The 144,179-nt window shown below is 43.1% G+C and overlaps 1 protein-coding gene and 1 pseudogene across 1 annotated transcript; one reads left to right on the top strand and one right to left on the bottom strand.

Moving 5' to 3' along the window:
- Positions 1 to 47,134: 47,134 nt before the first annotated feature.
- B3glct (beta 3-glucosyltransferase) lies at positions 47,135 to 130,659 on the bottom strand. The gene is made up of 15 exons (XM_027413736.2): positions 130,486 to 130,659; positions 114,284 to 114,333; positions 108,250 to 108,289; positions 101,201 to 101,310; positions 84,666 to 84,742; positions 83,575 to 83,686; positions 79,937 to 80,073; positions 76,644 to 76,707; positions 74,429 to 74,548; positions 71,128 to 71,197; positions 65,000 to 65,113; positions 64,043 to 64,142; positions 60,315 to 60,434; positions 55,516 to 55,660; positions 47,135 to 48,691 (listed from the first exon to the last, which is right to left on the bottom strand). The coding sequence occupies exons 1-15, from the start codon at positions 130,526 to 130,528 to the stop codon at positions 48,524 to 48,526; spliced, it is 1,470 nt and encodes a 489-aa protein (XP_027269537.1). The 5' UTR covers positions 130,529 to 130,659; the 3' UTR covers positions 47,135 to 48,523.
- On the top strand, positions 107,059 to 107,839 carry LOC113830909 (annotated as a pseudogene).
- Positions 130,660 to 144,179: the final 13,520 nt, after the last annotated feature.

The raw sequence follows: 144,179 nt of genomic DNA, 5'->3' as shown, positions 1-144,179 counted from the left end.
CGTGTCTGCAGCAGACATCCCATAGCAGCAGTGATGCCATTTTACTTCTCACTCCAAGTTCTTTGCATTGGGAAGAACTCTTCCTGAGAAATTAAAAACTTCAGCCCCATGTGCCTTTGAAGGCAGGGCAAATACTATGCTGAGTCCCTGCTGGCACAATACCACCAGTTCTGAGGCTTTGCCTCATGGCCCTTTGAGCACTGGACAGCTTATCAATTTCTGTGTGTCTTGACATGTCTTCCGAAGCATTCTCAGTTAAGAACTTACTCGGCATTTTCCAAATTAACTCTCGAAAAATCAAAACTCAGTCTTCTAGTGGAGATATAGTTTTTGGTTTCCTGCAGGAGCGATTCATGCTGCCTGCTAATATCACAGCAGCTCCCTGGGTCATCTGAGAGCCTGTCTGTCCTTTAACCACATTCTCAATCTTGGATCACTCAATGTTGAGTTGAGAACATTCTAAGGAAGCAGGTGTAAAAGACAAAAGCCAGATAAAGCAAGCAAAGCTTGTGCTGTAGAGTCGGAGAGGAGAGCTTTTCCTCCTAGTTTTCAATGAAAAGAGACAGGCCCCCAATTCTACTGTATGTACAGTCACTAAGATGCAAAGCTCAAGTATCCCCCCACTTTGAGTTTATTAAACAGTAGGTGGAACCTCCTAGTTTCCCTAAGCCTTCTCTCACCACCACCAGAGCCTCTGAGGACCTGAGGGAGGACCAAAGAGGTACCCCCAGTCAGTGCACTGAAGAGTTGGAGCAGCAATTGACGTCCCTTGTATCTTACAAAGAGCATCGTCTGTGAGTTTTAACACTTTTGAGAGAGGCATGTAGTTGAAGCCATCCGTTGCTTTAGCTCCTAGTCCTGCCACAGAAGAGTCTGTTGTCTAACCAGATCTGTACTTGCCCTCCCAGCAAAGAGCTGCTGTGTTGAAACAAGCCTCCCTGGCAACAAGTTGAATTCAGTAAATCCACTAGCCAGACAGAGTCCCTTCCCGAGACCCAGGCAGAGCTATCATTACACCCATTTCATAAAACTGTCAAGTCCCTACATTACGTGCTGGTGGACACATGTCCACAGGAGCCATCTGAACTCTGCCACTATTAGTTGGAAAGCTAGTTTCTTGAGTTCCATCTCTTCTGTGCAAGCCTGACTCTCCTGCTCCTCTGAAAGGCCTCTGTCCGTGCTGAGGCTAAAGCTGCAGCATGTTAGTGGCTTCTCCTCTTCAGATGTCTTAGCACTGGGTGACAGCTTTGACTTATCTAAGTCAATCCAGGAAAGGGTCCCAAGGTGCCATGTCCATGGAAGAAAGACTCATGGATTCAACTGTTTCCTTTGTAAAGACTTCATCAAATTCCTTCTTTTAAAACTATCTGAGGACAAGACCAGAGGTGACCAGACTTTTGTTGAAGTTATCTTCAACTACTTCATCTTCATCAATTTTTCTGTCTTCAACCTCCTGCTACTTCTTAGAAGCTACGTCAGTAACTGGCTTGGACCATCCCCCATCTGTGAGCTGCAAAGATAGCCACTACCCAATCTACCCTGACACTCATGTTATTTGACAGTAACCTTTGTAGTCAATGTTCTCCTACAGGTGTGGTGGTCTCCCAACTATAGGAGAACAGTAGATTTGGATTTTTCTCGATTTTCACAATAGCATGTCAATCCTATCTCTGATTCCTTTGACTTCTGGTGCCCTTAAATGTATATTTAGCCATATGATTTGGGCACCAAGCCAGAGCCTTGTAGTGGCTAGGGGCTAGCCACTACCATCAGAGGCCCCACTCACAATTAGATGCAGTATTGAGAATGTGGTGGAAGGCAGCCATTCTTAATTTAGCTGTGCAACATGTTTGTTATAGATTGCCAGGCCTCTGGCTTGGGAGGTCTGAGTTTGGAGATAGAGAGTTTGAGAAGGATGTTTGTGGCCTTTGGAACCACTAGCTGAGGAACACCTCGCCTCTAGACCCATCTTCCGTTCTGAGCTCTTAAGGTGGGATAACAGCGGAGGGAGGGATCTGTACTCGTTTCCTTTTTTTCTCACACTCTGACATCTCAGCTGCAAGAAGACAAGGTTACACAGTGAGGCTTTTCTGGGGATGCAAGAAAAGCCCTGAGCTCATGCCTTCTTCTCATCTTCTGTGAAAGGCCACAGCTACTAAGAAACAGCCTTTGCTAATCAGGCAGGAAGATGGCAGAGCCCACACAGCAGCCCTCTCCCACTAAGACGGGTCAGGAGTCATGGGTCCTACCGTGGCAGGGAACTTAACTGCATGGCACATGCCTGAGTGATGGGTCCTCAGCCAGGAAAGGCTTCAGGTGGAGGTCCAGCCATGACAAAGGCTCATGGGTCCAGAGGCACATATCAGTCAGGGTTCATTCACAGGGGCAGATACTATAGGAGACAGATATGTACAGATTTTAAGCACTCGGGGGATATCGTACCAAAGTGCCTCTGTAAAACCGTCTCTGCAGTTAATGCTGGAGCCCAAAGCTCACACATTGGTCTCAGGAAAGTAGAGTATGAGCAGAATGGAGGAACTTCAGGAACAGAAGGCAGGCACTCCATGCCACCTCCATAGTCAGGCTGACCTGCTTCAGTTTGGTTTTTTTTTTTTTTTTTCTGACTTTGGTAACAGGGATATCCTGTCGAAGCCAGGGTTCTTTCTGTGCCAGCAACTGAACACAGATTGACCTAATGGGTCTGAGAGCAAACAAAGGGAGGGTTGAGCAGAAAGGAAGAGTTGTCACAGGTCAAGTTGTTGCTTCCCACCAAGACAGTGGACCAACAGATTAGAGACACTGTGTAAGGGTTGAGTCTATGGCTCAATGACAGAGCACTTGCCGAGAAACAATGTGCACATGCTACAAATTCCTAGCTCTCCCCTGCCTCCTCTAACCCTCGAGAAAGAACTTCCCTCTGTGGCCTGCAACAACAGGAAACTCAGGAGAAGAGGGCATTCTGGGAATGTATGTAGTTCTGCCTAATAAGTGGGCACATAGCAAAGCCATTAGAAGGAAACGTGGCTGTCCAGTATAGATGGCATAAAGAACCATTACAAAGATAATGCTTGTCCCCCACCCCCACTACTGAACATTGAGTCTTGCAAAGGGAAACGGTACCCTTGGGGAATCTTGTGGGAAATGTCCGTAATGATGACCATTAAATGTTTGCCAATTTGTTCCAAGCTGTCTAGCTCCCACTCAGTGCTATTTTTATTACTGATCATTAGAAGGCATAATACAGACACCACTACTTCACCAATTCTTCACTATTGTCATATGTTTAAGTTTTCTGTCCCTGTATAAGGTCTATGTAAGAGAGCAATGTCAAAATGCCGTAAGGATAGCACAGATAGGTGTGGGAAAGGCACTTACTATTTGATTTGGAAACTATTTTGGAAGATTTCTAAGATGTTTCCTGATGTTTGACTTGAAGTTTCTAGCATAATAAACCATGATATGGCTTTTCCTATAAATTCATGATGATGTCCATATGTCCTTTTGTGCAGCTTGGTCTTTGACCAAGAACAAATCATTTCAGACTTGCAGACTTCCCAGTGTCTGGGTCCCTTGACCCATTCCATTCCCGAGAGTCTGTGCCTGAGTCTTCTCTGCCTCACACACATGGCTTTCAAACAAACCCTTTAAACAACTGGCTGAAACTATATCTTCTAGAACACTCCTTTGAAGGCAGGAAACATCACTAAGCCAGGTTCTAGGACCGTCTAGGAAATGGTTTAATCCATGTCAACTTGTACTACTGTCCATTCTTCAAAGCACCAAAAAACGAGCAAGTCTGTGCTTCTCTTGCTTGGCTCTCACCCGCCATTCCGCACTGCATACAAGCCACTTCTCTATGACTGGACTATGCAGTTTACTGTAATAGTTTGGGAGCAAGACACAGACCCATTCTGGCTATGGAATATGCAAAAGAGTCAAACCTAGCATGTCTTAGAAAGACATGCTTGGGTCTAAGATTCCCATGTCCTTTCAGGGAACAAGTTGGTCAGGGGGCGATAATGACGACCTGACAAACCAGAGAGCTGGACTACTCTGCTATTGACTAACCAACTGTGCAACTTTGATCGAGTCACTGACTCTGTTGGGCAGTGTCTTCACCTACAAAAGGGATAGCAATCTGTCTCACGGGGTAAGAGTGGGTCTCAGTTGAAGAAAGTGGATGAGAAATGGCTCAGTGGTTAAGAGCACTGGCTGCTCTGCCAGTGGACTCAAGTTCAATTCCCAGCACCCACACTGGGTGGCTCACAATTGCCTGTTAACTACAGCTCCAAGAGTTGCAACACTCCCTTCTGGCTTTGGATAAGGCACCTACATTCATGTGCATATACCCACCCCTCCCCACACACACACATACATAAAAAATAATAAAAATAAATCTTCAAAAAAAAAAAGAACATGGTTGCTTGAATGCATGATGGATGTTGATGCAAGTACATGTGTCCCATGCTACACACAGCATTCTTTCTAAAGCAAATGGACAAGTGCCACTTTATATGAAACATTAATACCTGTAAATAATGCTTTCATATTGTATAACATGTTTAGTGATGGCATACTTTAATGATGACCAAAGTCATATAATCAAACATAATAATTCAGGGGAAATGATCAATAAGCTGTCAGGAAGCTTAAAAACAAAGGCATTTTGTTACCTCCAGGGAGCAAAAGCAAACCCATACATATTTACTGCCAAGAAATGGGGTACACCCTTGAGTCATTAATATTCTTTGTGGGCTTTTCAATAGCGATACTTTCTCTTTGAACAACTACTGATCTGAGGTAATGACTGCTGCATTTGGTCATTGACTGGTTTATGGTTTGGAGATGGGGAGGTAGGATTGGGCAGAAGATACCATGCGACATTGACGAGGGCTCTTTCAACTTTGATTGGTTTCGCTCTCAAATGGAGCTATTTGCTACCTTCGAGGGAATGTCTGCCCCTCTTCTGGAATTTATCCAATTTGTGAAGATGAATTCACACAGAAGTCACCAGAAGAGGGGCTTTGGATGTAGAAAGAACCAAGAGTGATGAGGCTGAGAGTGAGCCTGAGATTCCAAACTATGCTCCCCACTGGATCCTGGGGATGTGGGCTTCCTAAAGTACCCCCCCCAGAAGCTCATTACAAAGTCTAAGGACTTTCCCTATGGAAAAAGAAAGATAATTAGTCCCCACTGAAAGGAGACATACAGCTTGACTGTCACCCTAACTCTGGGTCCCACACCCATATACCTAGAGCAGCTAGAAAAAAAGAGATTGAGAGAAGAGGCCAAAGAAGAACACATCAAGACTAAAAACTATTTTTTCACTGAAAAAGTCCCTCTTGCGCATTGAGGACACAGTCACAGTCTTAAGGTACAGCACAGGAATGCAGAGGTGTACCTAGGTGAGTGTGATAGCCTCCCTTTTTTGTTAGGATTCAGAATAGACACTATGGTCTGATTTATGAGCCATTTTGTAGCTTGGGTCCAGACTAGAGAGAGAAGTGTAGAAAAAAGTACTCAAATTCCACCTTTTTAAATCCTAAGCACACATATGGTGCTTACTATGCACATCAGGATTTATTTAAAAATATCTATCTAGCTATGAAATGACCATGGTCCAAATCTCCATTTCATATGGAAACCATTGGTCATTTTATTAGGTTTTTAGAAGCCTCTGGAGTTTAAGGGTCCTACAAAGTCTGGAAGAGAGAAGGCAGACATTGCTACTGCACCCCCAAAAGGATCGGGAGTATATTTGAGGGGAAATTTCGAGGGAGTATATTGGTTCATTTGTGTATAGCTTTGATTTGTGCCTGTGAATGAATACCTTTAGTGGCCAGTGCCACTTTACATGGCTGACCACTCTTCAGTTCTCAGAGGACATTGTTTCTGTTGGAACTAGCTTTCTCTCCTCCCTCACTGGCCTTCTTGCTCTGGCTTCCCCCTCAGGTAGTGGGGACTGTTCTCTCCTCCCCTTCCCCTCCCCTTCAGCCAGCTGCTGCTCCATGAATCGTAGTGTTGGTATAGAAAACAGCATGTTTGCATAAAACACTCAGACTTCATAACCATGTCAGAAAAGTTGAATTTAATTGGATAGATAGATAGATGGATGGATGGATGGATAGCAAGAAAACAATAGGGGCATGCTTGGAAAAAACAGGATAGATCAATGAAAAAATGGTCAGGTAGTGAGGAGGTAAATATGAGTAAGGTACAGATATATATGTATGAAAATGTCATAATGAGACCCATTATTTTGTATACTAACTAAAAACATTCGTTTAAAAAAGCCTAGTGTAAAATCTTCACTTAACACAGTACAGGTGTCTTCATCTCTGCCCTAATGGTCCCTCATAGCAAAGTCAGCAACCAGGACCTCTGAGGGGCCAGAGGTCCCTGGAACAACACTACCTCTCCCTCCGTAAGGGCAATGAGAGAAGCTCCATAGTTAGTTGTTCCTGAGTCACCTCTGGAACCTGTCATCAAGAGCTAAGCTTACTCTAGGATTTCTCCAATTCATCATAGTGTAGCCGCTGTGCCTGGGTCTCCCTTTGTCTTCCTTGGCATTCTTTTGTCCTAAGGAGTAAGACCCAGTGTCCCGGAGCTCTCTTGGGGCTGTTAAACCCGGTAACTCAAATCAGCCTCAGCTGCCACTAACCCTAGTCCCACCAGCCTGCCCTATCAGAGGAGCTGGGAGCTCTCTTTGAAAACCTCTCAAGGGTCTAATGTCTTGGGGACTCATAACCCCAGAAAATCCATCTTAAACCAAAAAAAAAAAAAAAAAGCTAGCCAGATTGATTCCTGATTTGGCTGTATTTAAGGAAAGGGGAGTCAAAGACAGCGAATGAGAAGCCTTGGTGTTCAAGTGTACAGAGGAACCAGGTCTGTCTGACTCAGTGTCACTAACATAACCCTGAGACTGTGCCCAAAGCAACTCTGTAGAGAATGGTCAGGTAATGGAGACAACAGTGTGCCTGTGAATGAATACCTTTAGTGGCCAGTGCCACTTTACATGGCTGACCACTCTTCAGTTCTCAGAGGACATTGTTTCTGTTGGAACTAGCTTTCTCTCCTCCCTCGCTGGCCTGCTTGCTCTGGCTTCCCCCTCAGGTAGTGGGGACTGTTCTCTCCTCCCCTTCCCCTCCCCTTCAGCCAGCTGCTGCTCCATGAATGGTAGTGTTGGCATAGAAAACAGCATGTTTCCAGAACCATGAATGAAGAGCCAGGGTACAGGAAGAGTATCCAGACAGCATGCTTAAATGCCATATTTATCCAGAAACATAAATAAAAGTTGGACTTGGCAGTTGAGAGAATGGGTAAATGTACCTTGGCCTGAATTTCTGATGCAGAAATGACACTAGCAAAGATGCAGTGATTGAACGAAAGGGACTTAGAAGTTGTTGAGAAATTTGATTTGAAAGGAAACTTCTCAAAGTACCTTGGTAATGGATAATCTGTTCATGAATCAAATCCAGTGATCCAGACAGGAGATACAGAAATGCCTTAGGAACTCTTAACGTGTCAGCAGCAAGAAACCACAGGCATTACTTTCTTTCTCCCACTAGTGTACAATGAGGTTTGACAGGCACACTATAATGACGTCACTCAGGCTCCTTCTAGCATGTAACCCATCCATCTTGGAAGACACGAGAATCTTCTACTGTTAGTTTTCGACAGTGGAAGAGACTGAGTAGAAGACTCTTCTACTGAGTAGAAAGAATGGACATGAAGAGTTAGGGGCAGGGTTAGACATGGTGAGCAACACCTCGCCTTGTGTGTGTCTAGTTGCTACTGGGTCCTGTTCTAGAAAGAGGTCTCTGGGAATTGTGTGTTCAGTTTCTTTCTGCGCTTTTCTGTTGTTTTGTTGTTGGGTTTTGGTTTTTTGAGATTGGGGTCTCATTTTGTACCACAAGCTAGCCTGGAACTCACTGTATAGACCAGGCTGGTCTCTGCCTCCCAAGTGCTGGGATTACAGGAAAAGGCATGTTTTGAATGTATCTTTATAAAGAAAAGTAATGCCCCCTTGGACACCCTTCTCTCTGAGCCCTTCTGCCACATAGTTTTGTGCTTCCTTGGTTTACTGGGTACATGGGAGAAGGAAAATGGCAGGATGCTAAAAAAAATCCTGTGTATCTTCTCATTTTGTGTCTAAGCTGATCCCAAGAGTCACCTTTGTGTAACTCTGTTCCTTCCTGTTCATCCTCACCACCACCCCTCAACCCAAATGGCCCAGAATTTGGTTTCTGTCTTGTTGCTGGAGTTCTGGCCCCCAAAGGAGATGACTGGCCATAGAAGTTGTCCCTAAAGTAAAAGAAACGATTATGGAATCAAAGGAAATGAAGGGCAAGATGGGCCCTGCCCTCTGAGAAGTCTCCCCCCCACCCCAGTGTGCCATTCTGGAGAACACTTGCCTCCTCAGTGTATATGGAGGTATGTGTGTATGCATGTCCCTTGTTTCCACATCTTCACCTGTCTCAATAAAAGCTGGAAACTTGGATGTTTACTTAAACACTGAGAATTTTGCAAACGTTTTCAACCAAGAGTCTGTGGACTGTAACATCACCACCCAGTATCCCAGTAAAGAAGACAGTGGCAGACCCTGACATTAGCAGTCCAGCTGCCATGGGATGGAGGCGGATAATTGAGATCACAGAGTGACCTTGAACAAGTTACCTGTGGCAGGACCAGGAACCCATGTGACATTTTCTGGGCTTCTGTGAACAGGTGTAAGAAACACTGAGGATACAGAAGTTAGGCTATGAGTGTGAAGAATAATTCTTTACTTGGGGAGATCATCCTCCTTTTATTACCTCCTGCCTCCTGCCATGATGCTACCAAACTCTAGGCTGCATTCAACTTTAGTGCACCCTGTGGTGATACATTGTTTATGATTTAATATAATAAAGTTTGTCTGGAGATCAGAACGCAAAGCTAGACACAGCCATAGAAGTTGGGAGGTGGTGGCACATACCTTTAATCCCAGGACTCAGGAGACAGAGGAAGACAGATCTCTATGAGTTCAAGGCCACCCAAGGCTACATGACAGCGAATCAGTCTAAAAGAGAAACAGAGCTTATACCTTTGTTCCCAGCACTAGAGAGAATACAAGGAGCTCAGTGCAGTCTGAGGAGCAGTCTGAGATTTGGTGAACAGTGCAGTCTGGAGATGCAATCTGAGGCTCAGTGGATCACCCCTTCAGTCTGAGCGTTGGCAGAGGTGAGAGCTCTCTGGTGGCTGGCTGCTTTGCTTCTCTGATCTTCAGGCAAGCTTTATTAGATCATAAACAATATATCACCACAACACCCTCCTTTATTCTGTGTGACAAAGCAGCAGATGTTCCTGTCTCAGAAAGTCCTTCTACTTAGAGAAGAGGCCTGTGTGTGAGCCGGGTAACAGCTTCCTTCTATGAGAAATATCTTCTGCATGTAGACACCCAGGCTAACAATTGAGACTTAATCTAAATAACCACCCAAAGGCCTTCTAAATTTGAAAATACATTAACTAAATAACTTTAGTTACAGACTTAGGCAAGAAGATAATTGATAGAAATGATTGCATAAATTCTGTTTAGTCACACAAATCAAACTTTGGGGGCATAAACAGCCACATGTTAATATTCTTTTAATACACTCAGCCATCGACAGTAGAAATTGAATTGGAACTCAGTTTTTGAAATAAGTCTGACTTGACATAATGTGACAGAGGAAAAACACAGCGTGACACTTTTCAAATCTTTTTCTTGTTTTAACAAAAAGATACATGGAGATTTTTAGGAACCTATATTAGATAAATCATTTTCCCAAGAGAAAGCTGTTGCATGCAGTTACTTTAATTCACAGTTCTATTAAGAAAGAAATTAAGGCAAAAGATAAATGTAATTGACATGTTGAGCTTTTATCTGGGTCTTCTGGGTTCAAAATTCCTTTTCTGTATAGTGTAACACCACCTAGAGTTGTTCACAGTCTTCTTTTACCAATCCCAGTTTTGACACTTTTAAGTATCTTTCCTTCACATTCAATTTCCTCTTCATATGTATAAACAATGAGACAAGGAAAATGGCAGCTTTGATACTGGTCTGAGCATCACTGTAGAATCTACCTCGCCCTCCAGATCACCGGAAAATGACAGCGCCTGTCTCAGAATGTTATCCCTGGGCCGTATCTGCGTGGGCTGTACATACTTCTTACGCTGGGGTGAAGCAGTGTAAGAGCCCAGAGTAGAGAAGTTGTGTGCTCTAACTGGATGGTGCTTGATATAGCAGTGAGTGTGCTGAACTCTACAAATGGCCTAGATTTGAAACCAGCAGCTAGGGATTCTTGCACAAGCTGTGTATCTAAGGTTCAAAGTCATTTTTTAAAAGGCAAGGGCTTTCACCACTTGGGTTTACCAGGTAGCTATGAAAATGCAATGAGATGATAAAAGGAATTACATAAAGGAGCCATGAGCTGAGACATTCGTTGAACAGTTTTATCAAGCCAGTATGTGCTTTTTTGTGGGTGGTTTCACATGTGGTTTTCCAAAATCACTACCCTAATTTTGGCCCCTCGTGTTGTAATTTTGGGCAACCATCTATTATTTTGAAATGAAATGTATTTCATATACTGTCTCATTAAATATGGAATGTTGTAAGAAAAGAAAACTGCCTCTCTGATCGGGTACGAAAAGGGACTTCTCAGACAGAAAGGAGAAACACATACCACAATACAAGTCTTCAAAATTGATTTAAATTAGATGCACTGTACCATGCATGAAATTCTCAAAATAATCTTAAAAATTTAAAATAGATGTACTGGTATTGGTTCAGGAATTTGTAGTATATACATAGACAAAATACAAATAGTTATAGACATAAGTGTCAGAGCCCATTTACTGGACCAAGGTCACCTGACCTGACTGCAAGGAATTAAATCATTCCAGTTGGAGGGTCCGCAGCAAGACTAAGGCTGTGGCAATTTTACTGAGAGCAGTCAGACTTTTTATACCTTTATCAGAAATACAGTATCATGGCAATTGCCAGGATCAATACAGTTGTAGTTGCCCAGGATACAATGATGTTTGCAAGTTATACACGATACGAAAAATTGTCCTGTCAGCTTCCATGTTTCCTTGATTTCCAAGGGATCATACAGAGAAACACAAAGTAGCCTAAATGCTTCTCTGCCTGAGCAGGTGCAGCAGTCTTTTAGAAACCAGAAGGCACATTGTGCCCCAGGAGCCATGGACTCTAACCTTGAAAACCTATGGCGTGTGCCTCTCATGGAAGCTAGGCCAGGGCAACTCCATGGCAACTCATTATATATATTATCAATGTATATGTGTGGATGGATGAGCACATACATATATATTCACACACACACACACACACAGAGAGAGAGAGAGAGAGAGAGAGAGAGAGAGAGAGAGAGAGTTGAAAAAGCCTAGAAATAATGACAGCCTGATAACAACAAGCACACTGGCACCCAAACTCGGTTTCTAAGCATCTTCCTCCACTACAAAGAATCAGACACAGTCCCTTAGAAGTATCTGGTTTCAGGGCTGAGTTAGAAAAAAACATATCTCTCTCTCTCTCTCTCTCTCTCTCTCTCTCTCTCTCTCTCTCTCTCTCTCTCAGCCTTTTTTATGGTGGGTATGGGTTGGGGACAGATAGGTGGGTGTAGAAAATAAGAAACAGCTCCAAAATTTAGGAGGGCAAAAATTTGAACAGACCTTAAAAATGTGTCAGCATGCAACTAGATAACAAATGGACGATCTAGCTGCCACTCCACATGGCCTGTAAGGTCAGTGTTTGGAGATGTGCTTGGACACCTCAGCTATCAATACAGACTATATTTGTACAGTCTGCTTTTCAGGTTTGCTTCTCTCTGTCCTCACAGAGGAAATATGAAAGGAAAGTAGGAACCTGAGCCACTCATTTTTTCTTCTGGATGCTAGAGCGTTTTCCTTTTGGCAAACACAGAAAGGGTCATAGACAAAATGACCATTTTAACACTAATACAGGAAGCATTGGCCAAATACATTAATTCTTAAGAGAGCCCCTCTGCTACTTGTTGAGACCAACACACCTCATAGATGTCCTCTCTCCTGCTAAGAAACAATAAGGACAATCACCCTGGAGTCTTCCCCAACAGAAGGCTGTCAGAAGTGTGAAATCTGTTTCACTTGCATAGAAAGGCCCAGTGCATAAGTCTGGCAAGGCTCCTATGCTCAGTTACCATAAGGCCTCTGGGTCAGAGCCGGTGCATCTGAGCCTGTCCTGAGCACCAGGTCACAGGCATGAGCATCCTTCCAGAGCCTCTGCTGCACAAGCCTTGCCCCAGTCTCACTGAAAGTAATACTTAAAGCAAACCATCAATAATTAAAATTTTATCTTGCAATAATAACAAATACCTTGCACCCACCCCAAATACTTTTGTCAGACACACACACACACACACACACACACACACACACACACACACACACACACACACACACACACATGCTTAGTATGGCCAACTTGGGTTGGAAAACAAAATAGCCATTTTTTGGTTCACTTCAAGATTTTCTTTGTTTAGAACCAAAGCAATTCTTACAATGATTTTGTGATAGACAGATTCTTGACTTGAGCAGCTGGCCTAACCTCCCAGTTACAGTCAGAGAGACTGTATTATCTCTTCATTCTTATTTTCCTGAGTTATAAAGTGGGTGCCTTTGTGCAGGGGAGGGAGAATTGGTGCTTGCTCCACCTGCTAGGTTGGGCTAAAAAAATGTCTCCCTTGTTGGCTCTGTTAGGAATGTGCTGTTAAGGGTCCAGGAAACGTCTCCGATGGCATAGCCCCTCTCTCTGATAGATGCCTCACCTCTTCACCATTATTGGGCCCCATAGTCAATGGAGGTTCTGAAAGTGGCTAGAACCTTCCCACCTCTCCTCTTTACTGGCATGTACCAAATATGTGCTGGTGACAATCAAGAAGGAGATCTGTCTGCCGTGTGCATTTTGAAATTTCTTTGCCTCGCTAATTAATGGAGAAGGGAACTGTACCTCCTGAAAAAGTCAAAAACAGATTGAGCTTGCAATGGCGTCCCTGTCTTGAGATGTCTGCACAGTTCGGAATGACAAGCCATTGAATGAAATAGTAACCCACGGGTCTATATGAACATGACTAATGTGGACATGATGGAAAGCCCCACCCCTTTAGAACAGAACTGACATGCATAATTAAGAGACATGTGTTGGGAGGGAAGGATCATCATAGAATCGAGTGGTTTGCAAACAATTTGTCAACTGATGAAAAGTGAAGAGGATACAAGGGAGGAAGAAGAGAAAACCTTCAGAACATTTCTCCACAAAAATACTGGGCGGAGTGATGCCCAAACAGCAACTTTATGTGGCGGGAGTGGGAGCTGGGCGACACTAATTTGCCTGGCTGACCACGAGGCTTTTGAGGGATCAGAGGGCACCGCAAACCCACCTATGGGGCACCAGCACCCTTACCACATTACTTCCACCAAAAACAAAATGTGGTGTGGAAATGGTTAGGGGGGAATCAGACCAATCAGAGATCTTGTATTCTTTATGCTCATCTAAGACGACAGGTGGAAGGGGCTGATGAGACATGACAATTAAATATAGCAGCATATTCTCTTAGGATCTTGGCCCAGGAAGAGAGGGGGAGAATCTGGGCAATGGGCAAAATGCAGTGGGGTTGTGGTCTGAGTGTTGTATGAAGTGTGCTTATTGCTAGAGCTTCCCAGACTTACAGAGTTGTAATGTAAGCTGATGTCTTTGTTTGGGGGAAGAGCTATCCTGTCTTGATCGTTCTTGTATTGCTACAATGGACTACCATAGACTGGTTTGCTTATAAAGAACAGAAATTTATTTCTCAGAGTTCTGGAGGCCTGAAAGTCCATGATCAACGTGCTGGCACCTGACAAAGAGTGCCAAGAGTGTTTCTTAATGCGCACCCCATAGCTAAAGGCTAAAGGTGGGGAACTACTGGGCTCATTTCTTGTAAGGGTACAAACTTCCAGAATAAGGAGCCTACTCCCATGACAATGGTATCCATTCATTCATTGGGGCGGGTGGGGCACAGCCAACCCTGTTGAATCCCTCCTCCCTATTTCCACTCACCAAGACAATTGCACTGGGGATTCAGCTTCCAACACATAAAATTTGGGGGACACATTTGAACCCCAGCACTCACATTCATGAGGAATCTGAGGGAAAGGGCCAAGGATGCCTTTGGTCAGTTCTTGAAATCTTTCCAGTAAGCCAGAAGACCAAAACCATCAATGGGTGTCATCTCACAAAGTACTCTGAGTGATTGCCTCTGAACTGGGATTACCCATAACCTATTGAATTCATTTAATTTGCTAGATATATGACCTCTAATATACTTAAAAACACACATTTTCTAAAGGAAGGACTTTATGATATCGTCGCGTACAGAAAACACAGAACTTCATGTCTTACTTGGAGATACACATTAAGACATCAAACAATTAATTCCAGTACCTAAGATGTTCCCGTTATGGGTGTGCTGTGGAAACGTGACTCTTTTCGTGTTTGTGCCTCATATGGACCACTTGCATCCACCTGTTCTTGAACTTCATGTAAATGGAGGCAGCTTATGATCTCTCTTGTCTTCTTTTGCTCAACACAGCTGTGAGAATTATCCATGCCTGATGTCCAGCCACCATTTGTTCATTCTATTAAAAAACTTTTTATCCATCCTTTGTGAATTTCACAGCCTACACCCCAATCCCATTCATCTCCCCATCCCTCCACAGCCTCCCCAGCAAAAGAAAACAAACGAAAAAAACAAAAAATCTAGCATTGGAAGCTGTAGACCAGCTCTGCCAAGTCCACACCAGCAGGGTGAGCTCTGCTGTGCTGCCCAGATGAGGTGCAGAGCTGCTCTCCCTGGTGCTACAGCCAGCAAGAGGCAGGACCAGCTCTCCTCCTCTCAGCGCCAGCTCTCCCACAGCACAGTGAAGGAGGGATTAGGCTAGCTCTCCAGAGCTCACACCCTTTGGGGCCAGCTTTCCCATGCCAACACCTTGAGGGGCCAAACCAGCTAAGCACAGTGCTGGGACATCAACGTGAATTCAGGCAGCAGCCCAGACCATGGATACCTGAGTGGTCCTTGGTGGTTAACAGGTACCACGGACATCAACACAGACCCCATCTGTGGCAGAGTCACGGACCCAGACATGTCCCTCGGCAGCAGCCTAGGCCCAGGCATCCTCATGGCTTCAGGTGGCACCACGGGCTCCTCACACGGGCCTGTTCCTCACCGCCATTGCATCTCCAGTTCCACCTCTCTCCACAGCACACAAACTGCTCCCCTTCTCTTTCTCTCCCATCTCTCCATCATGCACTCTATCTTTTCCTCTCTCTCTCCATTATATATTTGTTCATCGTAGTAGCACCGGAGCCGCACTTGTGTGCCCTCTTCCAGGCTGCCCCGGCTGCGGGCCCCATTTGTTCCCTTTCAACAGCTGTGAAGTGCGCTGCTCTACACAAAGCACCCATTTTCTTCTTGGAGTGAACTTGGGCTCCTACTTTGGTCATTAAACACAGCCTCTTGTACTCCCTTGAGCACCTCACTTTAAGGACCGAGGCTGGGAAGAGCAGCAGGGATGGAGTGAAGATTGCGGCTCGGGAAACTTTCCGTAAAAAGCCAGATAGCAAACACTCGAGGGCTCTGCAAGCCGTGTATTCTATTGTGATGAGTCCTAAGTAATGCAAAGACTAATGGGCCTACCTGTGTTATAACATTTTATTTACAAAAGCAGTTTTGTCTACAAAACCCAGCTTATTTCTGCAATGCTAGAATAGACGTTTAGTTTTGCTCTAGCGGAGCATGCAACATGGTTTTCCAAAGAAGCTGTCCCTTTAACTGCCTGAGCAATGTGCTGCAAAAGCACGGGAATTGCTTCACAGACTTGCCAACCTTGTTGTTTTGGCCGTTGTACTGGTTGTGGCTTTAACTTGTGATCCCATGATACTCATGATGCCAAGTGCCTTCAATCTGTACATTAACCCTTTAAATATGTTGATGGAAGTCTCTGGGTGCATTTTTGATGGATTGAACTCATTTCCCATTTGCAGGACACATCCTGGTTATAAACCTGGACTGTGGATTGCCACATACTCGTTATTATCTGACGGCTTCTGTAGATGAAGAGTCAGAGCAGATTGCTAGGCCCTCTGCCCAGGGCCTGTCAGGAAGCTGGGGTCAGGCTAGCAACCAGGAGTAAAGTCTAATATATGTGTTACATGGAGAAGGGCCTGTTTGTATTCTCACATGGCTGATGGCAGCCTTCAGCTCCTAGAGAGGTGTCAGTTTGTGGGCCATGTGGTTCTGAAGGTTGTCCTTCATGTCTTACTACATGGGGTTTCCCATCATGACCACAGGTCCAAGCTAGCCAAGAAAAGGCTCTCTTTGAGGTTCAGGAGTATTGTGTAACTGTTTCTTCTGAGATCTGAGCACTCCACCCTTTTGGGGAAGCTCATTAAGTAACTTGAAATAGCCCCAGGAAGTCCTTGAAACCAAGCAGATTCACTAGGCTCCCTGCCCCACAAAGAAAATACAACCAGTAAAGGTTGCTGGAGTCACTCCCAACAAACCCTTGGAGAAGCAGAGACTAGCCAAGTTGCCTGAAGAGGCTCAGACCAACGGGGCCAACAGGAAAGGACACTGTCCAATGTGTTAAGCTGCCTGTAGGCTGTGCAGTGATCTCCAGTTTTTATGAGCGGTCACCAGTGCTGGGGTGGGCTTTGGTGATGCAGCTGTCTTTGACTCATTTCTGCTCCTGTAAGTAAGCCCTCACCCATATTCCTGTAAGTAAACCCAATATAACTCATTGGTTCACCAAGTTGAACTTTGGTGCAATCCATACTTTGGTCTGTCATGGGTTCCCTATCTGTGTGGTGAGTAGGTGTGTGTGTGTGTGTGTGTGTGTGTGTGTGTGTGTGTGTGTGTGTGTCCCCAGGAAAAGTCTGTCACACAACAGAGATATATTCCAGTCTCCAGGTAAACATGCATACGCACATGCATACGCACATGCATACGCATGCATATAGATCCTCTGGGGTAGTTATTCAATGATGTTGGGATTATTGATCATGGCCTAGTGTATCCTAGGCCAGTGCTGTACCAGTGGGTATCATTCTTGGCCTTCTTCTGAGAGTCCAACTAGAACACAATGTACAGATAAATATGAGATCATTACAGCCCAAACAGGACTATTTTGGTACATGAAATTATAAGTATGTTTTTTATTCTTTTATTCCTCAACATTTTATAATTTCTAGCGCCAAGGTCTTGCCATTATTTTATTAAATTATTTCTAGGTATTTGACAAGTTTTCAGCTTTATTAAGGTTTACTCAACAAAAATTACATGAGCTCACTGTGTGCAACATGCTTTTATGAATGTATATATTCTGAAATGGCTACCACAATGAAGCCAATCAGTATATCCATTTTGTCACAGAATCACATAATTATGTATCAATACCAACTCTCTTGGTATTGTGTAGTTTTACTGTGAGCAGGTGCTTCAGAGTAAGGCAGCAAAGATCAGAGCTTACCTTTACAGCAAAGACAAGCTGCAAACACACAATGGTGTTAATCAACTCACCAGCTCAGCCCATTGGCTGTCTATTGTATTCCAGATGGACAAGCCAGCACACAGACTCATGGAAGGCTTCTGTATCTATACCACACCAGCACTATAATAAACATGAGAAAAATCCTGTGTTTATTGGTAGTGCTGATAAAAGAACTTCAGACTAGAAAGGTCTCCTGGGTTCTGTGCTATAGGATGTTTACTTTGGTATCTTATAACTGCGGACTCAGGCTTCGAATCTGATGGTGTTTTTCCAAGAGTCTGTTATCACAGGGGGAACAAAAAGGGCCTGTCAAATTGTGTACGTTGTGATAATTACACATGGGGATGATTTCCGGAATCCCTTATTTCTATAATGTACACATGGTTTTAGTAATGCCATAGAGTGCTTCCTTTGAATGAAAGTCTATATTTTCCATCAATGTAAGCAGATTCTGAATTTCTTCTTTTTTAAATAATGTGTGTTTGCTTGCATGTATGTGTGTGTACCACATGCTGCCCAGTGCCCAAGCAGGTCAACAGAGGGTGTCGGATCCCTGGAACTGGAGTTAGGGATGGTTTCAAGCTACCACGTAGTGCTAGGAGCAGAACCCAGGTCCACTGCAAGAATAAGTGCTCTTAACCTCTGAGCCATCTTTCCAGCTGCTCAAAATTGTTATGGAATAATATGCGATTGGGTGCGCGTGTAGGGGTGTGTGTGTGTGTGTGTGTGTGTGTGTGTGTGTGTGTGTGTGTGTGCACGCATGCATGTGGAGGCCAGAAGTTGATGTCCAATGCCCTCCTTTGTCATTCTCCACCTCATTTTGTTGATATAGGATCTCTTACTGAACCTGGACCTAACTGACCCTGCTAGACTGGCTGACCAAGCCACATGATCTTCCTGCCTCCACCTCTCTACCTGCACAGGTACACGTGGTTGTTAGTGTGCAGTGAGGATCCAATACAGGTCCTCAGGCTTGTGTGGCCAGAGCTTCACTAACTGGGCCATCTCTCCAGCCCTAATACACGATGTTTTGAAATGTGTACATACTGTACAATCCTCATAAAGGTCAGTGTAAACACACATCATCTCATACATTTCTCTGTGCTGAATATATTCAAAGAAGTTCTGGTTACCTACAAATATGCCTTGTTATTCATTACTATCCTCTATTGTCAATCCATCTTGCAACAGAGCACTAGTTATCCTTGTAACTAATGGTGACTTAAGGTCCCCTGAGGACCTTGCCTCATCCCATAAAACAGATCTTCTGGGGAATATTGTGCTCTCAATTTTTACAGTTCCTACCCTTTTCAACTCCGTGATCATGCTGCATCTTTCGGTTTCTTGCTTAGTTTGTGTGACAGAACACTGTGTGCTTCATTACAAGTCAGAATTGCATGGTTTGATCTTGTGATTGAATGGTGGCATCTTCTGCATATGTAATGCATTTCCTTTACCCATTCACCAGCTGATGGACCCTTGAGATGTTTCCATTTCCTGGTATCATAAAGAGTGCTACAGTGAATTTGAGGGTGCAGCTGTGTCTCTGTCAGATTGGTTTTATATCCATCACAACTATATTCAGTAGTAGATCATGTGGTCACTCTAATTTTTCAAAAGCCTCTACAGCAACTTTCATGACGACTGTACTATTTCTTACGCATCCCTACCACGAGTGTACAAAAAACACATTTTTTTTACCCTGTCCACACCAGGATTTGGTGTCCTTTGGTGAATTTGTGTTTTCTATGCCAATGTGTGAATGGGGGAGTATTGTGGAATAATCTTTTGTACACTGTGAAGATGTGTCTCTGCCTAAGGCACATTCTAATTGGCTTAATAAAGAGCTGAATGGCCAATAGCTATGCAGGACAGGATGGGCAGGACTTCTGGGGAGAGAAAAGAACTTGGGAAGAATCTGAGGTGAATGGATTTCCCCAGTGAGAGTTGGACATACAGAATGGAGGAGAGTTAAAGAACCACATGGTAAAATGTAGATTAATAGAAATGGTTAAGTTATAAGAGCTAGTTGGGAACAAGCCTAAGTTAAAGCCAGACTTTCATAATTAATAAGTTTCTGTGTCATTACGTTGGGTACTGGTGCTTAAGTGTACGGAGGTACAGCTCCTTTAAAAGGCCCTGCTGTGCAGCTGAGCTCTTAAAGCCAGAGATAAGTGGAAAGGCCAACTTCAGTGCAGGCCCACCAACTTCCCAGAGCTGGGGTAGATAAACTGCTTCCTGCCAGTACCTATGGGCCTGAGGTCCAGCTGTCATGAAAGGGCAAACAATGGCTACAGCCCAGAATCAGTGGGGTAGCCTGCTGGACCAACCCTAGAAGGGTAGAACCAGCTGCCAGTACCATGTGCTAAGCAGAGTCATGCAGCAGATAGCCTGGCCATTTAAGGTTTGACTCATGTGGTCAGAGAACACTGCAAGCATGCAAAAGCCACTGCCAGACTGGAAAACATCCCTCTGAACATGTACAGAATGCTTGAAAATGTGCTTAGGTGCTGAAAAAAAGAAAAGAAAATGGGTATAGATAGTCATGAAAAAAATGGTTTAAAAATAAAGTTTTTAAAGAAAGAGTAAAGTAATATTAAAAAGTAAGCCACATAAAATGGAAAATATAACACAAGGTGTCTGGATCCTATATTGTGCATTGTTAATTTTAAATGTTTTAATGCTAATGAACAAAAATGGCAGCTGCTGAGAGACACTGGATAGTAGAAAAAAGCTACTGAATTAAACCAGTGTATATATTTTAAGGATGCCTTAACTTCAGAATGGAAGGAAATGTGTTGCTTTGGGAGAGAGATTATGTCTTTGTTTCCACCGGAAATGAAAATCCGTGGGTTCCTTCAAAAGTAATAAAGATCAGATTTGACTTAGGAGACCTCCTGAAATTTTGGCTTCAGACATAAAGGAAGAAACCAGGAGGGACTACAAGACAAATGCTGTATATGCTGGCCCCTCTGCATGGGGACATCTCTGAGACTGGATAAGACAAATCCTGTTAGCTACAGAGTTCTCATGACTTATTTCATGCCATCCTTCCATATGGTATGGATGGATATTTATATCACAGTTAGATTATGCAGTCCAAACAGACCTATAAAGTTGACAGATGCCTTTTACCTGCTCAAACATAGGATAAAAAAATAATCCTTAGCTAATTTGTGCACACTACACATTCCATACATGTGTTAATACAGATATATATGTCACCTGTAAAAGTTTGTGTGTTTTCAGAAAAAAAGAACCAGATGCCAATGAAGACAATGCCCAGGTGATCCAGCCTCTCAGCATGTCTCAGTTGCAGTTTCCTCAGAGTTCTGCATCTAGAACAACTTCAAAGTGACTAGATAAGATGGTCCTGCCTCACAGACTACTGCAGCCAGGTCTTCAGACAAGCCCTGCACTTTGCCATCACACTGAGACTGGACAACAGCTATCTCTCCCACCAATCCAATTTTCTCAGGGTTCCCTAAAAATGTCATTGCTCCCAGACAGCAGGAAATAATTTTAAGAACACAATGCCTATATTCCCAAGAGGTAAGGTGGGTGATCTTTGGTCACTGGGTTTGTCATTATTGGGAGGCGGGGGCTTGCAAATTGTTATGGTCATGGTCAAGGAAAAAACTAAGCAAAGGGGAATTAGATTCAGGGATCTCTTTCTGAAAGCAAAACAGGGAGATATAGGAATGACAGGATAAAAGGGTAGATTATTGAAGCTACTTTTAAACTAAAAGGCAACTACTAGTCTCAAATATTTCACATTGGTATAGATTTTTGTATATTGATACAAATTTAAGGTTATTTTTGTTACAACATACTGTATATATGTTTCTACTCATTCAATGTATTGTACCTTTGTTGCTCATTTAAAGATGTAAAGTTCTAATCCTTGAAAGCTATTACAAACTTTTAGAATAATTAAGAAATGCAAGTTAGTAGTCATCTATAACTTGCAATCATGTTAGTGGTGTTTTCAAGGTCAAAGATATATTTTAGATAGATAGGGAGTCTTCAAACACTTCAGAGATCTACAGAATATTACTTAAGGTGTTTTAATAACATAAGGCTTTTCATGACAGTGACATGTGTCTGCTCCTGGCAGCACCAATCTACATCAAAAAAAAAAAGATGATGGGGCTCAAAGAACCTCCTTATGGAGTTTGCTTTTATTGGGGCAAAGTTAGCCACTAGACAAGAAAGTGCCCTTGCCTCGACTGCTGACAGTACGTTGTCCAAATTGGACAGGCAGGACACAAAAGAAGGCAACTGCTGAACTTTGCCAAGGCAAGGTAGGACAGTCCTTCAAAGTTCTTGCTTCATAGAAAAGTCTGTCATATATTCTAGGCCTAGAGACTGAAGATGGATGCCCCAACACTGAACAGGAACATTGGATGACCTTACAAAAAGAGACATAAAGTTTATAAGGTTGAGAGACATAAAAGCTTATGTTGTTTATCCAAGAAAATGTTTTTAAGGTCTAAAAAGATATTTTTAGGTTGGTAACACAAGTTTTGATAGAAAGTGGTTTAGGTATAAAACTTTGGACTCACCAAGATAGGATAGATAGCACAATATTTTCTCTGAATTTGCCAAATAATAATGGACTGGACATGGTGAATGTAATTTTTACCTGATAATTGTTCTTATTATGTAGAGTTCACTTTGTTAGTTAAAACCTTTCATTTTTCAGACAAAAAGGGAGAAATGTGGGTTAATCTTTTTGTACACTGTGAAGGCACCTTCATTTCTTGTTTTGTTTTTAAATATTTTTTAATTTGTTTTTTACATTCCAATCCCAGTTCCCCCTCTGGCCTCTCCTCCTGCTCCCCCCACCTCCCCCCACCCACCCCATCTCCCATGTACCCCTCAGAGAGGGTAAAGCCTTCCCTAGGAAGTCTACTAAGTCTGTCTAAGGAATCTTCTGATTAGTTTAATAAAGAGCTGAATGGCCAATAGCTGGGAAGGAGAGGAGAGGTGGGACTTGTGGGGAGAGGGGGGCACTCAGAAAGAATCTGAGGTGCATGGACTTCCCTAGAGAGATACAGAGGGAATCAGACTTCAGAATGGAGGAGAGGCATAGAGCCACATAGCAGAAAATAGATCAACAGAAATTGGTTAATTTAAGTCATAAGAGCTATTTAGGAACAAGCCTAAGATAAGTCCAAGGTTACATAATTAATAATAAGTCTCTATGTCGTTATTTGGAGGCTAATGACACATGGAGGCCAGAGGTTGACATCAGGTGTCTGCCTCTGTCACTCTCCTCCACCTTAAAAAAAAAAAAAAAGAAAAAAAAAAGTGCCCGGTATCTATCTAACAGATGCCCCTCTAGGCATTCAGGGTATGTATATGAGCCATCTGGCTTTTACATGGGTGCTGAGGATTGAACTCAGGTCTTCATGTTTGCAAAACAATTACTTTATCCTTTGTGCCACACACCTCACCCCCAGCCTCATATGAACTGTGATTTGGTGTCAGTACTTACCAAATGCAAATACAATTTTGAGGGCAGACCAGGTCTTACTACATTGCTCAGACTAGCCTGACAATCGCTATATAATTCAGGATGGCCTTGAACTGATGGTCTCAGTCTCCAGTGACTTTTTAAACCAACAATAACAGGTCAGTTAAAATGTAAAGAGATAAGATATGGGATAACTAAAGCTCAAAGGGTGGAAGGTAGTAAAAGGAATTATTATGAGATTCTTACATTGGCCATGAGGCAGGAAAGCACTAATTTGTGGTGTAGTAACAAATGAATAATGCATATTGTAACTGCTACAGTAATCATGAAAAATTGAATAAAAAAAAAGCTACAGGTGGCAAGCTGAGGAAGAATATTAAAATGCTTTACCAACCCGAGAAATAACCAAGATCAGAAGTGACAAACAGAAAGGAAACCCAAACTGAACAATATCAGTAATTAACGTTAAATGCCACTCAACTAAAAATGTCCAACAACAGAAACTGGACTAGCAGGCTGGCTCAGTAGGTGAAGGTGCTTGCCATGCAAGACTGGTGACGAGACTCTGATGCTCCTAGCCCACATGATACAGCAAGAAGAAAACCAACTCCACAACATTGTTCTCTGACCTCTCTGCATGTACACCATGGCAAATATGTGCTCCCTCTCCACAACACACATCACATATGTACACATCACCATCACCAAATTAAAAAAGACAACCAAACAAAATACAGAAATTAAACACAGGATTAAAGCTAAATTAATGTGCAGCATTAAGTATAGGGCCCCTTGTAAGGGATGGGACTGTGTTCTGAGCACATAGGACCAAGTAAACAAAAATCCTGTTTGCTATGTTAACATCAACAAAGAGAATCTGGGGCAAAACATTTTACTTTGTATACATAAAAGGGGCAATTCAGTTGGAAGACACGCCTGCCCTAATTTGAAATGCAACCTAATATGGGTTCAAAATCTATAAAGATTAATAGCATTGAAAGACAGGGCATATCTATAAGCATAGCTGGGAATGTTACATTTCAATGAGTTGAGTTCTAACATAAGTTCAAAGGTTCATAAAACTTTGCTACCTATGTTAGTCTTGTTAAGGATTACAAAACACTGCACTCGACAAGAGCGGACAAAATACAAGTTCTTTTTTCAGATTTTTTTTATTTGAATTAGAAACAAGATTGTTTTACATGACAATCCCAGTTCCCTTCTCCTTCCCATTCTCCCCTACCACCACTCCCTAACTAAAACCCTACCTATCACATACCCTTTCTTCTATTCTTCCCCTGACTCAACCTTTCTGCTCCCTCATAACCTCTGCATCCTTCCTCTTCTTCCCTTCTCAGTCTCGTAGCTCCCTCCCCCCACAAGTTCTTTTCTGATGGAAAAAAAATTATAAACCCTAATAGACCATGCTGTAAGGAAAAGAACTGTTTGATTTAAATCTTATAAAATCCTAGGCAGAGGGTACCTCAGCAGTGATTTCTAGCCAGCATTTAAGAAAAAAATTACATAATAGTTGATGTAAAGCACAGTAAAAGGAAAATATTTTCCAAATTCATTTATGGAGACAGAATTTCTCTAATATCAAAATCAAAAAAATTAAACAAAAAACAAAACGCATCACAGATCAATATCTTTCATGGATGTAATGACAAAGAAATCCTAAAGTGAAATCCAATGATTCCATAAAATGATGAATGGGAAAATAAAAGGGATAGTAAGTCGAAGCCACAGGGTTAATCCCAAGAGGCAGGTGGGGCGTTAAACACTCAAGTCATTACCACAGTCAAGGAATAAAGGCATTTGATAATTAAAATGGCTATGGTGGTTTGAATAAGAGTGCTCCCTGTAAGCTCACATATATGAATGCTTAGTCACTAGGGAGTGGCACTATTTGAGAAGGGTTGGGAGGTGTGACCTTGTTGGAGGAAGGCCTTGTTATATGTCATTGAGATTTTTCTTTGAGGTTCCAAAAGCCTAGACTAGACCTAGATCCCCCTTCCCTGTGTGTGTGTGTGTGTGTGTGTGTCACTCTCAGCTACTGCTCCAGCAACCTGCCTTCCTGAATCCATGGTCTCCACCATGATAATGGGCTGAAACCTCTGAAACTGTAAGCCAGCCCCAATTAAACGCTTTCTCTTGTATGAGTTTCCATGGCTATGGTGTTTCTTCATAGTGACTAAGACAATAGCTAAGTGTGTTTTTAAAACACCTCATAAAATGGACACATATTAAACCAACTGGTGACTTATGGCTACACCCATCCGACCATGCACCTCTCAACCCTCACCTGAGAAGCTATTTGCAGTGGATGGTGATTGACACAGAGACCCACAATGGGCCAAGGTGCAGTGAGTAAGAGACCACAGAACGCTCGGCCTTAAAGGGACGTCTATACTACAGTCCCTCTTCCCAAGGTTCAAGGATCATTGAGAAAGAGGGGACAAAGAGTGTAAGAGACAGAGGACTACAAGGACACAGCATCTTCTGGACATATGAGCTGACAGTGGCTGCAATAGCATGCACAAAACCTGTGCAAGGCCAAACCAAAGCTGAGCAGGGAAAGGGAGCTGGCCATGAGATACCACCCCCAGCCATGGAGCTATGGGCAGCTGTTAGCCACTGGGACAGGGAGAGATGGTTTTCTCTAAGAGTGTAGCTCTCAGTAAGCCAACCACACCCCAAGTAGAAGACCACACATCAAAAATATTTGGGCAGCACAAACTGGTGTTGAGGATGGAGAGGTATCTTTATTTTTAAAAGGACATTAAACTGGTGAGTAGCAAAAGATTCTAGCTTGGGGAGTGAGTATGACCAAAACACAAACTCTCAAAGAAGTTATAAAAAGTAATTTAAAAGAAAAATCTTCCGGGGAAAGTAAAAATAGAAGTTACACAACATAACTCCGCACTGTCATTACTTCCCACAATACCATACTGACATGTTCTCCCCTGTGAGTTAGAAGTGGCATGTACATGATCAGGGTCTAGTCAACACTGTCAGAAGACTCCAGTCAGGACAAGAAGGCAAAGATAGAAGATGACAGCATCAAAAGCAAAAGACATCCAGCTCCATTACACCTGACCTGACTGAACACAGAAAATCTGAGGAGCTCCTTTATGAACTGACAGAACACTAAAGGAGGCCATAAAAAGTGTTTCTGCCCACCAGCAGCAAACAGCTATAAACAGTGTGATTTGTAATTGCCTCAAAACCATGAAATAGGCCAGGGAGATAGTCAAGTGCTGGACTTGAGAGCATGAGGCCCTGGGGTTCAGACCCCAGGGCTGGGTAAAAATGTCTGGTGTGGTGGTCCCGGCTTGTAATTCCTGAGCTGGAAAACAAAAAAGGAGGCCCACTGGGCGGTGGTGGTACCTGCCTTTAATCCCAGCTCTGGGGAGGCAGAGGCAGGTGGATCTCTTGAGTTTGAGGCCAGCCTGGTCTACAGAGAGTTCCAGGACAGGCTCCAAAGCCATACAGAGAACTCCTGTCTCAGAAAAAACAAAAAGCAAAAAACAAAAGGGTTCCGGATGCTCACTCAGTCAACCAAATCTAACTGGTGAGCTCCAGGCCAATGAGAAACTGTCTCAAAGGAAGTAGAGGTTGTCCTCTTGCTTCCAAATGCATATATATATATATATATATATATATATATATATATATATGCATTTCCATATATATATATATATATGTACACACCATACAGGACACAGACACACACATCAAAATCACATAAAATGAAATTTTTTGTTTCACTTCAAATGAGAAATTTAGTATTGACAGTAAGATATAAGATCTTGAAACTGCTCAAGTGTACGGAAGATATGGGCCTGAGTTCCAAAGAATGGTTCTGTGATAATGTTCAAAAAGGTGTCATGTAGGTGACAAAGCTGGAGGGGTGGGGCTGACTAAGCCTTCTAGAGCCTAGAAGATTCCATCATGAAGCCAAGATGCTGGGTGTGAAGATCCAGGACATGGTGTCTGCTGCCCTGCTGGGTTAGAGGTTTGGTTTGTCTGGCATGCTTCTCTCACTGGGGACAGGACACTGGGCCATTCACATGGAGAAAGACATCTTTTTAAAAGGTAGGAACCAAAGAAACTTGGGTGTAGGAACAGACAGCAGTTGGCTCGAGGGAGTTTGCAGAGATGCCCAGGCAGCTCAGTAGTCATCTCGGACTCTCCAAGCACAAGGCTGGTGTGCAGTGCTCCAGAGGTAAGCAGGGGCAGGGACAGGGAGATTGCCGTTCATCTGTCTTGACTTGGACTTTGTAGGCAGCACTCTGCCTGGATGTTCTGCGGATTGGATTCTGTTTCCAGTCCAGTGACTCCAGCCGTTTTTAGAGGCAGAATCATCCATCTCTGTCGTCTTGCCCTGACATGTTTGGAGGGCATCCACGACTGACTTTTCTGTTACTGTGATAAACACCATGACCAAAACAACTTTGGGAGAAAAGCTGCTATTTCACTTCGAATGCCCATCATGGAGGGAAGGCAGGGCAGGAACTCAGAGGAGGAGCTTGAAGCAAAAACCATAGAAGACTGTGTTTATAGGCTTCCTCCCCAGGCTCGTGAGCTCAGCTAGCTACCTTTCTTTAGCAGCTCAGGTCCATTTCCCTAGGGATGGTGCTGCCCACAGTGCCCACAGCCCTCCCACAACAACCAACAATTAAGAAACTGCCCGTGCAGGTGTGCTACAGGCCAAGCTGATCAAAGTGAATCTTTGACTAAGGTTGCCCCTTTCCAGGTATGTCAAGTAGACAACCAAGATAAGCCATCATGGGGGGGGGGAGAACAAAAAGGTCTCATTTTTTGTTACCATTATCTCCCAAACTCAACATATAATATGGTTGTGTTCTTTGCTGCAGTAGCTTGCCATAATATTTCTGTCTTCTTGTGATCATCACACGCAGCAACTTTCCTTACAACTCCACCTGAAATGTTTACACCCACCCATGTAGGCTGACATTTACCCATGCACTTTTACCCCTTAATTCTACACACTGCAAACAGGTGTGGGTACAATAATAGCACTACTTGTTTATTTTCTGATTGTTTAAATTGTAGCAAGAACTAACGAAGCTGTTAAATACCACACCAAATCCACTGGCTTCTGAGTCAATGTGGCAAAGAAACTAAAAACTCCATACTTCTGAGCTGAACAAATGTTTGCAGTAGGGTGGAGGGGAGTGTGGGAGAGACAGGGTTTCTGACACCCATGTGTTGCTTCCACTAACACAGCAACCCTCCGAGGGGACTTGAACAGATGAACTGAGCAAATATGTTCAGATGCTTTAGTTATAACAATCTTAGCCCAGTTGTCTAGGGAGAGAAACAAGACAGACTGAAAATACTTTCTCCATCTTAGATCCCTCCTCCACCAACAGCGTTCATGCATCTGGAAGTTGCAGTTGTTAAACTGTTAACAGAAGCCAGCAGACAGTTGATCTGATGATGCTTCAGCAAACAGGCATTAATGACACATTTGGAATCAAGTGGCCTTGCTGAACGTGACTGCATTTCCATCCAAAGACACCATTTCACAGGACTGGAGTTCCCAGCTTCGTGTGGAAATAGTATTTGTCTACTTCACTATTCTGGTCTGTAGTAATGTCTGTGCTGCTCAGATTTGAATTTTTGTGGAGCCTGGTGAGGTTGAGCATGTTTGTCAAACATTTAGATTCTGCCTTCTAGGAATTGCCCTGCTTATATCTATGCCAGAATTGGAAATCTTGACTGAGTTATGTTCTTGGTTTGCAGAAATTTTCTGCATGTTCTGGGTTTGAACTTGTGTTTTCTCTTCATTGATCTTTTTATTTTAAAAATGTTTTAAGAGTTTTTTTGGGGGGATAGCTTTTTTTTTTCTGAGTCAGGGTTTCTCTGTGTATCCCTGGCTGTCCTGGAATTCACTCTGTAAAACAGGCTGACCTTGAACTCACAGAGATCTGTCTGTCTCTGCCTCCCAAGTCCTCGGGTAAAAGGCATGTGTCACCACCACCCATGATGGGCAAATCCATAGAATCAGCTGACCTGAGCTAGTGAGAGATCACTGACTAGGGTCTGACAAATGGGGAACCTGCATAAGACCAAACTAGATTCCCTTAACATAGTTGACAATGGTGTGACTGGGACAATATGTATGAGGCCACTGGCAGTGGGTCCAAGATCTAACTCAAATACAAAAACTGACTTAGTGGAGCCCATTCTATAAGGAGAGATGCCTTGCTCAGCCTGGACACAGGGGTGTGGGGATTGGGGAGGTGCTTTGGTCCTGCCCCAATGATGGGACAGACTTAGTAGACTTCCTAGGGGAGGCCTTACCCCTCTCTGAGGATCAGACAGGAGGTGAGTGGGGGGAGAAATGGGGAAAGGAGGAGTAGAGGATAGAGGGGGAACTGGGATTTAAATGTAAAGAAATAATAGAAGACTTAAAAAGAATTCTTAACTGATAAAATTAAGAATACCATTTCCTGAAAGACAAAAAAAAAATGAACTCATTTTATTGGTCTAAAGTGGGTTTTCTGTTCTGTTCTAACAATAAAGTATCTGTGCTCCACCAAAATGTGTTTTAAAATATTTATGAATGTGTGTGCACGTAAATGAGCGGTTGTGCATGTGTGTGTTGAGTGTGTGTGCATGTGTGTTATGTATGAAAATGTTCAAGATGGCCAGAAAAGGCTGTAGTTTCTCCGGATGATTTTTTTTTAATTATTCCTCCTGTTTTTATTTATATAATGATGTATATAGCATGAAGTGTTTTTCATGATGAACATGTATTTTCATAATCAGGAGAAAACAAAAGGATGCTTGTCTCAGTTCAAGCTGTCACAGTGAAGTACCACAGGCCACTGGCATAGACATAAAAGCATCTCATGGTTGACGATCCGAGCAAGAAGAGCACACAGAGGGTTCTCTTCCAGGGAGCACACTGCTGAGATCTTGGTGAGATGAAAACTACAAAGTCCCTCTTACAAAGGTTCTAGTGTTACTCCTGTGGAAACCACCTTCATGCTGTCTCCCTTCATTCATTTGTTTTATGTTTCTCTGTGTGCCTGAGTGTATGTATATGCACCACATGTAGGGTGCAGGGCCTACAAAGGCCAAAAGAGGGCATCAGATCCCCTGGAACTGGAGTTACAGATGGTTGTGAGCTGCCATGTGGGTGCTGGGAACCAAACCTGGCTCCTCTACAAGAAGAGCTAGTTTTCTTAACTGCTGAGCCATCTCCAGCCCCAAATAACCTTCTTAATATGAATGCATGGGAGCCTGGGGATATAGATCAGTGGCAAAGCACTTGTTTAGTATACAGGGGCCTCAGAACTCAAACAAGATGAATAAAATAGATAACACATATAATCTGAGATCTTGAAATATATGTATGTATATATATATATATATATATATATATATATATATATATGGTCTCATTAGCAAAATAAAGTACTAGATAATATGGTGTGCCTTATAGCAAGTGTAGGGAGCTTCATGTGGTCTTCACATTTTTACATTTACAATTTTTCCAGGTAATTCAATTAGGCCTAACTTCCAAGTGAGATTTCAGGAGAAAGTGATTTGGAAATAAATCGAGACAGCAGAACATAAGAGCCTATTTATTTGACATTTTTAAAACGGTAATTACAAACTGACTATTATTTTGACATAAACTTCCTAAAAGCATGTTGGGAGAAGGAGCAGAAAGAGGAAAACAACAATTATCCATCTTTGTGTTTGAACCAATTCTCTGACAAAGGATGGTGCCTTATTAGACCATTAGACAGGGTGTGTTCAGGTAACCTGCTTTGGTTGAATGCCTTTCTCATCTGACTCTGTGAATGGCAGGTTTCTGCATCTTAATTCTAGACAAGAGAATCACCGCAAATTTTCTGTATTCATATATCAGAATCAAATCTCACCTCCTGATATTGAGGATGCTTTCATATCTTTCCTAAAGCAGTCTGACCTCAAAATAGTTTCTGGGGGTTCTGTTTGGTTGGTTGGTTGGTCTTGGGGTTTGCCAAATGCTGATGGAAATTTCTCAGCTGGATTTCCTTCACTTTGCAGAATTCCCTTTTTATATTAGGTATGTTTAGGTTAAGGACACTTTGAAGCTAATTTTAGTAACTAGGAGACTTGTGCTAGGGGCAGGAGAGATGGCTCAGTAGTTAAGAGCACTGTTGCTCTTGCAGAGAACCTGGGTTCAGTGCCCAACACCTATGTGACAGCTCACAACCATCTGTAACTTCAGTTTCAAGGGGTCTGATGCTCTCTTCTGGCCTCCACCAAGCACATACTCCACCAAGTACATCTATATGCAAGCAACACACACACACATGCACATATGAATATATGAAATTTATTTTTTAATCCCAGCACTCGGGAGACAGAGGCAGACGAATCTCTGTGAGATCAAGGCCAGCCTGGTCTACAGAGCAAGTGCCAAGATAGGCTCCAAAGCTACACAGAGAAACCCTGTCTCAAAAAACTAAAAGAAAAAAAAAAAAAGACCTGTGTTCAGCATCATAAGATCACAGTCCAGATCCTTCGGAGCAGTGGTTCTCAGCCTTCCTGATGCTGTGATACCGTTAACAGTTCCAACCATAAAATTATTTTCACTGCTACTTCATGACTGTAATTTTGCTACTGTTGTGAATTGTAATGTAAATATGTGTTTTCCAATGGTCTTAGGTGACTCTTGTGAAAGGGTTGCTTGACCCTCCAAACAGGTTGTGACCCACAGGTTGAAAAACACTGCTCTAGAACAACAGGCTTCAAACTTCAAGAGGCTTAAGGATGCTTGAAAGAATCCACTCCCGGGGCTGTACCTGCCTGTGCATTGCATTCTGAACACAGTGCTGGAGATACAGCATCACTGTACCAAAGAAATGGTTACCTCTCCTTCATCATAACCTCACCACGTACAGACAACTTTCTCTATATCAGGCTGTGTATCTGCAGACTCAATCAAGCCTGTGTTAAAAGCATGCAAGAACACTGCCTTTAAAACGAATATGTATTTTCCCCACACAATAGACAACTATTTACATTCCAGAGATGATTTGAAACCCTAGGGAAGATAGGAACTGGTCATATGCAGACATTGTATGCAGCACATTTTACTGGGGACTAGTGCATCCACAGGCTTCGGTTCCCTCAAGGGAAGAGGTCCTCTACCCAACTTCACAGATGCTGAGGAGTGACATTGTGGCTTTAAAGTGGGCAAACCCCCGGGATCAAAACAACGGATCTGCTCCAAATCTTGTTATTGGTGATGAATGATTAATTATATATCAAATGATATAAAACACCACCAGTGAACTCACTGAGCACCAACTGCCAATAAAATCCTTTCCAAAAAGAAGATCAACAATAATAACAGCCCTCTGTGGATACATGAGATGGAATGGAATGGCAATCAATGCACTCACTGAGCGGCATTGCCAATAAAGTGCTTGCTAACATTCAATAACCTTCAAAAATCCAATAGGTATGATGAGCCAATTCAGAATTTTCACATTTATACCTTTAAAGCCTCAGGTGTAAATTTACAAAACCTTAATTTATGTATATGTGTGTGTTTGCCAAAAAGTGTGATAAATGATTAATACATGGTTTTCAAGAATTTTATGCATTGGCCTGAATATAGCTCAATAGTAGGGCACTTGCCTAGCATGCATGAAGCCTCAGGTTTAATCACACACACACACACACACACACACACACACACACACACGAAAGAAAAAAAGATAAAGGAAAGAAGAAAGAAGGAATGAAGGCAGGAAAGAAAGAAAGAGAGAAAGAAAGAGAAAGAAAGAAAGAAAGAAAGAAAGAAAGAAAGAAAGAAAGAAAGAAAGAAAGAAAGAGGAGAAAATAAAATGGAAGTGATTGAAATGGAAGTGATTGAAGAGTGGTGTTCTAGGGTCTGAGGCTGGGGGATTGCTCACCAGGTAAAGAGTTTATTGACTAAGCACAAGAACCAGAATTCAGATCCACAGAACCTATGTTAAAGTTGAGCAAGTGTGCTGGTCGGGGGGTTCTCTGATGTAACAGAGTCGATAGCATGAACATGAATTGAAAGTGGGTTTATTAGCATGGCTTACAAACTGTGGTCCAGATAATCCAACAATGGCTGATCCGCAAAGGAAATTATCAGAATGTCAAAATTGTTCAGTCCACAAGGCTGGATGTCTCAGCTGATGAAGTCAGCCTATGTGGTTGTTTCAAAGAAAATGGCCCCCAAAGAGAGTGGCACTATTAGAGGGTGTGGCCTTGTTGGAGTAGGTGTGGTCTTGTTGAAGAAATCATGTCACTGTAGAGGTGGGCTTTGAGGTCTCATATATGCTTATGGCTGGTGTCTTAGACCACTTGCTGTTATCTGTGCAAGATGTAGACTCTCAGCTATCTTTCCAGTACCATGTCTGCCTACACACTACCATGTCTTACCACAATGATAATGTACTGAACCTCTGAACTGTAAGCCACCCAATTAAATGTGTCCCTTTATAAGAATTGCTGTGGTCATAATGTCCCTTCTCAGCAATAGAAACACTAACTAAGACAATCTACATTGGAATCCTGAAGAAGGTAGTTCTAACACAGGCAAAGAAAAGCCTCAGCAGCAGAACAGATGAACTTCCCAGCATAAGTGAAGGAAAGCAGGCAAAAAAACAAAACCTTCCCTTTTTCTATGTAATTTTATATGGGCTGCTAACAGAAGGCATGGCCCAGAGTTAGGATGGATGTAGCCAGCTCAAACATTCAATCAAAAAATTTCTCACACAAGTGCCCAGATGCCTGGGTTGAAGTTGATTCCTGATGTAGTCAAGTTGGCAAACAAGACTGGCCATCACAGTAAGCATGCTAATGCCTATAATCCCTGCACTTGGGAAGCAGAGACAGGAAATCCCAGAAGCAAACTGGCTAGCTAGACCAGTCAGAATTGACAAGTTCCAGCAGGAGACGCTGCCTCAATAAATAAAGCAGAGCACAATCACAGAAGACCCCTGATGTCAACTGCAGGCCTCTACATACCCCCACATACATGTGCATGCCCTCACATACTACATACAAAAAAGTAAACATAATAAATTTCCGGCATGAGTTTAAGACTAGAAGCAAAATCAATATTGCACTCTGCAAGCCATCCGTGAGCTGCTCCAACAGAGAAGGGAAGTCTGCATGCCTTATCAATTCCTACAATCTGGTATCTATATTTAGAGACGTGGTAAGCGATGGTGCCCAAATCACACCCACGATCAAGCCTAACTGAATTAGATTAACCTCAACTCACACGGTAGCAAATGCTCTTAGCAGAAGGCCACAGGGTCCTCTCCTTATCCCACTGACAGGTTTAGAGTGCCACTCCTCAGTAAAACTTGTAAGACGTTTTTAAATGTCGACATAAAAAGTCAAAGGAGAAATATCCCTTCTCAAATAGCTTAGGGGTCTGCATGAACAATTACACTGTTGATATAAGTCTACGGCTCATTCTTAGCTGTGTGTGAAAGAATTGGTCAGTTATTTTGCCCGCTGTATATTTTCTAGGAAGACCATAGATAGCCATCATAATCAAATTCAGAAAATGTAGCAAGTTGGACTAACTAACTCACCATCCATATTTAAACTCCACCAATTGTCTCAATGATGTATTTTATCTGAACGATACCAAGTCTGGCTTTCTGTGGGTCCTGTGGATTCGAACTCAGGTCCTCACACTAGTGTGCCAACTGTTCTTACCCACTGAGCCATCGTCCCATCACCTTAATCTTGAAGTTAAGTAAGCAACACCAGTCCAAAATAGCAAATGTGACCTTACTTCAGTAAACCTTCCTGCCACCCAAGACTTCATAACACATCTTTAAAGATCCAAAGCAAATTACACACGTAATGTGAGTTTCTTTTTAACCTTTTAGAATTTATTTTAGTAACTTGTTTTTAATATAAGGTCTCTGGTTTCTGTTCTGAGAAGGATGGTGGAATGATACCAACTTTACAGCTAAAATAACTTTAAAGATATTGTAAAAATTTTTTACCTATTTTAAATATAAAGGCAAACTAAAAATACACATACATACGATGTACTGAACACGAGAGCTAATGAATTCAATGGAATGGTGAAGGCTATCTTCATTCATCAAAGGTTTTGGACAAGTCAGAGATTCTTGAAGTTGGTTGTCAGGAACCCTGACTAAAAGACATAGGAGACACATTCCAGGCCATGCTAAGGTTGGTCAATGTAATAAAAGGCTTCCTCCAATAATTCTGGGACCATAGAAGGCCACACTCTCAGAGTAAAGGAGGCTTAATCCCTAAGGAAAACTGCCTGCCTCATAACTTGGCACAGCAGAAAAGTATTGGGTAGCCAATAGGCTATCGGCATGCTTGCAGGTTCTTGGAGATGGGCACCACCATCATAAATCACAGCCTGTAGAACCAGGAACTGAAGCTAGACAGCCGTGATCACGTGGGGTCTGGTTTGTCACTGAACTGCCCAGAAGGTGATGAGATCACTATCTAGCTGGAGGATTTTGGCAAAGGACAAACACACACCTTGTCCAAACAGGCTTATCTATAATGGGGGCAGGAAAACACCCTTCAGGGAAAGCTGCAGACTCTGGAAATCATATAAAACCTGTAAAAGTTATCCATGGACACAATTACCCCTTTGGGTTTTGTCTGCCTTCCCATTCAGAGAGTGCCCCACACATTGTCTTTCCAGTCCCTGTCCACTCCTGTCCCCTGAGAGTGTGCTTTATGGCAGTGGTCCATTGGGCCATTGCTCACCCTTGCCCATGATCAACTGGGGGACATATGTGTGAGTATCTGTGTGTGTGTGTGTGTGTGTGTGTGTGTGTGTGTGTGTGTATGTACATGTGTGTGTGCTCATGTATGTGCACACATATGTTGATATTTGTGGAGATTGATGTCTAAATTCTTGCTAAATTGTCAAACCTCAGGCTGGGGGAGGTGCCACTGGAGATGATATGATGTAATCTTTAGGAGGCAGATCCAATTAGGATGTCCTTAAGTCACTGGAGGATGGAAAGGGGGTGCCTCCAAATGAGACCATGGGACTCTCATCCTTTTGTCTGTTTGCCTCCTGGATATAGGAGAAGTCTTTTTTTTTCCTTTTTTTATCATATTTTTTATTTGAATTAGAAACAAGATTTATTTACATGACAATCTCAGTTCCCTTCTCCCTCCCTTCCTCCCCTACCACCCCCCCAACTAAAACCCTACCTGTCACATACCCTTTCTTCTATTCTTCACCTAACTCAACCTTTCTGCTCCCTCATGACCTCTGCATCCTTCCCCCCTCTTCCCATGCTCTCAATTTGCTCAGGGGATCATGACCTTTTCCCCTTCTCCAGGGGACAATGTTTGTCTCTTTTAGGGTCCTCCTTGTTTACTAGTTTCTCCGTCAGGAGAAGTCTTATAGTGATATATTATGTATGATCTAATAAAACTTTCCTGAGGGTTTAGAATTGCAAAGCTAGCCACACACCTTTATCCCAGGACTTGGAAGACAGAGGCAGATGGATCTCAGTTTGTTCAAGGCCACAATGAGTTACACAAAATTGATCCAGTCTAAAAGAGAAACAGATCGCACAAAGGTGATCCCAGCACTTGGGATCTCATGCTTTTAATCCCAGCACTAGGGAGGTGGAGACAGGAGTGATATGGCTGGGTAGAAAGAGAAATATAAGGTGGGAGGAGACAGAAACTCAGGGATTGCAGTCTGAAGCTTGGCAGAGAACAGTGCAGTCTGCATTGCACTCTGAGAATTCATGGAGACAGGATTGCCATTCTAGCTTGGTAGAGATAAGACCTACCGGCTTGGCTGTTTTGCGTTTCTGATCTTCACCTTAAAGCTTGAACTCCAATATCTGTCTCTGGGTTTTTATTATTTGTGTAATAGAAGTCTAGCTTCCTGGTAGGCTTCTGCCATGATGTTCTGCCTTGCTGCAAGCCCCCAGAAATGGGACAACTGATCCTTGACTGGAGCCTCCGCATCTGTAAGCCAAGACCCCCAACCAGATCTATTCAGGCTTATTTAATCTGATGCTATATCTCTTCATTACCCATAGAAGGTTGGCAAGCTCTTTTGAAAAACAAAATGAAGCAAACAAACAAAACCCATAAAAAAGAGAAAGAAAATATCTGGGCTGGGGATGGAAAAATGTATTGGTAGTTAAGAGCACTTGTTGCTTTTGGTTCCCATCACCAACGTGGCACTCACAACTATAATTCTTGTTCCAGGAAATCCAGTGTCCTCTTCTGGCCTCCATAGGTGCATGTGTATGAAGCACACAGACATGCAGGCAAACATTCACACACACACACACACACACACACACACACACACACACACACACACAAATCTTTTTAAAAGTACATTTGGCCCAGATGTAGGGGTGTACATCTGTAGTCTTAGAACTAAAAAACCAGAGGCCGGAGGATGGCAAGTTTAAGGTTGCCTGGACTCTGTGGTGAGACTATATCAAAATCAAACAAAAAAACCTATGGCATTTGTTCTTTGTCAAAGTACAAATAATAGAGTTTTGCATGGGGTCATATGAAAGTGGTAAGATCATTCCCATATCCAGATCTCTCTCCCAAGCAGTGCCCATCAGTCTTGCAAAGAGGTGTGTATGTCAATCATGTCATACAGAATAAATACAGAATTGGTGGATGTTCTGGGCATTCCTGATGTAATAACCTCTGAATGAATCACTTTTGGATTCATCTCTTGAACTAGCCTCTCCCTAGAAACCATCAACAGTGTCAGTTTTTTATGAGGCTTCTAAAACTGCTGGAATGTCATGCAAACAGATCCACTGTGGAACTTCTCTACACCAGCAGCTGCTTAGTGTCTGAGGCACAAATCCAGAACCCAATGTTTGAATGTCCCAGGATGATGAAAGATCCGGGCTTCCAGCCCTACTGTCAAGAGGCACTTCCTTCTGACTGTTGCACATTTCTCGTGAGTGGCTCCGCTTGCTTTCTGCTTTCCCATAATGCAGTGTAAGACCTCCAACAGATGAGGGTGTGCAAAGAGACATTGATGAGATGTGACAGAAATGCTACAGGTCTCCAGTGTGTGGGCTTTAAATGTGTGCAATGACAAGGAGAGAAAAAAAAAAGAATGACTGTCAGAAAAAAAAAGACAACAATGCTAACAGAATCCAGGGTGTATATAAGACACATGGAACTCAGGCTGGAGAGAAGGCACAACGGTTAAGAGCATTTGCTGCTCTTCCAGCAGACCAGAGTTTAGTTCTCAACACCCATGTATGACTTTCAAACTAGTCCTAGGGGATCAAATGTCCTCTTCTAGTGTCTTTAGGCACCTTTACTCATGTTCATATAAACACACACACACACACACACACACACACACACACACACACACACACACAAAACATAAGATAAATCTAAAAATTAAAAGGAAATCAAAGATTTAAAACATGTGAACTGCCTTGATAGAAAACATTGGCCACACGACAACATAAACATATGTGCAGACCAAAAGAAGGGTCTAACAAAGGGACCCTCGGGTATGTTCCACTTCCACACAAGTTAGCTAGCGTATGGCAGTTAATCTTGACTGTCAACTCGATGGGAATTAGAATCACCATGGCAACAAATCCCTGGCCATAATGTGTTCTGAAGGAGAATTTACAGATTCAGCCAACAGCAGTGAGAAGACCCACCCTATATGCCCAGGGCACTGTTCCATGGGCCAGGGTCCCAGCCTCAATAAGGAGAAAGTGAACTAGCACTGGTACCCATCACTCTCTGCTTCTTGACTATGGATGTGATGTTGCCAGTTTGCCTTGAGCTCCAGCTGACACGACATCCTCACAGACTGTACCCTTGAACTGGGACCCCCCCCTCTTTTTATCTAGTATTTTGTTGTCTCAGTAAGCCTAGGAACTAACACAGCATAAGAGGCAGAATATTGGCTTTCTAGTTCTCAAAAGCTATAAATACATCAAGTAGTAAAATGAACTTGCAGATGAGATTAAGACTCTTGAGATGAAGGGCTGGTGAGGTGGCTCAGCAAATAAAAGCGGGTGCTTGCCACCAAGCCTGAGGACAAGCTCAATCCTGAGGACCTGAGTTCAAACTCAGGGACCCACGTGGTTGAAGAAAGATGTCCTCTGACCTCCACATGAGTGCTGTGGCATCTGTGCACACACATGAATGAATGAATGAATGAATGAATGAATGAATGAATGAATGAATCACAAGGTACCTTATAAGAGCAGAGGTTGAGATTTTGAGCAGATTCTATTCACTGCCATTACCCTCTCTTGTCCCCCTTCCACTCCTTCCCCAAATAGTTCCCCTTCTACTCTCATTTCTTGTATTTTTATACTTCATTAAAAAAAAACAAAGATTCCACATATAAGAGAAAACATATTTTTCTTTAATCTCCCTCACCACCCTTTCCTGGATGCACCCCCACCCTAGCATCAGTTCCCCTCACCACCACTCTTGTAAACAACTGCTTTTCTATTCCCAGGAATATACATGCATTTTCTAGACTCCACATACGGGAGAAAAGAATTGATATTTGTCTTTCTTGTTTGTTTGGCTTGACGTGATGATCTCAACTGCAAAGTGTTTCCCATGACGTCGACTCATTCTTCTCTGTGGCTGAGCAAAAAACTCTGTCCTGTGCATATATAATAGCACTTTCATCCATTTATCTTTTGTTAGGCTGAATCCCTATCTTGGCTGTTGTTAACAGTTCCACAATCAACACTTGTCTCTGTGATGTACTTCCTTAGAGTCCTTCTGATATATACCAAGAAAAGGCATAGCTGGACCATATGGTGGTTGTATTTTCAGGGTGTCTTTAAGAAACCTCCATGCTCGCTTCTATAGTGGTTGCATTAATTTTGCATTCCCACCAGTGGTGTAAAACAGCCCCTCCCCTGCTCTTACCAATGTACGCAGTTGATTGTTTACTTAATGATATCCTTTCTGACTGGGGTAAGATGGAATTTCAAGGTAGAATCTGCAAACAAAACTGGGCCTTAAAGGTCGCTGGAAACATGGGTGAAACAGAAGTGTGCTTACTCCGAAGCTCTCCCAGGTTCCACCGGACATGGTGATAACCAAATATCAAATAACAAAGGACTCTCTGGAAATGTTTGCTCTGAATGTATAATGAAATACGGGATGTAGATTTTATTACAGAATAGTTACCAACAAACAAGGCATCCTTGAAATAGTAGAGGAAGACAGCAAGTTACAAAGGGAAAGGCAGGTTGGCTCAAGAGCAGTCAGCCAAACTTAGCTTATCAAGAAAGTGATAACTCCTCCTCCGAGAGCCTTGCATATTGTTTCAGCCTGAACCACTCCCTTGCCCACTCCACAGGCTGACCTGTTTTTCTAAAAGTCTCAAAGCAAACCTCAGTTCTTATCAGAGTTTGCAATTATATATTTCATCATGAAACAGGTCTTAATTGCTACTTATGCTCAAGATTATAAATCCAACAAAAGCAGGAAGTATGCCTGCTTTTACTCACTATTCCACCTCTAGGATCAAGGAGACAATAAATACTTAATAAATCTTTATTGAGTGGGCCACAGTTGACTTTTGTGTCCATAAAATACTGCTGCCTTAAAACTGTCTGTGGCAGCATTTCCATATGCCTTTGTGCCTGAGAATGAAAATCAAATATATTTCAAATTGGTTAAACTCAATGACAAACTTTTCCAAATGGATAAAGTAGGTGATTTATTCTAATTATAGAATCTTGACATCGTGGAATTAATGAGTCCTCATAATGCAGTACAGATGTGGTACCCATTCGGGATGTGTGATAATGCAAGGCTGGTCCTAGATGTAGACAATAGAATCCCAACTGCTTCTTGTGATGACAAAACCCTGCCCAGAGGCATGAAGTGAAGTGCCTGTGATTACATGGAGAAGTCAGGTCAAGGACCTGCAGGATTCATTCTACATCTGCAGAAAGGAGCAGAAAAACTGCCCGTTATAGGTGTGGGACTAGAACAAATTCGGGGCTTAGGAACATCTGCAGATGTCCGTCACTAGTGTATAAAGAGACCAGGATGCTACAAGGTAGCTCTTTTGTATTTAAATGTTTTTCATTTATTTTACATCATGAGCACAGTCTCCCTTCCTTCCTTCCTTCCTCCCTTCCCACTCACCCCCACTTCCCAGCTACCCCCTCCCCTTCCACTCCTCCTTTGTCTCCACTCAGAAAGGGGCAGAACTCCCATTTTAACTTCTATAGCTAAAAGAGATTTTTGTTTTTTTAAAGAAAGTCTGTCTTGGTAAAAGGTGGTACTTGAAGTGGGAATTCTAAGTGCCTCGTGCCTGGCACTACCACATCTGTCAAACAAATGAATGACGAAACAGGCACATCATCCCTAGACTTATCCAAGTTACTCCTCAGGAAATAGTAAAACAAGGAAAGTTCCTTGGCAGTAGGTGTATCCTGTATTTATCTTTGAAACTTGTGAACATTTCCTGACATGACTTTGTTGTCCTAATAAACACCGATCAAAACCAACTTGGGGAAGTAAAGAGTTTATTTGGCCATCATTGGAGTGAAGTCAGGGAGGAAGTGAGGCAGGAACTGTAGTAGTCCCAGTGAGAGACTTCCCCGCTAGGGCAGGTATTTAAATACTTGGTTCCAGGTCAGTGGCACTGTTTGGTGAGGTAGTAGAGCCTTGCTGGAGAAAGTATGTCACTGGAGGCTGGCTTTGAAGGTGTACAGCTTCGCCCCGCTCCCAGTTTACTCTCATGGCTTCGTGTTTGCTGTTGAGGGTGTGATCTCTCAGCTGGCTGTTAGTCTGCCTGCTGCCATGCCGCCCAACAGCTATGGGCTCTCCCTTTAGAACCACAAGCCCAAATAAACTTTCTTCTACAAATCACTGTTGGTTGTGGGGTTTTACCACAGCAAGAGAAAAATAGCTAATGTACACAGCAGCCAGTTTAACTACTAGAAATGGCATTACCTTTGAGCCCCCTTTGTGTCTCTCAGTGCTTAGCTTTCCTCCCTTTCTTTACCCTGTGGGCAACCAGTATTCGTGACCTCTGTTTATGCATCCTTTATGTTTTGTGTTTTATATATATATATATATATATATATATATATGTGTGTGTGTGTGTGTGTGTGTGTGTGTGTGTGTGTGTTATATATATGCATATGCATATATATTATAAATAATATATATTAAAGATATGCATGTGCCACCTCGTTTACTTTTTCCATTTTTGTGACTTCAAATTGTATCACTGAAATCCTATGTAAGCCTTACTCTTTGATGGTTTAATTTGTCCTATGCTGTGATGTCTTCTGTACCTGTGGGTCACTCACATGAGCTACTGCTCTGTAAAGATGTGCAGTTGTCATAAAGACATGCCTGTCACCCTCTTATCTACCTATTCTTTAAGCAAAAGACACATGGGCTAGGCACAGCTCCCAGCTTGAGAGACAGTCAATGCCACTGTGAATCCTCAGGTGCTTGCTTCCTGGTGTACAGATGTGAGCTCACTAAGGCATACACTGAGTAAAACTGTGAAGTCAAGGGGGACAAAATACATTCCTCACCACCAGTGTGTCTTTTCCATGGTGGCAGTACAAATGCTTAATATTCTCAAGTTGCTTGTTTCTCATTTTCTTAATCTGACAGCATGTATTAGTCCTATAATTTATTCAATAAATAATCATACTTTGCTTAATCATCTCTAGTCTGTGTCTATTATATGGTTAACTTATGGTCTCTCCCTCATCGTCCATGGGCTAGCATTTAGAACTAGACATACATTTAGTCTGGAAAGTCTACTCGTTCTTGGTAGACTGCAGGAGGAATTATTTTTTTCTTTTTTAATATCTATATAAAATAACGAGCAATTTACAGATCTTTCTCTATTGTACATATATAAACATTTACAATCAGGACATCCATGTTTTGCTCAGCATTCCAAGGCCATGTGGCTAAGTCATGTTTGCAGACTGTATATAATCAGTACAGTGACAGGTTACTTAAGGAAGAGCCACATCAGAATGACAGCATATGACATCAAAGTTATGTCACAATTAACAATAAAAATAGGATTTGTATTACTAATTGTGGACTATAGGGAAAATAAATCATTTCTGTGGTACTAAATTCTTAGCATTTATTTTGCCTATTCAAGTAGTTGTAATAGATGGGTTAAATATAGTTCTGGGTGGAAGCATGTGTTACCTACAGGGGCCAGTACAGTTGGTCACAGTGAAGTTTGTCAGACTCACAGGGTAACAGAATGATTGTTCAAATACTCCCTAAGTAGACAGTTTTGGTCTGAGAATTGTGTCTGTGTTTATAGATGCTTCTGAATGCTGTTTCAAGGAACCAAACTAACATCCCAATCTATTATATGAGGTTAAAACGTGTCTCCAACTTTCAGCAAACATTTTTCTTCTTAGACTTTAGAAAAGAACTCTGAAATATTTTCCTGTTTTTAAATAGTTAGCTAAAAGTTAAAAGTTCCAACACGTGTGGTCTACAGCATATTAGTCCTGACTTGCTGGGAAAGCCCAATGCAGGCACTGCTTCTAAATCCCTAAAACTCCTGCATCTGCCCCAGATAAACTTCTTTCTCTATGCCATAGGAGCTGGTGCTTTATCTGACAGTGAATCTGCAGGAGGAATTAAACATACATACTCTGAATCCAAAATGCCTGCCTAAGTTCAAAACCTAGCTCTGGGTCTGGAGAGATTGCTCAGTGGTTAGGGCACTGGCTGCTCTTGCAGAGGACCTGGATTCAATTCCCAGCACCCACATAACATCTCACAATCAGCTGTGACTCCAGTCCTAGGGGATCCGATGATCTCTTCTGGCCTCCTCAGGTACCAGGCACACATGTGGTACATAGACCTACATGTAGGCAAAGCATTCATAACCACATAAGATAAAAATTAATTAAAAACTTTCACTGACTTGCATGCCTGTGATATGCTAAGATATCATGATATAGGGAGTTTCCTTATTGTAACTCATAAGGCTGCTTTACACAAAATCCATACATTACGGAATTAAACACAACAGAGTCTCAAATGTGACAGACATGAGCAGATGTAACTACCCACATATTCACTGCAGTCAGTCGTTCTCTGTCTGCCTCCGTTCTTCACTTCTCCTAAGCAGTCAGGGCCCCATGAATTCCAACTCCACTCACAAACAAGGCAGCCAGGGCCCCCCAAACACAGAGCCATGAATTCTAACTCCATTCACTAACATGGCCAGGGCAGTCCACCTTAATCTCTACTGGAACACAGTCATCACATGGACAGTTCTAGAACTTTCCTTCATGAAAGCCAAACTCCACAAACCCCATGTCTCAAGCCGTCTTCCTCCCCTTGTCTTTAAACAAACTCAGAATTCTCTCTCTCTCTCTCTCTCTCTCTCTCTCTCTCTCTCTCTCTCTCGTTCTCTCTCTCTCTCTCTGTGTGTGTGTGTGTGTGTGTGTGTGTGTGTGTGTGTGTGTATGAGAGAGAGATATGTTTACCATAATTGTTTCCAACTTGTACTTGCTCCTCATTCTGTCTCACTGTCTGGGAGTGGGTTGTGTCCAGTCACTAGTGACTTCCAAGCCACTGAATCATACAGTCACTTCTGCCCCTCTTAATGGACCTCTTGGCAGCCCAAATACGATGGAACATTTGCTTCTTGAAATACCTTCCCTGGTTTCCCTCACCACACACCCCTGGCATCCAGCACACATCCCATAAAAACACACATCAACAAGTCCCCTTCACAGGCAATGTCTTTCCTTCCTGCTTTCTCTGAAGCTCATCCTACCCATTCCTGAGATGGTGATGCCTTTCAAATGCTCATGGTATATAGCTGGAGGGATAGCTCAGGGGTTAAGAGCACTGGCTGCTCTTCCAGAGGACCCAGGTTCAGTTCCCAGCAACCATGTCTGGAGGCTCACAACTGTCTGTAATTCTAGCTCCAGGGGGATCTGACACTTTTGGCCTTCATGCGCACTGCACAAACCTGAGCGCACACACACACACACACAGACACACATCTGTATATAACTTAAAAAGAACAAAAATAAACTTTTAAAATGCTCATGGTTTTCAATATAAAAGCCCTGACTTTGAGTCCCAGACTTCCACACCCAACTGCTTGCTGGCCATCACCTGTACTTTATGGTTCAACCATAATGGTGGCTGAGGAACAGTCCCCATTTGTTGGAGGCCATCACTGTGGCTAGTCTCTCTGGCTTGTAACAACATAACCACTAGCTAAATTTCAGCTTCCTTAGTCTTTCAAATCTTCACCCCAATGTCACCTTCTCAGACAGGCCCTCTGACTAGCCCCATACAAAGAAGCCCCCAAGCCTCACCCAGCCTTGTTCAGCTCTGGCCATCAGTACTGTGCTGCTATGGCCTTTACAGCATGATTATATCAGAAGCCAGCTTTTTGTCAATGTATCTTGTTCCTGAACATCCCCCTCCCCTGCTTGGAATACCCAAGTCTTTGAAGAGACAACAAGGGCCAAACCATGGGATAAACAAAGCCTTTCTTTATTTTATTCTATAGAAAGGAGAAAAACACATTTCGCAGGTGACTTGTTTAGAGGGCTCAGGGACATAAACAATAGCACCTTTTCATGCCAGTCATCCAAAGACGTCAGGAACAAAGTAATGAATGGGGGAAAGGGCACCCTTGTAAGCCTGGTATAGCATACTTAGTGTACTGAATGACATGTAGATTGATTTTCTTCCATAGAAATGACATCTCTATGAATGTAAGCACCACAAGCATTCCTACAAATGTCAACTGTGTTGTGAATCTCTGAGGTTCTCTACACGCATCCATAACAATGACAGATGCAGAAATACTGAATGTCTTCAATCAATCAGGACACGCAGAGAACACTGGCATTTACATGCTCCTACATAGCATCATTAATCAGGCTGGAGTGCAATTTTATTTCCAAGCATTCAACAAAAGTTATTTTTGTGTCTTGACTTCTGATTTAGCTGTAAGATACTGAAAAAATTCTACACAGTCGGGCAATGTGCGAGGTCATGAGAAATGGCTTAAAAGTAAAAATGACCTACCAGGTAATTCGCACATAAATCCTTGGTGCTAAATCCTTAGGCTAAAAATATCCACTGGCAAAGAAATCCTTACTTAAATGGAAAAAGAACATTGAAGAGGATGGTATGTGCCCTGAAAAATCCAGGTTCAAAATGAATATATATATTCTCAGTTGTTCAAATAGGGTCTGTCATTTGCTATATATATACCAAAGTATAATACCTTTATAAACTGTGTTTTTAATTTCTGTTGCCTTCTCACGAGGCTTGCATTGATTGTTTTACTGAACTGCAAGTGTTCCCAATTTCTCAATTCCTGTCCTGCACACTACTTCCCACCCCCTCTCTGGTCTCAACTAATAGATAAAATGCAAAATCAGAAGTAGACTGAAGATGTTTTATTCATGGTTAGGCTTCTGTAGTTCCAAAAAAGGAAGCAAATTTAACCACATATCCAGAAGAAGGCACAGACCATAACCGAGAAGAAAGGCTGACTTGGCCTTTTGTGTTCAGACACACTGGCTTCAGTCCTGCCAAATGAAACTCTTGTTCTTTGGCTGGTAACACTTCATGAGCAGAGGTGGGGGCTAGGGTGTGGAGGGGGAGACACTTGAAGACTTCCCTGCACTGTATGGATGTAGCAGTCAGGTACCCCAGGTATGATATTATTGCAATGTCAAGCAGGTAAGTACTATGACAGCAATGGCCACACTCACAGCTGCAACAGCAATGGCACTGGAGCCATCAGCACAAAGCCCAGAAACCCTTAAGGTCCCTTTCATTCACTGGACTATCAGTCTTCAGTCTACTAGCTGGCTGAACCACAAAATCAGTTTCCACAGACTGAATCCAATGTGTCCCATCAGAGACCAGAGGCAGCAGGAACAGAACTGCCACACACTAGTCCTGATACTTACCTGATTTTGGAAAAGAAGGATGAATTTAGACATGAGTCAAAAGTAAGCTTCTTGGAAAAAAGAAATACATTGTAAAAAAATAAACACACAGGGACTTTTGTTGGTATTGCTTTAAACCTTTGGAGTTTGGAATTCTTATAAGCAAGGTTAATGAACAGGTTGAAAACATAAAGGAAAGCATTACAATATACAAAACTTAAGAGCTTGAGATCAAATCATATGCAAATACCTTTTTTATAACAAAATCACTTTAAATGTTAACACACAATGTTTTTTATACAATAATACTGACTTACTACATATTAAATTACTACATATTAAAAGCTATGGTTTGAAAATGAGGGCTGCTTCAAAACATTTTATTCCAATTTCATTCTCTAAGAACACAGGGAAATTGCTAAATCCTATGCTGTCCTTCCATGAGGGTCTGTGCTGCAGCTGCCAGGGCAGAGGCTGTATAGAAGCAAGTTACTATGTAACACTTGGAGAAAAACAAGAGTTACACCAGCTCCAGGTGCTGCTCATAGCCTGAGACTCCCACCGGGTTCCCACCGGCTTTGCTGACACAGAAGAGACCTGTGGACCCAGCATCATAACTCCTGGCAACACTCTACACTCCAGGAGAGGGCTTCTGGGAGAATGATACCAATGCATGCTTCAAAATGAGCAGGAACTTCAGCAGATGGCCTTGAATCTGTTTCTAAGGTGCCACCAGCAGAGAAGGTAAAACACAAAAACCATAATTGTATAGCCAGGGGATTTCACATTTATGAATCAGCCTCAGTACCTCATTTCTACTGAGTACCTGGGAACTAATTTCTATCAATAGGACCCTTTAAAGCAATGGTTCTCAATCTTCCTAATGCTGCTTCCTAATGGTGACCTCCAGCCATAATATTACTTTCATTGCTACATCCTAACTATAATTTTGCTACTCTTTTGAATCATAAGTATCTGTTCTTTCTGATGGTCTTAGGTGACCCTTGTAAAAGGGTCATTTTAACCCCAAAGGGGTAGTGACCCACAGATTAAGAATTGCTGGCTTAAAGGTTCATCCCACTGGCAATATCCATGTCAAAAGACACAATGTTTATATAGCATGACAGCCAGTCATATCCTTGTATTAGAGTCCCCATTACAATGAAGAAAACAAAAAAAGAATTCAGGTACCATTTATTTCCTGTGACAGTCACAAAGCTGTTGTGTCACATCCCAGAAAAAAAAAAAAAGGACACAGTAATCACTGTGTTACAATGATGACATCAATCAAAAGGAGTGATTTTCCCCAGTCTCCCATATGAGTCCACCCATCAAAAAATACCCTATTTCCACGAAGGCTGAGAAACATCTATTCCATGTGGCATACACAAGCAGCTGGACCACAACTTAGCGGTTGGGGTGCATCTCTTTATCTGCTCCCCCAGGCTCTGTTCTATAATTCTTCTCTTGGATCCTTCTGTGTCTTCTGCGTGGCGCTGCCTTCCTCACTGGGTGCCAGCCACGTGAGATACACCTTCACTGGGTCAATGTGCCAGTGTTTGTGAAATGATATAGGGATCTGATGGGAGAGGTAGTCCTTTGGGTAATCTACTGGCCGAGCCTGCACAAAAAACAGAGAGTTACAGTTTCCTGGGGATTAGAGTGATTGGCTCGTCCCCCCTGCAGTAGATCGGAACAAATACAGAGATCCACAACTGGACAATGCAGAGAGACCTTGGAACACTCAGTCCCAAATGGGATGTCTCCATCAAATCCTTCCCCTCAGGGCTCAAGGAACTCTGCAGAAGAGGAGGCAGAAAGAGTGTAAGAGCCAGTGGGGAGGAAAGACACCAAGGAAACAAGGTCATCTAAACACAGCAGGACCAATGCACACATGAACTCACAGAGGCTGTGGCAGCATGCACAGGACCTGCATAGGTCTAAGCCAGATGGGGTCCCAGTGCTGAGGAAGGGAGTGGACACAGAGGCCCCCATCCCTAACCCAGAAGCTATCTCTAGTTAATAACTCCTTGAAAAGAAAACATTAGTTTTCTCCAAAGGAGTCTCCCTGGGTATACAAACCACACTAAGGGTAGGCTCCATGCCCAGCAGTCGATGGCCAACACAAAATGAACCCATTGCTATTTTTAGAGGGTTATTGTTGTTGGGTTTTTGTTTGTTTGTTTTTGTCAAGGTTGTTTTTTTTTCTTTTACAGGTCTTTTGCTTATATACTATGGTTTCCTATTTTGTGATTTTATGAGACATCTGTGTGTGCAAATATGTGTATATCTACATCTTTATGTGTTTCTTGTGCTTTTCCCTTGGCTCTTTTTTTCTTTTTCTTTGTTTTGTCCTATTGTGGTTTGTTTATTTTTACTTTATCTTATTTTTGTTGTTGTTGTTTTTAGATCCCTGTTTGTATTCTAATGAAAGAAAGAAAGGGTGGGGAGGTGGCGAGGATCCGGGAGGAACTGTGTGGAGGGGGCTCTACTCAGAATGCATTACATGAAAAAAAAATATCCATAGAAAAAAGGATTAGCTCAGCAGGTGAAGATGTTTGATGTCAAGCCTGAGGATCCGGATCCATCCTCCCTCAAGCCCATATGTTGGAAAGGGGGAACTGATTCTAGCAAATTCTCACCTGACCACAACATGAACACTGTGATGGCATCCTTCGTCCACACACATAATAAGTAAAGGTAAATCTTTTAAATTATTATTTCAGAATAACATTTTGTTTTGCTTTTTGAGATGGGATCTCGCTACATAGCCCAAGATGGCCTGGAACCCCCTATGTAGAGCAGGTTGGCCTTGAATGCTGGGATTTAAAATGCATGCCACCAACAACTGGTCCAAGAAAAACACTGATCCATATTGCAGCTACTTTACCCTAATATTCTATAGTGACTATGGGAGCCTTAAAGCAAGAAGGAACATATTTTCTACTACTTTCCCTCAAATTTCATATCCATTGCCTTTAATTTCTCTAATTACTTTAATTTCTCAAATGCTTTACTCTCTATGCCTGTATTCCACACTTGGCTTCTGGGAGACTGTTCCAGCATGGCAATAAACAGAAAAGGTTTCTTCCATGATTCATTCAAGTCATCAGTGTGTGATATAACTTTTGATTAAAAACAAAAAAAAAGGAAGAAAAACATATTTACTGGGTCTCTTCCAAGAAACTGCCAGGCACGGGTTATGCAGGAGGTGAGGCAAAGTGTTGTCGTGGGCCTGGCCAACATATCCAGGTGACAGCTTTCAAAGAAGGAAAACATCAGTTCACTGTATTGAAAAGCAGTGTAATTCTGATCTAGACATACAAACGAAAACAAGGACTAAACCTAAGAAAAACTAAAAAGGTTTAATATCATTGCCATTCAAATTCTCTACAGCTCAGAGAACGAAACACAGGCAGAATTAGACAGACATGCCCTAAAATGGCAAGATATAGGACAAAAGCTGCAGTGTTCAAAGGCAAATTGGAACCAGACGTGATCTTGTTTGCATTAATCAAAGCATCCAGTTTATGTCAGTAAGTTTTATATAGCGATTTGTTTTATATAGTAAATTATTTAGCTTATAATATTGAAATTGTCTCAAGTGTTAAAATGATATGTAACACACTTTTTTAGATTCTTTTATGTATATGAGTGTCTGCCTCCACATATGTATGTATGTGTGTCACAAGCATGCCTGGTGCCATCAGAGGTCAGAAGAAAGCACTGGATCCCTGCAATGGGAGTTACAGATGATTGTGAGCCATCACATGGGTGCTGGGAACCGCACCTGGGTCCTCTGCAAGAATAGCAACAAGCTTCTCTGATGATGGCTGAGTAAGACACTGATAGCAGTGGAGATGTGGCCTATTTTTGTTTGTTCCACATCAAAACTGACTATTTTGACTGACATATTTGTTACGTTTTCATCTCTTTTTTTTTTCCCCAAGCCACATTATCTCTTCTAGAAGCAAAGTTTTTACTTATTCCAGTGAGGTACATACGGGTAAAAATTGTGTTCTTTGTAGCCAAGCTGAAAGGGTAGAAAACAGGCAGAATGACAGTGACCTTGGGCATGAAGGACTTATATCCCATTATTCATATTCAAAAGTACATATAGCAGGAGATTTTTTTGGGAAATCAATGCTTCTCAATTTATTGCTAGTTTTTATTTGATGTCCACAGTCCTGAAATCATTATTTACTTTTGCAAATCCTTGTCCAGTTTAATATTTGTATTTTGTGCAAAGAATTCACTGACCACTGCATATTGACATATCCATTAGTGAAACGAGATTTTGAAAGGGGTGATCTAGACATTCCTTATAGTCCCCTTCTAACCTATGATTCCACAATGATATGCCTTGACAGAAACAGAAGGTAGCCTGGCTAGTGCTGCCACCGAGAACACTCCAAGACCCCCTCTCCATCTTTCACATAGCGGGAATCTGAAGTGTGGGTACACCATCTCAGCCTTCTCACAGCACAAATACAGCATGGAGATCTTGGTTCAGACCCTGCAAATGAAAAGCCCTCCTAGAAACCGATCACATGCTAGAAGATGCTGAAGACAGCAGATACAGCAGTGTCAGTTGCAGGCACCGGTTATAAACACACTGTAGCTTCACATCGGGTTCAGGTTTATCATGGGAATTAGAGAAAACACCATGAGGAACAACACATAATCCTAAAGACATCGTTTCTGAATTATCTTCAAAGGAATTTCACTTCAGGACTATGTTATCTTTCTGTCTTCCTTTCTTATAATTTTATTGACTAATGTATTTTATCCTAGGAGGAAGGGGCTGCAATAGAAAAATTTAATTAATCTTGATAAATTACTTCCCTCATACCCAAACAGTTTTAATTCTTTTTCCAGGAGTGAAACATTGTGACATAAAACATCATAACATAGAGTCTAAGAGGGAGGGACAGAGGATAATTCACTTTCTGAGTTATCGTAAAGATAGCATAAGACACAGGCTTAGACGGGAAAGACTTCTGGAGGCCTGGGTGCATATGTGCTTTCCCCCAGGGGCCAGGAGTGGGGTTCCAGCGAACTTCATGTGCCTTCCCCTAGGGCCAGGAGTTGAGTTCCTGTGAGCTTCATGATCCTTCCCCCAGGGCCAGGAGTGGGGTTCCCTGTGAACTTTGTGTGCCTTCCTGGGGGTTAGGAGAAGTGGGGGTTCCTGAGAGCTTCCTGTGCCTTCCCCCAGGGGTCAGGAGTGGGGTTCCTGTGGGCTTCCTTTCACAAAGGTTTATTCCTAACCTCCCTGTGTTTTTCCAGATCCAATATGGGTTCTATCTTTGTTGCCAATGCTTACACTTTCTTTGCATTAATGGTTCAAGGTGTTTTTCTACAGTGAAATTCTGCCATGTTCAGTTTTTTATATTGCTGTGCTAACATTTGCTACTTATTGCTTTAGAAAAACAGAGAGAGAGAAAGAGACAGACAGAGAGAGGAGGAGAGAGAGAGAGACAGAGGTTTGGAGAGATTGCTCAATGGCTTTTGCATTGCAATGGGTTCAGTTCCCAGCACCTAGATGGTGGCTCACAACCATCTGGAACTCCAGTTCCTAGGGACCCAGCACCCTCTTCTGGCCTCTGAGGTACTGCATGGGTAGAGCACAGACTCACACGCAGGCAAAACACTCATTTACACTTAGATAGTAAGAATAATTTTAAATAATTTAAAAAGCATAGAGGCTATATTTTTAATATATGGTGGGACTTAAAGTTTACATGCATCCATATTCAAATTTTAAAAGACTTCATATTTCTTAAAAGGATATATGTATATTAAATGGATGTGAATTATATGATATCATTTTTATAACATTAGTTGACTAGATTCTTAAAATATTACTAAAATTAATGGGAAGAATTCCCTTTTCCAACTCTGCAATTCATATCAATAATTTATGAAAAGCATCGCCCCATAAATACCATTTTATCCTTTTATTGACTAATATAACCAACCATTTTATTGGTTTTCTATAATCTGGGAAATACATTCAGACACCACCCAGAAATTTAGTGGACTTCAGTCACCTGTTTAAAAAGTAAGCTAAGGAGAAAAGCCCAGAAAAACTCAACAAGCCAAAATAAAAACTGAGGATACTATGAACTTACTTCTACCTGATGGCCTCCAGCCTGTAAAGACACAAGTTCTTGTTTCCTATCAAGGTCAGCAATTGTGGTTGACATCTACGGTTTTTCATTTCCTGTCCCTCAGGAAATGATATATTGATATATGTCTGTCTAGCTTCCCAAAGGAGAAGAGAGAAGGGGGAGAGCAGAGGAGAGAGAAGGGAAGAGAAGAGAGGAAGGAAAGGGAGAAGGAAGAAGGGGAGGAAAGGGGAAAGGACGGGGTGAGGGGGGGAGAAGAAAAGTGAGCTTCCTAGTGCTATCTGCAAGTCCACTGGTCCAGTATCACTTGGTTTTCTCAGTGTTGCTGCCTCATCTTTAAGAGGCACATGAAAAGTACAAGATCTGGTAAAAACCTCTCTCATGGAAGGGCTGGAAATATGGCTCAGTGGTTAAGAGCACTGGCTGCTCTTCCAGAGGACCCAAGTTCAGTTTCCAGGACCCACACGGCAGCTCCCAACCATTCATAACTCCAGGTTCATGAGATAGGGTGCTGTTTTCTGAACTCTGTGGGCATAGACACATACATAACACACATACACACACACACATACACACACACACACACACACACACACACACACACACACACACACACACACATATATATATATATATATATATTATATATATATATATGCACAGGCAAAACACATACACATGCCTAAAGATAAAAAGAAGATCCCCAGCAATGGAGGAGTGTTCCTTTTTCTCCACATCCTCTCCAGCATAGATTGTCATTGGTATTTTTGATTTTAGCCATTCTGACAGGTGTGAGGTGGTATCTCAGAGTTGTTTTGAGTTGCATTTCTCTGATGACCAATGATTTTGGAAATCAGTATGGTGGTTGCTCAGAAAAATGGGAATCAGTCTACCTCAAGATCCAGCCATTCCTCTCTTGGGTATATACCCAAATAGTGCATGTTCATACAACAAGGACATATGTTCAACCATGTTCATAGCAGCATTGTTTGTAATAGCCAGAACCTGGAAGCAACCTAGATGCCCCTCAACTGAAGAATGGATTGAGAAAACATGCTACATTTATACTATGGAGTACTACTCAGCAGAAAAAAGCAATGGAATCTTGAAATTCGCAGGCAAATGGATAGAACTAGAAGAAACCATCCTGAGTGAGGTAACCCAGTCACAAAAAGACAAACATGGTATGTACTCACTCATATATGAATTTTAGACATAGAGCAAAGGATTACCAGCTTATAATCCTCTTCACCAAAGAAACTAGGAAACATGAAGGACTCTAAGGGATAAATGGTCCCCAGGAATGGAAGTGGCATGAACTCCTGAACTAATTGGGAGCATGAAGGTAGGGGGGAGGGAGCTGCTACAATAAGAGCAAGAGAAGAGGAGTAGAGGAGAGGAAATGCAGGGGCAGAAATATTGAGTAAGGGGAAGAATAGAAGAGAGAGAGCAGGATGAGAGATACCATATCAGAGGGAGCCACTATAGGTCTGAGAAGAGATCTGGAACCAGGGAGATCTCCAGAGACCTACAAGGATGACACGATCTGACAATCCAGGCAATGGTGGAGAGGATAACCTAAAAGCCCTTCCCCTAAAATGAGATTGATGACTTCTCTTTATGCCATCCTAGAGCCCTCATCCAGTGGCTGATGGAAGCAGAGACAGACATCCACAGATATACACTGAGCTGAAACCGGGAATTTAGTTGAAGAGAGGGAGGAATGAAGAGCGAAGGGGTCTGTACCAGGTTGGAGAAATCCACAGGAACAATTGGCCTGAACAAGGGAGAGCACATCGACCCCAGATGCTGTCGGGGAGGCCAGTACAAGACTGATCCAGACCCCTGAACATGGATGTCAATAAGGAGGCCTCTGCACTCCAGGGAGCCTCTGGTGGTGGATTAGTATTTTTCCCTGGTGCAAGAAGGGACTTTGAGAGCCCATCCCATGTGAAGGGTTACACTCTGGCCCTGGACACATGGGGAAGGGCCCAGGACCAGCACAGGAAGATTTGGTGGACTTTGCAGAGCCCCTGTTGAGGGCCCTACCCTGCCTGGGGAGTGGTGGGTGGATGGGGTGGGGGTAGGCTGGGGGTGGGTGAGGAGGGATGGGGTGAGGGGAGGGAGAGGGAGAAGGGACTTAGATGTAAAACAAGCTTGTTCCCTAACTAGAACTAATAAATAAATTAAAAAAAAAAAAGATCCCCGTGGAACCTATCCTAGTCCTTAAGATTATTTCCAAAACATGAGAGGCGAAAGAAACAGTCTAAGTGAGAAGGACTCTTCCCCTGTGAGGGGAAGAGAAACATTTTCTTACCTGATGGAAGAGGGGACTGTGTGTCACGGGAATCCCCAATCCACTGAAGCACATACCCAGGACCATGTCATCAGGAGCATCATTACTGTAGCATCGGCAGTTGCTGGCAAGAAGTCTCTGGATGGCTTCCCTGCTGAAGACCATGCTGGTGGAAGCAGACAGAAAAAGGGTTAGAGTAGAGCAGAGGAGCCAGTTAACCTGAATAGAGGACTGCTTTGGTTTAGATAGAGGCTGCACTCTTGAGAGAGGCACACATTATTGACATGGGCACACTTCATTGACCACACTGCAGAGGACAGTTTTATACTTCATTTACCTACCTAGTAGACAGTTGTATGTGCATCTCCTATAAATAAACACTATTTTCTAACACTACTGTCTGTTTTTTGTCAGCTTGATACATAATAGAATCAACTAGAAAGAGAACCCCACTTGAGAAAATGGGGTTCTCTCTATCAGATTGGCCTGCAGGCGAGTCTGTGGGACATTTTCTTGACTAACAATTGATAGGGGAGGTACAGCCCATAGCGGGCAGTGACAGCCCTGGGCAGGCGGTCTTGGGTTGTATAAGAGCAGGCTGGGAAAGCCATGGGGAACAAGTCAGTAAGCAACACTCCTTCATGGCCTCTGCTTCAGTTCCTGCCTCAACTTTCCTTCATGATGGACTGCAAGCTGTAAGATGAAATAAACCCTTTTCTCCCCAAGTTGCTTTTGGTCGTGGTGTTTGTCATAGCAACAGAAAAGTAACTAACGCAGGGGTGGTCAGAGTGTGACCTGTGAACAGTGCTGTGACACCATTTTGGCCTGGGATGTGGGGACTTACTTCCTAGGGGAAGCTCCAACCCCACTGTGGTTTTTCTCTGCTTCCCTCAGCATCCTGGAGAGCAAAGCCTTTCCATACAACCCTTCTGGGCTTCCCTTGACAGCTGAGTTCACCTGACAGCAGGGGACCCAAGATCTGAAGGAAGACTGTTAGCTGCTGCCCTTGTTGGTCTGCGCTGCAAAGGCAGCCACACATTCTCACAGAGTATCTAGGGAGCCAGTCCCTATGCGTGCTTTGAATGGAATATCTCTGAGCATCGAGATCCCACAGCAGCCATGGGCGGAGAGAACACACCCATCCCTGGCAGCAGTATTTCTCTATGGTTGGTGACCTCGAGGTAAAACTACTGTCCCATGATAAATTCTTTTTAAAAAGAGAAATGTTTTTTGTTTGTTTGTTTGTTTGTTTGTTTCCTTTCTGGTCCCACGGCAGTAAAAAGTCCTCTTCAGATCATAAAGTCTCAAAGGTGACACAGCTGAACTAAAATCCATATACATCTTCCCATACCCAATGCATGCACACAGTAGGCACTCAAACAAGTTCAAGGTATGAAACAACCCAGAAAAGCCTTCTTTGAAAAGATCTTCCACCATTCCACCTAGCAGACAGAGCACTGGAGGAAGTTTGAAGACACTGGTTAAAAAATGGTGATTCTCTACCTCACTGGGGTCTGCTGAATGCTGTTACATAACGGAGACAAATGCAGGGAATGGCAGTACAAGCACCAGGGAGGACAGTACAAATACCAGGGACAATAGTGAATGCTGGGGATGACAGTTCAAACACCAGAGACAACAGTGCAAACACTGGGGGCAACAATGCAGACACTAGGGATGACAGTTCAAACACCAGAGACAACAGTGCAAACACTGGGGGCAACAGTGCTGTTGGTTTTCCTAAAATGCCAGATGACTCAAAAACAACAACAAAAGCAGAAGTTCTTTATAAGCTGATATATAAAGAAACACAAATGTATAAATAAATTTTAAAAAAAGAGGTAAAGTTCCTTCCTGACAACTACATACACTAAGAAACTGCAAGTTTGCGAACTGGAAAGACTTCTCTTAGAAATTTGACTGGTGAGACCCCAGGGCCACATGCTTTCAGGTCCCCATCAAACTCCAGCACAGTTAGCTACCTACAGTTGCCCCAGCCTCCCAACCCTGGGAAAAGAGACTTGTGTGAAGGAAGTGTCCAAAGCTCTTTCTTGTTTCCTTTTGCCAGCTCCAGCGGGATGAGAATAAATAAGTCCTTTCATTGTGGTTGGCTCCTGGAAGACCGACTTCACAGGAAGATAAAATTTAAGTGTGGAATTCCCATTGGTAATTATTTTACACTTCAGATAATTCACATACACTAAGTACACACTGGCTTTAGCAAAATGTATTTATTAGTACTGTTCACAAGTTTTTTCTGGATAAAGTTGACCACACAAAGGGAAAGTGACTGATCCCAACTTGATAGGAAAGAACACTTGAGTGTTCCACCAGCCCACTTTTAAATATTAAAAACTGTGGGGGGTGGGGAGACGGCTCAGTAGTTATTTTTCTTTTTATTGTATGTGTATGTTTGAGTGTTTGCCTACATGTATGCATGTGTGCCCCATGAGGTCAGAAGAGGGCATCCCAGGCCCCAGAACTGGAGTTAACAGATGGGTATAAACCACCATTTGAGTGCTGGGAACTGAACTGGGTCCTCTGCAAGAGCAGCCAGTCTCTTTACCTATGGGCCATCTCTCCTGCCCCTAACCTGCTGTTTAAAAAAATTAACTTCTTCAACCAAATCCTTAGAAAATCCTAAGTGGCCCTGGACAAAGTATACAATATTGTCTGTACGTTTTAGCAAAGATTGACTAGAGGGATGATTACATGAAGATTACTTCTGCATCTCAATGAAGGAACGTTTTAAAAACCAAACCTTGTGTGAGTCATGCCATCTACGAGGAAATTAAATGCTGGTGTCCATGTGTTTCTTTATTTACTTGTTCTCTGTACCTTGAAAAGCAATGAGTCCCTTTGCTACAAAGTGGGGCCATAATGAGAAGTAGGACACAGGTGCTATCTACAAATAATTCATAACCTAAGTGGAAAACAGGAGAGTCAATCGGCAATTAGATGGTAATGGGTTGCATAGTGCACTGTGCGAAGGCGCTAGAAAAGCACCAGACCCGATCACAAGGGCTGTGCTGTGCTGCTGCAAACAGGAGTGGAGAGAATGGCAGGGACTGAAAATCTATAAGGAGAACTGAGGACAGGAAGCTGGCATGGGGACCAGATTCAAAGAGAAAGAAACGGTGTATCTGGGAAATTGCAACAAGTTCAACATGGATCCATTAGGATAAGAGTGTACACATATGAGGCTAGAAGGTCCAAAGGACACACGCCAAATCAGGGGAGGGGCTCAAGAACCTTGATAAGTGGTGGGCTTTACACACTTTACACTCTGGTGGAGGGACATGGAGAAATCAGGTCGGTATGGAGAAGGAAACTTCCTCTTGACTGGCTATTGGGTTATCAGAAAGGAAGAAGCCATCACTTGGACTTCTCTTGCTTCGGTCTCAGCATCTTTTCTCCCTCATGCCTCTACTCCAGTCACCAAGCCATCCTCCATGTGATGTCGCCAGAAGGCTGCCACGGAGGCTAAGCAGAAGTCAGGGCCATACTACGGAGTTCTAAAACCGTGAACTAGAAAACCCTCTTAGACTTCTAAAAACCTCTTAGTGTTAAAAGTTACCCAGGCTCAAGTATTTTGTTACGGTGACTGGCAAAATGGACTGAGACAGAAGCATTCCAAACCCAGGTAAAATAAAATAGGAATGAAAGGCCCTGGTTCTTCAGATACTTCTACACTTTCTATGATACTGCTTGGCACACAGTGAACATAAATGCCTGTGGATGATAACCAGGTAATGCCCTCCTTAATACCAAATAGCAAAGACTGCTGCAATAACAGAAAAGATTGACTGCTAGATTGATTTGCCCATAAAGAATCAAATTAAAATCTTTCCCCATAGAGCTCAGGTAGGTGCTTCATTTAAAACGATTGATTTTTTCAGCTATTATTTAAGACCTATAAATCCTACACAAATACTATTTAATTGCCTAAGTCTAAGATTCTATATTCTTCTTTCATCAAATATGATTTATTAGGCATTGGATAATTTTAAAGTTTAATGACTTATTTTTTCTGAAATTAAAATCTATAAGCATTTTTTCCATCTAACATGATAGTCAAAACTAGTCCGTTGTCTAGAATCAAGCATTAATTCCAGGAAGATTCCTACTAAGTATGCTGATCTGAATTTTATATTATTCCATCAAAGGATAATAAGCTATTCTTTACTCTGAGTTCTGCTCATATTTCTCAAAAGTAAAGTTTACTTTTCTATTATAGGAACTACCCCCACCTAGAGAATCCACATGTCAGAACAGGCCTTGGCACTGCAAACCAAGTCTATGTGTGTGGAAAGAAAAATCTAATGTTTAAAATACAGTTAGTTCTCTCTGCACCCATGGGGTCCACATCTGTGGACTCCATCAAACACCAAACACTGATGAAAAAAAATTCATTGAGTTTTATTCTTTTCATCATCCAGTAAAGAACACAACATAAAAACTATTTTTAGTTAGGCATAGTGACACACACTAATTATCCTGTATCACTCTGGGGGCAGAGGGAGGAGTTACTCTAGGCCCGCTGAAGCTACACAATCAGATCCTCAAAAAAGGAAATTCCATAGCATTTATGTTGTAATATGTATGAGAAGTGATTGGGAATGGATTTAAAGTTTGCAGGCATGTGGGCACAGGTCACATGCCAATGTCACATTTTATCTAAAGGCCTTGAGCACCTGCAGGGGTTCCTGGACTCTACCCTTCAGGAATAAATAGAAATACAAAGGGACAAGAGATGGCTGTATCCAGCTCTCACTCCCCCCGCCCCCCACCCCTCCCATCCCCCCCTTGCACTCACTCACCCGCCTCCTCCTGTGACATAGCTGTAGCCGCCTGTGCCCAGGCCATAGCCATAGCGCTCACCCAGAAACACCGCATCACTGGAGTCATAGCAGCTAAGCAAATGTCGGAGCCTGGAGATGCTGAGATGCAAAGAGAGGCTTATTTAACTTCAGAATAAATCATTTAGAGGTCAAATTCAAATGTAGAATAAATGGATTTTAAAAGACTCCCCCACTTCTAATGAACACTGTACATTAGAAGGGAAGGCAAGAAGTCAGAGCTACTCTGCATCCAACTTGAACTCAGCCCTGCCAGGCACAGGGGCCTCCCTTGGGGCAGCAGAGTGGCAAGTGAATGACTGAAGATGGTCAGATGGCTGCAGATCTCCTCTACCAAGCTGCTTCCAAGTGAGTGTCACTTAACCCCCCTCGGGTTGTTTTAACTCTCGATGGGTAAGAAAGAGCTTCTGAAGAGCAAGAGGGCTTGGGTGTTTGCTATCAGGCTGGGGTCAGTAGGTGGGAAGGCAGCAAGGCTAGATGGTTTCCCCAAAAAATCCTCAGATTGGGCTGTCCTTTCCTCAACAAGGCTTCTAGGGGATTAGCTATGGTCTACATGTGAATCCCTTGAATACTTTGAGGGCCCACCTGTCCTGGCATGGCCAACAATGGCAGCTGGCAGATGCCAGTGAGAATGCTCACACACTGCTAGGACAGCTGCAGAGAGATGAATAAACCAGACTGTGGGAAATAAGAAGTAAAACCCACTTTTAAGAGGCAACATACAGGTCGATGTAACAAAGGCAAGAGCTCCCCTGTTTTTAAGTGTTAGACCATTTTGAGCTGGGTGTGGTGGGCCACGCTTTTAATCCCAGCAGTTGTGAGGCAGGGATAGGCAGATCTCTGAGAGTCCTAGATTAGCTAGAGAGGAAAGAAAGACAGAAAGAAGAAAGAAAGAAAGAAAGAAAGAAAGAAAGAAAGAAAGAAAGAAAGAAAGAAAGGAGAGAGGAAGGGAAGGACGAAGGGAGGGAGGGAAGGAGGGAGGGAGGGAAGGAGGGAGGGAGGGAAGGAGGGAGGGAGGGAGAAAAATGAGGGAAGGGGGAGAGAGGAGGAGGGAGAGAAAAGAAAACCAATAGAAATGTCTTCCAGAGGCCTCCCCTACTCTAGAGATTTCCAGGTCACCCATCAGTAAGTGTTAACTTTCCCTTAGAACATTGACCAGTGATCCTTACAACTGATTTGTGACTAGTCCGTAACTTTGGGTTAACATGTTAAAGGGCTAAGCTTCAAGATGCCTCTGAGACCCTGCTCCATGATCTCAAGGGCTCTCAGGTGAGTGATGCTGACCTCTGCGCTGCATCGTAACACCACAGACTAAGTATGGGGTAGCAGGAGTCCCAGACACTCGCTGTTCCTCACTTGGGGAGAGTAGCAGTGACAAGGAAGAAAAGGCTGAACACACAAGAATGATGGATCTATCGTGCTTTCCAGATAAAGCTGAGAGTGGGGAAAGCGACTTTACTGAATATAAGGACAAGACAACAGCAGCCGCAAGACCTCCATACAAGTGTGTGGCCCAGGGTCTTCCAAGTTGACAGGTAGGTTTAGAATGTCTGGTAGGCCAAGGCCTTTGCCGATGTTGGCGGTTTCTGAGTGAGCATAAAACGTTCTGCTCTTTGGCATGAAGATTACACATCCTAAGCACTGAATTTGGAATCTGTCTTCAAGAGGCTGTCTGAGAAGTTAATCTGTATGGGGAAGCTGACTGTATTTGCAGATGGAGGATCCATGCTCAGTGATTCTTAAGGGTTCAGTCTGTAAGAGACCTAAACCCAAACTTTCTAGGGCAAAATGGTATTTCTTGAGCTTAAAAAGACAGGGTGGTTAGAGGGGTGGATCAACAATTAAGCACTGGCTGCTCTTGCAGAGGACCTGGGTTTGGTTCCCAGCATCCACATGGCGACTTCCAACCACTTAACTCCAGGTCCAGAGGATTCAGCGCCCCCCTTTGGCCTCTGCAGGCACTGCATACATGTGGTGTGCATACATACGCATGCAGGCAAACCACTCATAGACATAAAATATTTTTTAAAATCATAAAAATTTTTAAAAGGAGAGAGAATTGTTTTTCTCTTCTCCCCACATATTGTGAAATTATCAATTCCACCTACAATGCTCAGTATTTTAAGGTTAAAGTAATTTAAGATTCCCCTGGGCTTCTTTTTCTTATACCATGGGTGATTCCCATCTTCAACACACTGCTGCAAGGCTCAGGGGCCGCCAACGGAGTCTGTTAATTATCACCCACTTCGAACTCACTGGGGAGTAAGAATGTCAATGAAGCAGATAGATTTCAACTCCATCTACGGGGATTTGGCCCAGGAAAAGCATTTCACTTAACAATCTGTTCCCATTTCAGCACTTCTGAGTCTCAGGCGTGTAGTAAAACAGCACGTCCATGCTCTCTAGCAAGCACGCCCATGCTGGACAAGCACAGCCTGACAGTGCAGGCTGATTTCACCGGCAGAACGCCGACCTCGCAATGCCAGACATGCTCCATTCTGCCCTATTATGGTACTGCATGCTATAATTATAGGAAAGTTACAGAAAACAGGATGAAAGCCCCAAATAGCCTTTCCCCAGATTAACCAATTATTCCCACTTATTCTAATGTCTTATTCGCAGGCTCTCCTCTGAGTATATAAAAAAACCAACACACAAACACATAATATGGACTTTTCTTCACTCCCCTGAAAGTGTATACATTAGACTCTTTCCCCAGCCATCTACTGTATATTTACTCGGGGCAGAAAAAGTCCTCATCTTCAGGAAACTTAACAATGACATGATACATTAAAAATCAGCAGTTCTGTTCCTACATATTTAACCAAGAGAAATGAAAGCAAGACTACACTGAGACTTCTACGAGAAAACACACAGTGGGGGCTGGAGCAATGGCTCAGCAGTTAAAAGCACTTGCTGCTCTTGCAGAGGACTAGGGTTCGATTCCCAGCACCCACATGGTGGTTCACAAACATCTGTAACTCCAGTTCCAGGGGTTCTGATGCACTCTTCTGGCCTCCCTGGTCACTGCACACATGTGGTACATACACACAGACACAGGCAAAATATTCAAACATAAATAAGATAAATTAATCTTTAAAAAATAAAATATATAGTAGCTTTAATTATAATAACTTGAAATCAAAACACTGAAACAATGTATCTAAGCAATAACATCATTTACAACATTCCCCCCACTTGTGTTTTTCTTTGGCTAGTATTTATTGCCATATTGTTGGGAACAGGGACTATGCCTAGCCCTGCATGAGAGCCCACTGTCATTCCCTCCAATCATTTTGGTGGGTTCTGTTCCAGCTTCAAGAAGCTTCCTTACACAGACATTCTACTCTACTGAATACTTGAAGAGGGTCCTCTGCGGATGCCCAGGGTTGTCTTTTTGGACATCTGTTTCTAGTTCTAGATCCTGCAAACTAACAGCCTTGGTCTCCTGAGAGTCTCAGATCCACATCTTTAACATAAACTGTGTGTAGGTACCCAGCTGGTACCTCCTCCCCCTTAACAATGGCTGAGCACGGCCAGAAGGCAGTCAGTGGGACAGTGACCTGTTTCACAGTTGCCAGATGTTCAGTATCTTAAAACCGTCCCATCACTGCTGCTCTACCGTCACCTAGAGAAGACATGCCTACCATAACAGTTAGAGACAGTCCCAGGATGAGAAGGATTCTTACCTGATTAATGTGTCATCATCCACTATGACTAACCATGCTACTTTGTCATGGCTACGATTCAAAAATCTTTCCAAAATGGCGAAAGTTTTTCCACAATGACCTGGGAAAGGTAAAAAGAAAACTGTAAATGTATTATTTGCTATAATATACAGCATACATTTGTTTGCTTGTTTGGTTTTAGTTTTAAAGCGATGGAAGAGCCTGAACGCTGACAGACACAATAATAACTTGAAATTTTCCCAGTAATTAGCTTTCCCTAATTCTCAAGTAAGCTGAATTAAACCCTTTCCTCCCTAAGGTGTTTGGACACAGTGTTTTATCACAGCAATGGAAACTCTAAGTAAGGCAAAGCCTAGAATTCTAGCACTTGGGAGGTGGATACAGCAGGATCATGAATGCAAGTCCAGCATTAAAGGACACCCTGGGCTACATGAGACTGTCTCAAAACCAAACCAAACTAACTAGTAAACTCTCCCATCTGGAAGGAAAACCAGGTAGACTCACAACCACTTTTTAATCAAAATATGAACAGCTATAATATCTGTAACTGTATACCTGAGCACTACAAGAATGTGCCAGGTGCTCAGAGAGTCAAAGTATGAACTAGACCAGAGACCTGGCAGGACACAAGCTTTGTGTGAGAAGCTGACAGATTAACTTGTCACCTCCCACTCTAGTCACGATGAACCTGGAGTTGGGAAACCACCACCATTCATCTGTATTGTGACTGCCATATGCTCAATGCTAGGGTGCAGCACATCCTACCAAAAACACAGAGCTTCTATTTGTACTAAAAGTCCCATGTGAGAGCCTGTACATGTCTACAGGTAAAGATGCCCAGTGGAAAAGAACTAAAATAAGGAATCCCAGTACTTAGATTTCAGTTTATCCTGACTTGCCGAATTTGCACAGTCTTCGGATTTTAAATCAAGGGTATAGTGAGAATTCAGAGCTCACCTCTGTCCGTGTTGGGAATCCCCAGGTCCACAGTGGGAATGGGGCTTTCTGCATAGTCACTGTAGTATTCGATAAGGCTTGCCTGTGCCGCCCACGTCTTCTTTACAATGGGTACTGAAAACACAGCAGAGGGGACTGTCACAGGCATGACACAGAAAGAAATGAACATTTAAATGGGCAGCGTGACCCTACAGGGAAGCAACACTCACTCTTTCTTAGTGCCCCCAGACTAGGAGCTTGCTCTGTACCCCAGGGAATGCCATCTGCTGCCAGCCATGGGATTGACCACTCTACCTGAAGTATTGCTTGCTGACAGCCCTTCGGGCGCACAACCCATTTCACCTCCATGGAATCAAACGTTGTCCGACAATACTGCTTTGTTTAGATGAATTGTGAATCATCTTTTTCCAAAAGGTTCTTTCATTTAACTCTCCATAAACAGATTCTTAAAATATTTTTGGAAGCTGGAGAGATGGCTCACTGGTTAAGAGCACTGACTGCTCTTATAGAGGAACCTGTTTTAGGTCCCAGCACCTACAAGCTGGCTCCTAACTGTCTGATGCTCTAGTTACAGGTGATCTGATACCCTCTTTTTGCCTCTTTGAGCACCAGGTACACATGTGGGGCGCATATAGCCATGCAGGCAAAACACTCACACACATAAAATAAAATAAATGTACAATGTGTTTTGTATGTATCTGTGTATATGCATGTGTATGAGGCATGTGTACACAAATGTGTGAGTGTGTGCATCTGTTAGCACAGGGGCGGGAGGAGAGCTTAGGGTGCCCTCATCCATCTCTCTGCTTTGTATTATGTGAGGCAGGGTCTCTCATTGAGCCTGGAGCTCATGTTATTCAGCTAGGCCACGTGTTCAAACACATGAGCTGATGGAGGACACTGAACATCCAAACTTTCCACCGTGGAATAAAATCATACTGAATCAAGGGAGTTTGCCATAGAGTTATTTTAAATTGGAGCAGAGTGAAAATTTATTATTCAAAAGTTATTATTCAAAAAATAAAAGAGAATGAAATCCCAGTAGCATAGGTAGTATAAATCTTTCTAGAAGCAGTGGAAGACATACCTCACTGTAAGGGACAGCAGAAAAAACCATTTTACCCCTATGAATTAACTTGCAAAATTGCCTAGTGTGACAAGCGACATTTGAACATTTTTATAAACGTTCAATCCATCAATGTGAACGTTCCACACAGTCAAGAGTGACAGGCTGTTCTGATTCTGAGGAATGCACTATTATCAACTGGCAAATGGACCTTTTCTCTCCAGGGACAAGTCAGTGACCACAAAAGGGAAGTCCTGGTGACGTTTTACTTCCCCAGACAGTGTTAGGGACAACAGATGGTGTGTGAAGACTTAAGTGGCCCTAAGCAGGAAAACCACCCCTCCTGGCTGATCCAAACAACACCTAGAAACATATTCAGTCATTCAACATCCAGGTAGAGAGAGGCAACACATGACTCCACTCAGCCAATTCAGATTTAATCACCTTGTCTGATCAGTGTAGCCTTCCAACTGGGGGCAGTTTAATGCAAGCCTCGCCTTGTAAGGAACTGGGTTGTGTCCCCATAGCCACGGCCTCTTTTATAAGAGGTGGCAGCTACATCATTGTCTAATACAGCCGCTAAGATTTGCCTCCCCTGGACAAGATCACAGCAGGAAAGACAACAGATGGGTTTTTTTCTTTTCTTTTTTTTTTAATCTGAAAGCAATAGTGTTGTTTTCAAGATCTAGAGAAAGCTGTGAAAAAGGACTAATGGCTGAGGAAATCTCACTTAACCTTTTTAATTAGAAGTAGCCCACAGGAGAGCATGTCACACCCTGTCTATCGTGATAAACGAAAACTGCCTACTCCAGGAATGTGAGGCTTGCATGCACCACACTACAGCGTGGCAGAATGATGTGGAGAAAACACTTAAGGGTTTCTGACAGCTCACATCACACAGTGAAGGCCCCATAACCCAGAGGAAGTCACTAAGGTGCATCTTAAAAATCAGGAGTCTTTTCCCTACTCACACTTCAAATGGTGTCAACATGTATTACTCCTTAAAGGAAAAAAAAAAGTAAAATACTTTTTCTATGTTCTAAGAATTTTCTATTCTATTTCTGCCAGAATCCACACAAATTCAGTAGCATTGCTCTTTCGTGGTTAGGGATACAAGTAAAATTGTTAAGATATTTGAACTTGGTCTTGTTATCAGTTCATCGTGATGACATAAAAATATGAATTCCATGTACGTTAGCCCTTGTCATTCTGTCCCTCACCCTCTTCCATGGAGGTAATGGGAGGTCATGAAGCAGGTCGGCCTGCAAGAAACAGCATGGCCCACTCTCAGTTTTTCAAAACTATAGTTTCTTATCTGTTTTATTTTTTTTTCCTCCCCTTCAATGCCATTTGGCTTTTGTTCCTTCAAGGACTTCTACCCCAGAGAACAGGAAAAGAGGAACACTAGTCCTCATCTGTGTATTCTGCTCAGAGAGCAATATGCTTTGACGGGGGCCTGGGTCTACCCAGTGTGTGCTGTGGGTCACATGTGGGCTTGAATTCCTTGCTGGCCTTCCTCATCACCACTGCAAAGGGAAGGTCTGCTCACACAGCTCTGTCTAACCCCTAACTGGCCTTGAGCATAGATAGCCAGGCATCGACGCAAACATCAAAGACAGTTTATCAAGTGGGGTTGTTATATATCCAAGGAGACAGGCTAGAGCAAGGAGCCCACGTCAGCCTCCTGTTCTCAATGGTTGTAGAATAGCATTGGAGCCTCACAAAGGGAGAGCTGTTACCTCCAAGCCAAAAGAATGGAGTGTATCTGGGGCTGGAAAGACGGCACAGTGGTTTTACAGTACATGTTCTTGACTGTGTTCAATTCCCAGCATCTATAAGGCAGCTCACAACCATCCTAACTCCAGTTCCAGGGAACCTGATGCCCTCTTCTGACCTCTACAGGCACCAGGCATTAAATAAATAAATAAATAAATAAATAAATTAATTAATTAATTAAATTGTGAAATCTACCTCTGGATGGAGACATACCATTGTCTCCTCCAACTGGGCAGGTCATATGACCCACCCATCCCTCAGGAAGACAGGTTCACTTTCAGCCATGCTAAAGAGGTGGGAGGAATAATTATCCCTTTAATAAGACAATATACTCTTCCTTCCCAGAATCCCTGCCCCTGTACAGTCATTACAGGTCTCCCCGTGAGCTTCTGCTGGCTCTGTCCACTTTAGAAAAACATAACTTCTTTTTCTGCTGTTCTCCTTTCTCCAGATGCTTGCTACAGCCCAAGTGTGCTTTCCCTGGTACTCTGGATTTCTCATGCTTTTCCTATAGCTCCCTCCCTGGGATGACGCCTTGTCCATCACGCGTCTGACCTCCATGCCCACTCAACTCAAATGCCATGGCCTCTTTGCTATCTCCCACATTCAGGCAGCTGCCAAGACTTATAGTTTGCCTGCTTGGAATTTTTCTTTTAAATGCTAATTAAACTGTCTTAGGGTTTCTGCATAAGTCTGCTCTTAAATACTTTTAATAATGCAACTAAGCACCCCAAGAGGGGACCCTGATTTCTCTTGTAACATGGTGACTGTTGCAGAATGTCCCCACATTTCTGGTAACAAGAGTCCTCGCTATGAGGCTCACCTAGAAAATCTAGAAAATCAAGGGTATCACAGTTATTGTCATAGAATAAGGAACTGTCAACACAAGATCAGATTAGGGAACAGGTGTAACACACACACAAACACACACATACACATGGAGAGAGAGAGAGAGAGAGAGAGAGAGAGAGAGAGAGAGAGAGAGAGAGAGAGAGAAGCTATTATGGCATTGTCTAACACTGACAGGGGTAACTGGTCAATCTGTGACAATCTGTGAGCCAACTGGTGGTTAGACTACTTAGTGAATTATTTTTATTACCTTTAAATTGTGTGTGTGTGTGTGTGTGTGTGTGTGTGTGTGTGTGTGTGTGTTGTATTCCTGCATGTGAGTAGGTATACATGAATGGCAAAGGTATCAAATCCCCCAGACACAGAGTTTTAGGTGACTGTGAGCTGACTGGCATGGGTGCTGGGAACCAAGCACAGGTTGTCTGGGAAAGCAGTACATGTTTTTAACATGAGCTGAGTCAGCTTTCCAGCCCTGGACTAGACATGTAAAGGAGACTGTGCAGAGCCCAGTGGCCAGGTAGGCTTTGCTTCCACCCAGCAAAAGGCAGAGCCAATCTCCCTACAAAGTTGTCTTCACAAACCAAGGAATGGAAGCTTAAAGATAGCTCACGCAGAAACCCATGTGTGAAATCTTCAGACTTAGGTCTCGTGTCTCAGTCCCCACAGATCCAGAAATGAATTTTTAAGGTTTTTATAATTTTTTTAAAAAATGTTTAAACTTTAAATCCAAGGATAATAGCATTTCATAGATATCTGGTAAAAAAAAAAATGATCTCAATCTTAAATAAGAAAACTAAATTATTCAAAATTCATAACTCAGAATGAACAAACATTCACTTCTGTAGATTATGAAAAATATAACAGGTGGGACCTGAAAAATATGCTTTAGAGCAAAAATTACAGTGTCATCTCTTACTATCCACATTATTCTTAACATCAATATTGCAAAAATAATCACTATTCTGAGGGCAGCTTCAAGATCAACTAAATCAATATAACTATTTTTCCAGAAAAACAAAACTTTTAAAATATAGTGTATTTTTCTATTACCTTTCCCCCAATTTTTTAAAGATTTATTTTTGGTGTATGTATATGAGTGCTTGTCTACATGTTTGTGTACCACGTTGTGCAGTGGCCCTGGAGGCCAGAAGAGGGAGCCAGATCCCCTGGAACCGGAATTACAGATGGTCCTGAGTTGCTATGCAGGAGCTGAAAAGTGAACCTGGGTCCTCTCGAAGAGCAGCCAGTACTCTTAACCACTCCATCCCCTCAAAGATATTTTTCCAAAATCACCCCACAGAGCCCTTTCAGATATTAAATTTATGATAAATAAAAGTCTTATTTCAACTCCTTTATTGATCTTAATAGTACCTACCGTAGGCCTCCTTGTATAATACATATATTTACTCAGTCAGATTTAGTAGATCTGGGATTTGACATGACAAATTCAGGCAAGTCTAAAGACATGATTAATGCACTTTTACTAGTTTAAAATTAGTGATGATATCATAGGTCACACTATAAATCCAAAATAGCATATTCTTTCATTTAAAAACCTCTTCTCCCTTAAAATATAACCTATGTGGATTGTGTTATTGCATAAAATATATACACGAATTTCCCAACACTCTGATCCCATGACCATGATGATTGGGTTAGCAAGCTTCCTATATTACACACAGCATCCTGTGTAATCAGTCTACATAAAATGTGCTAAAATTAGATCATGCAAAGGAATGTCTGATTCTGAGCATCAGAGAGTGTCCATTTGAACGCAACATGAAAAGATGAATTGTGCCAATTATATCTAGAATGGGCCTTTTCTTTTAGCATTGTCCCCATAACTAGAAAAATTCTGTAATGAAACACCAGAGATGAACAAAACATTTACCTGCATACCAGGAGTTCCATACATTGGGCCACTGTTTCTAAGGTGAGTTTCTTTTTTCTCTTTTCCAATACAAATACTCTATGAGAAAATCCATGATCTTCATCAAAAAGAACCAGTGTGTACACATGAAATAAATATAAAAGGGGATTTTCTCTGATGGGATTGTATTAACTAGGAAGCCTCTGGTAGTCTCCATATGGTTCAGTCACTGAGCCTGCACACAGTGGGACTCTTTACAGGATAGATTGTCATCCACACACTGTTCCCAAGGCTGCCACAGCTGTGTTTCCCATTTTCAATTTAAGGTGCTGATCTCAACAATATTTAGAAGAGCTATACCCACTCACGTTTCAATACAAAATTGCCTCTCCTAAGTGATCTCCCAGGCATTGGAGTAGCCCGGCAAGGAACCCTGATTAAATAGTCACTTTCCCTTCGGCACCCACTATCATAATCGCCCATCTTGAATTTGCACCTGGCTTGCACTGTTTCAAAGACATTTTGGATCTTGGAAGTTTAAGGAAAATGAATTAGGGCAAAACATACTTCTGTCACCATGAAATTTCTTGCATGTTTTCACTGCAACAAAAATCTCCTCCTTATTCACTGGTGTTCCCTAGAAAGGGGGAAAAAAAGAAAAGAAAAAAATTATATACATCTGTGGGTCATCATTACCTGGACTTCATGCCCATAGTAGATCTTACATCTACAGCTAAAATTAATCAATGGCATAGCTATCTATTCTATGGTAGTCTTAGGGAAGAAAGGGAATGTGTATGGGAATGAAGGCTTAGAGTCAACCAGCACAGGACCGCCATCCCAGACCTACATCGAGTCCAGCCCTGAACCTATTTCCCAGCCCAACCCTGGACCTGCACCCCAGTCCTGGCCTGGACCTGCACCCCAGCCCAGCCCTGGACCTGCACCCCTGCCCAGCCCTGGACTTGTACCCCAGCCCAGCCCTGGACCTGCACCCCAGCCCAGCCCTGGACCTGTACCCCAGCCCAGCCCTGGACCTGCACCCCAGCCCAGCCCTGGACCTATACTCCCAGCCCAGCCCTGGACCTGCACCCCAGCCCAGCCCTGGACCTATACTCCCAGCCCAGCCCTGGACCTATACTCCCAGCCCAACCCTGGACCTGCACCCCAACCCTGCCCTGGACCTATATTCCCAGCCCAGCCCTGGACCTGCACCCCTGCCCAGCCCTGGACTTGTACCCCAGATCAGCCCTGGATCTGCACCCCCAACTCAGCAGTTGCAGACCATGTTACCAAGTCCCTTAAGCTCTCTGAATTTCCATCTGGTCATTTAGAAATCAGGAATGAGAACTGTCAAGAGGCTGCTGTCTCTACTAACTCACTAGGCACATGGTAGATAACTAATAAATGTTAGTTGCTCTCCTTTCACTTTCTTACCTGGTGGAGACTTTGACAAGGGGAGAAGAATAGAGGACGATTTCATGTGAAAGTGGGAGCTACCTGCTTCTCTAGGGCTGACCATGCTTGGTACTGAAAGTCATGGATGACCTCTTTATTTTGTTCTCTCAAGTCCAAGCCATGGTTGCTCTGTCCTCTGCTAAGGAGAGAACTGCTTCACACCCCCAGTGGGAGGAAGGTCACACAGGTGGGAAGCAAGCCCCGAAGAACTTGATGACCATGCACACCCAAGGACTTCCACTGTTTCCTGGGGGCTGGTGGGCTGACCCCACTTACTGGTCAAAGTTTTTGTGGATGTAGAGTCGCCTGGGGAGGAGGATGCTCAGTTGAGGAATTGCTTCCATCAGACTGGCCTCTGGACATGTCTGTGGGACACTCTCTTGATTAAAGATTGATGGGGGAGGGCCCAGACCACTGTGTGTGGCATCCTCCCTGGGCAGGTGGTCCTGGGTTCTATAAGAAAACAGGCTGAGCAAGCCATGAGAAGCAAGCCAGTGAGCAGTATTCCTCCACGTTCTCTGCTTCAGTTCCTGCCTCCAGGATCCTGCCTTGAGTACCCTGACTACCATCGATGGTGGACGGTGATCTGGATGGGTAAGCCAAATAAACCCTTTCCTCCCAACTTGATTTTGGTCACAGTTTATCACAGCAACAGAAAACAAACAACAGCACCCCCTCTTGTCTGTCTTCAGCTTGTAATAACAGCTATGGTGATGCCACCATGAAGTTGGGGTTGGTTCATAGTGATATCCCCCAGATCTGTCGTGCTACTAAAGGCACCAAGAGCATTACAGGGCAAACAGGTTTTAGAAAGACTAGTTGCCCACTGGGAACTGCAAACATTACAGGTTCACTTATTGCCACACTGTAGGGTGTGTGTGTGTGTGTGTGTGTGTGTGTGTGTGTGTTTGTGTGTGTGTCTGTGTCTGTGTCTGTGTCTGTGTGTCTGTGTATGTTGTACCTTTTAAGATGGTACACACACCCTTTTCCATAACTTGTCTGAGAACAACATACACTGTATGAGGGTGTTGGATGTATTTTCTCTGACAAGAAAGAAAGGGGGATGGGTAACATCTAGTAAACTTCAGAGTCTCCAGGCCCATGGTGGGAGTGAACCATAGGTCTTCCTGGAAACTAAGTGTCCTATGAGAGTCCTGAATTGTCCCAGGTGAACTCAAAAGCAAGGTCACGTGCTAAGAGAGTGGTACAGGCAGGACATGGACAGGCCTTGGGTGTCAGAAAATATTTGCACTTGCCTTTCTAAGAAATGGAACAAAAATTCCCATCACCACACATACCAACAAAGGGTATGACCTCGGGCTGAGAGATAGAAAAGGCTGGAGTGAGAGAGTGTTGAACCCAGCTCTCTGTTCTCACTCTGGCCAGGGAGCCTTCTCTAAGGACACCTAAGTGACTAAGAGCGCTAACAGCTATGGAATCATTAGACTTCCAGAACATCTGGCAACCTTGGGTAGCTTCAGAATGTGCCACTCACCTCCTCATTTTTTAAACACAAAACATAGAAAAGACTGTGACATGGTTGGGAGCAGCCCCAGGAAAGCAATGTTAATGGGCTGCAGCTGGAAGGTGGGAGGAAGAGAGAAGAGGAGAGGAGGAGAGACAGGGAGGGAGGGGTAAGGACAGAGGGGCAGATGGTACACACAGCCTTTCCCGTAACTGTATGAGGTTCTTGAATGTATTTTCCCTGACAAGCCAAAAAAACTAACTAGTTAAGTTTCAGAGTCTTCCGGTTCATGATGGGAGCCCCACAGTGTGACAATAGAGGGGACCTATAATGTTTGCAGTTCCCAATGGGCAACTAGTCTTTCTAGACATAAATTCCTGTTTGCTCTGTAATGTTCTTGGTGCTTTGAGTAGTGGGCCTTTTATGACAAAGGCCCTACTAAGCACACACACCATTCCTGCCTATTGCCCACTGTACCTCCTTCCCCTACCCAGTGTCCCCTGCACCCCCTTTCCCTGCCCAGTGTCCCCTGCACCTCCTGTCCCTGTCCACAAAAGCCCTTACACAGATCTGTGTTCTCTAAAACAGTCTGTTTGGGAGACAACACTTCCCATCTTCCAGCACACTGGCCCTTGAATGACCCATTTGTTCCCACAGCTCTTATCTCCCAGGTACTGGCTGTCAAGTGGTAAGCAGATGGACCTGGGTCCAGGAACACTAACTCTCCATGCATCTCTCATCTCCATACAGAAGATAGGAATAGCAACAGTACTTACCTATAAGGCATACAGCATATGGCCTTGGCTAGGCTTGGAGCAAAAGCTGATTTATTTTTAAGTAAGTGACTTACTAGGATAATGTTATGTCCACAACACGTAAATGTTATGCACACAATATGTGCATTTTCCTTTGATCCACAAGGAAGCGTTGCTGCTCTTTACTTACACAAAGTGGCAGAAAAGAATGGAACGTGGTGGCACAGTGGGAGCCAGCATCGTCTGTACAAAACTCAGGCACAGGAGTAAGGGGAGGTCCTCCACCCTTGTCCCAGATGTAGAGGGCAATCTGTCTCAAGACAAGAGAGTGACAGAGAGGAAAGAGCTAAACTGTAGTGACATATTGTTTATGATTTATTAAAGCTTGCCTGAGGATTCAGAAAGCAAAGTCAGCCTCAAGCTATAGAGATCAGGCAGTGATGACACACACCTTTAATCCCAGCAGCCAGAAGCTCGGATGTGGTGGTACACACATTTAATCCTAGGACTCAGGATGAAGAGATAGACAGATCTCTGTGAGTCCAAGGCCACCCAGATCTACACAAGAGTGAATCAGTCTAAAAGAGAATTATAGCTCACACCTTTAATCCCAACATTAGGGAAGTGTGTAAGACAGAAGCAAGGTCTCAGAGAGGCATCATTCCCCAGTCACACTGAGGAGAGCCAGCAGTTTGACACTTGGTGAAGAGCTCGTGTGTGGATCAGCCCTTTCAGCCTGAGGCAGTGGTGAGAGCTAGTGACCCACTACTTTGCTTTTCTGATATTCAGCTTGGAGTTTGAACCCCAATATCAGTCTCTGGGTCCTTTTATTTATTCCTGTTACACTAAACAAAAATAACAAATATAGGAAGGTACAAAATGTCCCAAGGGGCAGCAGGATACACCTTCTAGAAAGAGCATTAGGTTGAACAATGTCAATTTATTAATATTCAACAGAATTTCCCCTCAGCCCCCAGCTTAAAAAAAAAATGGTAATGCCACATAGATTGATCTGATCTTTTATAATCAATAAACAGTTAACCATGAATCATGCAAAACAAAATGAACCATGAAAAAAAATTACAAAGATGACAGGAAGTAGTTTGAGGAAGGCAGGCCAAGTCAGCCCAGAGACTGGTAAAAGGAAACTACATCACAGTCTGGTGCCCAGAATGCCCAGCAGCTGACTTGCTAGAAATACCTGTGGTGGAGTGAGTGAGAATGGTCCCCACAGGCACATATGTTTGGATGCCTGCTCCCCAGTGGGTGGAACTGACTGGGAAGGATTAGGAGGTGTGGCCTTGCTGGAGATGAGATCCAGGAATCTGCCTGCCCTTGCCTCCCAGCACTGGGATGACAGCTGAGCTGCTGTGCCAGGCTCTTATATGTGTGCTGGGGAGCTGAACTCAAATCCCCATGCTTATTTAATAAGCGCTTTACCAACTAAGCCATCTGCCCTGCTTTTTAAAAAATATATTTTTTAAAGTTAAGCTACAGTCAAAATAGTTTTAAATTATCTTGCAATAGAGAAACACTCACAGGCAGTTGTGGCACATACCAAAATTATTCATAGAAACAATTATTGTCATAATAAACAACTAGGAGCCAAGCAGACACTCACTATCAAGAAAGAATAATAGTATGTTAATATAAGAGACCACTATATGGGGCTAGAGGGATGGCTCAGCAGTTACAAGCACTTTCTGCTCTTACAGAGGACCTGGGTTAAGTTTGCAGCACCCACATGGTGGTTTGACCTGCCTATAGCTCCAGTTCCAGGGGATCTGATGTCCCCTCTGGCCTCTGTGGGTACTGCACACACACAGTACACAAGCATACACACAAACACTCATACACTCATACATAAGATAAAAATAGATCAATCTATAAAAAAAAGAAAGAAACAGAGAGCACTGTGGTAAGTGACACTCCGTTGGCTAGAGCTGCATGTACCAATACAAATCAACTTCCAGTTAAATGCTCCTGGTACAAGTTCAGAAGGGTACAAAAGTGCTTCAGCACCAAGCAATAGACAGAGGATTTCAGTGATGTTTTGGCATGATTTTAAACATTCACCTCCGAACTCATCTATTTACCTAATAAAGCAAAGAGTCATGAAATTCATCCTCCCCCGAAAACCCCCTTGCCCCCCCCCACGCTGCTTCTTCTCCACCTACTGCTATAACATTGTCTTAGTGGGGAGAACACGAGGTTGTGTGGGGAAAGGGAATATAAAATTTAAAACACAACTTTTGCATCAAAAGGCATGACTGTTTTTTTCTTTGGCACAGAGTTGGTGACAGTAGTCATGACCTTTCCAGGTTGCAGTGTGTGCTACCACTGAGCCCCACCCCCAACAAAAACGAGTAACTCCTTGACTGCTAAGTCTTCAAATCATGACATACCTCATGCTTTAAATCTATCGTGAAGTCAGACTTCAGGGGCTCGCTCTTTAACCTCTTGGCAAGCCTAGAAAATAGAGACATTTGATTTTGGTTATTTTAGAAACAACAGATTTGTGAGATGTTCTAATAGTTGAAAACACATAAAATATAAATTTTAAGATAAAATCATATATGGGTTTGGAAGGAAAATGCCAGTTTTCTTTCATGTCATGTTTTTTTTCTTTAAAGAACAGCTTTATGGTTCCTTTCCCACAAGGAATAAGGCCCCACACTCCTGCCTGGCCCAGGGGGCTCTGTTTTCCACCAGTGCCCAGAGTCTTAATCCCCACATGCTCCCTGGAACGCACCCCTCCCTGCCCCATCCAGTCCTCTCTTCCCAGCCTTCACAGAGCAAACCCTTCATTTTGAAGACCAAGTCTAAGGAACCATCCCTGGAAGTCTGCTCCCCACTAGCCCATCAGAACAAACGCTACCATGATCCCTGAGGGTGAGGGTGAACAAGAGTCATCCTCTTCACATACTTTAGACCAAGAGCAAGCCCAAACAAATTCTGTCTGTCTCTAACAAAGGACCTACTCTACATATACTCAACATTGTAGAGAAAGGAATGGAAAACATCTGTTTTTAGTTTTTAAATTTCTTATTTACTTTATTTATATGGATGCTTTGCCTGCAGGTATGTCTGTGCACCACTTGCACAGACATGGAGGCCAGAAGAGAGCACTGAATCCCTTGGAACTGGAATCACACATGGTTATGAAATGCCATGTGGGTACTGAGAACCAAGCCAGGGTCCTCTGGAAGAGCAGCCAGTGCTCTTAACTACTGAGCCATCTCTCCAGCCCCTTAATCAAAGCTTACCAGTGTTTATAAGGCAAGAATGTACTAACCCAGAATAGAACTCAAAATCACAAACAGATGTTATCATCCTATATCCACATGCTGCTTCCAACATTTACAGTGAATCGATATTTTCTTTTTTTTTTTTTTGAGACAGGGTTTCTCTGTAGGTTTGGAGCCTAGCCTGGAACTCTCTTTGAAGACCAGGCTGGCCTCAAATTCACAGAGATCTGCCTATCTGCCTCCCGAGAGCTGGGATTAAAGGTGAGAGCCACCACTGTGCCCATTGATCTTTTCTTTAAGGTTGTTTTCAAACTATTAGCTGATTTCAGTAAGTGATCAACACACACACATACACACACACACACACACACACACACACACACGGAGGGAGGGAGAAAGGGAGGGAGGGAGCAAGCTTTAATAATAATTGTTTAATAAATCTTGCCACAGATTGTTGCAATACTAGATGGGCCTCATTATCTCAATTTTCTTATTCCTTGTCTACATCAGTGGGAAGCAAAATATAATCTAAATGACCAGAGTTTGGATTTGTTGCTGTGGTAGAGTCCACATTTTTTTTTCACTTGGTTGTTTTTGCTAACATCAGAAAAGGTGGGTAGAAGGGAGAAGACCACAGTTATTGACTAAAGCTCTCATTTGTTGGTCACTATTCAGTGTGGTAAAAAGCAGATGACACTGAATGCGGAGGTCACCTGGTACACCTTTCTTTCTTATACATGACCTGGTTTGTGGTATTTTGTTATAGCAGGCCAGACTAAGATGCCTATACACCCAGCTGCCACAATGAAACCCTGTGTTCTCTCCCATCTCAGCAGGAACGGTGCTTACACTTGGCCGAAAAAGGAGATGGGAGATACTATGGAAGCTGCACCTGGCTGTCTCCTCCATCCACAGACCCACATGCGTACGCATGCACACACACACATACACACATACACACTATACACACACGCAAAACCTTTTTTAACAAACATAACAAAAATGAACTTTACAAATAAAACTAATAATTCTGTACTGTAATCATTTCCAAAAGCTTAGAAGAAAGGATTTTGGGTGCTTTTACCATGAACGATAATGTTTTAGAAGACAAATGTGTATATATTTATTTTTACTTCCTGTGTATGAGTGTTTCGTGTGTATGGATGTAAGTGTACCATGTGCATACAGTGACTGCCTGAGGAGACCAGAGAAGACATTTGATCCCCAGGAACTAGAGTTACAGATGGTTGTGAGCCTACCGTAGGTGCTGGGAACCACACCTAGGTCTCTACAAGAGCAGCCAGTGCTCTTAACCTCCAAGCCATCTCCCCAGCCCATGTACAGACTGACTGAAACATTACATGGCCTCTGCATGTACTGAAGTACTGTATGAAGCCATTAGTGTGTATAATTTTATGTGTCACTTAAAAACTAAATTGAATGTAAAAGCTCTAGTGGTAGTCATCAGAAGTTCAGCAATTTCTCATGTAGCCCCAAAAAGGTGGAAAAAACATGATTCCAGATAATTTTCCACATTCATTTTCATCTGTCCTTAGCCACAGCGAAAAGTGGCCAACACACTCCAACTTAAATTAAAAGCAAGCAGGGTGGATAACCCCTCTGCCACTGAGCTACACCCCTGTATAAAGGGGGCAGCTGTGGAGTCTATACTGGGCAGAGGAAAATTACAGTGTACAAAACTACCAAACGTGGATTACGCCATGCAGATATTTAGGACAGCTGTGAAGTCACATGTGTTCCTCTGCAATGGCCCAAAAACACTTTCAAGACCCCAAATCCCAGAAATAAGACATACAATGAAAAATTAGAGAAACCCTTCCATCTCTAAAGATACAAAAGGCCACAGATGTTTTCCAGTCTTAGGTCTTCCAAAGAATAAAAGGGACATAATTAATATAAGCTAACAAAGACCTGAGGACAACCACGTTTCTCCTCAGCTGAACTCAGCCACCTTACTCTCCATGCCACAAATGTGAATTGCTTGCTATGCACACAAATAGCCAGCCATGATTGCCCAGGCTGCCTTTGGGAGCTGGCCTGATCTGGCCCCTGACACATCTGCATATTCATCCCCTTAATAAGCATCCTCTCCAACCCTTGCAAGTCACTGTATCACTTTCTTTCTGGTGATCAAAGGTCTCTGCACAATGGTCATGACTCCTCTGTTCTCTGGCCCTTTGGTACCCTCGCTTAGTCTCATGACTGATTTATTAGTCTCTTTATTTTGCCAGAAACTACCTAGGAAGTAGACAGAAGGGGAGTGACATGTCTGCAGGGCTTCTCAGGGGATCCCGCTGAGGCAAGACCCTCCTGTCTGTCACTTTTCCACTCCTGCGGACCACCTCTGGCTGAGAAAATCATCTGACAACCTACGAGTCATCAGCAACAAAACTCAGAGATACAACACAAAATGTCTAATAAGTTCTTACTTGTTCACAAGTGGGACACTAAGGGCCCAGCCAGCTGCGAAGTCGGGATATTTAAAGGCTGTAGGATTCTCAGAGAAGGCATAATGGTGAATGATCGTGGATTCCTCATCGTGCAATGCTTTTCCTAAAAACCATTCCTGTTAAATAAAAAGATAAGATATCATTGTTTTCAAAAAAGCCATTTAATCTTAAGACTGCAAACAACATTATAGCACCAGATTTCATTAACTAAAATATTAGACTACAGAATTCATTAACTAAAAAAATTAAAGTTAGACTATTTCACTAACAAATATCTTGGCAGACAACGCATAAGTTATGTATTTCTGTAGAATCCAAATAGAGATATAATTAACATGAGTATGATAATGAATCTATCACAATCTTTACAGTTAAGAAAATAATTCAAGATCAGGTCACTGGTGTGAAAAAATATTAGCCATCATTATACTATAAATATGATTTTTTCATTTTCAAAAATTGTCTTACTGCCTACATTTTTGTGTGTACAATGTGTGCCATAAATATAAGAATGCTTTCTTAATTTTAAATTGCCTTGTTATTTAGAGTATTTGTATGTGTGTGTGTTTCTTATTTTTAAAAAAATGCCTTATTATTTAGAGTGTGTGTGTGTGTGTGTGTGTGTGTGTGTGTGTGTGTGTGTGTGTGCGCGCGCGCGCGCGCATTCAAATTAGACAGTCTTGGCTACAGATACCTTTACCCCTGAGCCATTTTGCCAACCTGAATGGTATTTTTATACAATACTCCACATGAGAATATAAAATATATATTTTATGTGAACGAGTCTTTGGCCTGTGTATTTGTCTATGCAGCGCGTGCATGCAGTGCCCATGGAGACCAGAAGAGGGCACCAGATCTCCTGGAACTGGAGTTACAGATGGTTGTGAGCTGCCCAGTGGATGCTGGGAATCAAACATGGGTCCTCTTCAAGGACAGTGCTCTTAACCACTAAGCCATATCTCCAGCCCCAACCATAGATGTTTTCAATAAATCTTTGAAAACTTCCATCCAGGATCATATTCATTTACTCATTCACTCAATATTTATCAAGAACCTATAACAAGCACTGATGTGGCTTGTGATACAGATGGGTAGAAATTAAAGTAAGGGCAATAACTGATGGGGGTGAGGCTGCCCTGGAAGAGAGGGAACCCTCTTAAGACAAATGGACAGTGGTGAAATGACATCAAGAGGCCCATGGTAAAAAGAAGAATCTGAGAAAGAACAGTAAATGCTGTCAGGGTGGAGTCCCTGGTGAGGGGGCGTTGAAACCTTCCACGGTAAGGAAGCTGGGCATCTGACACTTAGTAGGTGTGGGAAACCTGACAGGAAAGAGGCAGCCAGACCTGGCTGGGTTTCCTGTGCTAGACTCTAGCAACTGGAGGAATATTATCTGTGCTCAAAGTGCAATGAAACACTGCCACATCCAGCCACAACAGGATGGCCTGGCTCAACCTCCACAGCCACTGAGAAAAAGCAAACACAGGAGACATGCATATTGCAAATGATAGGAGGTGTTAGATAATAACAATGACAGGTGGGACTGGCAGAGCTGAGCCCAGACCTGGAAGCCCCATTCTCAGTGCCCCCCTTCCCCGCCCTTCTCAATCAGCTTTCACTACTAAACCTTCGACAGCAACACTGTCTTACGCAAAACATACCATCATATTTTATCTCCTCATTGCAATGTCCAGCTATTAGAAAGCACATATGATTGTCTGTTAATATTTTTTATTGAGGTTATAAACTATTTTAAGGAAGAACCCAATGGAGACTATGGAAAGAACCATACATCTTTCCTCCTAATGAAGGACTGTCTTTTAGTGGCTTCATGGAAAGAACAATAATAAAAAGATAAAACTGGAAAGATAACTGATGATATCCTACGGGGATTACTTTTAACCAGCACCATGCCTCGTTGCTGTTAAAAATAAATCAAAGTTAATATGCCTCATCAGATATACAGACATTAAAAGCATACTATGGAGTGGGAAAGACAGGGTTCAAATAAGATGGAGATTTAGAGAAACCAGCTAGGAAAGCACTTTAACTAAGATCAATTACTTCAATAACTATCCAACTCATCTATTCAAAACATTGAACAAGAGCCCAAGTTTGCATTTGTAAGAATGGCTGGAAGATAGCAAGGAAAACAGTCTAGGAATAAAAATACCCAATTTCCAGACGCATGATGCTGTTATTATCTTGATATGGCTTATTTATGTCAGTAATGGCTTCTTTTTCTCCTAAGATTGCAAACAGTAGAAGAAAAAAGCCCCACCGGTTTGATCTGACCTCAACATTATGTCATCTATATTCCGTCACGCTATTTTCAAAAGAAATAAAACATCTTAGGGTTTTCTTTTCTCCACACTGCAGCGCTCAGAAAGGAAAGGCAAATGTCTCCCTTTGGCTCCGTTCTGAACTCTCTTCCCATGAACTCGCTTTGAACTTTTTCCATTTATCACTCGATTTTCATGAAAAAGACACTGTGAGTCACCATCTCCCTATAGAATTAGAACCATGGAAATGGGGCAAGAGTCTCCAGGTGACATGAAGAGCGAGAAAGAGGCTGGAACCCCAACATTCAAGACAGGAGGAAACAAAAACCTCACAAATGGTTTGCATAAAACACAGCCGCAAGACCCATAGCAGCATCTGGAAGGACTGGGCCAAACACGTTCCTAATTCTTCTCCCACCTAATGGCCTTCCCATGCCTGTTAGCTGTGGCTTTCTCAGAAATCAACAACAGAAAGAAATCATAATGGATCCTTCCAGCACTTAAATGGCACCAAACTCAGTAGGTTTCATTGCAGTAACACACTGTGCAGTGTTTGGGAAACCGATCTAATGATGGGTGTTGTCTAGCTTTTAGTTCTGCACCAGCACACACAACCTGCATTCCCCAGACATCCGTCACCCACACTCCTGTCTGTAGTGAGACTCTGGATGGATGGAGCCTGTTCCTATGAGTACCAGGAAGGATCCAAGTCAGCTTGTCCCAAGTGACCAGGCTGTGAGTTGCGTCCGTGGATATCAGACCCAGAATCTTAAGACATCAAAATATTCCATTTGAGAGCTGGAGGGATGGCTCAGTGGCTAAAAGCACTTGTTGCTGTTATAGAGGACCTAGATTTGGTTCCCAACACCCACGTGATGTCTCACAACCATCTGTAACTCCAATTCCAGGGAGTCTGATACCCTGTTCTGGTCTTTGTGGGCACTGTCTGTGTATGGTTCACACATGTACATTAGGCAAAACATTCCTCCATATAAGATAAAATAAAACATAAATAATAAAAATAGTCTGTATGTTAAGTGTGTGCCCTTTCTGATGGGGAAAAACAGCTTATTTAATTTTATTCCTATGGAAAACTGGTTGGTAACTCTAAAAGGTTATTGTTCCTTTTAACTTCCTTATGTTTTCAACACACATAAATATATATTTTCCACATAAAATGGTTCCGAGTTCTCTGTAAGCTATAAGCCTCACAGAATTTTACAACAAAGCTTTCAGAAATCAAGCTGTTATTTCAAATACCTCTTAATCAAAATCACATTTTCTTTGAATTATCATCCCCCCCAAGTCAAAACATAGTTTCAAAGCAGCGCCCACCTTAGAGGGGTCAAATCGCCTGAGTGTTTCTAGGAGTCTGCGGATTTGTATTCTCGTCTCTTCTTCAGAGAAGAAGATCCACGCTGAATTCTTGCTATACGTTACAGAAAAGCTGATGGGAAGAAATGCATTAGGGCACACGGACTCATGGTACAGAAACAGCATAATGTAACAGAGGAGTGTAAATGAATATGTTTGTGTGTTTTTGCTTTTCGAGACAGGGTATTTCTAAGTAGCCCTGGCTGTCCTGGAACTCACCCTATAGACCAGGCTGGTCTTAAACTCACAGAGATCTGCCTGCCTCTGCCTCCCCAGTGCTTGGATTAAAAGTATATGCCACCACTGCCCAGCTATATTTCTTTTCTTTCTTTTTTCTTCTTTTCTTTTTTGAGTTTATGGTCATATTTAAACCAGTATCTAGGAAATGGATGAAGTCGAAGACAAGGTGTCTAGACTGTAGTGTTTTCTGTATAGTCCATTAGAATCCCAACTTTGTATCTTAGCTTCAACTGCCAGGAAAGCCAGGGACTAACAGTCTCCAGATGGTGAGAGAGTTTATAACTCTGCCTGTAACAACATCAGTTCAGAACAATTTCAAACATGAGTTTGAAGCATTTTATCATCTAAGATAGAAACACACCTAAAAATAAAAGCTATGGGGCTGGAGAGATGGCTCAGTAGCTAAGCACACTGGCTGCTCTAGCACAGGACCTGGGTTTGAGTCCCAGCATCCACAGGGCTGTTCTCAACCATCTGTAACTCCAGTTCCAGGAGATGCAATGCCCTCTTCTGGCTTCTGTGGGTTGTGGGTACTGCATGCAGATAGTGCACAACACGCAAACACTCAAACATATAAACTAAATCATTTTTAAAAGAAAGTAAGCAAAAAAAAAAAAACTATGATTAAGAACCAATCATGGAAAAAATTCTAGTTAATACAGTAATCTCAAAATATAAAACTCTAATTGATTCCACTGAGAATCTCCGGAAACATACAACCTCTTAATAATTTGATAAACCTTTCTAAGGAATGCAAGAGTGTGGAGGCCCAAATGCCAATGATTGACACCGTTTGAGTAAAAAGTACCTACTGTGGTAACAAAGGAAGAATGGTCCAAGCACCTTCCTGCTTTGCCAATTGATGGAGGAGGAGGACTCTAGGGAGATCCTGAAAATACAACAAAGAGGAAAGGTAAGAATATAACAACCCCTCAAAAAATGCAAAATAGCCCTGTTGTCCCCAGAGTTGACATGCTGCCCTTAATATCACTGTTCCCCACTTTGCTTCAGGGGCTACTGAGGTGAAGTGCCTCAGAGGAAATCAACAAGCTTCTCCCCCACCCAGACCCCAAGAGTGCTCAAGAGGCTAACTGGAGATCTGCAAATGTAATCACAGAGAGAAGCCCCCAAGGTTGCTTGTCAGGGATAACTCAGAGGCACAAAAAAACAGACCTTTACACACATGGAAGCAAAGCATATTCTGCGAGGCCCTCTGTCTAAACAAACGGAGGCGCTATCCCATCCATCTCGTAGGCCAACTTTTTGCTTAAAGTACCCCAAAATATCTCTAAAGATGCTTTGCACCATAGAAACACCACTCTAAGTCTAAATACTAGAAATATCGACCTTAATTACTCAGGCATTAGGAATGGCTTGCTGAAGGACCTACAAATTGATAAACACAGAGGGAACGAAAAGAACCTAAAATAATGCACCATGGCTACATAAATACACATGGATTCAGACAAAGTGTAATGACCCCAAGATTGTGCATATTAGCTTGAAACTCCACTGCTATTTGCTATATTTCAAGTTGTTAGGAAAGCCAACAGTCACAATTTCTTATCTCTTATGTTTGATCTTTTTCCTCCAATACACATTATTGTGTCTCCAACTGTGTATTAGCTCCCAGCAAAGAATGAATCCCTAAACATCTGATGTGGTATGGGGTCAGCCTCACTTACCACCATACCAACCACACGCGCTACACTTGAGATATAGAGCATCAAAATGATTTTGATTCCTCACCACTTCCAATACATATACATTTATTATTAAGAAGAGGTAGATTTTAATATAAATTGCTGCCACTGGATATCAAATTCACCTCTTTCCTTTTTCTTGTAGTACTTGCTCCAATTCGCATGTACAAATTTGAAAAAACACAATCGAAACTCAGATCAGACAAATGACATGCTCAGAAAAAAGCAAGCCTAAAGGCCGAATTAACAGTTATCCAAGATAGAATAAAATCAGTAATTCAGGGCCCCTCTACTCTGGCTTCTGAATTATGCCCAAATTTTCACCACCTTTTAAAAATTTTAATGTATGCACATATGCATATATATTCATGGAGGATTATATAAGGGCAAAACTCATGTATAAACTAATGATATGAATATTCGCATGATACTGAAATAATTAGATGTGACTATTAATGTGAACTACTTAAGAAGTACAACAAATACTGTTAAAATCTTGAGATGGAAAGCAAGTGCTAATGAGTCAAAAAGTGCCATTAAAATTATGACAAAAACTGGCCGAGCAGTGGTTGTGCACACCTTTAATCCCAGCACTTGGGAGGAAGAGACAAGTGGATCTCTGGGGTTCAAGGCCATCCTGGTCTACAGAGTGAGTTCCAGGACAGTCAAGGCTACACAGAGAAACTCTGTATCAAAAAACAAAATAAAACAAAATTATGATAAAAGTATTATAACAATGGAAACATCTTTATGTCAAATAGACAAACTGGTATAATTCCTACAATAAAGGAACTTCCTATGTGAGCAAAAACTGAAGGAACCAGGAAGTGACAATGTTTGTTTTGTAATGACAGAATGATGAACTACATGTTTCCAAAGCCTTCAGTAAAGCTACCATATGATTACATCTTTTTTGTAAATTGAGGGGTGTCTTATTTTCCTATTGCTGTGATAAGACCATGAACAAGGCAACTTATAAAAGACAACGCTTCATTTGGGACTATGGTATCCAATGGACGTGTCTGTGTGGGGTTCAAGCCCCACTCCCAGTACCAATTTCTGTCTTCGTTGCTTTCTATTGCTATGGTAAGACACCATGACCAAGGCAACTTATAGAAGAGAGTGTTTACTTGGGGCTTACAAACTTCAAAGGGTTAGAGTCCTTAACAATCATAGCTGGGAGTGTGGCAAGAGGTAGGAAGTTCGACAGTAGTTGAGAGTTCACATTTTAAGACAAAAATCATCAGGCAGAAAAAAATAACAGGGAATGGAGTTGGGTTTTGAAACCTCAAAGCCCCCCTCAATGACATACCTCCTCTAATCAGACCACACCTCACAATACTTTCCAAACAGTTCCATTAACTGAGGACCAAGTATTCAAATATATGAGCCTATGGGGGCCATTCTCACTCAAACCACCACAAGAGGAATGGAACATTCCTCAAATTTTCACTTGCAAATATGTATTCCACATCCCAGTTGTGAGACATGTATGGTATCCACAGGTAGTCACAGGCTTCCTTGACAACAGCAAGAACACTTTGCTGGCAGAGGCTAGAGGCTAGCTTATGAATGACTTCTCTCACAATACAAATTCGGCAAGAGTTTAGTCAGCACGAAATGGGAGTCAAATCCTCCTCTGAAATCGATGCTATGGATTAGCAGTGGACTAAACCTACTCCTGACTTCATTAGTTTTAACTCACTAAATTGTTAGTGACTACAAGAAGGGCCAGGTTTCTGTCATTGTTTTGTTTTGCTTTGTGCCTCTGGATCTCTAAGAAGTATTTAATAAACATGTGTCTTGTGGATTACAGTCCCCTAATGTGTGCTCAAAGGTGACAAGCAGGCTCCAGCTGTTCCATTCATAAACCTAGTCTTGACCGATGTGAGAACAAGCCAAGATCATCTTAATTACAAGGAGAGCTTAGTCTACTCTGGCCAAAAAGCCTGAGCTTTCATTTTTGTCAAATACTCAGATGTATAGCACTATTAAATAATCAAAAGTCACAATAGGGGCTGGTGAGGGCGTTCAGTGGGTAAAGTGTTTGCTGCTCAAACCTGACAAGAATTCAATCCCAAGAATTCACATAAAGGTGCGAGAAAAAAACTGACTCCACCAAGCTGTCCTCTGACCTCCACACACACATCCTAGCATGTGTGATGGCCCCATGCATGTGATGCAGGCACAATTATAATATATGAAGGGGAGTGTTTAAAGGCCACAATGATTTTCTATCAAATAATTTAATTTATGTTTAATCCATCACTACAGGATTTAGACCACCTTTAAAGGTGCTGTGTCACCAGCTCTACAGCACCTTCAGACACAAAACAATGTTTTCAGTAAGCCATTGGGAAGAGAGCACTTTTTGGAGTCAGAGATGCAGCCGAGGGGTAGAGTGCTTGCCTAGTATAACCAAGGCCCTGGATTTGGTTCCCAGCACTGAAAAGTAAAATTAGAAGAAGAAAGAAATAAAAGAGGTGCTGGGGAGATGGCCTAGCAGGTAAGAGTATTCACTGAGGAAGCTTGAGAGCCTGAGATTGGATTCCCCAGAATACAAAAGCCAAGCATTGCTGTGCATGGCTGTGACCCCAACAACGTGAGGAGCAGAGACAGGAGGACCACTGGGGTCTTCTGCCTAGCCAGCGTAGCAGAAGGAACAGCAAGCTCCAGGTTCAGTGAGAGACCCTGTCGCATAGGGGTAAAGAGAGTGAGAGGGCAGACAGGATACCTCACAACCTCCTCTGGCTTACACAGGTGTCTGTACCCATAAACACACACAGAGACATTCACACACGTATACATCCACTCATGTACACAGACCCACAAACATGCACACACAAGCATGCACACACAAAGAAAATCCATAGTTGACAGCCACTGGTGGCTCATGCCTGCAATCCTTGCTCATAAGAAGCTAAGACAGGAAGACTACTGCCAATTCAAGCCCAGCCTGGGCAACACAATGAGTACCATGCCTATGAGAAGATAAGAAGGGGGGGGCTGGAAAGGTGGCTCAGAGGTTAAAAGCACTGACTGCTCTTCCAGAGGTCCTGAGTTCAATTCCCAGCAACCACGTGGTGGCTCACAACCGTCTGTTATGAGATCTGGTGCCCTCTTCTGGTGGGCAGCTATACATGGAAGTAGAATGCTGTATACATAATAAATAAATAAAATCTTAAAATAAAAAAGGAGGGGGAGAAGGAAGAGGGGGAGGAGGGAAAGGGAGGAAGACAGAAGAGAGTTTCCAAAGAAAAACTCAAGAAGAAAAAGAAAGTGCTGTGTATGGTTATTCTGAGGACAGTGGAGGTGCTCCCACAGTCTAATGCTGCCTGGCCCCCAGCCATGCCACTATTTCATATCTAAAAGGCTATTCAAACGTGTGCAGATAGAGAGAAAATGCTAGAACAGAAGAAGCATAAAGGGATGAGAAATGCTGATCAAATGTGGGTAAATACAAGGATAGAGAAACCATGGGACTTTTAACCTGTAGATAGGATCCCTGTGTTTGGACCAAAGCCCACTCTGCCTCTCCCTCACCTCCCGAGTACCACCATCTCTTTGAAGACAGCTCCGTAAATGATGCTTCAGCATTTCCTTTGAACGCATCTGTTGCAAGGCACTGCTCATATTTAAAACAGGTAACAATTGCTGAAACTTAACAAATGTAAAGCCAGCAATCTAATTCATTGGTGGGTCCCAGTACATATACATATTCATCTTCTTCGTTTGGAATGGGCCTTGATGCCAGTGTCACAGATGAGAAACGATTGATTCGTTTGATTGGTTTTGCTTTGTGGCACTGTGGATTGGACCTGGGACTCTACACATGCTGAGTACCTATGGCTGAGCTACACCCATACCCCAAGACCACTAATCTTAACATAGAGGGGAACCATGAAGATTGATGTCTAGAGATGTCAATGGGACAAATGAAGAGGCTAACATGAAAATACATCAAAACAAATGAATATTTAAACTTGTCAATAATTTTAACCATTCCATAGATTTAGTTTTGTACCACTTTCATCTTTCTGCCTCTGTCTGAAAGAACAAGTTCAATGATTTAACTCAACTGCTCATCTCGTCTTTCAAAAATCTATATTATATGTATATATATATATATATATATATATAATATATATATATGTATATGTGTGTGTGTGTGTGTGTGTGTGTGTGTGTCTGCATGTATGTATATTTATGTGTGCCACGTGCATGCAGGAGCCTTCATAGGCCAGAAGAGGGCATCAGATCCCCTGGAACTGGAGTTACATATGGTTGTGAGCCACCGTGTGGGTTCTGGGAACTGAACCCAGGTCCTCTGCAAAGCAGTCAGTGCTTTTAAATGTTGAGCCAGCTGTCCAGCCCTGGTCTCTCTTTGTCCGTAGACATTTCTCAGCCATTGTGATTTGTCCTTGCCTTACTTGCCTATGCTTTGAAGAGCAAGGCTTTGTGGTCTCCTCACCCCACTTTGCAGACCCAAGTGCTAGATCAGACAGCAAGCCAAGACATTTGCAGGTATTATTGAAGATGCTAAGATCCTGAAATCTAACCCAATCTTGTGTAGCCCCTGGGCACTGAACTGAGCTGTTTTAGACCAACAAGTAAACTATAATAAAAATCCACATCTGCTTGTTATTATAACTCCTTCTGTGAGAGATATATACTTATTGTCATAATAGGGCTGTATGATATGCTTCTTGGAACATGAGACATATTTATAACCTTTAAAATATAGTGTTCATTTATAGGTTAGAATATTATGAGTGACAGCATACTAATATTCTGTCCAAGAACCCAAGTATGTGTATGTGTGTGTACACATATATCTTTTCCATATACCTGTCTTAATCATTAACTGTTTTTCCAGAAAGAAAATGTATTACAGCATTATAAATTTTATTTATACGCTATATACTTTGAACTGAACTACTAAATATATTTTTATAGCACATATATATTTAACTAATCATTTCCTCATAAAAGCAGTAAACCTTGGTGTTTAAAGACCTGTTTTTTGGGGGGGTTTTTTTTGTTTTTTTTTTTTTTTTTTTTGGAAGCAGAGTATTCCCATCTGAATCTTAGCTTTTTTTCCCTCTGAGCCATGTGATCTTCAGTAAGTCCCCTGAACTGGCTGTGGGCCTGTTATTCCCTGTAATGAGCTAACACAATAGACAGGGAATAAATGAGTTGTTACACACCAAGCACTTAATAACTATTAATATTATTGTTGTTTTATACTATGTTTTGAGCATCTACTATGTACCAGGTATGATGGCTTAAATGAGATGACAATGTCCCTATAAGCTCATACCAAAGTTGTTGGTAGCACTGTTTGGGGAGGTATAGGAGGTGTGGCCATGCAGGAAGAAGTACGTCACTGCAGGCCAGCTTTAAGGTTTCAATCTCCGTGCCATTACCAGTGTTCTCTCTCTCTCTCTCTCTCTCTCTCCCTCCCTCCCTCCCTCCCTCTCTCTTCTTTTTTGTACTTATGTTTCAAAAACATGAACTCTCATCTTGCTGCTCCAGCCACCATGCCTGCTGCCTGCTACCTGCTGCCACACTGTCTTCACCACCACAGACTCAAACCCTCTGGAATCACAATCCTTTTCTTCATAAATTGCTTTGGTTGTGGTGTTTCATCACAGCACAGACAGGCAACTAACGCACCAGGCATGACTATAGGAACATCACCAAGAACTGCAAAGGGCAACAGAGTTCCTGTCCACTCGGGCCTCACATTCCAGTGAGGGTCAGGCCACTCAGAAACAAATCGACAGGAGAATAACAAGGGCCTGTGCTAGGCACAGGGCCAATGTAAAGGACTGGCCTAAGAGGCCATTCTTCACTAATGAACACAGAATGACTGTCATGCAGACCTGCTGGCAGGTGCTTCTGGCCTGATTCCACTAAAGATGGCACAGGCAAATTACCCACCTCTCTATAGCAGGTTCCTTTCTGCAAAATGTTGACTAGGAGTGAAATGCATATGCTCCTGCCTGCAAACAGTAGAACATACTGCACAACAAGGCCCTAGAATAAGAGTAATGGTGATATGCACCCAGTGAAAGTCAGTTATGACTCCAACCGAGTTCCCAACGGGTCTCCACTCCAAACCTGGCCCTACATACTAAATGTCTCACTGGTCCCTTACACGCCACCTTCTCAATCACAAGCCCAGCCTCTTAGCTCAGAGCATCACATCTTTCTTTCCTTCATGTACTCATACATCCAGTCAAACCTCATCACCTGCTTCCGACCTCAAAACTTATAATCTCAAGGTTTGCTTCAAATGCCACGACTTTGGCATGTCTCTCCTAGTGTGGTTAGACGTGTCCTTGTCTATGTTCTTAGGGCGTTACTTTTGTATAGAGCTGTGTAGCAATTCATCCAGCTGGATGCATGTGTTCCTCTCAGTACAACAGGCCCCACTGACACAGAGCAGGGTACCATACCCAGTGACACACAACCCAGAGAGGCTGCCCCTGCCTGCATCACCTCCTCATCGGCACGAGGCACGTACCCCATGTGTGCACCTGCATGCACTGACTCTTAACTTGGTCCTCCTGTCGCCACTGGTGCTGACACTAATGTCACCTCTAGAGGACAGAGCAATCTGCTTTTTCAGGTCCTACATGACAACATCCCACTGGCCATGCTGAATCATAGAGCATCTTGCATATTTGGAAAACTGGAGCATCTGTCACTTGCTTCCTTCATGGCATCTCTCATTAGCTTCAGCTGCCACTTTGATATAACCTAGAATCTATGGTCATGTCTATAAGAGATTATCTTGGCTGACTGATGATTGATGTGGGAGGGCCTAGTCCACCGTGGGTAGTACCAACCCTAGGCTGCATAAGGAAACAGGCTGAGCATGAGCCAGACAGTGAGCCAGCAAGCTGTGCTCCTCCTGAGTTCTTCAAACTCCTGCTTCAGTTTCCGCCTTGACTCAGTGATAGACTGTAAAGCATAAGTCAAAGAAACACTGTCTTCTCCTAAATTGTTTCCGGTCACAGTGTTAATCACAGCAATAGAAAGCAAATGAGAACAATGACCAAACTCCAGGTTTCTCCAGTCTCACGCAGGGCAGGTACCTAGGACAGCAGATACTCCAGGTGCTGACCAACCAAAAGCAGACCACAAATGTTAACGAGACGGCTTCTGAATCATCTGAAGATTTCATTCCTGCTGGGCGACTCCCACCTTGGGTCACAATTTCCTGTGCTGCATGGAACACACTAAGTACAGTCATGTGTAGGAAGGATGTTTCTGAGCTGGTGATGGCTGAGTGGTCATCACCATTCCTGATGACCCTGAGACCCACAGTATGGAAGGAGACAACTCACACCAGCAAGTTGCCCTCTGAGTTCCATGTGTACACAGCATGCCAGGAATGCCTCAGAACATACAAACGCGAATAAATAAATACATAAGGACATCTAAAAACATTAAAATAAATAAAAGATGTTTCTAAGAATTTTTGTTGTGAATTAAAAAGAAACAGTTATTTTAGCGAAAGAATTAAAACAAAAATCCTATTTTCTCCTGGGATATTTTGCCTAGATACTTGCAAAAAATGCTTATTAATGATAGTACTTATTGTTATATATTTTATTATTGTATATTATTAAGTTATTGTGTAAAATAAATATTTATTAGTAAATATTCATGAACTGAATAATAATAGATATCCAGTAAAGGAAAGGATAGATAATTTCTTATTCAACATCAGTGTAGTAAAGTCTCCAGTATAATAAAAAAGACGTTTCGTGACAAATTAACATCTATCAATCTCTACCCAAAAGAAAGGGTTTTAAGTAATTAAACACCCATTTGTTTTCATCTCAAAATGAAAGTATAGTGAGAACATCAAAAAGCTGAGGCAAGCTGGGCCTGGTGGCGCATACCTTTAATCCCACCACCAGGAGGCAAAGGCGAGGGGATCTGTGTGAGTTCGAAGTCAGCCTGGTCTACACAGTGAGTTTCAGACCAGCCAGGACTACATAGTAAAAACTGTATCTTTAAAAAAAAAGACAGAAAAGGGAAAAGCCAAGGCAATAAAATCGCAACACTAACCTTCTAATGAAGTGCTTTGCACTGTCTCCCTGCCAATAAAATAAATTTCTAAAATTACGAAGTGTGAGGCCATCCTTCTCCAGGCTCTTCGAGCCAGACTCTGCCAGCATACCCGGCTTGCTTTATGGAGCTGGGGTTGTTTTAATCTAATGAGCCAAGGCCTGACTAACTCAGCTCCAGAAAATGGCAATTTCCACAACTTTCCATGAACAAGCACAAGGAATAATTTATTGGCAAGGCCGAGGTTCTGCCAGGGTTTAAATAAGGCCTAGCGTCTCCCCACAAGAGAAGGCAGTGAAATTAGAAGCTACATGGGTGGGAGTGGAGCAAGGGAGCTGGCAGAGGCCCACTGTGGCCAAAAGCAGAATGGTCTGCCGGGACCCGGGTCAAGTACCTGTCGCTTGTGGTGTTTTCTCTAGGTAGACTGCCTGGAGAAATGAAGTCTAGTTTGTCCACAGTTCAGCCATTTTTCAGTCTGCAGCATTACACTAAGCTTTGCTCCCTACTCCCCTCCCCCACCTAGCCAGTCCTCCTACAGTCACTCACTTCCTGGACCCCATCTACAGAGAGCCTTTCATTGTGCTAAACGTAATGACCATTGTCACCATAGCACCTACAGAGGTGCCTGGCTCCTTGTTTCACAAGAAAGTACTACACATGATGTCATTGACTACACATGATGTCATTAACTAAATACACATGATGTCACTGACTACACATGTTATCATTAACTAAATACACATGATGTCATTAACTACACATAATGTCATTAACTAAATATACTTGATGCCATTAACTCCACATGATGTCATTGACTCCACATGATGTCATTAACTAAATACACATGATGCCATTAGCTACACATGATGTCATTGACTACACATGATGTCGTTAACTAAAAAATACACATGATGTCGTTAACTACACATGATGTCATTGACTACACATGATGTCATTAACTACACATGATGTCATTAACTACACATGATGTCATTGACTACACGATGTCGTTAACTACACATGATGTCATTAACTACACATGATGTCATTAACTACACATGTCACTGACTACACATGATGTCATTAACTAAATACACATAATGTCATTAACTAAATATACTTGATGCCATTAACTCCACATGATGTCATTGACTCCACATGATGTCATTAACTAAATACACATGATGCCATTAGCTACACATGATGTCATTGACTACACATGATGTCGTTAACTAAAAAATACACATGATGTCGTTAACTACACATGATGTCATTAACTACACATGATGTCATTGACTACACATGATGTCATTAACTACACGTCACTGACTATACATGATGTCATTAACTAACTACACATGATGTCATTAACTAACTACACATGTCACTGACTACACATGATATCATTAAGCTTTAACGTCTCCTTCCCTGTGTTCTCTCCACTTCATCTTATAGTGAAATGCCTTCAGTTCCCATCATTTTAGGCAGGTACACTTAGTAACTAGATGCCACATTCTGGAAGGTTTAAAAAAAATGCAAAAAGACTCATATGCCAGCCCTTCTCTGTGTCACAACACAGTTGTAACAAACAAGAAAATGATCTCCACACAAGCAATTCCTTTGAGAAGGGATTGTACTGAATTCAAAAACCCAAAGTCAAATCATAATTGGCACCAGATGCTTCAGACTAACAGGTATTTAAACAGAAATCAACTCCGGTGCCGGGTTTATTAGGAAAGCGCCCACAAGGGCTTCTCCAGGGCCTTCCTTCACTTAGCTCTTCGCCTGTGCACCTCTCTAGAGTCAATCTTATCATTTCACACCACTTCTCCATTGTAGAGCAGGGAAAGAAAAAGAAAAGAACCCTGTAGGGGAAACGGCATTCCTTCGAAATCTGCATTCTGTCTCCCTCGTATTTAGGGACCTCATATTTCATCAACCATAGTTGCCATTTCTCCAACATTCTTCTCCCTCCAGTCTAACCTGAAGGGGTCCTAGTTTGCCCCAGCACATTCTTGCTCTATCCCACAAGGATGACTTGCAGACTCCAGACCCTGCTAGGCATCCCAGAGTAGGCCATTCTGAAAATTCACATTGTTACCTCCAGGGACTATGATCTAACTTCACATCCTTTGGCTGATTCTCCCTTTCTTTGTATGGAATTTCACAGAAGTCTCACTCCTCCATCATCTCCAACCTCAAACGCAAAACTGGAATGAACCAGTCTATTTGCTACATTGGGCCCTGCTTTTTAAACAGTGTTGCCTGGTTTTCAAAAGCTTGTGGGTTGTCGCAAGTCTCCTTTTCATATAGACAAATGAGCTAACAAACTTACAAATGCCCGCATAGGTACAATAACATGTTTGCTCTGTACTTCTAACCTCAATGACATCATGCACAGTATGAAAGTTACCACTTGCCTTCAAAGTAAGTCAGAGAATTCGACTGTCCCTACTCTATGGTTCCTCTGTCATCCTTCACACCAGAGCAACCTACAGCTGCGGTCAGCACTGGATAAAACCCCGTAATTTACTGATTTAAAAAAAAATGGTAATATTAGAAACTTCAGCTGGGCGATGGTAGCACACACCTTTAATCCCAGCACTCGGGAGGCAGAGGCAGGTGAAGGATCTCTGTGAGTTAGAGGCCAGCCTGCCTGGTCTACAGAGTGAGTTCAAGGACAGCCAGGGCTAGACAAAGAAACCCGTCTCAAAAATCAAACCAAAAAAATTAAAAATGTCAAAGTGACTATAACCTGCATGTCATGCTTCAAGTGATAATATTCTAGAACACAAGAAAAATAGTTTTGCCTCTCCAACAACCACTAGGAGCACAATGCTAAATTTCACATAGAGTGGGTGCAAACACCTATTTCTTATTCACACTGTAATAATGAGAAATATTTGTGGTTTTAATACGACCATGTTTCAGCACCTTGAGGCAAAGCAGGCCCCGGTACCACCCACCACTGCATAGAGAGCAGCTAGAAGGAGACTCGTAATCCCAGAGCCAATTCCATTTTTTGTGCCTTGATGTTTTTGGCAGGCTTCAGAGTAGCAGGCAACCTGACAGGAGTAATGAATAAATAAACAGCAGTTCTGGGAATCTGCTACTGTGGGAGGCATGGATATTCTGAGCTATCAGATAAATATTCAAATGACAAAAGCTAACTTCTGATTGCCCCTCATGGGGCAACTTTTAGGAATGATTCAGACAACATTCAGAGAGACTAATACTATAAGTTAAAGGCTTCATGCTCAGGGCCTGGAAGAGTACCCCCAACCCATCCATCACAGTCCTTCACGAACCGCCACATGTGAAGATAGGACCCCCCCTTATCTTTGGCCCTTGCATGCTCCCACCACCATCCCAGCGAGACTGACAGCTTTTCCTTCTTCCCCTATCATGGCTCTGAGGCAGGCTGAGCTGTCAACACTTTCCCAAAAGTATGTCAATTCCTTGAGACAGTTTCCAGTTTGGTTTCAACTAGGGAACATTCCTGCTAAATAAGGCGAGGTTCCTTGCTTGATTGGTACAACTCAACAATTAATTCTCAGAAAATAACCTTTCTCAAGTGCTCATGGAGTCCCAAGGCGAAGTGTCTCATCACTGCTCCAACCCCAAGAACTGTGTACACACCCAGTACTAGCTGTTAGGTATTTTTAAATATCCAAAGTGCCATTCACGGAATTAAACCAAAGTTTTAATCCCATATGAGAGATAAAAAGCTACATAAAGAGAAAGGGATCCAGGGCTAGGCATAGCTGCAAACTCTGCAATCTTTTGACTGACAAAAGCCTTGTTAATCCGCATTTGAACCTGCCTAAGTCATACAGCACACTCCTCAGCAAATCAAGTCTGTGCCCTACAGATCTGCTCTCTCCAGCCTCACAGCTAAGCTCCCCCCAGGGATGTGATGTCAGAGTAACAGTAACAGTTGATCTTATAGTTAGAAGGAGGGGGTTTCTTTATCACTTTAGGCTCTATTTACTATCATATAAATTAAACGCTGGGGGCCCGGGTTACTTAATAGCATTACTTAATTACACCTCTTTAAATGTAAAACCAATATCACCACCTAGTGGCCATCAGTGTCCTAACTCACTGAGGATGTAAAAGAAAAGACAATAAAAATTAAATATAAACTTTAAAACTAAAGAGAAGCAAAGAGTAAAAGAGCCAAATGCTTCAGATAAATGGAGCTGCTTCCAAGATTAAAAAGCTTAGACAATGCATCAATGGAAACACAGTCTCTAATATAGTATTTGGCATCCCAGTAGATACTGGGTTAGAGGTCCTGCTTGCTCTGATATCTGAATGCAGGACATAGACAGACACCAGGACAAGAGGTACCATGAAGAGGCCCTGGTGAGATGCCAGTCACAGCAGGAACAATGTATCTACGGATGAAAGTTTCCATCACACTGGACTGAGGTCACAAGCCTGAACAAAAATACTGACAGCTATTTTTTTCTTCATTTTGTTTTCATGTATATGTGCATTTTTTCCTGCCTGTGTATCTATGAATCACATACATGTAGTGCCCCCAGAGGCCAGAAGTAGGTGTCAGATCCCCTGGGAACAGAGTTAGAGATGGTTGTGAGCCTCCCTATGGGTGCTAGGAATAGAACCCAGGTCCTCTGGAAGAGCAGCTAGTACTCTTAACCACTGAGCCAGTTCTCCAGCTCCCAGCCATTCTCTTTGAACAAAGGAACCTTAAAATCATGATTAAGTGAAACAAGCCAGTTCCCAGAGGACGATTACTCCAAGACTCCCCCATCCAGGATACCCACAGCAGTCATATCCAGAGATGGGAATTTTGATGATGGTTACTGAGGGATACAGGAAAGGGGGTGCAGAGAATTGTTTAGAGGTTCACAGTGTTAGTTTTATGGAATAAAGGAGCTCTGGAAATGTACTGCCAACAGGAATATACCTGACTGACTGAACTGTGCCCTTGAGATAATCATTTGTGGGTTGGAGTGATGGCTCAGCCATTAAATACACTGGCGGCTCTTGCAGAGGACCTGGGTTCAGTTCCCAGTGCCCACATGGAGGCTCCCAACCATTTGTAGGTCCAGTGTCAAGGGATCTGATGCCCTCTACTGGCCTCTGCACTGTGTGCACATGGTGCACAGACACACAGGCAGACAAAACACCCATAGACATAAAATAAGACAAATATTTTTACAGTTGCTTTTAAAAGAGAAGAAACATCTATTACAACAGAAAACAACTTGGAGAAGGAAATGAATCTGGGGGAGTCAGGGTAAGCCACACAAACATAGCTTGGTTCTGAGTAATCAAAAGTAAATGGGATTCAACCTGTTCTCTGCTTTCAAAAAAAATCTGTGGAAGGGAAATAAACAGGTAACAAGTTACAACACACACTAGACAGAATACAATGGGTTTGTACGCGACACGGATGCGGAGTGAATCCAGGCATGGTGGTACCTGCTTGTAGTCACAGGCCTTGGAAGGCAGCAAAACTCACCACCAATGTGTGCACTTATGTGGTTTAATGTCATACTAGTGCAGTTACCCTCAGGGGCCAGAAGATGGCTTCCCATCAACAGGTACCCAGAGGTTTCATTATCACTATGAGCCAAGTCCCAGGAACACTGCCCTGCTACAAAGTGCCAGGGAGACTGCCAGACGCATCCATGCACATGCACACGCACCAGAACATGAAGAGAAAGAACAAAAAGGTGGGAGTGGGCATACAGAAGACAAGTATGGAGAGAATTCCATCACCGAGGCTTGATTGGCACAGGGTGTCATCTATATTATTGACAAGAACCATAGCACCGTTTAAATAGAGAGAGATCATATAAACACAAAATTGCCTCTGGGAACAGGACACAGGCAAGGACACAAGGAAAAGTCTGCCCATGGTTCCCACGGGAGTTAAGTGATCCAGTCTCAGTGTGTCTGAGGGCATCACTAGCTACACAAGGTCTAACTGGGGGCTTTCATTGAGTTCATGGTTGCCTGAGCCCAGAAGTGATTTTTCAGGCCACTAGCATTCCCCTCTCCCTGTAGCACCCAACCCTGCCTCTCATCAGCTCTTCTAGTGGAGCAGGCTCCTCTCAGTCTCACAAGACAGCACAGATGGGCAGTCTTGAGGACCAAGGCAACTGATGCAGAGAGAGGGGACTTGGAAGTAGGAGTGGGGGGGGGCACTTCTTAAAGAAGAAATGTCTGCCAGCCATGCTGGTGCACACCTTTAATTTGAGCACTTGGGAGGCAGGAGTAGGCATATCTCTGAGTTCAAAGCCAGCCTGATCTATATAACAACTTCCAAGACACCTAGGGCTACATAGTAAAGCCCTGTCTCAAAGGAAGAAGGAGGCGAAGAGATAGAAAGAGGAAGAGAAGGAATAGAGAAGAGGGGGGACGAAGGAGGAGGGGAGGAGGAGGAAGGAGGAAGAGAAGAGGAAGAAGGAAGAGAAGAGGAGGAAATAGAGGAGGCAGAGGAAAGCAGAGGAGAGAGAAAGAAGAAAGCATCTATAGACAGGACTGCAGACCTTCCTATCTTCAGTCTCATCCCCCCCCAAGGTCAACTATGATTGAAAATACATGGAAAATACTATACATAACTGTCGGCCTTAAAACTCTGAGACACACGGTAAAATATTGTGCTGTCTCAATGCCCTGCCAGGACATCCATCAGGCCTGTGTCCAGCACATCCTCATGGTTCATGCTCACCCACGGTGACTATCAGTCACATCAGTTACAGAGCTGACTACAGTCACACCCTGGTTCTCATCCAAAACATCATGGTAACGTGCTGACAACTCCATTACAACATACTGCTCTGACTACTCAGCTTTTAGATACTGTTAGCCTCTTACTGTGCTTAATTTTATCTTAGGTGATATAGGGGTGTGTGGGTGTGTGTGTTTATGGGGAAAACACGGCAAATAGAATCTGGGTCCATCTGTGGCTTTAGATACCCACTAGGAGGCTTGAACTATGTCCCCACCACATAAAGAGAATGACCTACAAGAAGGTGGAGCCTGTTCAAACCACTTACATTATTCAGAACAACCTGAGATTCAGTTCACACCTCTTTCAAATGTCATCAAAATGTAGCTGTGTGTGTATGTATTTTTCTCTCCATAATCCTGGGATATTACACTATAAATCAGATCAAAGGTTCAATTAATAGCATCCAATTAAAAAAAAAAGCACAGGAAGAGACTTACAGAGGGAGCGTTATGGTAAGATTAATGAATATGTTATTTCAACATGAAAATTGCCTTAAAACTTGTTGCCAAAAGTTTGCATGTTAATTATCTCTCTGTCTTCTAAAACATTATTTCTTCCACTTTATTCTAACATGACAAAGCCATGGTTATAAAATTACATAACTCTTGTAATTAAATATATTCATACCATGAGAGGACACTTTCAGCAATATTCAATACTAAATTAGCACAGAGTCCAGAGAGTTATTCTTATCTAAATGAAATTAATTGTCTACCGATTCAGGAGAACATAAAGATCTCAGTACATACATAACCACCCCTGGATACTCTGAGCCTTCTCTACATACCTGTGTCAGATTCGAAGCCTGCTGTAAAATGCTCCTTCTCAACTGCTCTGCTCTCTTGGCATGAAAAGGATTGCTTTGACTCTGGATGACAAACACAATTTCTTTCAAGTCTGAAACAAACAAACAAAAAGTTCTCAAGTTTGTTTTTTGTTTTTTTAACAGTGATTAAAATAAACTTGAACATAAGTATAAGAGCACAGCTTTCTTTTGGTTTTGGTTTTGTTTTTTCCGAGACACGGTTTCTCTGTATTGCTTTGGAACCTGTCCTGAAACTTGCTCTGTAGACCAGGCTGGCCTCGAACTCACAGAAATCCACCTGCCTCTGCCTCCTGAGTGCTGGAATTAAAAGGCGTGTGCACCAATGCCCAGCATAAGAGCACAGTTTTAAGGCAAGCATTCAAGCAATAAGCTCTGAAGGGAAAATTCTATACTTCTAAAATTCTATGTAAATAGGTGTTTTGCCTGCATGTGTGTATCTGTACCATGTGCATGCAGTGCCCACAGAGGCCAGAAGGAGGCGTCAGATCTCCTGGAACTGGACATAACAGTAGCTGTGATCCGTCATGTGGATGCTGGGAACTGAACCCAGGTCTTCTGAAAGAGCAACCAGTGCTCTTAACCACTGAATCCGTTCGTTCACCAATCCCAGAAATTTTTTATTTATATAGCTCTAGAACCAAAATCTTCTCTATTTTTAAACAACGTCCAAAACTTCCTTCTAGATGTGTCAAGCAAACAAGCTCACTGCACTAAACCAAACCTTAGGGAATAAACTACAACTTTCCCCCTGCATCTGCAAAACAAACCTGCCACACAACCCAGTGACTTTCCAATGGTCCCAACATAGCGCTACACTGTGTATGGGGTGAGCTGTGCCCCCTCCAAATGGTATATGCTAAGTTCTAGCCCTCAAAGCATGATCCTGTTTGGAGTTGGGTCTCCCAGAGTCATCGGGATAAACTGAGGTCATTACAGAGGCTAACCCAGTATGACTACTGTCCTCACAGAGGAAGGGAAACTGGACACTCGCACCGGAATTGGAAAGACAGTGGGAAGCCGAGAGAGAGCCTGAAGGAGATCTTCCCCCACAGCCCTCAGGAGCCAACCCGGAAGACAGCTTCATTGAGGATTTTAGACTCCAAAATTCTGAGATAACAAACCATTTTGTTGTATAACAAAAGACTGGCACAAACAATTTATAGGAAGCAAAAGTTTCCTTTGGCTTAAGTTTTGGTGGTCCCCACGCATGCTCACTTGGCCCTGTGGTTTTTAGGACCGTAGTACAGTGCATCATGGAAGGGACTGTGTGATACATAGTGCCCATTGTGGTTCAAATTTGAAAAATTCCTCACAGGCTCCTCTGAAAGCTTGATCCCACTGCCAATGCTCCTGTGACAGGCTGTGGAACCTTTATGATCATGTTGAGCCTACCTCCAGAAGTAGGTCACTAGGGAGAGCCTTTGACAGTTATCCCGGTCCCTGGCTCCTGGCCCACATTCTGCTTCCTGATTGGCTGTGATTTCAGGAGGCTCTGCATAGTCCTACCACTAAGAACTCTCCTGTCTGAATGACTGAAACTGCTCAGAAACCAGGAGCCCAGATAAACCTTCCCTCCTATAAACTGTTTCTGCAAGGGACTGTGGTCACATGAGCACAAAAGCAACAAACACAACACAGGGCCTATTCACCTCACTGAAGCCTAGGAAACAAAGAAAGTCAGGAAGAAGGTAGGATCCCAGTATCCCCTAAAGGACATGACCTCAGTCACCTAACTTCTCCCCTCTTCCTGATGGTGCTGGGGGCTGGTGACCAAGTCTTCAATCTATAGCTTTTGAGAGAATGTGTCATATCTAAACTACAGCAGCCTTAGCAAACTAATAATGCAGTATTTCAAGAATGTTCTGGATGGCCTTTTATGGTGATACTTAAAAGTGGCTGTCTGTGTCCCATGAGGTCACGAGGATTTTCAAATAAGCAAGGCAATAATCCCTGCTCTACTTCGAAAGGCATCTAGCCAGGACTGGGTGTTATCTCCAAGAAACCAGCCACAACTATCCCACAGAAGCAAGGGATGATGGCAAGCATCACACAGAAGACTGTCACATGGGACACTGGTTGCAAGAATCAACTCAATGCAGCCAGCCTTTGACAACAGTGAGCCAGGAGCAAACCTCCAATATGACTGCTGCTCAGGTCACGTGTCAGAGAAGCACATTGGGCCACCTCAGACTGTGAACTTGTAATGAAAAAACACAGACAAGACAACAGCACAAGGGTACAGTGAGATGTCATCTGTGGCCTCCAGCCAGGTTCATAGCAAATCAATATGAGGACCTTCCTCCCACCAGGCCTCCATCTTCAACAGTTCAGCTCAGGGATGCTAATTTGACTTTAATCGTATCCTATTACGTTTTATCGTTCCATTTGGTTCTAGTGTTCCATTCATTTATTCACTAGTTCAAATATTCACACAACTGATATTCACAATGAGCCATCCAGGTCCTAAAAATAATCAGAAATGCTCTTCAGTTAAATAAAACTCAATAAAAATCTTAAAAGGAGATTCTGAGCAACCTACTGGATATAGCCTAACTCTTTTTCTGGTCTATATGAACAGGAACATTTTGTGGATATTAAGCTGGCTTCCCGGCTCCATACACTGATCACAGGGGTAAGGTTCAAAGGGGAATCTTCTGTCTCGGGCAAAACTTTGTCTTTGATCTGTTCCATTTAAAGCAGTTGTTCTCCACCTTCCTAATGCTGAAACCATTCAGTACATGTTACGGTGGCCCACAACCATAAAATTATTACATTGCTACCTCATAACTGTAATTTTGTTGTTATGAATCATAATGAAAATATCTAATATGAAGGGTATCTGCTAGGAGACACCTGTGAAAGGGTCATTTACTCCAAAAGGGGGTTGCAACCCACACGTTGGGAACCACTGATATAAACTGACACATCAAAGGCCAAGCTGTATAGATGGCTTCTTATTAAGCATGGAATAGGGGCTGGAGAGATGGCTCAGTGGTTAAGAGCACTTGTTACTCCTGCAGAGGATCTGGGTCCAGTTCTCAGCACCCACATGGCAGCTCAAAAATATCTGTAACTCTAGTTCTGAGGGATTTGACCCCTCTTCTGGCCTCTGTAGGTACTAAACACACATGGCACACAGACATACATGCAGGCAACACACTCATACACATAAAATAAAAAAATCTTAAAATGCTAAAAAAAAGGAATGAAATAAATAAGCTTAGGGGATATGCTTTCAAATCTTACCTAAACTGAAGATGTGTTTTTCTTAGTGACCCAGAATCACACCCTTTTAGTCATCCTTAAGAAACAATGTAGAAAAAAAATGGACACAATCTGACTGACTACCCACCAGCAATATACATAAATCTGAATAAGATACAGCAATAAAAATTGATTACCATGAAATAATTAACTACTACTAATTAATTAAAACAGTAACTAAAACAACATGTATAGATCCAGACACTCGAGGTAAATCTCATAGGTAGAAAGCTGTAATACTGTCAAAAAAAAAGGGGTGGGGGGTAAATCTGTATAAATCAGTAATGTACAAAATGTAAGCAGAAATATACATCAATTGTATGATACTGTTCTAATTTACTCTGTTGCAGTGATAAATACCATGACTAAAAACAACTTGTGGAGGAAAGGGTTAATTTGGCTTACAGGTTACAGTCCATCATCCAGGGAAACCAAGGCAGGAACTCTAGGCAGTAACCTGGAGGCAGGAACCAATGAAGAAACTATGGAGGGATGCTACTTAGTGGCTTGCTCTCCCTGGCTTGTTCAGGCTGGTTTCTTATACAGCCCAGGTCCTCCCTAGGCATGGTACCACCCACAGTAGGCAAGACTCTCCTCCATCAGTTAAGAGTCAAGAAAACGCCCCACAGACATGCCCGTGAGTCATGTGATGAAGACAATTCTTCAACTGATGTTTCCTCTCTGGGTATCTCTAGTTTGTGTAAAAATTACAATAAAAACTATCCAGTATACACACTATGTATATGTCACTTAAAAGTGTCCAAGGTTCCATGAGTGACAAGCATAACTGGGGACAAGGACTAAAAGCTTTCAGTTCTCATTAATGTTTTACTTCTTAACCTGGGTGGTGGATACACAGGCATTCTTTGCATTAATCCTCATAGTAGCTCATAAGTCCAGATTATTTCCTAATAAATTCTGTACTACAGCACTCTACCTGTCAAAAGGCTAATCCTATACTCATTGCAGTAAACAAGACCTACTGCCTCTGCCAGTACAGCAAAGCTCCCACTTTTCTTCTCACTAAGACAACAGATCCTCCATGCTGAAAAAGACTATCGAAGGAAAACAAAAGCAAATTATTCCCCTTCCAGGCATCTTCTTCATTCCAGTCCTTTGCATTTTCACGTAGCTGAGATCACACTGGACCTTCCTTTTCTGTGGATTACAATCACGCACACTACACACTCAGTCTGCAAGCATCGCCAGTAGCCCTGCTCAGAGTCAGAAGCACAGGGCAGTGCGGACGCATCAGAGGAGCCAGGGGCTGGGAACACTGAACTGGGTGGAGAGCCGGAATCAATCATGGGGTGTTGCGGGAGCAGGGCAGGTGGTGGAGCCTGTCACAGAGGGTCTGATGAATTTCTTTGGAAGGGCTGCAGCTTTCTGCACGCTTGTACATGAAGGACAGTACCAGAGGAAGAAGTGGGGTTACCATAGAGCCCACAGCCGGCCCTATCTCTGCAGCCTCCCCATGCTCACAGGAGTCTGGAAGCATTTGTAAAAAGATTTATGTCACCCAGGTGATGAAGCTAGAGGGTAGGTGGCCTCAGCCAAGCCAGATCACAAGGGATTTATACACAGGCTAAGATACTTGGACTATAGACTGACTGCCTTCAACTGGAAATGGTACCAGGAGCCAAGTAAAACCTGAGGCATCAAGGCCTTTTCAAAAAGAGAACTATAGACACTGTCCTGGGGACAGGATCCATTTGGTAGCGTTACCTGGGACTGGGTGATGGGGCTGAAGAGAAAAAGGGTGTTGGATAATGAATGACATTCTTCTCCTGGGGCCCCACTCACCCCAGATTAATCTAGCTGTCTGCAGGAGAGAGCTCTCATGCTTACATTCCTGCTGTTCTTTACATCTGAAATAAGAAATGTTTTCTACATATGACCTGAGTGTTCCCTCAGGTGAGTCACAGTCCAGCTAGGCCAGAACTGATCCCCATAGCCGTCTGTGTCATGTCACCCAGCCACCCGACTCTGCTGCCCAGGGATGAGCCCCGGAGCTGTGAGGGGTGAGTCCCCTCTTTCCTGGGCACTGTGGCTGCTATTTTCTAAGCTCACTAGTTCGCCTTCAGCAAACATGGCCACAGCTCACAATGCTCGACAGGGTTTCTCCTCCAGGAATGAGCAATAAATGGATTGCACAGAAGTACTCCACACATGTCAGAAGCCATACGCTGCTCTGAAAAGTGTCCTCCCGAGGTCTTCATGGTAACAAGCTTTAGGCTCGCCACAAACAACAAAATATATCTCGTAAGTATCATCAAAAAGGAAAATTCATTTTGCTAGACTATAAGTACAGGTTTTAAACATTCCTTGCTGGGGATGGGTGTGGTGGTGCACACTTTTAATCTGAAACAGCTGGGTCTTTGTGAGTTCAAGGCCAGCCAGAACTATGTAGTGAGCCCATATCTTTAAAAGAGAAAAAAAAATCCTTTTTTTCAGTCGTGCTTGCTGGCAGACTCCACCTCCATGGGTCATCACTGCCTTAGGCCATGTGATCCGACCCAAGGACAGAGGAAAAAGACGCCAGTTCTGTGTTCCCTATGCACGAGAAACACCATAAGGGCATTGTGCACCTGCGTACTGTTGACTTCGCTGACTACATTAAGGGCATTGTAAAGGATATCATTCATGACCCTGGTTGTCGCAGTGTTCCCCTCGTGAAAGTGGTCTTTTGTGATTCCCTACCGATTTGAGAAGTGGATGGGGCTGTTCACTGTTGCAGAGGGAATCTGCATTGGACAGGTTGTGTTCTGCTGCAAGAAGGCCCAGCTGAATATCAGCAACATTTTGCCCACAGGCACCATGCCTAAGGGTACCTACTATCTGGAGGACAAACCTGCGGACAGGAGCAAACTGGCATCAGCCTCTGGAAACTGTGCCAGTCATCTCCCACAGCCCAGAGACCAACAAGACCCAAGTGAAGCTGCCTTCAGGTCCAAGGTCATTTTTTTCAGCCAACAGAGCTGTTGTTGGTGTGGTGGAGTGGGGGCACAAATGACAAACCTATCTTACATACTGCCTTACATACTTGTGCATGCCAGAAGTACAAGGCAAAAGGAACTGCTGGCCATGTGTATGGGGTATGGCCATGAGACCTGGGAAGGTGGGAACCACCAGCACACTGGCAAACCCTCCACTATCCAAAGAGATGCCCCTTCTGCATGCAAAGTGGGTCTCACTGCTGCCCACCAAACTGGATGACTCCATGGAACCAAATCTGTACAGGAGACGGAGAACTGGAACTTGGGAGCTAATAAAGTATGTCTTTTGGCTAATAAAAAGAAAAAAAAAACTTTCTTGGAGATGATGCAGGGCATTTAAGGGCTGACCACACAAGCACAGGAACTTGAGTTTAGCTCCTCAAAACCTACATAAAGACCAGACTCATTAGGCAGAGACAGAAAAGCCTGGGCAAAATAGCCAACTAGGCTTACCAAATTGGTGAGCTAGCAGTTCAGGGAGAGACCCTGCTTCAGTGCATAAAATGGAGAGCAAATGAGAAAGACATGAGATGGCCACCATCACACACACACACACACACACACACACACACACACACACACACACCTGCACACACGTGCACCCATACACATGCAAATACTCATATGCACACACACACACACACATGTGCATACACACAGGCCAACACATGCACCCATACACACGCAAATATAAATATGCACACTCACCACACCACACATACGTAAAAATAATAAAAGTGCATTACTTACCTATGTCGTGTTTCCTTGATTGACTACTCTGATCCAAATCCTGCATTTAAAATGAAAGAGACAAAGACGGATCCCATCATTTAACTGAACTAGCAACACAGTGAATAATAATGATGAATAACCTGGATAACACGTGATGACAGGACTTGAAGATGGAGCTAAAATGCTTCCCTAAACTAAGGAGGCTACAACAGAAAAGGGCAAAGCAGGAACCATGAGCATCTTCCTTCTTCAGAAGTTCTGCAATAAGGTTGTGTCTTTAAAATCTCTTTATTTTTATTTTATGTGTGGGAGTATTTGCTTGCATGTATGTATGTGCACCATGTATGTGGAGTACTCACTGGGACCAGAAGAGGGCATGAGATTCCCTAGAACTGGAGTTACAGATGGATGTGAGCTACCATGTAGGTTCAGGGAATCAAACCCAGGTCCTCTGCAAGAGCAGACAGTGCTCTTAATCCCTGAGCCATCTCTCCAGCTTGGGCTATGTCCTCTGTATGTGATCTTAGGCAAATGTATGTGATCATTTATTTGGGTTAAAAGCTTATTTCCTCCTGCATAAAATCACATTTTGGGTAAAGTTAATTCTAAAGACCTTGTGAACTCTAAAACACTGTAAGAAAGCCAGACATAGTCCGATTGATGACAGGACCCACCTCATGATGAAACGGTCTCCCTGCTAGTGTCTTTATCTATTGAGCTCAGACATTATGTGTGGTGTTGAATGAGAATGGTCCCCATAGACTCTTATATTGGAAAGCTGGGTTACCAGTTGGTGGAACTGCTAGGAAGGATCATGAGATGTGGCCTTGTTGGAAGAGGTGTGTCACTGTGGATGGGCTTTGAGGTTTCAAAACTCCTACCTAGAATCTCTCTGACTCATGCTTGTGGATCAAATGTAAGCTCTCAGCGGCTGCCATGCTCCCCACCATGATGGTCATAGACTCTGGAACCATGAGCCCCAAATTAAATACTTTCCTTGGCAAGTTGCCTTAATCACAATGTTTTGTCTTCACAATATAAAAGTAACCAAGACAAAATGTCATAAAGAATGTTAACACATGGGGCTGGAGGGATGGCTTACCAGTTAAGAGCACTGCTCTTCCAGAGGACCCAGGTTCAATTCCCAGCACCCACATGGCAGCTCACAACTGTCTGTAACTCCAGCTCCAGTGGATTTGACACCCTCACACAGACATACATCCAGGCAAAATACCAATGCACATAAAATAAAAATAAATAAATCATTTTTAAACAAGAATGTTAACACGGTCTTTCTTGCCTAAGGTCCCACAAAGAGTCTTGGAGGAGGACAGATGATGACAACTGTAATGGCTTAAATGTGTGTCTCAAAACATGTGTTGAAAATGCCATCCCAAGCTAGGAGTTGTGGCCACACGAACTTTAGTCCCAGCACTAGAGAGGCAGAGGCAAACAGATCTCTGGTCTACAGAGTGAGTTCCAGGACAGCCAGGGTTTGTCTTGGTGGGGGCGGGTGTTGCAACCTTCAAGAGGTAATGGATTCACAATGCTATTGTGGGAGTGAGTTCACTATCAAGTGTGGATCTGATATAAATTCAAGTCCAGCCCTCTCTTTCTCTCTGGCACATACTCCTTGCCCTTCTCTGCTTTCTGCTATGGAATGAATGACTCAAGCACAAAAGGCCTGCACTCCTATACCTTAGACTTTCCAGCCTCTAGAAGGATAAGAAATAAATGGCAGTTCTTTATAAATCTCCCAGTCTCTTTCATTTTGTTATATTAACACACATAGCCACTAGAACTCTTGGGCACGGAAGGGTGCCTCAGGGCTGGGGAGCCTGGTCATCTAGACACAGCCACAGAGGTAACTTGATTCTAACCCTGAGTGGGTCACTGGAGACTCACAACTGCTTTGACAAAGCACAGTGTCGACAGCTAAAACTGCCATTTCCAATAACTTCTCTTCAGACTAGGACAAAGTTTCCTTCCTAATTGCTCGGGTTTTTTTTTTCATTTTTGGTATAATTTGTCCATAATTATGACAATTAGACATTACCAACATCCTTCGATTTTCTTACAGGCTGAAATAAGAAACATGGTTGTGAGCCTTTACCAACAAAATCTGGAGCCACTTCAAAGCTAAGGCAAATCCACAAAGAGGAATGTCCTCGAAGACTGCCAAAGGGACCATGAGACGAGGCAGAGGTTGCATTTTATGAAACTGTCCTTGCCTCAAGAGTAGAAAGGCCACTGGGTAGAGAAGATGGCCCTGCTGGTGCTGCTCTGTCAGATCCCAGGATAAACAATCATTAAATACTGATGAAACAGTTAACTTTGGAAGAATCTACTGAGACTGGGAAGCCAAACCCCTTATCTGGAGGTGTTGTTCCAAGCCAGGTTAGTATCCCAAGCTGGTGTGAGAAGACATCAAGAGGCCACACCTGATCAGGAGACCTTCCTACTCTCAGTGCAGCCATGCTGCACACAAGGACACCACTGGCTCCCACCATGACTGCTCCCTGTCCCCTACCTAGGTGTCTGCTTCTTCTTATTAAGCCACAGAACCAGTGCTGTATGGTTGGTGGGAAAACAGAATGTTTAGATGAAGAAACAGCACCAGAAATGATTACAGCTAATGATCCCTTTTCCAAACAAGACAATCATTTATCTCAAAAAAAAAAAAACACAAATGAATTTCTCAGGCCTCAACAGTCATTGGCCATGAACCCAGGATTAAAGCCTTCCTAGTCTCTTCCTGACCATAGCACCAGCCTGGAGGTCTTTAGAAAAACAATCAATACAACCCACATTTGTGTGCAACCAGAGTCACCTCCAACAAAGTGGAAGATGAAAACCATCCAGGCCCAGGGGTTCCAGACGGTGACATTTGGACAGCCCTGGACACCTGCTGGACTTGCCACCACACAGCTTTGCGACATCAGAGAAGACCAACCCGAATCACATATCTTCTTAGTTGGCATTAAATCTGTAGCTCAGACTGGCTGACACAATAGCTAGGGAAATGATTATCTTTTTCAAACAACTCAATCTGTAAACTGTAAAACTAAAATACCCAAAGAACGGTTGAGTTGGGTAGATTGAAACAGAACCAAAATAGTCTTGAGTAATTTCCCCTTTGAGAAAGAAAATTGGGCTAAATGAACAAATTGACAGAACATTTAAAATCCTGTCTTCCGTTTCCCTCATGAAAAGGCTTTTCCAACGAGGAAAGTGCAAGCCTTGTTTTATGATCTCCAATGCCACAAGTTTCTTCCACTGACTATCAATATTAATCAAAAAATGTGCTAGCTGTGAAGGCTGCACATCAACCACTAGACAGACAAGAAAGAGATCTGTTATGAGTGCATCTGTCCCACACAGCTCCCAGATGAGACATGACAACATGACCAAGTCAACCTTTCTACCTGGGTTTCATTTTCTTAAGCCACGGAGCTTTGAACAGTGACAATTCAAAATGTAAGGCTTAGTTGGCAAGTTCTTCTCATAAAAATGATAGGAGAGGCTCAATGGGTAAGAGCACCAGCTGCTCTTGCAGAGGATCAGGCTTCAGTTCCCAGCTCCCACATGACAGCTCCCAATCATCTGTAACTCCAGTTCCAGGGTATCTGCCGCCCGCTTCTGCTTCTATGGGCACTGCACCCGTGTGGTGAAAACGCATGCATACATACAGGCAATACACTCACACTCATAAAAATAAAATTTAAAGATTATTTTAATGTGTAGGTTCTAAATTCATTAAATAAAATTTTAATCCTCCGCTAATAACCCTTGCATAGCACATTATACTCTTTATGAGCAAGCCTCAATCCTATCAAACACACACATTATAATTACAATGGAGTACAGGCTGAGAATATAGGATTCAGAACATTTGAACTTGAACTTCTAATAATCCTGTGTCCTTGGTAAAAAAAAATCGCATAATTGCCTTCAGGCTAAATTTCCTGTTTAACTGGGAATATCTATTTTGTGCTTAGCAATACCAGCATCATTGAGAAGATCAAATTAAATAAAATGTGTTCAAATGCTTTTACTAGCCCTAAAGAGTCCTAACACAGTCAGAAATGCTTAGCATCACTTCCCCTTTGGAGGATCCCATAGCACAGTTAGATACTGCTCCGTTGATCAAAGAAACATTCTCTTCAAAAGACCTTACACCAATTGTGGAGTAAAGTATCGACTCAGTGGAGCCTTAATTAACAGAACAAAACCGAGTCGTGGTTTTTAAATATTGTTTCTTGTTCACCTGTTAAACTGAGCCCATGCAAAGCTCAAGTGATAACGTGTGTGTGTGTGTGTGTGTGTGTGTGTGTGTGTGTGTGTGAGAGAGAGAGAGAGAGAGAGAGAGAGGGAGAGAGAGAGAATATACACATACACACACACACACTTGAAATTCTCCAACATCATCAGTGATCAAAACTGAAGGCTCAGAGAATTTGAAAAAGTGTGACCCACTCAACTCAGCCCCTGAGCCTGGCTTTGCATTCTGAGTGTCTGAGGAATCCGCCAGCTTGGCCACCTGTGGAGTCCTTCATCTGCTCCTCAGGATGTTTTTCCCCACAGCTCCATCTTCAAGGCAACAGTAACCAGGTTTTGGACTCTCCTCACCATGAGAATGCTCTCACAGACTGGAAGATGGAGTCAAGGGTAGGACACCCTGAGACTTGACAAAACAAAGCTACCCAAGTAGGGCTTCTCAGAGATCTATCTCTATATCAAAACACTTGTTCCTAAAATGACTGAAACTAGGCTGTCTGTCTGAACTATTATGTCATAGTTTCCAATATAAGTCTGGGGCCGAGAACATGGCTCATTGGATAAAGTACAGCATGGAGCTTATAGAGCACAGATCCCCAGACGCCATAAAAGCTGGGAGGTACAACGTGGGGAGGAGGATAAAACTTCCCCAGAGTAAGCTCACTAGCCAGACTAGCTGAAAAGGTGAGCTCCGGATCCAGTAAGAGACCCTGCCTCAATATACATGTGGAGAGTGATGGAGGAACACACATACCTGTGAGCATGCATACAATACACATGTGCCCACCCATAACAAAAACAATCAAATTTATTCACAGGTTGCTCTTAAGGCTTCAAAGTCTATATTGATAGCCAGAGCAATAGTTAATTGGTAAAGCACTTGTCACACAAGCATGGGAACCTGAATTCAGTCTTCAGCACCCACATAAAAAAAGCCAGGTCTGGTGGCATGTGATGTAATCCCAGAACTGGGGAGGCAGAGACAGACAGATCCCTGGGGTTTGCTGGCCAGCCAACCTACCCCAAACAGCAAAACCCAGGCCAATGAAGGAGCCTCTGTGAAATGCTGGGTAGGGCTGAAGGAGATGTCTCAGTGAGTAAGAGTGCTTGCTGCACAAACATGAAGACCTGAGTTCAAATCCCCAGAGCCTATATACAAATCCAGGTGTGGGTATGTGCACCTTTAACCTTAGACTATCAAGGGGTAGAGATAGAAGGATTGCTGGAATTTGCTGGTTGCCAGCCTAGCCCCGGGATCAGGGAGAGAGAGACCCTGTCTCAAAGGAATAAAGTAGAGAGGGACAGAGCTGGACACCTGACTTTCTCCACGTGTACATATGTGGGGCATACACCCTAACACACACATCTGTACATGCCCCCATACATACACCACAGAGATACACCACACCACACACACACACACAGAAAGAGAGAGGGGGACTGAACAAGAAACAACACACAAAGCTGACCTCTGGCTCCAAACTTATACAATTATACACTTATACACACACACACAAACACACACACACACACACACACACACACACACACACGTACACACACACACATACACACGCACACATACACACATGTGCATACAGAAACAGATACTGAACACACACATATACAAACAGAAACAGATATTGAAGAATATCTCAATTCATACAACAGCAAAAAAAAAATGTTAACTGTTAAGGATAAAAATCGTTACATTTCTCATTAAATCTAAAAGAATGCTGCAGGAGTGGTTAGATTAGATCACTACAATTAGTACCTGGGAATGCTTGACCTTTTCTTTTATCTCTTCAGACACCAAAGCAAAAGCTAGGAGGAAAAAGAGAAACATGTTTACATTAAAATTAGCAGTCTGGGTTCATTCTCACATTCAACAATTCGGCTTATAATAAGGGGGGAATATTTTTAACAAGATACATTTTGCTCATTTTTTTTAAAAAAACAGCCACATTGCCACAAACAAGTACTATCGGTTCTCTTAATCTTATACGTAAAGCACTGATCACTGTAATGTCAATGAGCTCAGGCTACCAAGCAGCAAAAACAAAAACAAAACAAAACAAAAAAAAGGGCAGAGCAATTAAAATCTTTACAAACAACCAAAAAAAAAATTTTTGATTTAGATACCTTCTTAGCATAGGAAAATCCCTGAGAATGCAGGGGCTGGTAGTACAAATTGCTATCTCCATCTTCCCTGTCAAAGCAACACAACTATCTTTGGGGTGCACTTGTTGTTTGGAACTGCAGGGCTAGAATTGCAGATGCTGCTGTTCACAAGCCATTGGGAGAATATGCAGCATCGTACTGACATTCCAGGGCAGGAGACTAAAGGCATTGAAATCATCCTCCATTCAGGATGATGGAACATTTTCAGTTCGAGTCATAAATAGGCAAAGATCTCCTTAGAGGCACACTTAGGCTGAGCATTAAAAATAATAACAGCAACAATACAACACAGCACTGGAAATATGAAGCAAAATGCTAAGCCAAAAGGTCAGGAAGGGTGGGAACGAAACAACCATGAGCCCTATAGTGAGCTTCTCCTAAAGAGTTAAAGGAGAGCATTGCAGGGAGGTGGTTCAGGTCCTCCAGGCAGCATTCCCAGAGGAGGTGGGCACTGTGCCAGGGCAGGCACATGGCACAGAGTGTTCTAGGACTCCAAGACAATAATGTAGTTTAAGAAGCATCATGGGAGGGTCCTTGGGGAATGCCACTGTACAAGCAGGAGACAACACAACCACTCAGGTCCCTCTGTCTAGCCCCTCCCCTCCCCACTATATCCCCAGACATCCGCTGGCTCACATTACCCATTAACATTTGTTCACAGGAAATCATCTAAGACATGGTCACGCTAAAAAAGTAAATGACTAACACAGTTTAATCGTCTCCATTTCCAGAATGGCATTTCAAAAGGCAGGGTTGAAACGGAAGCACGAGCCAAAGGGACCTTGGTGTGTGGAATTCAGATAAGCTTAGACGGCTTACAAGGTCCTGTGACTGCCTAAATGGTACAGCCGCCTCAACCCTCCCCTACTCAGCCCCACTGTTCATTAGAGAACTCAGCACCAATTGGAAATGCATATTTGGGAACCATTACTAATAGACTCAAGCTCCACACAGACAGCAATGTAATTTTATTGACTAAGATAGAAATAGTACACTAAAGTAGCTCTGAATGAGTGAATGTCTTCATTGTTGGCTGTGAGGTCTCCTCGCTGTAAGGCTAACTCACCAGGCAGCACCTATCTGATCCAGTAGAAGAGAGTTCATTGCCCACCCCCAAATTATTTTCACCATGATATGATCTATGTTTTCACGCTTCACACACATACATGCACCTGTACACACACACACACACACATATCTCCACACAGTGTTAGTCACTCTCCTATTGCTCTGATAAAACACCATGACCACTGCAACTTATAGATGGGTATGTTTGGGGCTTATGGTTGCAGGGGGGAAGAATCATGGAGAATCAGCACGTGTGGTGGCTGAAACAGGATGCTGAAGACTCATGTCATGAACCACAAGCACAAGCAGACAGTGAGTGCAAAGGGTGAGAGATTTCTCTCAAAGCTCACCTCGAGTAACACACCTCCCCAACAAGGCCACACCTCATAGCCTCTCAAACATTGATACCTACAGGCTGAGACTATAGGAGGCATTTCATTCAAGCCACAGACAGGCACGCACGCACGCACGCACGCACCACGCACGCACGCACCACACACACACACACACACACACACACACACACACACACACACACACCAAGGCCCACATCATTAGTAAAGCAGATTTAACACAAATACCATTTAGGAACTGTTTCTGGGTACTTAATATTTTGGGTTTATCTTATTTCTTTGCTCCCAAGAAATTTTCACATTAAAAAACACTCAAGGAGGGGACTGGAGAGATGGCTCACCAGGTAAGAGCATTTAGAGTTCTTAAAGAGGACATGATTCCCAGCACCCACGTCAGGTGGCTCAAAACCACTGGTTCCTCCAGCTTCAAGGAATCTGGCACCCTCTTTATCCCCACTGGCACCTGAACACACACCTGCACAAACCCACACACAGACACAAACATATACACATAGTTAAAAGAAAATTAAATGTTTTAATTAATTAGTTAATTAAACCCTCAAGGAGATACCAAAACCAGAATTATTTAGCAATTAGATGCTGGGAGACCAGCACAGTGGGACCTTGGCATGTACAAGGTTATGGGTTTAACCTCTAATGCCAGTGAAGAAACAAACAAACGTCATGCATGGTCACATGTTAACATCAGTTGGCACCACAGGATTCTGGAAAATAAATGCTGAGAACTAACAGACTAGAGAAACTGTGGTCAGGCTACAGCAGTTTATTTTAAATTGTCCTTTGCCAGGGATGTGATGGCATACACCTTTAATCTCAGCATTCAAGAGGAAGAGTACAGTGGCTATCTGCAAGATCAAGGTCAGTGTGATCTATATAGTGAGTTGTAGGTCAGCCAGGTCTACATAGGGAGAGCCTGGATGGATGGATGGATGGATAGATAGATAGATAGATAGATAGATAGATAGATAGATAGATAATAGGTGGATGGAGAGAGAGGATAATGCAGGAGAGGTAGAGAGATGGCTTAGCAGTTAAGAACACTAGCTGCTCTTGCAGAGAACCCAGGTTGAATTCCCAGCATCCACTTGGCAGCTCACAATCATGTGAACTACAGTTCCAGGGTGATTCAATGCCCTCTTCTGGCCTGTGCAGACACTACACACACAACTAAGCCCAATCCCCAGCACTGGGGGAAAAAAAAAAAAAAAACTCCCCTCTACCCCTATCAGTTCTTATTCCAAACCTAGATAGTCTTGGTTATCATAGAGGCACCATCTAATACCTGGAAGTTTCTTTAATTTGACATGCCTGCAAAGCCGGTGGGCTATGACTTGCGGGGTTGTGTCCGAGGCTTGAGAAGGGAGAGCAGACTGAGGGAGGGCCTCTTTTCTGCACTGGTTCTAGGAGGCACCAGTGCGGAGCCTCTCCTTTAACAGCAACTAATATTTGCCAGTGTCACTGTTTAAAGGAGACCCACACATCAAGGGATACACCGCCAATAAACCAAGCAAGCCCCACAGATCCCGCCTGCAGGAATGGAGACGCCTGGCCTTCCTGCAGAGAAGGCTTAATGTTCACTTCTATCTCCATCCCAAAATACACAGATCTAGAGTTTTTTAAATCCTTTAAAAATAAAAAGCCTGTCATCGTCTCCATCACTCTACTGTGAAATTAAAATCTCTTTTTTCTACAGCAGAGATGACACAATACTTAAACCAACACCGTGAGTATGTTCATCGCTTTCCACTCCTCCCTTATCCTGACATTTTTCTATAAATTTTCTAAACATTTTCTAAACCGAACAAACAAAATTGTGAAGGCACATATAAATGCATTTCATAGGCACATAATAAATCAAAGCATAAAATGATGAGTCATTTGCAGAATTCCTCCCAACAAAATCCAGGTTTCTTGGGAAAAGATGACGAAAGAGAGGTGTAAATGAGTTAAAAGGGTGAAAAAATAAAGGAGTAAATAAGGTTTTTTAAAAAAATGTCCATTTATTTCAGCAACCCTAACAAATATTAACTTTGTATTACCAAAGCAAATACAATTTCTTAATAGCTAAAGTGTAAAAGTCTTAAACTCATTTTTTTGTCTTAATTAGGTCTCCATATTAATAGAACCAAGGCTTTCATTTTCACAAAGTGGGAGAAGATAGGTCACTGCTTTTGGTTTTCTTTTTTTTATTATTTTAATTTCAGCATCTTGAAGCACTGCAGATTTGGGGTATGCTAATCAGAGGAGCAAGCAGAATATATGAAATATAAATAAAAACAGAGGCTGAATAATTCGAAGTGTAAAATGACGGAGTCTGAGCCCTGAAAGTAGAATGTGCCACATTTCAGCAGAGTTCCTGAAGTTGCCGCTCAGGCTTCGTGTCTACATGAGAGGTCCTGTATTTTTAATGTCCATGGTTGACTTCATTCTGATTTTAATATTAAGTCTGGCAACTTCAGAGGGGGGAGGGGGATGTGAGGGGGAGAAGGAGGTAGAGTGAAAGAGAGAAGAGGGTCCTCTCTCCAGCTCACACCCTCCCAGCCAAAGGGGCACCCAGGAATGACCACTGGGACCTCAATGTTCACTGTCTCCTTTCACGACGATTTCTAGGTTTGGCAAGGGAAAGCATTTCCGAAGATTTGGCTTTAATACCTTAATGTGGAGTCGGAGAAATATTCCAAGGTAAACCATGCTTTTACATGCCAAACTGCTGTTTAAGAGTCACTTTCTCTTTTCTCTTTTCAACATGAATTCTGGTGAACTGAGACAGGGAACTATATTTAAAGTGCAAATCCGGGCAGGCAATAGAAATTAGGTCTTTTTCACGATAACTTTAAATAATTCAAGCCAACAAATGTGTGAGCACACCTATAACAGAAAGATAAATCGGGATTTTATAAGTAGCCTGGGATGCAGTTTTATGGACCTTGAAGGAGTTAACCTAAGTGTGTACAGTACACATCTCCTGGCTTGCCTGTTCCAGAAGACGATGAAGCCTCCATGCAGGGAACTCATTTGAGCTTCCTAGTTCCCAAAGTCTTCCAGAAACATCCATCAGACAAACCAAACAAAACTGAAAACCACAGAAAACACTGACATGCTCTGCCCCTTAGGGCCTAGCTTGGCACAGAGAGAAGCTTGGGTAAGCTAAACATGGTGATAAACACCTGTAATCCCAGCCCTCAGGAGACAGAGGCAGGAAGGTCAAGGTTAGCTTGAGCTATATAGACCCTGTCTCCAAAACAACACAAACCAAAAGCTCAGGCAACAGTGGAGATTATGCTGCTGATCAAGACAATGCAGGCTGTCTGTCAGGTGGTTGCAAGTCCTGCACAAAAGCCAGGAGGGAGGCATAAAATCGGATACAGTAACACCAACATGTTTTGGGTTTTTTTTTTCTGTTGGTGGTGGTGGTTTTTTTCCTAAAGCCCTGTGGGAAGAAAGCCTTGGGCCTCTCTTTCTTTCTTTCTTTCTTTCTTTCTTTCTTTCTTTCTTTCTTTCTTTCCTGTGACCTACTTAGCAAATATTTCCTTTCCCCTGGCAGCTCTGGCCTCCAGGGGCTGCCCCTCCCCTGCCCCGAGCTTTCTGAATTTCACTGCAGGTCCCAGGAGGAAGCCTTCCACTGCAGGACCACAGCCCAAGGCCAGTTAGCTTGTTTCTAGTGAATACTTTGAAGGAAACCACTCCAAGAGCAATACCCAGAGACAGGCCACAGGCCCTGAGGATAAGCCCTCCTCATCCTCCCTGGACAGTCACATCACTCCCAGCCATTGATGACACACTGAGAAGCAGCTGCAGCCTGTACTGCCAACCCAAAGGGTGTATCAATTCACACTGGGGCCACCACAGAACTGGCCCATGAGGGACTGAGGATGTGATGCTTGACAAAGGCCTTGGGGTGTGGGCACGTGTTTCGGGTGGCAGCAGCCACGTTCTTCAACCTTACTCACTCAAACTCTCATTTGTTCAACAGACAAGAACTCTGCCTGCCCCTGCTGTGTTATGCTGAAGATGGAGCCCCCGCCCCCCAATCAGAAGAGCCAGGCTGTCAACAGTCAAGAAGCTTGAAGTTGGCTCTCTGTACCCCTAGATTCCATGCACAGAGGGCTCCCAGTGAGATACCAAGGAGGCCTAGAAACAGACTTCCCATGCACCACACCATACAGGCCAGTGTGCCTAGAACCTGGACACCCAAGGCATGAGATAAAGTGTAGGAGAGAGGCTGGGCAGGGAAACCTGAGGGAGGGTGTGACAAGAGCTAGGACATGTCAGGTAAGGGGTAACAATAGCTGAAACAAAATTGTGAGAGGGGGTGACTGGTAGGAGGGAGTACCTATGTTGGGACACCTGAGGACAGGGGAGAATCACCTGCGCAAGGGAATGACTGTGTTAGGAACTTGAGTGTGAGTGACTGAGGTGGAAACACTGGAAGGGAGTAACTAGGTGCTAGCTGGGGGGGAGGGGGGGGTGATGGCGGACGACGACGACACACTTGGCTTAAGGGAGTGGCCAAGGCAGAGACACCAGAGAGGAAGATTGGGGTGGGCATACCTGGGAGGGTAGAGTTGATTAACCTGGGGGTTAATGATTGGGATGAGTGAAGTTGCTATTGGGAATACCTGGAAGGCAGGAAGTATGGGTAGATGAATAAAATGAAGGAGTTCCTTAAGAACCCAGTTTTCCCCTTGGGCGGGAAGCATTTTGAGGATCTTGAGGAAGGAAATGCAATATGGGGCTGTGTTTCCTAGATAGACTGCCTGAGACAGGATATGGAGCAACGTATTGGGGGACAAAAATAGGCACACACAGGCAAGTTGGGAGGTGAAAGAATATACTTAGGCCTCGGTTGTGGTGGGGAGATTGCAAGCCTGCACCTTAGGCCGTCAGGCTGAGGCGACAAAAGCCTCAGCCTCAGAAGCAGATATAGATGCAGGTAGCAACAGGTGGGAGGGAAGAGGCCAAGAAGGCTGCTGGGAAGAATAGAGTACCACCTTCAGGACTTGCTGGGAAGAACAGGCCACCGGGTGATCAGATATGAGGTAAGCCAGCTCCCCAACAATGAACAAATTAAGTTTGTGATTCTAAAAGCATCTCTCACTGCATGGAATGGTGCACAGTGCGGGGTCAGAGAGCCAGCAGTGTTGGGGTCTTAGTACAAAGAGGCTGGAGCCACAGCCTGGCCACTCAGTTCTGTACATGTGGCCAAGAATCTGGAACAATCCCTGGAACACACACACACACACACACACACACACACACACACACACACACACACACACACGAACACAGTAACCAAGGAGACCCAAAGATGTTATCAGACCCCCTGGAGTTGATGTTACAGACAACTGTGGAACTCTGGACACTGGGAATTGAACTCGGGTCCTCTGCAAGAGCAGTAAGTGCTCTTAGCACACTTTAAGGGAAAATTTTAAAGCGTTCTTTAAAGGATTCGTGTCCTTCAAGTTGACAAGAGAAAGGAGCCTTAGTAGAGGAGACCTGAGCCACCTGCATTGCTTGACTGACTATAAAAAGAAGCGTAATATGAGGCTGAAAGACAGCCTGGTCCAGAGACCCTGTGGGCTGGAAGATGATTATATTTACAAGAACAGCACATGGGACAGAAATGGGAATAAGCACACACATTTACAAAGAAAGAGAATTTGCTTCTCTGATTTACATCTTGATTAAAGAAGCCACTCAAGATGGAAAAAGAAAAAAGCAAAAATTTCAACTCCAACAGTTTAGAGGAGAGATTCAAACCTATCTTTATAAGGCCTTTCCATGGTGTGGAACACAGTCCCCAAAATCCCTGCTCACACGGCCCGGCCAAAACACACTGAAGTGGAACATAAGGCAAATATTCAGACACAAGGAAATCAGCTCTTTGTAAATAAATCCCTTTCAATTGCAATCATATTGTTGAGTGATAACTGCCAGCTTACTTTATAAAAACACAATGGACGATTAATTGTTGGGCAGCTTATCCAGTGTGAGAAAAAGCAGATCATGAAAGTCCCACCTGCACCACTGAATCCATGCTGTTTACGCTCTGAGACACTCTTACAGGCTTCCCCATGTTTGCTCTAAAAGTCTTCACCAGAACAACTACCTGCTCTAGTTCTTTTTTAAAATCATGAGGGTCCCTTCAGAGGAACATGAAAATCTGTCAAATTATATACTCTGGGTAGATTTTCATCTACTTGACACAAGCTGGAGTCATCTGGGAAGAGGGGAATTCAATTTAGAAAATGCCTCCATCAGATCAGCTTGTGGGGCGTTTCCTTGATTAATGAATGACTGATTAGGAGGGCCCAACCCACTGGGGGGGGGCACCCATGGGTACACCTACCCTGGGTTGTATAAGAAAGCAGACTGAGCCAGCCATGGCAAGTGAGTATGTAAGCAGCATTCCTCCGTGGCTTCTGCTTCAGTTCCTGTCTTGAGTTCCTTCCCTGACTCCCTTCATAATGGACAATAACCTTGAGCCAAACACTCTCCTCCCCAAGTTGCTTTTGGTCATGGTGTTTATCATGGCAATAGAAAGAACTAGGACATCATGCTGGAACCAGTGAAAGACTTCTTGGTCTAAGTTCTGGGGTTTCTGCTTCCTTTCCTAAGTAGAGAAATATCCTTGACTGATACAAGCTGGGGTTCTGTTCCATAAACCTTACACAGCTCGTCTTCAAGGCAGGGCAGTTCAGAGACATCTACATTTTATGGATGTCGGTAAAAATCACCCAGTAATAGTCATGGTTGGTACCCAAGCCTAGGGTGGACCAGAAAGAGTCCCCACACCTTGTTGTGCACACAGGTAACCTGGGTCCCTTGTTAAAAATACACCTGACAAGCCTCATTTGAAAGAGAACTCAAAAAGCCACCTCCCTGGAAGGGAGGTTCGGAGACTGTTGGCCTCAAAGGTTAAATAAACTGGAGGCTTACCTGTTATCTAGTTAAGTTTCTACTGCTGTGATAAAAACACCATGACCACAAGCAACCAGGGGAGGAAAGGGTTTATTTAAGCTTCCAGCTTGTAGTCCATCCACCGGGAAGCCAAGGCGGGAACCTAGGAAGAGGAACTGATGCGAGACCATGGAGGAACACTGCTTCCTGGCTTGTTCCTCCCGGCTTGCTCAACCTGCTTTCTTACAGCGCCCAGGGTGACACCACCCACAATGATCTGAAACCTCCCACATCCATCACCAATCAAGAAAATGCCCCACAGGCTTGCTCACGGGTCCATCCGGTGGGGACGTTTCCCAACTGAGGCTCCCTCCTCCCAACTGAGGCTCCCTCCTCCCAAATACCTTTACTTGTGTCAAGTTGACATGAAACTACTAGTGTGTACATGTGTACAGTTGCTGGATGTAAGCTCTGAAGGCTGGTGGGGTCAGCCATGAGGCACTCACTTAAGCAGGGGTAATTACTCTTCACTCAGTAGCCGCCTAGGCCTGGGTTGTAATGTAACAGGCCTCTTCCCTACATTCCTGCTACATCCTACCATCTCCCACCAATGTTCCAGAGCTGTGAGTTAAACGTCTTCTCTTCAGCCCATCCTCGTGTATACAGCTATATCACAGTTACCTGGAGTCTACCATTTAACGAATTTAGGCATTCGGGAATGTTGAAATGACTGTCACCTACACTAAAGCCTGACACGCGTCGGGACAGACAGCTAGCTACCCAAGAACTCAAGGGAACCACATGGGCTATTTCCATAATGACCTTGTCCTTTTCGAATCCTTCTCTTCATTCCATAAACAATGCACAAACTCGTGCATAACCACCCTCAAGGATCGGCAGAAGATAAATTCAACATGAAGTACAAGAAGCCTTGAGCTCCTCACGGCAAGCAATAGCGCAAACAGCAATAGATCACCTTTCCGCTTTCCCAGCATATTCTATTAGAACTGCAGATAAGTCACCCCCCTCGGAGAAAACAGTGCTGTCATACCTGATATATGCAAATCTTCTCTAATGAGACTTCTACTCTTTTTCCTAAACACAGTTTCATGTGTACAAAAACGGCTTTCTTCCCCAAAAGTCAAAATGTCTCCAGTATGCATACATTTGGAGCAAAGCATAAATGAGTGATTTTGGCAAACCTTTCTTTCAAAAACAAAAAAAAAAAACAAAAAAAAAAACTGCTCAGAATGTCACCTACAAAAACAACCCCCATTCTGCTCAATAGGTGAGTTCCTGAGCTCCTGACCAAAATTCTTTCTTTGTTTGTTGTTTGTTTGTTTGTTTGTTTGTTTGAAGACAGGGTTTCTCTGTGTAACAGCCCTGGCTGTCCTGGAACTTTGTAGAGCAGGCTAGCCTGGAACTCCCAGAGCTCTGCCTGCCTCTAAGATGTGCACCACCACCGCCCTGCTCTGACCCAAATTTCTAACTGTTCATCGACCCAAAACCTGAACAATTTACATGGACCCTAAATGTAACTTGTCCAGAACTCATCACCCTCACCTCTCTGCCCCCTCAAAATTAAAAGTCAAGTTAGGTAACCCCACGGAACTGTATACCTCAACTTATACCTAATCGATTTTCTATTATATATATTTAACCACAATTTTTAAAAAAATCTTTTAATTCTGGCCCTCCTCTAAGTGCCTACATCAGAACCCAGACACTCTCTTCTGGACAATTTCTTACAGAAATCGGTATTAGTAGAGCACATGCCTACCTTACACAAAGACCCTGGAAATTTTTTTTTTTTTTTTTTTTTTTTTTTTTTTTTTAGTGTGTGTGTGTGTGTGTGTGTGTGTGTGTGTGTGATGTTGGGAACCACACCCTGGTCCTCTGGAAGATCGACAAGTGCTCTTAATCACTGAGCCATCTCTCCAGTCTGAAGACCCTGGCATTTGGTCTCCAGGTGAAAAAAAAACAAAACAGGAAATGAAAAAATGACTCATTCTTACCCCTATCCTCTCTCAGCCCACTACTCCAATCAGTCATTGAGTCTGGAAGCTTCTCTCCTTCTTTTCAAATAGTTTTAAGAATTACCATATGAAGGGGAGCAGAAGGTTTTTAGTTGCGGGGGGGGGGGGGGGGGGGGGTAGGGGAGAAGGGGAGGGAGAGGGAACTGGGATTGACATGTAAAACAATCTTGTTTCTATTTCAAATTTTAAAAAATCTGCAAAAAAAAAAAAAGAATTACCATATGAAGTAACGTGTTTCATTATGGCATCTTCATATCCATGTGTCATTATGCTTCTCTCCAGACTATACCCCAAGTCCTCATGAATCCCTCTAGTCCCTGTCTCACAGGACAGCCAGAACAAGCTTCATTAGGCGACCGTCAAGTCATGCACAGCTCTTCAACCAGACCACCCACAAGGCTGGTATCTGATGTGCCCCGAATGTCCTGCTGCCTCTTTGCTTAAACTCTCCAGCCTGCTGTTCTTTCTCTACTTGAATTCTTCACCTCCACTTTCTTCCCACTGGCATGCTTGCTTCTCCCTTCCAATTACCTGCTTTCTCCTCCCCCTTCAAGGTTGAGCTTACAGTGACACCACTTCCTCCAGGAAGCCTTCATTGATCTAAAGGTTGCTCAAACCTCAACACTATTGACATTTGGAGCCCAATAACGAAAGTGATGGCAGGGCAGAGCTGTCCTGTGCCCTGTTGGATGCTTCTTAACAGCCATTCTCAACCTGTGGGCCATGACCCCGCCCCCTTGGGGTCAAAAGACCCTTTTACAGACATCACCTAAGACCATCAGAAAACACAGATATTCACATTATGATCCATAACAGTAGCAAATTACAGTTATGAAGTAGCAACGAAAATGATGTTATTGGGGGGTTGGGGGTGGGCACCACAACATGAGGAACTGTATTAAACTCCCAGCATTAGGAAGGTTGAGAACCACTGCTTCACAACACCCCTGGCTCTGGATGCCACACAGATGACCCAGGGACATCCAAAAAGTCTCCCACCATTAACAAGTGTTACTCTGTTGCCAACTGCCACACTAGAACAGACAGAAGGCAAGATCCTCCCTGCAACATGTTTTCAAAGTGACCTGAAATTAGCAGGAGGCAGTTAGTTTCTGGTTTAATTACTGAATGTTACTTTCCCTCCTATGCAGCTATCTCCACAAGAGTGGGGCTGTAGCTCAGTCTTGTTCCTGGAACACCTCAGTACCCAACGCACAACAGGTCCTCAAAATTTACCTTTGAATAATGAAACTCCAAATAGTCTTTTTTTCTTAGTGGTCTTTTTAATTATTTTAAAAATCAACTCCATCTAGCAATTCAAAGATGCTCCTCCACTGAATGTGGTTTCCTTTGGGGCTTGGAGAAGAACACTGAAGTCATGGGATTACAGGGTCAAGCCCATGACCAAGTAGTTTATGCCAACTTGCTGAGGGTGGGTCCCAAATGACAACAAATCCATCTGGAGAATTAAAACCACTGCCAGCAATATCTATAAGTGGCTTAAGAAACAAAAGGGGAATTTGCAAAATAAAATTTTAAAAAAGAACAAAAAAAGCAACAACAATAAAAAAAAACCACACACAAAAGAACTCGTAGTTAGGTTTGACTCTTTCTGTCTTCAAATTTCTGATTCACCATAATGAAAAGAATCTGAACAAGACTTGGCTCAGAAGAAAAAAAAAAAATCAACCCAATTTGGCAGGTGCTAAGAAATACAATCTTGGCTCACTCAGAGAACAGACAGGGATGTGAAAGATAAAAGCTAATAGCTATTATTTCACCATTGGTTCAAATCATCTTCTCCACAGAGGTATCAATTAAGATTGGGTTTGGCTGCATATAATCTCCTGCAATACAAGGCTGCAAGTAGGTGACAGACAGGGCTGGCGTGGCACTCTGAATCCATCTAGTACTCAGGCTGTTTCCTTCCCTCTAGCTGCTTTCCAATTCCAAGGTAATCTCATGGCCAAAATGTGATCTTCAGAGCTCCAGCCATCCGATCCACTCACCCCAACCAGAAGGACGCTGAGACAAACCTTAAAGGGTCTATACCCTGACTACACCAAACACTTTAAATGAGCATCCCCATAATCCTCACAGATATTTCCTTGGTCACCCCAATCTGCAAGAGCCACTGAGAAATTTCTCATAATGACATCACCATTATCCTTCCACCCATCCTTTTAAACCCCGTATCATCCAAATAAGCCTGGATAGGAAAAGAAGAGCCAAAAGCTACAAGGTAGCTAACAGTCTCTGCTATGATGGATTCAGTATGTTAAAACTGTGTGCCACAGCAAAATTTCCAGGGGCCTATCAAGTCCACACCTTGAATTCTATATAAAACAATGAAGGTTCAAAGCCACTAAAAGCCATACAGCTAACGAATGGTAACCAAGAGGCTGTAAATCTCACTCTGGAACTCATTCCAGACATTAGAACTGAATCCGCCATGAATTCTGTCTGCATACACAAAGGTTTAAAATAAAATTTCTATATTGACTCTCCTCAAAAAGAAAAAAAATAAATGTGCTAGTGTGTGAGAATACTACCCAGTCAGACAGTGTGTGGCCACTCCTAAAATGGCTGTATGTAAACCTGGCAGTGGTGGTGCACACCTTTAACCCTAGCACTCAGGGGGGCAGAGGCAAGTGGGTCTCTGTGAGTTCGAAGCCAGCCTGGTCTATAGAGTGAGTTCCAGGATGATCAGAGCTGTTACTCTGAGAAACCCTGTCTTGGAAAACAAAAAGGTCCAGGGTGGAGGAGTGGGGGGTGGAGTTTAAGGTACTTCTAAACCATTAGAATTATTCAATGACTCAGAATTCATGTCACATTTTCTCTTCCAAAAGAACTCTAAGTGGGGGCAATATCTTTAGACATTTTGGTGTCTCTCCCCTTATATCAAAGTATAGAACAATCAACACCAGGCCTGAAAGAAAGAAAGCAGCTGAAGTCTGTTCACACAACCCAGGAATCTCACAGGGACGTGGATTTTTTAAGGTTACTTTATTTTTAGTACACTTATATGAATAATTTGTAGTCTGGATGTGTACCAAATGTGTGCCTGGTACCCACGGAGGTCAGAAGAGGGCATTAGAACCCCAAGAACTGGAGTTACAAATGGTTGTGAACTGCCATGTGGGTGCTGGGAACTGAACCCTCTGGAAGATCAGCCAGTGCTCGTTAACCACTGAGCCATCTCTCCAGGAACCTTTTAAGGAATTTTATATCTCATTTATTGTGCTTATCTAACAACTTTGTGAGGTTCGGAGGCATCTCTAAAAATGTGTTGACATTTTAGTTCATTCTGAATGTCCTTTGCTGTGTTACCAAATCAAATATCCCCTTAAGGGCATTAAAATGTAGACACAGAAATAACTAATGTAGCTTTCAGCCTATATGCTGCATCTGTGATATACAAATATTATTATTAAATGCAATGCTACAAATAGAATGCTAATTTCAGCTACCACCCACCCATTTGGTTAGCTGCAAAACCTCCAGGCAATACTGCAATGGAAGCAGCCTCAGTCACCCGGTTTTCCACACTCTTGCCTGCCCTTCTCCCAGGGCTCCACAGTGCTCTCATCCACCAATGAGCTCTGGCCAAATTCTCCATGATCAATTGCCACCTTCTGGATCCAAGGTGCCCTAACATTTTAAATTCAGTGTTGCCAAATTAATCATGTGAGTGAACAATTAATTACGAGCTAATCTAGCTCAATTTTCTCACACTTAGTGAGCACCTGAAGAAATGCCAGGGGTATTCAGAGAAAAACAAAAAATGTCCCTATTCGGAAAGCATAAATCCAAATAAAAGCGAGCTGTCTCGGCTCTCGTGGACTAAGTCTTTCCCTAAACTGCACTATTCTGCCATTTCTAAAAATCTGAAATTCTGCCTTTTCAGAAACAGGAAACACAGCACAGGCAAGTCAGGGTTAGAGAAAGTATTATAATGACAAGCTGAAAAGAGTCTTTTTTTTTTTTTAACCCACGCTTTCAAACTTGAACCAATATCATAAAAAGTCATTCACAGTGACTTTTTAACTTTTTCTCACACCATCTTAGCTAACGGGGGGAGGAAACGCCTTCAGAAAATCGGGGGGGAAAGGAATGGGCCGAGCCGGACTGCCTGAAATCAGTTCTCTGATTTTCCCAGGGAATCCTCACGGAGGCCCCAAGGCTCAGCAGGGCACCCCTGGTCCCCCTCCCTCTCCTCGCCCAACCCCGTTAGGAAGAAGGCGGGTCAAGTTTGTAGGTTCCTAGGGAAGAGGGCAGAGGGCCCCGGAAAATTGCACCGGCTAAGGATACGGGGGCGGGGCGGGGGGGAGCACAAGGATCACAGGGGGCACCGTGGCGCACAGGGTGTGTTAACGGCTGAAGGTTGTGCAAGGTTGGGTGGGGTCACAACAGACACACGGTGGGGCGCAAACAGTACTCAAAGCAAGACAGAGAGTGCATGACTGGGGACTTGGGCGGCACATAGTAGGACACAGGTCATGCACAGCTGGGCATCCAGGGTGTATATGGTTAGGCACGGGAAGGGGATGCCCATGGCAGAACACAGGTTATGCCCAGCCGGAGGAACTGCGTGCACAGGGCCGGACGCAGAGGGTGAACAAGGTGGAGTAGTCGGATGCACACAGTGGGATGCAGGGTACACACCGTGAAGAGGAGGCGGGGAGAGGTTTGCACAGGGTCGGGAGTGCTCGAACATGGAGGGACTCGGGATATGCACGGTGGGGCACCGGGAATGTACACGGTGGGGCGCGGGATGTGCACAAGATGGGGTGTAGGGGTTAACATCTAAGGGGATGTGGTGCACACCAGTGTACACATGAGTGAACAGCTGTGGGAAGCTAGGGGGTGCACAAGGTGGAGAGAGGGGTTCACAGGGTGTGGAGTAGGGGGTGCGCACCGCGGGACGCATGGGGTGCACACAGTGGGGCGCAGAGTGTCCACGGCCGGCCGTGGCACGCAAGCAGTGGGGCACGAGGTAGAGACGGTGGGGCGCGGAGTGCACACGGCAGGGCGCGGGATGCACTCGGAGGGACGCGCGGTGCACACGGCGGGGCGCTGGGGCCGCAAAGAGCGGGGTGCACATAGTGGGGCGCGGGATGTGTACGGCGGGGCGCGCGGGCGGCGGGCAAGGGCAGGCACGGCGCGGCCTCTTGCAAAGTTTCTAGCAGTTGCGCGGCGCAGGCTCCCGACCCTGCCGCGCCCTCCCCACCCGCCCGCCTGCCCCGGCGGAAGAAGGCGGAGATGGAGAGGGCGCGGGCCAGGGGTGGCGCCGCTAGAGGGCGCTGCGGCCGGGACGGGGCGGGACGGGGCGGGAGGCAGCCGGAACCGCGCGGGGGCGGCCAGCAGCCCCGGGCTCTCTCCCTCCCCACGCCGCGCCTGGGCCGTGCGCTACTTACCCACGGAGCAGCTCAGCAGCGCCAGCAGCGCAGGCGGCTGCATCCCGACAGCGGAGTCTGCGCGCCCTTCCCGGAGTCGAGCTGCGCGGACGCCCTGCGCGCCTGACCCTTCTCCCGCTCCCCTCCTCCTTCCCGGCGCCGCGCCGGCTCGGCCTGCGCCCTCTGGCGGCCGGGAGCGGGAGCGCCCCAGTGTGCGCTCGCAGCAGCCGCGGATGTAGGTGGTCCTGCTGCCCAACTGGACCGCGCCCTCCTCTGGGCGTCTGACCTCAGCGTCTTCTTTCTGCCTTCATGCCCTTCCCTTCCCGGTCCTTCCTTCCCCATCCCCAGCAAGAGATCACTCACTCCCCTTACTGTGCCCCAAGTGAAAGAGGAAGGATCATTTTTTTTTCTTCCCTGCTAATGGACTATGTTCTGTTTTTATAAAAAGCAAAATCAATAATTCAACTCTTAATATTGTTGGCACCGATGTTCTACTTTGATGAAGGTGTTTTTAATCAGCTCAACTAATTTACTTAATATCCTCTTTTTAAGTGGAATTTGATCAATAGCTTTGGCCCGCAGTTTTGCTGTTAATAGATGTTGATGTAAAGCTAATCTTTTATAAATGTATTTTGAGTGTTCACCATGATGGAAGAAGGGGGTATACTTTTATTCAAAATACCTGATGAAAATGAATCAATTTGAAATACAGAGGAGTATGGTGATGTGGGAAAACCTCATAAGCAAAGTCCCTTCTCGCATAGAACCATGAAGGGTCTCCCTCCCATATAGGAACAGTTGCCGCCTGAGGGGCTTACTCAATACATTGTAGTGGACTGAAGAGGGAAACTCACAAGAATCAGAGAACCCTTCCCAGAAATCACGTTTTCTCTTGTGTCTCTGAGGACAAGAATAAGACCAAGTGTGCATCCTTGACTTGAGTCAGGGTTGCCTTTCAGTGACTCTGATCATAGGACAAATGGACTCAATGGACATTCTCTGTCAATCACGGATAGAAAGAATTTCAGAGCAAGCCTGCTCATAAGGACTTTGACGGTCGTATTTCTTAGTGTTGATGCGTCTACAAGTCAACTCTTGTAGACTAATGCCAATCTCTTGACTAAGTTCTTACATTTAATGAAGACCAGCATTAATTTTTTTTTCTAAATCCATGGCTGAGTTGCTTTGGCTCCTTGACCCTTCTTGGGAAATTCTGAAACTTGTAGATAGTTTCCCATTTCCAAAGTTGTCTAGCTTTCCCTCAGGAAGTATTCCTTCCCTATGTTAGACACCAGATAATATAAGCAAGATGTAAATTGAGAGACGAGTCTAGTAGCTGAGTAACTCAGCTGAAGACTCTACTTTGGTGGCAAACACTTTGAGAGCATAGTGGATCAGAGTTTTCATCGGAATTTATCCTGAGAGGCTGGAGAGATGGCTCTGCAGATAGACTTACTTTCCGCCGCTGGCCCCAAATAATGACACAAAGACTTCTTATTAATTATGAAATTTTGGCCTTTAGCTTAGGCTTGTCTCAACTAGCTCTTATAATTTAAATTAACCCATTTATATTAATCTATGTTCTGTCACATGGTGTTCCTTCCCTCTGTCTTGCCTTGCACCTCCTATTTCCTGTCCTTCCAGCTGGTAACTCCACCTTTCTTCTTCTCGGAGTCCTCTCTGCCCCCGGAAGTCCCACCTAATCTCTATCTATTGGCTGTTCAGATTTTATTACACCAATCACACCAATGTATCTTCACACACTGTACAGGTATCCCACAACATGGCTCAGTGTTTATAGAGCATGTCCTGATCTCCCAGACAACCCAAGTTCTGTTCCCAACATGTACATCTGTTGGCTCATAACTGCCTATAACTCAAAGTCCAGGGTGATGTGATGCCTCTGGCTCCCATGGGCACATTCACATGTGTGTGCCTACAAGCAGGCTCACACTTGTATACATACATTTTAGTTATTAAATTAAAATCAATAAAATACAGATGCTTAATTAAAGACTTCATCATGATACAACATTATCGTATTCCAGGACAAGTGCAGGAAATTAAACTCTAAGGACAAGAGCACATCCCTTATGTAATGAACTTGTCCACCTTCTGCCTCTCTACAGAGGATGATAAACAGATCATCACACGGCTCCATAGCTCACATTTGAAAAAGGATTGCCTTTCAGTGATGCTGGCCATATGATAAATGGACTCCCTGGAAGTCCTCTTCTGATCACTAGTAGAAAGACTCCCCAAGGAAACCTGCTCACGGTGGTACTGACAGACACACAATGAGGCTCGCCTATTACATTCACACTGAGGGGACAGTTCTCCACAGGAAAAAATAAATCCCCAACATTCCAAGATAGTGACACGGAGAAGAGCAGGCCATAGTTCTATTTTTCTTGCGATTCTCTCACCTTAATATGCATTGTCACCCCCAAGATGGCTTCTGAGATTGTCCATCTTTCCTTGTTGGAGGACAGGGTGAGAAGCACAAGCTAGCACAAGCCATCTCTCCTTGAGGACCCTACAGAAACATGATTGAGACATGATGGTGGTTTTTAAAATAATTAAAATTTAAGTAATTTAAAACAACCTGTATATATACCTAAGGAAAACAATGCAAATACATATTCGTAAAGTCATTGGTAGCCAGCAGTCTAATTAACAACTTCTCTATGGATGGTTGATCTTAGAGCAACATAGGTTCTTAAGGCAATACTCTTCATTCAAATGACAGTATTGGCTGATGGACCTTTGCTAGGCCCTGAGATGTGTAATTGGAACTGAGTCTAAGAAATCCTTAGTCCAGTTAGAAAGACAGAATTTCCCTAACCTGCCATGCAACCAATGATTATTCGGCACAGGCAGGTGGCAGGAACACGTTGGAACACAGAGGAATATATGACACCTTTCAAACCCTTAGGAACTAATCATAAAAATAGAAGTGACTTTTGTATAACTTCTTAAAAGAGAAATAGCAAGTCTCTGGGCTGAGAGAATGAGGGGATCTGTCTGGTCCCAGGCAGAGGTATGGTATGCATATGGCAGATCAGTCAAAGGCAGTGAGATGGACTAGGAGAAAAACTTCTGGGTTGGCTCCCTCCAGCCTGCTGCCTCTCTCCTGTGAGTCTGAATAGGCCCTCAGGTTTCCCAGTGGACACTTTCAGATGCTTGCTGTCCCTCCAGGCCTGATTTCAGGCCTGAAGCAAATTAGTAACTGGCACATCCCAGGAGGTCCATTCTTTTCTCAAACCAGGAAGTAGCTTTCTGAGTTATAAGGGAGCTGAAGGATTATTTCCCAAACTAAAGTCAGGACTGGAATCTGAAGGAGGACTAGAAAGGCAAGAAGCAGTTCTTTAAGACTTCAGCTTATTAAATCAGACCTGTAATATAATGCTTTAGCCACTGGCTGGTATAGTACTTTTTTGTCAGGACGGCCAGCCCTCAAATAATGTTATGGAGCCAGTCGTTGATGGCCCATGCTTTTAATCCTAGCACTCGGGAGGCAGAGACAGGTGGACCTCTGTGAGTTCAAGACCAGCCTGGTCTACAAGAGCTAGTTCCAGGACAGCCTCCAAAGCCACAAAGAAACCCTGTCTCAAAAAAAAAAAAATGATATGGAAACTTTAATAATTATGAAAGTTTAGCCTTTAGCTTAGATTTGTCTCAACCAGCTCTTATAACTTAAATTAACCCATTTATATTCATTTACATTCTGCCAAGGGCTTGTTACTTCTGTTCCAGCTTGCACCTCCTGTTTCCTCTCCACATCTGACTGGTGACTATGCCTTCCTTCTTCCCAGAGTTCTCTCTGTTCAGAAGTCCCACCTATACCTCCTGCCTAGCTATTGGTCATTCAGGTTTTTATTACACCAACCACAGCAATACAACTTCACACAGTGTACAAATATCCCATAATATCTCCACCTTTTGTCTAAATAACAAGGAAAAGTTTTAACTCAAGCATAGTAAAACTATATACAATAAGAACGATTTTCAAGTAAGAATTACATTTACAATGTCAGTCCATTTGTGTTTGTCAAATTTGGAGAAATTATTTTTATTATCTATCCTATCTTGATGAGTCTAAAGTTTTATACTTAAACCATTTTTATCATAACTTGTAATATCATCCTAAAAATATCTTTGTAGACCTTAAAACATTTTTTTAGATAAACAACTTAAGCTTTTATGTCTCTCAACCTTATAAACTTTACACTTCTTTGTGAGCTTCTTTTCTAAATTTGGTAACAATGAAAACTGTAACTGTAACTATCTAGTCTTCAACCCCACCAAAGACCTGAGGAGGATATAATATTACCTGAATAAACAGGAAGTACAGAGCAAGAATCTTCCAAAATTACAGAAATGACAGAAACAACTGGCTGCCTGGACAGTCACCCAAGGTTCCTCTGCAATGTTGGGGCATCCATCTTCAGCCTACATGCCTAGAATACCTGGCAGACTTTTCTATGAAGCAGGAATTTTGAAGGACTGTCCTAACTTGTCTTGGCAGAGTTTGGCAGTCACCTTCATTTGTGTTCTGCTTGTTCAGTTTGTACAGCATACTGTCAGCAGTTGAGGAAAGAGAAGTTTCTTGCTCAATGGCTGGTTTTGCCACAATAAAAGCAAACTCTATATGGAGGTTCTTTGATGCCCAGCATCCTTTTTTGAAGTAGATTTATACTGTCAGGAGCAGATGTGTCTTACTGTTATGAAAACATCTTAAATGTTTATTAAATTGTTTATTTGTTTATTAAATTGTTTATTAAATTGTTTATTAAATTGTTTATTAAATTGTTTATTAATTGTTATTAAAACATCTTAAATGCCATATTCTGTAGGCATACCTAATATGACTACAAGTTTGATTGTTATAGCTGACTAACTACTAATCTGCATTTCTTAATTATCCTAAACAGTTTATAATAATAGCTTTCAAAGTCTATAACTTTACATTGCATTTTTAAATAAAGTGAACAGGTATAATACCTTAAACAAGAATAGAAACATATATACAGTATAACAAAAATAACCTTAAATTTGTATTAATATACAAAAATCCATACCAATATAAAATATTTTAGATTAATAGTTGCTTTTTTAATTTAAAAGCAGATGCAACAATTAGATCCCTGAATCTAATCTCCTTTGCTCAGTTTTCTCCCTGACCATGACCAATGACAACTTGTAACACCCCCCCCAAAATGAAAATAAACACCCATAATCCATTGAATGAGCAAAACCATCCATCTCACCTCTTGGTAATGCAGTCATTGTGTTCCTTAGATTGCTTTCTGTTGTTTAGGGGTGATGGAATATGTAGGGAACCCTGAGAAAACTGGAACAATGGTCAAGTCCTGGGAGAGCTAGCTGTATTATTTTTGTTTAGTCTCTGTGTGGTGGGAAAGTGTAGAGCTTACCTGAAGAGTCCTTGCTGGAGTAGTCTTTGAGGTTGGACTATCTCAGCTAGCAGCTTCAAAGTTGTTCTGAATGCAAAATCTCAAGGAAACTATAACAGAGGCATTCTGAGAGGTTGGTTCACCTGGGCTACTTGCCTTCATTGGTGTCTGGTCCTTTTTTTTCTGAAAACACATAAAGTTTTAAAAATAACATATATAATACAGATATATATGTATATATATATATCTGTATTAACATAAGTATGTAATGTTCATTGTGTAAAGGTCATCAAAGATTTTTTTTTGTTTTATGTTTGAGCATGTAAAATCCATCTGCTAACTTTAAAAGTTTGTTTGGACTGTATAATCAAACCTCTACCCATGCCATATGAAAAGATGGCATCCAATAATAAGTCATGAAGACTTTGTAGACAATAAGATTCATCATGTCTCATCCAATCTCAGAGCTGTTCTGTGTAGAGGGATCAGCGTATACATCACCTGTCCTGTAGTCTTTCTTGGTTTCTTTTTTCATTTCTGCAGCCAAGATTTTCAGGAGGTCTCCCTCAGTAAAATCTGATCTTTATTAATTTTGAAAAAGTCCATAGCTTTTTGTTTCCTATGGAAACAAAAGCAAAACCTCTCCCCAATGCACCATATTTTCTAACTTGCATTCTGAAGTTAAGACATTTTAAAGATACATAGGTTGGTTTAAGTTAACAGTTTCCATAATCCAGTGTCTCTCAGAAGCTATTGTTTTTTGATCGTTAGCATTTAAAAAGTTCTCGGTCAACAAAGCACCATACAGGATCCAGACACCCTTTGTATTTCCCATCGTTACCTGGCTTATATTTTTATGTTACTTTATTCTCTCTTTAAAGACTTTATTATTTTTAAAGTATTTGTTTATTTTTCTATGATTATCTATACAAATTTCTTTTCTTTCTTCAGCATCTAAGCACATTTTTAAATACACTGTAACCTATCCAGAGGTTTTCTTGCCTGGACCTGACTTTACTAAGCACCTGCAGTTGTGCACTTGCAGAGTTCTCTGGAAGTGAGTCAAACCTTAAACTGCTAATCAGAGGCTAGGCCCTTCTCCACTAGCACAGGGTCTGGTGGCTGGCTCCACTCACTTTGGGTCAGTGAGAGGGGAGCTTTATGCCCGGGACCCTGAACTGGACCTGTCTATCTACCTCAGCTCAGGGAAATTTCCCAGTTCACACTGTAGGAGGCATTTCTACCTCGTCTCCCACCACTACGTAGCAGCAGCGTATCGCCTGCTGCTCATAAACCTCATTCAAATGCTGACTAGCAGGGCCTCTGAAAAGAGCCACACCTCTGTATTTCGCTAGCACTGAGCCTACCCAAGAGACTGTGGTCACCAGAAATCTTTCTCAGGCCTTATGTGGATTTATGTGCCCCATGTTGGGTACCAAATGTAGTCATACATTTTTGTCTGGACTACCAGCCTGTAAATAATGACATGGAAACTTTAGTAATTATGAAAGTTTGACCTTGTCTCAACTAGCTCTTATAACTTAAATTAACCCACTTAAATTAATCCACATTCTACACATCACAGTGCCTCTCTTCCATCTTGTGTCTCCTGTTTCCTCTCTGTGTCTGGCGGGTGACTCTCCATTTCTTCTTTCCACGTTTCTCTCTGTGTCCGAAAAGCCCCACCTCCTTCCTAGCTATTGACCGTTCAGCTCTCTATTACACCAATCATAGCAATACATCGCACACAGTGTACAAATATCCCACAACAGGCTAGCCTTCCCCTCAACCCAGAAATCTGTACTCCAGATAACTGGAGGGATCATTTCACCAAACACCTTCAAGGTAATAAGAGGATCTTTAGCCTCCACGGAAGAAAGACAGGAAGATAAGAGACCACAGTCATGGCAAGTGCTCATGAAAAAGACTAGGATGCTCTAACATGATGTCTCCAAGCCCGAGGGTCTTATCTCACTTTACTTCCAAAGTTATTCAAAAATCATAGAGAGACACCTTCTGTCAAACCAAACACTTACCCAAGGTTCCCACTCAAAGAGTTTTCACCAAAGGATTCTCACGGCCTACCAACTCCAAACCAAGAGCCAAGAACCACAACTCAGATCACCATCTCACCTCTAGAGGCATCCCAAACAAACCCCAGAAATCTGAAGCCCTTTGACATCTGATTTCTATTCTCTTGATGTCCCAGAAGTGTAAAGTGTCTGTCCACAGATGAGCCACCTCCTAGGACTTCTCATTAGAACTAGATGATCCACTTGGATACGTTGTTCTCCTTCCCCGAGTCAGGCCCCCTCCTCACCCTGGTTGTTATAAAGACCAGGGATCCATCATGAAAGGCAGGAGCATCGGGAAGTGAGGTATGTGGTCCACTTATTCCACAGCCAGTGTGAAATTTGATGCTATTGCTAAAAGCTAGCCGGTCAGTTTACACCATCTGCTTGCAGATGTAGGATCTTGACTAAATAAGCCCGCCAAAATTAGCGGAAAACATTTTCACGAATTCACGGACAAACACTCATGGAGGAACTGTGTGTGCCAGGCTCTCCTATTGGCATGACAGTGGGAGGGGGAAACCCTTTCCTGGTGTATCATACCCTATCAGGGGGACCAAGACACACAGAGTGACCATGAACCCGTGTATGAGCACATCCTTTGAGAAGCCTGGGAACAGAGTGAGATGGAAGGGCAAAGGAGAAGGAAGTCACGGAGCAGGGGTGGGGGAAGGGCTTTTGTGGATGGCACTGTTACAGGCAAGCTGCGGCAGATAAAGAAAGGCATTCCAAACAGGGGACGGGCAAGTGTTGACCTGTAAGCTGGAAACTGTAACCATTCAGGGGCAGTTGAGTGATCTCATAAGGAACACCAAAGGGAAGCTGGCTAGGACCACATCCTGGCTGCCTTGCCAAGGAGGCTGACCTTCCTGGAAGGACACTGAGGCTGTTGGAGAAGCTATACTGGCTGCCAGCAAGAACACAACTTCCACCGTGGGCCCATAGCTCTTGATGCCTGTCTTGTGTCCTAACTGCAGCCTCGCTCAGAGAAGTGATAAATGAATATTTCACGATACAGTGAAGTCACAGATGATGCCCATGTGTACTGCGACTGAAAGAATGAACAATGCCTGAGAAAATCAATTCAGTGGCAATGTTATGGATACATATGAGAAATACATGCCACCGCTAAGCATTCTGGCAGTTACTTTTAAGTATATTATTTCATTTAACCTTCACCAAAAAAAAAATAATAATAATTCCAATCCCAAAGACAAAAAAAGGCCATTCTTTTTTTTTTTTTCTACTTTTCCTTTGAGATGGGGTCTTACTGTGTATACATCCCAGGCCTGCTGGGAACTTTCAATCCTCTACTCAGACAGACTCCCACTCTCTAGATTAGTAAAATGAATCTCAAGAGGGTCTAATACCAGAAGCCAGAACTGCCTGTGATGACAACTGTGCTCTGTAGTGGGGCAAGAGTTGTGAAATGGAAGGAAAGAGTCACTGTGACAGTGTGACAGAGGTCAGACCCGTTATGGGTGGATACTGGCTGGCACCAAGTAAGACAGCACAGAAGGGATCGACGAAGCAATTAATTAAAATGGGTCTCAGCCAAAAGGATGAGTTTGTGGAGAAAAATGAAAGATTACAATCAATGCTAGCACTCGAGCAGGATGCCTTTACAGCATCAGTTGGTTCATGGTGATGCTCTGGGCACTTCTCATATGCCAGGCACTATGTTCAGTGCGTTACGTGCGCTTTTGTCAATCTTCCATTCAATTTGCCAAACAGTTTCACTATCGTCACATTGTCTTAAGTGGGTTAGCGTGATGGTTGGTTTTCATTGTTAACACAATATGGACTCACCAGGATAGAGACTCTCAGTGAGGGACTGACTGTCTAAGTCAGGCTGGCCTGTGGACAAGTCTGTGGGCGAATGTCTTATTACATTAACTAAGGTGGGAAGACCCAGCCCACTGTGGGCAGCACCATCCCCTGAGTGTGGGTCATGGACTGTGGAAGAATAGAAAGGGGGTTGAACATTAGGATGCATGTGCACAAGGTCTGCTCTTAACTGTGCTTCAAGCGCCTGCTTTGACTTTCCCACAATGGTGGACTGTAGCTTAGAACTGTAAACCAAATAAACTCTTTCCTCCTAACATGCTTTCCATTAGGGCATTTTATCACAGCAACAGAAACAAACCTGGGATGGTTGAATGATTTCCTAAGGGGATGCCTGAGACCACTTCAGAGGATCCAGATTTGCAAAGTGCAAACCAATTTTTTTAATAGGAATGTTAATGTGTTAGCTTGTTCTGTGCAGGCGTTCCCAGCAATGGCACAGAAGTAGCCACAAATGAAAGCGATGACTGAGGCAATGACACCAGGCTGGACCAGGAAAGGGGTGAGGAACTAAGTTGTAGGTCCTTGATGAAGCAGTAGACCTAAGACACTAGGTTTATTAAGTTACAGCCTTGAGTACACATATTTTTTCCCCTTATAGTTTGTGTGACAAGTTGAGAGGTAAACATAAAAGTCCTCTCTCATCATAGCTAATGTGAGGGCCCTTGAAGAAGCACAAGTTCAATGAGTTGCTTGTTTCTGGGAAAGTTGGGTATAACTGAAAGAAATGCAAAAAAACAAAACAAAACAAAACAAAACAAAAAACAGCAGTGATTTGGTCTTAGGACCTCGGCAAACATTTATATGCTAAGTAAATAAATAAATAAAGTAAGCCTGTCATTTCAAGGAAAACTGCTGATAAAATTTGTTGCCAGTGATAAAACATAAACTTCATGCAAAATTAGGATTTTGACAAACTTGTATATCTGCTGCTGAGAACTCAACAGCTTCCCAAACCTTAAAACCTTGTGATGGGACCAGTGGCCACATCCCCCCCACCCCCACCCCCGCCAAAAAGATCTGAATTCATATCACACTGTGAAAAGCATCAGCATCTGAACAATCACTGTGCTTCAGTGCTGTGTGATGATGCTTCTAGGGAGGTGTGAACACACACCTACTCACCCCATACAAGGAAGCCATGGCAGACCAAAGCCCAGATACCAACAAAACCTGACTTGGTGAACCAATGAGTCTTACTGGGGTTACTTAAAGGAGCAGGAACAACTCAAAGACAGCTGTGTCACCAAAGCCCAGCCAGGGACAGATAACAGCTCAGACACCTGGAGTGCACTGCACAGCCTGCAGGCAGCTCCATGAGTTGGGACATCTCTTTCAGGCAGCTCAGATGGCCTGAGGCTCTCACAGGAAGCTTGGCCTATCTCTGCCCCTTTCCGGGAATTCTGCTGATCTGAGACCCTAGACCAGTGGTTCTCACCCTTCCTAGTGCTGTGACCCTTTAATACAGTTCCTCATGTTGTGGTGACCCCCCACCACCACCAATTAAATTGTTTTTGTTGCTACTTGATAACTGTCATTTTGCTACTGTTACGAATTGTAAATATCTCTGTTTTCTGTTGGTCTTTGGAGACCTCTATGAAAGGGTCATTCAACCCCCAAAGGGTTAACAATCCACAGGCTGAAAACCACTTCTCTAGGAAGTCTGGCTTGTCCGAGGGTTTTCTAGGTAACTCTCAGCAGCCCTGAGAGTCTCTCTACAGCATTACTTACTGCTTATACTGACTTGTGGAGGGGCCTCCTGAATCTGGTCAGTTTCAGGAACATCCTGAAAACTTTAAGCTGTTTACTTCCTGGATTTAAGAAACTTCTCTCTAAAATGGAAGGTTTTATCTCAGAGGAAATTTCTCACGTTTGGTGAGATAGTAATTTCCAGATGACCTATAAAATCACACACAGGTGAAGATTTACATCCAAAGTATAAGATGTATAAATGGACTGTAAGATAAAAAGAAAATTGTAACAGTTTCATACATTGTGATGAGCCTCAGAAAATTTTAGTTGTCTTAAGTTTGAATGTCAAATCAAAGGATACTCAGTACTACATAAAAGGACTGGTGAGACATTTTTAACTTCTCCCAACTGCATATCTGCATGAAGCAGGATTTTCTTCATTCACTTTATCTAAAATAATATGGCACAACAGGTGAAATGAAGAGGCCGATTGAGACTGTCCCTGTCTTCTAGTAAATCAGACACTGAGGAAATTTACAAACTGTAAGTCAATGTACTTTCTCACTAATTTTGCCTCTTGAAAGAATATTTTTCATAAAGATATAATATTACTTACATGATGCATTTATTAGTCTAACTTTAGGTGAATTGATGAACATATTTAAATTTCTGAATTTTGTGTCTAACGTAGTAAATATTCCCAGGAACAGAGAGCTTAAGCAAACTCCCTTTAGGAGTTTTTTTCCCAAATATGAAGGGGATTTTGAGGTAAAAACCTTTTTTATTTTGGGAATTTAGGACACATAGCTTGTAAATTGATGAAGTGGCTTGAATCCCACCCTGAATCCTTTCTCTCCCTCCTTGGGCTGAGTATACCACATTAAGTTTCAAATAAGCTATATTTGAGGGACTTGGTTCCCACAACCCTGCTTTGGCTCACAGTCACTCAATTAAGGCCCCAGTCACTACAGATGTAAAATAATAGTAGACAGTTAAATAGGCAAAGTTATACTTTGGTAACAACCCAAATAACATCCTCTAACATCACAGAGTCTGTCTTGGTCATGTTAAGCCTGCTGCCATGGTGACCTTCCAGTCCAACCATGTCATGCATTGTTAGGGACCAGGCTGACTGCCATGTCAGCTAAGTCCTCCGCCATCACTGTGGCATGGATAGAGGACACTGAAGAGCCAAGAATCAACAATCAAAAGCCACCAGTGAGAGTGTCATAGTCACTCCAGACTCCACCGACTTGAAGAGTGAGAAGGTGCTGCCAGGAGCCCAGAATAAAAGAGGGGAGCTTGATGCTGGTAAATACGATACTGCAATCACCCATGTCTTCTCTTCTTGCCAACTTGCGCTCCTCAGTGTCCCTGAGATCCCTGAAGCGATCACCTGGAAAAGATGAAAAGTTCTCACAGCTTCCTAAGGCTCTAGGTCCATAACTCACTGAGCCCCATTTCACATGGAAAGAGCATGTATTGAAGTCATGGCAGCAAAGAGATAGACAGACCAACTGACAGGCTGGGAGTAGGTCTTACAACCTCCTTCAAGAATGTGCCACCAAACACCTAACTTCCTTTTACTTCTTAAAGCCTCTACCTCCATCTGGGGCCCCAGCATGGAAGCTAAATCTCTCACACTTAGGTCCTTGGGCTACACTTAATGTCCAGGGACTGGGGTTGTAGTTCAGTGGGAAAGCAACTTGCCTGGCGATTGTGTGTAAGGCCCTAGATATCATCCCTGGAACCAAAAGCAAAAGAAACTAATCAAGATCAAAACCCTAATAGCACAATTTAAAATTGTTTTTCTCTCTAAATAAATTTTGGGGCATAAAACAAGATTGGGGATGTAGCCTTCAGGAACTCGAAAACACTTAAAAAGACAGAGAGGCAGAGAATGGCACCTTGTTTCTGAATTATTCACCCAGTAACCACACAGATGACTGTCAACAAAGCAGGAGCAAATATCCAGGTGATTTGAACAGCTCTGGGTGTTCATCGGAGACAGAAACCTCCAGACCTTCCAGGGAGAGAGTGGCATTAGAATAGCGGTCATAACATACAGGGAGCCACCAGACTGGCAGAGAAGAATGATGAGACTTTAATGTCACTGAAGGAAGAGAGATTTGTGAGCTTGTGACTAGACCAGTGTGGCTGCAATTAGTTACCTCAGGAAAGTACTGCTTATACTCAAAGGTGACACTGGAGTGAGAAGACATCAGCAAGACTGGAGAGGTCCCACATCCCAGCCAGAGAAACAGGATGCAAGCAACTAGGTCCACAGAGATGGTGGCCACAGGGACCTGACAGCCACTTATTCGTCCACAAGAGAAATGTTAGGCTGAGAGATACAGGCATCATTTATTTTAATTGAAAATCTCAAGCCAAAGCTTGTTTTATGTCTTTTTTTCCCTCCTCCTAAAAAATGTATTTTCTTCATAATTTCTCTACTTCAATAACAATAAAATAGCTGTGGCATAATAGTCTTACACAAACAAAAACATCATTTTCAGAAATAGCATTTTCTAAGCATTAAGTCAGGCAGATGTCGGAAGTATCTTGCTTAAATCAAATTGTTGCGTGTTTTAGGTCTCAAATGGGAGTAGGCATGTCCTAGTCTGTGTTTGCCTGCTTTGTGCATTAATATCTGTCTTTGGAAGGACATAGGATAAAGGAAAAAGGAAAACCT

The sequence above is a fragment of the Cricetulus griseus genome, chromosome 4 (assembly GCF_003668045.3).
Source record: "Cricetulus griseus strain 17A/GY chromosome 4, alternate assembly CriGri-PICRH-1.0, whole genome shotgun sequence".
NCBI classification, from domain to species: Eukaryota; Metazoa; Chordata; class Mammalia; order Rodentia; family Cricetidae; genus Cricetulus; species Cricetulus griseus.
The sequence above is the reverse complement of the archived record's forward strand: the minus strand, read 5'-3'. Positions and strand labels throughout refer to the sequence as shown.

What these genes read in the sequence shown, in the direction of transcription:
- B3glct (XM_027413736.2), bottom strand. Translation starts at nt 130,528, where the DNA reads ATGCAGCCGCCTGCGCTGCTGGCGCTGCTGAGCTGCTCCGTGG. An exon ending in AGTGTCCCACTTGTGAACAA is followed by an intron (nt 76,708 to 79,936) that starts GTAAGAACTTAT and finishes TCTATTTTCTAG; the next exon opens with GCTTGCCAAGAGGTTAAAGA. An exon ending in GATTCCCAACACGGACAGAG is followed by an intron (nt 64,143 to 64,999) that starts GTGAGCTCTGAA and finishes TACCTTTCCCAG; the next exon opens with GTCATTGTGGAAAAACTTTC.